This window comes from Corapipo altera, unplaced genomic scaffold (genome assembly GCF_003945725.1).
Source record: "Corapipo altera isolate COAL_440 unplaced genomic scaffold, ASM394572v1 61286, whole genome shotgun sequence".
Lineage (NCBI taxonomy): Eukaryota > Metazoa > Chordata > Aves > Passeriformes > Pipridae > Corapipo > Corapipo altera.
In genome coordinates, this window is record NW_020884907.1 from 3,977,538 (window position 1) to 4,121,716 (window position 144,179).

The 144,179-nt window shown below is 38.5% G+C and overlaps 1 protein-coding gene across 5 annotated transcripts; it reads right to left on the reverse strand.

The window, feature by feature from the left end:
- Positions 1-4,382: 4,382 nt before the first annotated feature.
- On the reverse strand, positions 4,383-92,367 carry ZNF608 (zinc finger protein 608). 5 transcript variants are annotated; one of them, XM_027652585.1, is made up of 10 exons: positions 92,341-92,367; positions 86,189-87,235; positions 51,942-52,197; positions 15,615-15,702; positions 12,694-15,148; positions 10,543-10,960; positions 9,810-9,982; positions 8,751-8,904; positions 7,430-7,511; positions 4,383-6,413 (listed from the first exon to the last, which is right to left on the reverse strand). In XM_027652585.1, the coding sequence occupies exons 2-10, from the start codon at positions 87,074-87,076 to the stop codon at positions 6,407-6,409; spliced, it is 4,521 nt and encodes a 1,506-aa protein (XP_027508386.1). In that variant the 5' UTR covers positions 87,077-87,235; positions 92,341-92,367; the 3' UTR covers positions 4,383-6,406. The 5 variants fall into 5 exon arrangements, with proteins under 5 accessions (XP_027508386.1, XP_027508384.1, XP_027508385.1 ...); XM_027652583.1 differs by lacking the exon at positions 92,341-92,367 and adding an exon at positions 90,269-90,583; XM_027652584.1 differs by lacking the exon at positions 92,341-92,367 and adding an exon at positions 89,269-89,362.
- Positions 92,368-144,179: the final 51,812 nt, after the last annotated feature.

Genomic DNA, 144,179 nt, shown 5'->3' on the forward strand with positions numbered 1-144,179 from the left:
TTTATTGCCAATGGGCTACAAAAGAAACCCCTAAGCAAACTGGTAGCAAATCATGCATTTATGTGTGACCTCGTAACAAAGGGGAGAGTGAGTACATGAGTATCTGAGAAAGACTTACATGTGCACGAACTCAAAGAAAAAGTAAGGAGCTACACTGAATAGCAATTACTTGTTCTGCCTTGAGGGACCAAATCCTTACCTGAGTTGCAGAAACAGAGCATGCCTAAGTCTACTGAGAGTTGTTCTATCATAAAGAACTGGACTCTGTCTTGCTATTTTTAGTGTTTTCTTTCTATAACACTTTCTTCTACACCTTGTTCCTTTAGGGGACAGATTTTGGCAGATCCAAGGGAAAGTGGTCAAGTAGTTTCAACAAAGTCACAAGTCATTTAGAGTCTTTGGCAATTTCTCTATTAAAGGAAACTAGCTTCAAGTAGGGGGATAATGAATTAGGACACAGATTCTTGCGGCAAAGCTTGGTATTAAATTGTTATGTTCCAGTGCATGGCGTGGGGAGACATATTGTGTCATTGACATTTTAATGATCTGGAGCTCTACTTAAAAATCAGTGGCTTGATGAGGCTTATCACTGAAAATACTTACACTAACTTAGTGACAGAATGTGGAAAGGTGTGCACAAAATATTACAAAAAACCTTGGTCTGGCAAGCATAAGCAAAGGAAAAGCATAAACTTTAACTGTCCTTGCAGTCCATGTAGCCCTGGATCTGGTTTCTCCCACTCTCTTCTGGGGAACAGAGAACCACACAAGAAGAAGGCAGTCAACTTGCTGAAGCAGTTAGCAGAGCTGACTGCTGGTAAATAGGGAGTTTGTCAACAAAAAATATGTTCTGTGTAAGGAAGGGCCCTAGTTTGAGTACATGTATTAAGAGCCAGCTGCTCTTACAGCTAATTGCAAATCTTGTCCTTTTCAGTCATCCACACTGGAAGGGGAGAGGAAAAAAAATGCCCCTCTACCCTTAAGTTATCTCTAGTTTCACTCAGACTCTTAAACACAAGTTTATACGATTGAGGAAAAAAGGGTTAAAAATTAAGGAAAAAAAGGGCTGTCTTTTTCATGACTGTCATTAACTACATAGGACGTTCTTCAGTCTGGGGCTTTTTATTCCACATCTTGTTTCCACTGTTCTGCAATAGTTTGATTTGAAACATACAAAGACAAAATTTCTCTTTAACCTTATATTTGTCTATTTAAGAAAATATTAGCAAGGGATTCACTGAAGCTCTTTCCCTGTATAGTGTTCTAAAAGAAACAGCCTAAACACAAGAGCCGTAAGAGCAGAAATGGCACATCCTTGTTCATTCTGAAGGTTCAGCCAGGGTTGGGGGTTCCTGGAGGCTAGCAGGTCCCATCTCACCAACACCAGTCAAGGGGCAAGACAACTACAGTGCAGCTCTAGCCCAAGGCATCTTTATCCTGGGTTAGGGATGAACAGAGACAGCCTAAACTGAAATGTGAGACCTGGGCCGAGGAAGGATGGGGGGAGGAAGCTTCATGGGAGGCTGGGCAGGTTGAGTAAAATGTCCTCAGGGCACTGGAAACAATTAAGAGAACTGCAGTAATTTACTCTACTTGTCAAGATGGATGCTTTAAAATTAGTTTCCCCTATTAAGGGTTTAAACAGGCTTTCAGGGAGTCTTTGCCTACTGATGTAATTCTATTTTTTTATCAGGCATTGTTGCACTGTTTCCTGAGTAAATCCTAGACCATTATGCTCATAGCAGTAAGTAAGCAGTATCCTACCATTAGCAAACTCAAATGACAGAAATCATGTAATTAATTAACATACATCATTATACCATCCAAAATGACCACAAAATGCTGCTGAAACATCTGTGAGGCTTCTGGAACTGAACTACAGGTATCAGCTTGGTCTGCTGGAGTTCATTCGCCAATAAAAAAATCTGCTTTCAAACTCCCCAGAGCACTTCTCTATCATATTATGGTGGAGACTAAGTTTTCTGCATGACAAATATTGTTAGGCTGCAAAATAATAATTACCGTTGCTAAATCCTTAAGTTTGCTAATTTATCAGTGCAGAGAAGAAATTTCAGGGTTGCTACTGAAGTTAAAAGCCTTATTTAACATACAATGCCCAAAAATTACTAACAGCCAGTGTAAGAATTTTAATGGTGTCTATCTCTACACCGCTGGAAAATGTACATCTTTAGCTAATGTCTCCTCTCCTGAATGAACACTTCTTGCATTTCTTGCTCATAGTAAGATTTCCACCCTGCCTCCAAAAATAACCTAAGAAAAAAAACTTCACAAAGGAGCGCTGTAACACTGATCCTTCAGAGTGTTTACTAGAGAAAGTGAAAGCTACCTAAATTGCTAAAACTGAAATTAGAGTTCTCTTTCTAAAGCAGAACAAAGCTGGCATAAATAATGACAGTATGTCTCCAGTTCCCTCTGATGCAGGCAGATATAGCTTCAGACTTCCTATGTGGGCTTGGTATCATTCACAATTTTGAGTCACTAGATGGTTTCAAAATACGTTTGGAAACTGTAATGTTTTTTGTCAGTTACCTTAAGCTTCTTGTTAATAATGGTCTGTACTAGTAACTCATGGCATCTTGTGCTATCATCTACGAGATGCTATAGCTATTATTCAGAGGTAACTATAGATATGAACTATGCTGTATGAATTTGAAGTGAGATATGTTCTCTGTCCCAAATACTTTAGGCTAAAGAGAGGCACAGTGTAAGCTACAAAAAAAGGCACAAGTTAAAGGAAGAAGTGTGATAAAAGGAAAGAGAAACTAATCAAGGGTCAAGATAACAAATATATGCAGAAGGATTTTAGATGTGCAAGTAGAATTTTGATAACATCAGATGGATGTAAGAGGGCTCCTTAAGTGGGTAAGTGACATAAAGAGGGGAGAGGAGAAAGGAGGAGAGAGAGACTGTGGCAAGTAAACACTAGAGTGAGATTATGAGACAGAAAGCTGAGGACAATACATTTGCTAGTTGTAATAAAGATAGTGACAAGACAGCTGATGCCAGAAGGAAATATGAACTAGATTTCCTGCTTGACTCCACTGGTTCCACGAGAAGAGCGACAGTGGTGAGCTACAGAAGGCCACTGTGGTGTCCTGTGCTTATGCCAGGTTTTGTGCCATTAACAATCCCTGGTGTGTGTTTTAGGATGGATTTGGGGATTCTCTAACTTCATGTCCTTTGGAGGCCCTTGTTCTGACAGTACTTGTCAGTGTGACAAGTGGGACTACTGACCCAATGGTTAAGCTTAACCAGTGCAACTGTCAGAAACAAGGATGGGATGGTAGGGCACAGAATTAGCTCAGTGGCTTCTCAGGTGCTACCCAAGGCCACCAGGGGATCTAAAATTACAAAACTGGAGAAATGTTACTCCTAGTCCCCATTTTTACCAGATCTAGTCTAACTCTGATAGCTAGCCAGCTCTCTCAGTTAGAGCCCTGTCCTCTTTCAGCCCCTAGAGCTACATAATTGTTAAAAAAAGACCCCACCCCTTCTCTGTTCACATCCATTTTTTCCCAGTGCAAGCACCACAGGTTGGGTTTTTTGGTCTGATGGGCTTGCACTGACAGACCTTTAATTTCTCTAGCTGCATTTGCATGAACAGGTTAGAAACTCAAATTAAGTGTAATGCATAAGCCCAGCTTCACCTTTTCAAGACATCCAGCAACACCTGGAGAACAGGAGCAAGGTCGCTGATAGCTGTTGCTGGAAGGGCAGAGTGGTAAATGTGTCAGCTAGAGGTTATAAAAAGTATAAGCTCATCCTGTGGAAAACAGAGTGCAAATATATCTGTATCATGATGCTTCTGCTGCCCCTTTTCAGTGAGCAGCCTCTGTAGTTCCCATGTGTGTAAATTGTGTTCCTTGTGTAACTGCTTCTGTTTACTCATCCTTTGGATGCTCACACAGTGGTGAGATGACCAAGTAGCTGCACATCTATGCTCGGACATGGATACCTTTTGGCTTCTGGGGAGTGCAGAACCACAGAGTCACGCTCACTGTGGCACAGCTTTTAAGGAGGTCAGTATGGCAAGTGTTAAACCAAACAGAAGACAATAAAGCCAGATGGAAGACAATAATCTTAAGTGGAGGAAGACAATAAATGGCAATGGATGTTAGCCACTCTTACAGACCTCAAGGATACAATAAAGCTATAACAATAATTGCAGTTTTAACTGTTGCTTACTCTGTATCAATCAGAGTAATTCATTCCAGTTATTTATGACACTCAAACCACACTAAATCAAAATCACCAATAGTGTGAATTTATAAGATGTGTTTTGGTCTGGAAGCATTACTGGCCTAGGCAGGAAAAAAAAAATCAATGGTACATTTCAACACAAAAGCCATCTGAGCCTTTACTATAGAAGTAATAAGGCATTTATTATTTCAAGAGCCCTGCATTCACAATATCCCCTTTTTCAAAGAAAACACCCCTTCCTTCCCATTTTTTATGAGGCTAACTTGTAGTATGTCACCACTATGAGACTTCTGAATGTGTTCAGAACAAGACAATAATAGTAAGCCACAGATGAATGATGTGTAGTAAAAATCAATAAACCTTATAACTATTCACTAAGGGAACTGATTTTATGCCTATAAAAATAAAACAATTATAGCAATATTAATGGCAGATTCATCATAGTAATATAAAAAGTCCAAGTGTGCTTGTCTGTTGGGAATCTTTAATTCATCCTTCTGTATTAAGTATTCACAAGGTAGAAGAAATGGAACTGACTTCAAGAACAACCTTTAAGTTGCAGTAATTCACCCTGTCAAAAAAAACACCAACAAACACAAACCAAAAAAAACCAGTAAAACTTTAAAAAACAGTTTTGACAATCAATGTAACTGGGATATGCATAAAAAGGATCAAAATTAAAGCCTCAAATACTGACCAGTAAATCTGATTTTTTTTCATGTCATGATTAGTGATTTCATATTACTATGTGCTGTGTTAACCACATTGTAACAAAACAATATAAATATTTTGTGGTAATGCAGATTAAGCACAGCAAAGGAATTTTTTTTTTTAATTGACAGTTCCTCTGCTTTTAGGCATCAATTCAAAATGGGGGGAAGGGGGACAATACAGACATAATACGAAAAATTTGCCTATAATTTATAGCATATAGAGCTGCTCTAAAACAGGTATTAGAGATTTCAGTTCCACTAATACCATCCAAAGTGTTACTATGGGCCTTTTTTGAACCTATCAGGGTCAACTGAAAGAGGTCCACAGCCATCTGGCCTGGGCTCCGCATCGCCCGCTGGGACAGGACAACAGCATAGGCCCAGCAGGAGCACAACTTGTAGCTGTGTTGTTGCTGCAGTTTCTGCTATCTACAGCTATGACACATCTTTCAAAGTGGCCCATAGACACCCAGAAATTAAAAAAAAAAAGTAACTTTTTTTCTTTATTCTGATTGCCGAATTATTTAAGGCAAGTAAAAAAAATGAAAGCATTCGATATACGTTTTACATAAAATAAACTAGATTACAGCATAAAACAAGTAAACAGGTAATGGCATTAAAGTCTCTCCTCTAAATCTGGGTAATTGTAAACATTAAAAAAAAGACTGCAGGACTATTCAAGTAATAGAACAATCACAGATGTCTTCTTGTATGCAGGCTATTAGGTTATCTGCCATTCAAGATTATCAAAAAAGACATTTCATTATTCACAGATGCTCATTATCTCCATTTAAAATCTATACATTATATACAACACAGTTTTTGTGGTACTAGAATCCCCATGCCTTCCAAAGGTATATTTTTCACAATACACAATTACAATGAAACAGTGAATACAGTAACATTTTACACTGATGCATCTTAATAGGAACCACCAAATAGACATCTACATTGTACCAAAGTGTCATCACAGTTAGCCTCTCTGAGAGCTTGTGGGAAATATCAGAAGGGTATGCAAGGTTCAGGCACACTGATACATAACATTATTTATTTACAATTGGAAAGAAAAAAAGAAAAAAAGAAAAAGAAAAGGAAGAAAAGAAACAACAGCCTTTTGCGGTTAACGCTTTCTAAACGTGACAAATACATATCTCCATTTACTGTGTGGTTCGCAACTTAGCAGCAGACCCTGTGTGCGAGCCTTGGTACTGATACAAAAAAAGTAAAGAATATATATATATTTTTATATATATATGTATATATATATATACGCATATATATATATATAAAAACAGAAGTCTAATTACAGCAACATTTGTTACTCTGTGATAAAATCTGCAATTTACAAAAATGAAATGACTGGTTTTTGCCTGCCATTAAGGCATTTCAAATTAACACCATGGAACTGATGTCTGTAATAAAGCGCTTCCTCATGTGATCCAGTCACATGACAATGTTCATCCCCAAATTCATCATTCTCTGAAAAGAGAAAGAAGAATGTTTTAGTAGGCAGCACTCCTTCTTCTTACTTTTTTTCTGCACTTTGGATACATCCTGAAATGAAATCTGTACTAGCATTCTCAAACTCAAGCAGCAGAAATGGCAAGCCATGTCCTAATCCGTCCCCTGCCAGGAACAACATACGGAGAAGTAACCTGTGCTGGAAGGTATCTTATGGATTCTGATGCCCTGTTATCCATCAGCTCTTTAAGGGCTACAAACCTTTCTCACTCAAATAATTCCAGCTAAGAGCCTTTCACGGTTGCTTGCTTTCAGAAGGAAATCCATAACCCTGGAATTTTCAGCACTATTTAATACATTAAACTCTGAGGCTTAACATGGCAGTGATGAACAAAACCCTAATTTTAAAGACGCTTTGGGTTTTTCACTTGAGATGGCCTCATTATAATACAGGAGAGTCTCTTTTCTCTTGAAGAGTAATGATGATAATTGAAGAGTAAATTCAAAACCTAGAAAATAACTGAGCAGCAAATGTGTGGAAGTAACTTAAATAAGAGTCATCACTAACGAGCTCCCAAGTAAACCTCTCTGAAAGGAAAATCAGCAAACGAGGTAGACCTGCAGAATAGATAAAATCCTAAGTTTTCCTGGTCATAAATAGAACCAACTGAACATTAATTTTAAACTAATTTTATAAGAATTTGGATCTTATTATTATCTTAATATTATTATCTTAAATTATATTTCATAATCACTTGTTTTATCTTAATACAAACACTTAAAGGATTCTCTATGGAAAATCTCAGAAGACAGACTACTTATTCTTTCCTAATGATCTATGTTACAGTTAAAGGACACAACTAAGGACAAAATGTCACCCTAAAGAGAAAAAAACTGCAATTAACCCAAAATACCAAGTTTTTCCTCAACCTTAAAAACTGTGTCATATAACGAACTGCAGACCATCAGGCTAAAAAATCTAAGATTTGCTTTCTCCTCTCAATGATATAATATATAATTTACTGGCTATTTACCTTCTTTGTGCAGGAAACATACCAGATGCAGATGCCTGTGCAGCCACCTGCTGAGTGGCAACAAGGGCAGCAGAGGTCAATCCTGAGGGAAAGAAGAAACAAAGGAATGTTGATGTACGTCTGGTTTTAATGGATTTTTGTGCTCAGAGAAATCGTAGGAAGCATCTCTAGGGCAAACAGCCAGAAAATAGTGGGGCTTAACACTATATAAATGGCAAATGTTCTAGGCAACATTGTTAAGACAGTCTGTCCAGTGTGATCAATATACCTTTATTTAATAAACTGAATTGTCCTTGACAGATATTTTACAAGAAATTACAGCATTTCTACTTATACTGCATTCCTTTCCAAATACTGCACTGCATGATGTTAAGTGGTTTGTATGAGTTCCTGAATAGGAAGCTCAGTAGAAATTACAGGTACCAGGAAACAACAAGAATCAAAAGACACAGTGAATTACAGAAACGACATGCCAGCTGCTCAGAATACAATACTTTCATAATAAGTTACAATTTTTACAGTTTTGCCACTGAACAAGCATAATGCATCCCAAAAGGCACATGGAATCACTGAATCAAACTGAGAAATGTCAAGACTTTTACACAGGAAAAATAAGTACTGAGGCATCAAGTGAACGTAAAGAAATAATGTCATTTAGCCACCGATTGCGGTAGCACATACTTTGCTGCAAGGGAGGAAATCTCTTTTTCATTCAGCCGGAGTCCACAGTTAGAGAAAAAACATTCAAAGACTGGTACAAAACCTAGGGAGAGTAAATTGCATCTTACTGTGCTTTTTCCCTGACTGCAACTTTGTGCACGGCATTTGCCAAAATACAAAGAGTCCTCTTTCAGATGGTCAAATTATAACAAGCACAAACCCTTGTGACTGCAATGCCTTGTACATAAAATATGTTCAGTATAAAAAGCTTTTGTCTTTGCTACACTTTCTCCATTGCTTACACAACCCTCGTTATACAAAAAGGAGGTTATTTGGTTTGGATTTTTTACTGCCTTTCAGCCAGTTAATGTCAGTTTGCAGGAGGAATCAAAACATTCATGTGAATGACAGCCTAACTGGTACATCTTTAATAATGCTCTGACACCCAGTTTTGGAAACAAAAGTTGGTATTTCTAAGACATGAAGCTATTAATATACTCTTAGTACATGCTGTGAATTTTCAAGCCTTCCTCCTAAATCAGCACTTCTGATTTAACAGTGGGATCTCTACTCAAAATGCTTCATGTAGGCATGATTTCCAAATGTCAAGGCAACAATCCTACAAGCAAGCCAATCCCACCATTGGAAATTTTCTGCTCACCTTGAAATGGGTCATATTGTCCAGGTATGAGGGGGTAACCCATTCCAACATGTGTATGATGGTGTGTATGGAGATGCCGCTGGCTAAAAGGAGAATGGCGGTCTCGTTCCCTTTCTGCTTCCCGTTCACGCTCAGCTGCTGATTTTTCCACAGGCTAGCAACAGAAATTGAAAGAAAACTGATGTGGGAATTTTAGAAGGGATGAAATCAAAAGAAAACCACGCTTACCCCTACCTGTCAGACACTTTTTGAATACTAATGATAAAGCTAATTTTTTCTGAAGAAGTCTCTCTACTGATTATTTGCACTTGATTCTTATCTAAAGCTAGTCTTTCTAGCTAATGGAAGATTTTCCAAGGCACAGAGATTTTGAGGCAACATACTGCAGCTTGAAGCCACCATAATGACTTCTAGTTTTTCCCTGAAGCTTAGCTGGCTTGCCAATGCGTGGACAACCTAGCTGAGCTGCTGAAAGCTGATGTAAATGAATCCTCAAGCCTCTATAGCACTCTGGGGATCAAGCCTGACTGAATAGCCAGAGAACCTTTTACAAATTATAATTACAGTCAGTGACTTGCTCACAATTAAAACTAGCACCAACTTATCTGAAAGTGAAATATCAGTATTTGTTCCAACATGTAAATCTTCAGAAATCAGGGCTGGTAATCTGCTCCTTGAAAGATGTGGATTCTTGGCAAATACAAGGAGGGGATATTACCAAATCCCATAGCCCAACTTCTTATTTCATTATCTGTTTCCACACAGGAGCTTCCCATTTAACTACAATAAAATATGACCCAGGAAGTACCTCTGAATCTTTGTTTCTGTATGAATCCATTCAAGATAGGAAGATTTTGAGAACAGAACTGTGCTATGTGTCACTTCCAGTTTATGCCATGGAAGCATCCTGACCATAAATTGCTTTTATTTTAAGCAGTGCTATAATGAAGAATCATGCATTCACAGCTTGATGCCAGATTGTGTGCTTCTTAAAATTATGTTCTTTCTCTACCCTTGCCCATATGTAACCCTCTTCAGTAACAATTGAGGAAGCCTTACAACAGGTGACTTGCTGCGATACTGGCTGGCATGCTGCTGGAGCAAATCCAGTGCTTTGGACTCAGTGGTTGCTTTTGCATTGATGCTTGGGCTGGTATTGACCTTCTCTGTCTCTTCTCTCCCTGACATCTTCCCATAAACTGGATAATGAAATCCTGGAGAGAGATAGGCTCCTGCAGGTAAACAATAAATAGCGCATCAAGCTTCTGTTTTTACATTTTGGTTATATCAAGGTAGGAGGAGGGAATGTCAGAACAGAGCATAACAGCAAAAGTAGATCACATGACTATCAAATGGCATCTTTGCTCTTCAATTTCATCACCTAATTTACCCTGATGAATGGAGGTTATAAAGAGAGTTCAGTTGATAGCCATTTCAGACATTTATGGGTCCTCTTTAAGTGAAAGGAATAGTAACTATAACGTTTCTGACAGTAAGTGCTTAGAATATTTTTATAGGCAATAAACTATCTGTCAGTCTAACAGCAATAGCAGACTGTCAAGGGTTGAGAAACCTGTGGCTGGGAACTGTGACAGTTCATAAAAGGACCATCTTGTATTAAATCAGTTTCATTTACAGAACTTTGCCTAGTAGAAGCACAAGCAACACAATGCCACCCATGAAGCTTCTAATTTACCCTAGCTACTAAAAGAAATATTAAAATGTAGGCTTTACTGTAACTTGAGGGTGAAAATTGTAACTATTGGTGCAAGGCAAATTTCAGAATACATACCAGGATAGCTGTGCATTAGGACAGGAGAGACTGCGCGATAGGCTGGATGGTTGGGATCGTACATCTGTGGATACGGATAAGCATGCAAGTACTGGATATATGACTGATGCTGACTCATTGGTGAGGAAACTGCTACTCTAGCACCCCGAGAGTCCTTCCAATTTACAGGAGTCTTTTGATCATCATTTTTTATCTTGCTCTCATCCACTGATTGAGAATCAGAACGCTTGACCTCTTTAGGCTCCTCTTTAATGCTTGCTAATGAGACAGGAAGGTTAGGCAGGGAACTTTCCTTGTTAGGTGTTTTTCTAGGGCTGTCTTCTTTTAACTTTTTCTCACGATCAAGTTCTTCTGATTTTTGCTGATCAAGGTATTTGGGTTGATAGACATAATGATGCCATGTTCGTGAATCTGGATCCTAATACAGAGGAGAAAAAAATTGTTCTAAACTTAGATGTTGAAATAAGTTCATTATTGATATTTCCCATACTTCAGTTAATGTATTTTTAATAGCTGTTTTAATACCATATCCACATTACAGAAAAGAGAGGTTTGCTTGCTACAGAGTGCCTTGAGTTCAAAGTCAAACCAATATTCCCATGAAGGAGCAAGAGACTATTATCAAAATTTAATTCAATTGCTTCATCTTATATCCTTCCTCATGCCTTTAACTAGTTTAATCATGAAATACATATGCATTGTAACAAAGTTCTGAAACCATGCTATTCATAAAATATTTAAATTAAAGCCCACAAAGAGATTTTCCCATTAGAGAGTAAAAAATATCTGTGAACCACAAAATTAAAATTAAAACTGGTTAATATTATGCTAGAGCGCTTAGAATACCTGGAACAATGCACATGAAAAACTGATCTAGCTGAAAAGATGCTGACTCCCATTTGGGAATTAGCAGAAGTCAGACATTAAGGTAGACTTCTTCAGCTGACAGTCTTACTTCAAGTTCGTAAAATTATACATGGGTAATTATAGGATTATAGATAGGTAATTATAAATTATAGGATTAGGACCACATGGTTTAAAGAGCATGTACTGGGCACTGTAAATACCTTTTTACACATTATATTACACCAGTTTATAAACATATCATAGGTGTGTGATTTCTTTAAAACATCACACCAAATCAGTACCAAGAAGTAACAGGAAAACTTCTTTTTCTAACACAGAAAATGCAAAAGCTAACTGTAAACATTTTCTCCAATCGACAGACATTTATGGCACATGACACAAAAATATAAGCACACAACTAGAGGTTTGGACAGTCTGGTTCAAATACTCATTTGAATCAGCAGAAATATTCTCCTGCTTAGGGCTAACTCCCACTCCCCTGACCGTACTGTATCTTGAAAGACAGGTGTAAGGGTGAAGTTTGGGATGTACCATACACCAGAACATGAAAGCATCAAGCATTGAGGCTCCAGTTCAATGCACAGAGACAGTCGCATTGCCTCAAATGAAGACATCTAGGAAGGTCAGCATGAAGCCACTGGACAAAATTCTGGTTCCACCGAAGTCAATGGCAAAACTATCACTGACTTCAATGGAGAGAGGATTTCATCCATTGTGTAGGTCTGTAGGGGCTTGAGGTTGGTTGAGGGGAGAAGGGGAACTTAACTGCTTCAAAAAGGTTAAGATAAAGAGCTATGCTTCAAGTCAACTCTTCAAAGAACCAGCTCACCCATCCTTAGTAAATGCCAACTGTCTTTTAACAAAAAAAAGAAACACTTCAAACCATGTTTCAAATCTATATAAGTCCTCTCGCAATGAAAGCTGCTTATTTTTCTTGAAATTTCTTATTTCTCAACTAAGCAAAATGCTTAGAATTTACACCTAAAAGAGAAATCTAATTCTATTTTATTCATGCATATATTTTAAAATAGCCTATTCAGGTCTTAAGCCTAGGTTCTGTCACCACCTTACTAGAATTTTTAATTTTTTTTTTTATTCTTTTCAAATAGCTCAGCTGGAAGGTCTATTGGTCTATTCACAGACTACAATACCATCCGGCGTAAAAAGAGGATGGTGGAGCTTGTTTGGCTGCAGAGGTAGAAGAACATATCAGAATCAGGGAGAAAATCTCACATGACTTAAAGATAAATCAAGACTCTCTTGTTCCACTTCCTGTGAACTCACCTGCTTAAATCTTGTGGTTGGATCTACTCCTGTTTGCTTCATGGAGTCCATAACAGATTTCATCTCCACCGCCTCCTTTATAAGCTGGTGGTTTTCCATTTGTTTTGTTTTGAAACTCTCCGACTGAAGTTGCTGCTGGTGATTGGAAAGGATCTGTGACTTGGTTGTCTCCTCACCTTTGTTAGGAACTGATGACCCTATTTTAGTGTTATTTTTGCTGGACTCCGGAGTTGAAGGGGCCTTTGAAATAGTGGCAGATGGAATATTCTTCTGCTTGTTGTCATCCTTCCCAATCTCCTTCAAGGGGGGGTCATTCTTCCTTTCACAGTCCCTCCCAGTTTGTGCCATTTTCTGTTCTGCTAGTCTCTGGTCCTCGTAGTATTTTTCATACTGCTGCCTGTAAGCAGGGTTAGAGGCCATTAAGGACTTTTGGTCCATATAGAGCCCATAGGCATACTGTCCATAATAAAGTGACTGAGCAAGTGCAGGGTGCCTTTGCGTTATTACTGACTGATGTTGTGGTGGCTGCAAATTAGAGGAAGTGCTTTCACTTTTCTTGGTATCTGATGCTTCTGCCTTCTCTTTCTTTTCAGCCTCTTCCTCAGCCTCTTTTTTGATCTTCAGTGTCTGTGGGGTACTGCTGTTCCCAGCTGCCGGGACACTGACCTGTCCAGAGTGCAAGTAACTTGGGGAATAATAAGGATCATAGCCATGGTAATAGGGAGAATGAGACTCTTTTGCTTGAGCCGATTGTGCTGTGGTTGAAGAATGTCCTTTTACAACACCATCTTTATTAGAAATAATATCTGACGGAGAGCTGGCCTTTGACCTCATGCCCTCTGACCTGCTGTCAGAGCCACCATCATCAGCTGCATCAGAAATATCTGAGTAAGCAGGGCTGTTGGTTTTGGCAGCTGTGCTATCTGCACCATTTTGTGTCAACACATGCAGTGGCGCCATAGCAGATTGTCCATTCACCAAAGTGCTGCATTCCATCCTGGAGGCACTCCCTATGGAAGGGCTGGGCGCATTGTCTGTGAACGTGTAAACTTTATCAGCTTCAGCCTTAATACTTGCCATCCTGCTCTCTTGAGACTCTGACAGTCCATTAGCTAGCACTTCATTCTTGTTGAGATGGTCCTTTAAAAAATGTCCAGATAAGTCTTTCCCAGACCCTTTTGAATCCTCCAGCTTTCCCAGCTTAGAATCAATCTTGGGGCTGCCCGTCTCCTTGCTTTCTTTGTCCTTCAGCTTTCTCTTCTCCTTTTTCTTTTTGTCTTTGAGTGATGTGAGAGCTGGGTTTACAGTGCTTGGCTCTCCCATAATTGTGGGCTTTGGTTGAATAGGTTTCAGTGGAGGGCTCTTTGGTGTAGCCTGAACAATAGTAGTTGTTAGAGAGGGCAATCCCGGTATTGTCCCTGTAGTTGTGGTTGTAAAGGCTGTAGTAGGTATAGCTATTAATTGGGGAGGAGTTGGTGCAGGCGCTGGGGCAATGGGCCTGGCTGTTTTCAGTTTGGAAAGGTTTTTATCCACTTTGCAATTGTTTGATTTCTTGCCTTTATCACCCAAACTCTTCTTGTCAATTAAGCCTTCAGCCTCCAATTTCGGCATTTCAGTTTGCAAATTGCCATCTGCTACTGAGCAATTATCCAGTGTGGCTGCCATATTAGAAATTACTGGAAGGCTGTTCAGTTCACTGTTCAGACCCTTCTTTTTGCCAGAATTCTTTCCAGTTTTGGAACTGATAACTGAACCAGGGCCATTGCTGGTCAGTTCCCTCTTTCCCTTGGGAGTCCCTGGGGTAGCAATGGAGGAAGGAGATGTTGGTGCTTTTAGTGGATCAAAGCCTGGCAAATTTGTGCTTTGCTCACTGCATTCAAGTGCCACATTACTCAGTGCTTCTTCGCAGTCTGAAATTTTGTCTTCACTGTCAGGTTCAAACTCCAGCTTGTTTTCGGGGTCTAAATGTGCATGAGCCTGATGATAACGTAATCCATTAATGTGCTTGTACTTTTTGTTGCAGTTGGGGTGAGGACAGTCAATCAGCACTGGAGAAGAGCAGCCTTGGTCCAAAAAATTAGTCTCCGGTTTCCCCTGTGGGGTGGTGGGAGTGCTTCTAGAGTTAGTACGAACACGTTTTCCGCATTTATTGTCCTCCGAACTGGAGTTTAAATCTAGCTCCATAGGAGGCTTAGTTTTCCTCTTGTTCGTGGATGAGGGGCTGGCTTTTACTTCATCCATGGCGCAGTTGGGGGGTGTTCTGCGCCCACTTGAGTTAAGGCTGCCCCTCCTCCCCTTCCCATTGGCACCACCTCGATTCTTATTCTGAAGCCCTCTGGACTCTGCAAAACTTGCATCATTACCAGGTACAGTGGCAGCTGCAGCGGACCTTGCCCGCTTTCCCCTGCCCCGTCCTCCACGCATTTCCAGGTCACTTGTTGGTGATTCACAAAACCTGCACGAACAAGAGATTTCATCATCAGGAATCATGAACTAAAAAAATAAAAAACACCACCCCTTCCCATAACAGAATCTTCATATATGTTAAAGGAATGATATCCTTCTGATAGATGAGAGTGCTACAGTCTCAAAGGGAAAGTCTTTAAAAAAGGACACAAATGGTAAGGACACATACAACTAATTAGAACAATGGAGTGAAAAATTTTCAAAACTTACATAAATGCATTTCTAAAGTAATTGCCACCTGACTGAGTCCCCTGTATTTCCCCTTCCTTCTCAAAAATACAAAAGAAAAGTAAAAAAGAATTTCCACCCCACATTTTAATCCGGAACTACTCTTTTCATTGGTGCATGTTTTCAATTATAACCAGTTGTGTTTTATTAATCTCTGTACAGTCTCTTGGTTGAGATTGGGGGTTAAAATACAACAGAGAAAAAACAGAATCACAATGTTTGCCTACCTAGGAGGGGCCCAGTCATGCTTTGTGCAGTCCAGCAGTGTTCCCACGTAAGTCTTGTTCCTCCATGTAACATTTACCACTAGGACACCTGCCAGTGGGAGCAAAAGACAGTATTATCACAGTTAGAACAATAATCGGGGTAGGTTTTTTGTTTTGCTTTTTTTGGTGTTTTTTGGGGGGTTTTTTATTTGTTTGTTTGGGGGTTTTTTTGTTTGGTTCTCCTTCCTCACAAAGTGAGACCTTTACTCTCATTTGCTTTCAAACACTGTGGTATATACTCTTCCTCTTTTCTGGTCTCAGTGACCTTGAGTTAAAACCCACAGGAAAAACAGCAAACAAAAAGAATAAGAGCATGTGCACACACATGTAAGTGTGTAAGAGAGCATGCCTGTGTGACTGTGTGTGTAATCAAGATAGAGCTGACAGAAGGAAATGGGTTTTGCCATGTCCTGCTGTAAAACAGCAACACTCACCTCTTAATTTTGCTATTATTGCACAAAATTGCTTTCACTTGGCAGCCTGCCAGCATAAACTAAGCACCAGTTACAGCATTTAAATCAGTAGGTGACTGAGAAGAATCTGCTTTGCTTTGAACAATACGATAATGATGCTTCTATTTATTTCAAATTGCACATATCCAAACACACACACACATATGCACTGCATGTTTTGTTCAGCAGATACAGTTGAAAACATGTATTATTTGCCTTGCTTTTTATTCTGTGGAAAACAAGGGACTAGACATGAAAGTTCAAACATAGTAAAGTTAAGAGTAATTGCAATATATATACATAGGAAGAGGGATCCTTTAAAAACATACTGTAATTTAATTGCTTTTCCAGTTTTGATGCTCATTAAATGCAAATTTGTTTGCTCATCTAAAGCAGAATTCTAATTTTGGTTTATTTGTATTATCCCTATAAAATGTGTGAATGGTAAGGATATCATAAGTAACAAGAAAACAAATGTGGGGGGATGTCACTCAAATGTTTTCAGATTGTCCTCAAACGCTTCTTCACATAATTTATCATCATGTTTATGTACTAGCCAGCACAATGACCCCTTTAATTCATTAACTGCCACAGATAAATACAAGATAATATTATTGAACCAGACATCTCTTCTCATTAGAATGCACAATGAAATAAAAAATATATTTTACCTAACAAAGAAAGGTACAATACAAAATGCTCCCAATTTATGAGAGGTATGAAGACACCAGCTCACAGCTGCCAGCCTTGTGACTTGTTTTTCCTCTACACTTCCCTTATTCTATCTGCAGTGTTTCTGTAACAGATATGATGATGGCATTGTGCCAGAATGTTTCCAGCCTGTCTTTTTGCTTTGTCTTACCAGCACAATTTCTAATTTTGCACTAAAACCATCCCTCTCTGCTGCACCGAGGTGAAGTTAACACACAACCAGCCGCTTATTTCCTTGGGGGTCTTTTAGCAGCAGGGAAGTAATTTTAAGTGTTGTTAGCAGAGGTACCAGGGAAGAAGGGATTTCCTTGAAAAGTCTCTGTAACAGATTTGAAATTTATCCCCCATACGGTTTTTCGTTGCGATTTAAGATTACATGACTGGACTTTTCTCTGCTGGGGCGACCTGGTCTGAAGCAAGAAAGATAAAGAGCGCTTCCAGCCAGGGTCAGAGCCAGAACTTGAATACCTGGCTCAAAGAAGGATCATGGTGGAGTCACCATCCCTGGAGGTGTTTAAGAAAAGACTGGACATGGCACTTAGTATCCTGATCTAGTTGGCATGCTGGTGTTCGGTTATGGTGGTGTTTGGTCCTAGGCTGGACTCGATGATTTCAGAGGTCTTTCCCAACCGAACTGATCCTGTGATTCTGTTATCAGGGTTTAAACATCATGCTGTATTTTTACGACCCATGCCAACTAGGTGGCCTGCAGAGACTCCCACCCCCTCCATAGGTGTGAAGGCAGCCTGGGGTGCTGGGGGGTTGGGAGGAGGAGGAGGAGAACACCCCAGTGCATCCACAGAGGAAATACCTGTTGGTGGAAATGGCGTTTCTTGCAACGAGCAGCTCCAAGCTATGTTCCCACCTGCCACTCACACACTAGAGAGGGGAGATTAAAAAGGTGTTTCTCTAGTAACCTCGATGACCTCCTTCCACTCTGACAACTTGTCATCTGTGACTCCATAACGCTCCAAGAGAAAATCACAGGTATTTTTCACTGTTAAATTCTATTATGTCATGCAGCCCATCTCCCTGCAGCAGCACCGTTGCTCCCTCCAGCCCACGTACCAGTGTTTGTCCAGCCTCCTAAATGGACGAAGCAAAGAGGGCTTTCTGACATCCCACAGCATATCACTGGAGAATTATCTGTGCCATTTATTTTTCCCCAGATAGTTCACTTTTATCCTTTTGTTACTTCTGGGGAGGGGTTGAGTTTGGGGATTTTTTGGGTGTGGGATTTTTTTTTTTAATAAAGGTTTATTTTGACTGCAGCATCTATCTTCCCTGATATTTGTAGTCTTCTTGATCTCTGTGCACTTTATTCATTTATTACTTTATATACCAGATCTAGAGATAGTCATTTACCTATTGATAGAAAAGAGGACAAAGTAGAAGGCATAGAATAGGGATAATAATAAAAGCCTCTGAAATCAATACATATTTCAGTAATTCTTAGCAGACATTCAAATGACCTTCCAGTGTAAGAAAGTCGGTATTTCAAAAGCAAAGTCAAGTTCCTCGTTTAAAGTTAGTTACATTTAGCATCTCATTAAGTAGTTAGTCTTAGAAAAGGTCCCATGTAAATCGGAGAGAATGTTAACGTCTATGCTGTGTTACAGTGGCAAGTAATAAATTTCCTTTCCCTACTGGACAGCACATTGCTCAGCCATAAGTAAGGTTCCACAGAAGTGGCAGCAAAGGTAGCTCATTTACTCTTTTAAGATTATCATAGAAATGGGTTAAGAGAATATAAGTAACATGGGAAGTAAGACTGATCTAACAAAACACGCAACTGGTGGAGGCTTATTGGACCAAAGTACTGGAAAATGATAACTGAGGCGATAATGTAGTCCTGAAGAGAAAGGATTATTCTTGCTGCACCAAGTCAGGGTATACTGTTTGTCCTGGTACAGAGTTCAAGCTCCAAACAAGAACCTCTGCTGAGACTGCTCTGTCTCAGAGACAGTACAAGAATAGTACTAGAGCAGTCTTCACCTCATCTCCAAGTACTGCTTCTGAGTACACTGCACACGCAGTCACAGATGCACGAACCCTTCTCTAAGTTGTTACTTAAAACTTCTCTCTTTGTGCATGTGTGTCCTGGGGCATAGCTGCCCACACATCTCCTCCATCTTGTGAAGTAACATATCACACACAGGATCAAACCTCACCGGGGCTGTGTCAAGTCATAAGGCCCTGTAATGAGACTTCCTCTTATATTACACTATACATTAGACTACACCTCATGTAACAATAATATATTTAGCATTGCCTGAACAAGAGATAAAATTCAAAGAGTCTGAGGAACCCAGAAGTTTCATATTGTCCGAATACAGATATGTATTTTCCCCTTAAAAAAGCCCCAAAGGCTAAACTTTTTAAAATACCTATTACTGAAGGATGGGGGGAAAAAAAATCAGATGCTTCTAATGTAGTGTACCTGAGGGTACACTTTAAGATTCCGGTTCAGGAGGAAACCTAGATAAATACCTAATTCTGTTCTTGTGAAGTTGGATGAAACAACAGTGAATATATTTAGACTACATGTAAATGCTTCTTTGACCAAGTAAGGGCGTCAACTCAAAGAGTTTGGCCAGTTACCATAGGACAGTTCACAAGAGTCAGATGCAATAAACTTATCTCCCCAAATGAGGGTGTAAACTTCTTGGTTAATTTGGTTTATCATTTCATTTGCAAAATATGTATCTATTCACAGTTACAGTATATCTGAAATTAGCAATATCTTCTACAGTATTTATTATCATATGTCCTGAATTAAAGCAATCAAGAGTAAGAAAATTAAAAGTTCTAAAGTTACTACCTATGCTACTTTTTATCCTTAAGGGGTAGACACAGTAAGCAGTGAATGTTTTATATATGGGGTAAGACAAGAAAATGGTGTCATGTTCACCTACTGCACCTTTTCTGCCAAAATCCATTTTTAGCCAAGGCAGGATCATATCCAAGAGCATTAATGTACGACAACGGCACACAGGGTATGTTACCTGGTGCCCATCACTGTCAATAGAAGCCCCTCCTTTATATCAGAGGTAATCTCATTAGCCTATGAGGAGCAAGAAAAGATTCTGTATTTTGCTGTTTTCCTTCACAGTGCATGTACTATTATAAGCTATTTTTCTTAACTCATCATATCCATAATCACAATGTTTATGGTAAAAAATTTCCCAGACAGGAAAAAACCAACACATGCCTAGAGGAGCACAAAACCATTTTACATAAGCAATTCTGATAGATAAAATGTACAAAACAACTGTGACGATGTGTATGGATTTTATTATGGTATGAAAGGTTACATGTCATAAAAGCGATCTGTAATAAAATAATTTCAGAAACCCACAGAAGGAAGTACCTTTTATGAGTTCTGTGGATGTGATGTACCTGTTCTCCTTCCTGTTTGCTCTTCCTCCTTCTCAGTAACTGCATAACATAGATCAGACCTAAAATTTGCTATTTAATATTAACTGTATTCATAGACTGAAATATGTCATCACAAATTGGAAATGAACTAACTAAGCCTTTTGCTAACAAATGCATATGTGCTATTTTGACATAAAGACATCACAATCTCAAAGCATCTTCAGTACCCAAGCAAGGGTACCATTCATGTTGACTACTTTGGCACTGCACTTCTAGCAGCCACCTCAGGCTTGTAAGGATCTACTCTTGCAGGTGTTCCATCATCTAAAGAACAAAAAAGACTGAAGTATCTAGTCTAAACCAGATTTTAATGTCTTTGCATTCTTGATTCTGTTTCCTGCAAAGAGCATAAGCCACTAATTTTTAGGTTTTGTATTCAAGACTTTGAAAATGAGATCATGTGGTCAGGAATCAAATTATCACATTACTATCTTAAATGCAGGCCTCAGTTTTTGAAAATCCTGGCTTTAGAAAAGAAACTTGTTCAAATTCCAATATAAATAGACATTACTCAATTAATCTGACTGGAAAGCCTGACAATGTTCACAGCATAGGCTGCTTTTTTGTTTTTTTTTTTTTTCAGATCAAAGCAAAAGCTACAAAATCCTATTTTAGTTCAAGTTGATTGTTTTCCCAGAGAACTCAGAAGACCAGTTATCTGCATGGGTGAATGGGTACGCTTTCAATTTTGTAAAAGAAGCTGTTCCCTCTGCTCTTAGCAGAGAACCTGGCTAAAAGTATCTGCAAAATTCTGGAAAAAGCAGATCTGCACAAAATCTTTCTGAATACTTCTGTAACTGATTTGTTGAAGAATACTTAAATGATCTTTCAAAACTAGAAATCATTTGTCTGCTTTTCAGGTATCAAAAGCAGTGAGTATGTTTAAAAAGTCATGCATATTTAAAAAGCCACATAAGTCACTTAAGTTTAAACATAAGTGGAGTCCTATGTGCTCAGAATTCCAAAATTAACCATTCTGCATACTGTCTTTACTATTCTGAGTATCATTTTAAGACAACTTTTGCTCATGCCAGAGAAGATCTCCAAAGTATACTATGTTTTGCAGTATTTCTTTGTAAGATTACTTCTTTAAAAGTTAATATGATACATTCTTGTAGTAAAAATCTCTGTGGCATAATAGTTCTTTAAGGTTGAGATGCAATTCTCAGTATTGAGATGATTACACCACTTGATGATTACAGCAAAATCAACCCCTTGCATCTTTGTGATTAGTGAATCCACAAATTTGTTTGCAAGTTGAAGTCCATTTACCTTTTGTCCCAATTTTGCCAAGTACAAATAATACAGACATGCCTGGGATAGCCAAACCATGCCGTACCTGTCATCAGTGAGTACACCACCACCATGGATTAAAAATGTTTTATTCTATATCTGGCACTTCAATTTTCTTAGTCCTACATTCGACATCACTTTCTAGCAATAACTAAAGTATATGAAGTGCAAAAAGCTGCAAGATGAAAATCTACAATCTTAGGATTATCTCAAGCTTTTTTGTTGCCATTGGTTTAGTAAGGGCATAATAACTCATTTACCTCACAACCATCATATCCATCACATCATCATCAATCCCAGATCCGCATATACACCTGCAATTCATCCAGGCATAAAAAACACAGAACAATGTTTATATTAGATTTGCGGTGAAAATGGCTTATTTCTCACTGATTACTTCCATCAAGAAAGAACTCTAAGAATAATAGTAAGCATTCTACATATCAAACCAAGTCTTCTACACTGAACGCTGATCTGGTAGACATACAATTTATTTACTACTTTAATCACACTCTCGGTCTAACATGGCACAAGAACTTAACTACAGCTACAGCAGGTGCATGTATAACAGGCATCAACATCAGCAAGCCTGAGAATGTAATGATTGTCAGGTGGCCTGGAAATGCAAGACTAGTGGGGGTTTTTTGTTTGTTTTGTTTATGAGGTTTAAGGGGGCCTTTTTTTTTTTTTAAGAGCCCTACTGCTGTGGTGAATGTTTGAAAAGTCACTCTAACCACATCCTGTAATCAAACCATCTGGAGCACAGATCTGCAATTAGTCATCCTGAGCACTGGACTTTATCTGAATAAATACTGTACAGCAATGAAGATGAGAAGATTGGATAGCATTAAGGAAAAGAGGCATAATCAAATACTGCTGGTACAGTCATAAACCTTTGAGGCGCTTAGCTGTGGTGTTAATTTTGTATTTTATGAAAGCATAGCAAGCTTAAAGGTTACTGGGTTGAGAGGCTAAAACCTGCTATTTTAGTTAACCTTGCCCTGCTAACATTGTTGCCCTGGTGGTTAAAGCTGGGCTTTAAATTACAGCAGCTTCTGCAACAGCAAAACAAAGTAGGTTCATATCTGTATGATTTCCAGTAAAGTTCTGAGTAACAATAACCTAAATTTCATGGATACACTTTCTTTTCTCCATCATTATGAAGTCATTGGTAAAATATATTGAAAGTAGCAGCCACTGCCCTAGTTTGAAAGTAAGCTGTTATATCTTTAATAATATACAAACACAGCATATGTTTCCTGCACTTGCATTACATACTCCCATTAACATTTAAAAAAGAAGCAGGAATTATACAGTGAGGATTACCTCTTGAAACCATGGAGTTGGACCATCAAGGAGTCAACAACTTTTTCATTCCACCTAAAAATAACTGTAACAGATTTTCTTAATCTAGAAATTTACCCCAATAGAAGAATAGAAGAATAAACACTGAAATAACTGAAGAAATCTGGCTTCCCTGTGAGCCCATGTGCTTAAAACACAAAAGAACACAAGACACTTTTATCACTGTCATGTCTCTTGCAGCCTTTGTTCTGAAGCCTGATGGGCTGTATTGATTTGGGAAAATCATTGAACTTCTTGGAAAACTAGACTCTAGCTTATTCACCACCATCTATTTCTTTCTCATGAAGACAGCTGGTCAATATTCAGTTGAATGGTCAGCTAAAAGAAGCTCTGGTTTCATTTCTTTTTCTTGCCTTCCTAGCAACATTACCCTTTTCCAGCTTTAGTATAAAAAACCCCCCACCATGTTAGAAAGACATACTGCTGAGGGTAAGCTGAAATGGTAGTTACTCTGGACTAAGCTAGGACTGAAATGCTGGGAAAAGGTTGGCTCTGGAAAACAAGACAGCATCTAATCAAAGAGTTCATGTCCCTTACTAGTTACAATAACAATGATACTATAAATTTTTTTCAGTGTACATTTCTCCTAAAGACAGTCTGCTTAACAAATAACCAATGCCCAAGATCTAAATGCAAATGGAGAGCTGAAAGAAATATTAATAGTCCTAATCAAATAAAAGACTAAATTTCACACTCATTAAAAGACCAATAAAAGACTCAATGAAAACAGAGTAATGCCCCAGAAAGTACATCAGTTTGGTTCCCAAATGGCTTGTTGATTAATCCACAGCTAAATAGCTCTACTAAAATATGAGCTACTTAGAGTGGTGATTTCGAAAAGCCACAGCGACCCATACAGTTTTCTCCTGTCAGATTTATATCAAACTGATCAGATTTTGGCAGAACTAGGAAAACTTTAGATAAATGGCTGTTACACCTCTTGAATGACAGACCATGTTTGCAGTGTTTACAGGAAAATGTGCAATTATTATTATCATTAACTAACCATAAGTTTCTGACATCTGGAGTACAACTAAAGATTTTATTTTTGGGCAAACCATACCTTTTCTTTGGCCAGAGTAACTGAACCACTTTTCTCTTTTACTGCAACTTGAGAATGAAACTGCTGTCTTACTTTATTTCAGCTGATACTAAAAATGCAAGCTGAAAATCATTTAACATCTGTGTGTTCTGAAGAAAACCAAATCTGCTTCAGAAATAAAGAATTTTGTTTCTAGCAGATTTTTTTCTCCTTTAGATCAGTAATCGTAACTGTGATTCACATTGCCTATCACTGAAAAGTGTCACATAGTCTCAAACTTAGAAAAAGGAAATGCTGTTCTGTAGTCACTGAATTTTCCACTCGCTTCTCAAGGAGTGTTATTTCAGCTCCTACTACATTGCTGGCCTGTTGAACACATGGACACTCTTCCGACCTCTTGTAGAGCAAAAGAAAAAGAAGCCTCACAATCCACTGCCTTTTCTTTTAATTTAAGACCACATGTCACTTGAGATAAGCAGTAGAACATAGGGCTTTTCAGCTAATCTGTCACACTTGCTTCCTGCACTTTATATTAATTACAGGATCTCTTCAGCTTCTTACTTCTCTCCTAAACTTTTTCTCCTTTAAAAGAAAGTAAATAACAAAGCAAAACAAGCTTGGATTGTGGGAAAAAGCTCTATTATTTTAATATGAGAAGTAAGACCAAAAAAAGGGAAAACCAAAACAATTTTTTCTCACCCCGACAAGCATTCATGAGTTCCTTTTAAGAATTATCTGCCTCATTTCTATTCTTCATCTCAGACACCAGACCACAGAAATACTGTTTTCATCAGCAGATTGTTGAGAAACAGCTGCAGAAATAGGGAAGCTGGTATAAATTTATGTGTGTGTGTGTGTGTGTGTGTATCTATACATTAAAAAAAAAGGCAAACCAAAACCCAAAAACCTCTTAAGGAGCCCATACATTTTTGTTTTTATTCCTAACGTAAGTATTAGGACTTCTCAACAGAAGTTTGTGTTCCCCCTCTGAACTCTGTTACTCTAGGAACAATTTACTTGATGAGTAAAACCCAAGCAAATAACAGATGACTAAATGCATCTATAAACCTTCAGATGTCTCTGGTGATTAGTTTCTCAGTGTTCTACATCATGATAAAGAGCTGCCAGGTGCAAACACTGGTACAAACAGTAGAGTAGCTAATGAAACATAAAGGAATGAAAGTCAGAAGAGAGAAAATTTGTGGAAAAGAAACAGCGTGAATAAAGACACAATTCCCATCCCAAACTATGAAAATGCTTCCAAATCTGTAGACTGCAGATACCAGAATTTCAATTGAGTCAGGCAGACAATTCTGCTCAATCTCAAAGAGCTGCTGCTGATCCATGTACCTCATTAGGATTGAGACACAGAGTCCCTTATAAATTATGATGCTTTATTTAAAGTCAAAGCATTTATTTGCTTTCGTGCCAGCTTTGGATCCTTTTCATCTCTAGCTACCAGGCCCAAGAGAGAACACACTCCTGTAGCTCTGCTGGCAGCCAGCTGTGGCCTCAGTAAATCATAAAGCCTCCTAACAAGCCATTCTTTACAAAGGGTAACTGCAGTTACTAGACATGATAACTTCTCTATTATTCCACTCACTGTAATTTAAAATAGCAATTTAAAGCAGTGGCTGAAAACACTGAAATCTACTGAACTGCATTTTACATCTCTCTCTCTGCATTAAGCTTCACTTATTTCATGAAAACTTAGTTGTCTTCAGCCGTGGAAAAGGACAGGTAAACAACCAAAACAAAGGGGAGGGAAATAAAAACATTTGGGATTTCTTTTGCAGAACTCCCTAGGATTTTCTTATTATGGCTAACAGGAGACAAGTATTTCTTCTTTTTTTTCAGTTTGTGGGACTTGCAGTGACACATCTTTTATGTTTGTAGATATAAGCTCTATTAAAATCTTAATACAATAATATGCCACCATGAAACTTCACAGCAAAATACATAAAGATAAAAGTGGTGTATAGTCAAGAATTGGGTGTATATAAGAGTTCTATGAAAACTGCAACTGTAAATGAGGAATTCTGCTTCTCCTACCTCTTTCCCACCCATGCATCGAACAGGAATCAATTTAGTGTGGTAAGGCCCAGCATTCTACTTTTTCCTCTGTCTAGGAAAAGCAGATCAAGAACCTTACATATCTGAGACTCTCCTTCCTACACAATTACTTCAGTTTAGGATTTGGTGTAATCTCACTTTAGGATCTTTTGTTGTTATAATTAACAGATTAAAAACAAAACTATGCTTGAAACTCCACCTCCTAAATTTGAAAACCACGAAACAAATATTATACATTGCCAAAGCTAAATGCTACATAATTTTTACAGCTCTTGTCCTACAAACTGGTTATTTAGTTTGAAAAATAATAGGCAGTGCTGTCTCTCCTATTATAAAACTCCTGTATTTTCATGGCGGAAAAGATACCCCAAGCAGTTATGAGTATTTCAGTTACACATTTAAGATACCGGTTCAGATTTGTAAATAAGCCTAATGAACTGTGACTAATAGTGTTCTCCCTGAGCAAAAGAAAGGTAAAAGGGCTTTTGTTAGCATCTACTGAAGCAAAATAGTCATTCTGCCGGGACAGAACAAAAGCGAGCTACTTATCAACTAACCTATTTCCATAGGTGTTAAAGTTCTGCAGAAAAGTTCACCGTGATTTCCCCCGTGTTTTAAATTACCTCCCAAGCGGATAAACTAGTAAAACATCTAGTTAACCAGTGGGCTTATTCCAGCTGTTCATCTATACTGATGCAATGCAAAGGCAAGCTCCCAGAAAAACAATTTCCCACTAGTGACCAGTACAGTTTCTGTGAGGTTTCCCTTTTTCACCAGCAACTGGTTGAACAATTTTCCTGTTAAGTGTCCCTTGTGCATGCTGTCCCATTTTCTCCACTTATTAATAACAGCCTGGCTAGTTTACCCAGACTTGCTGTGATCTATGACTCTACTACAGCTTCTCTTGGCTTTTTCATGCACTAGAGCTGGTCAACCTTTGACCCTCATAAGTTTGGAAACAAAACTATTTAGACACTGAACACAGCTCAGTGTTGCATAAAATGTAAGCAAAAACTAGGATTCTAGGAATCAGTTAAAAATCTCTACATTTATTTTGGCAATGTAACATCCCTCAAAGGATTATCATAGGCATGCCCACCCTCATCAAAACTAGAACTAACATGATGATAGAAAACAATATTTCAACACTGGGAGACTATTTTCCCATGCCACTAAAACAAAAAAAAAATAAGACACGACTTTCAGACATGACTTAATTATTTCCTTGGTCAGACAAACAGTTTCAAAATAAAGCTTGTTTTACTCCAGAATCTACACACAAATTTCTGTATAAATTATTGACTGCACTTTGGCCTCATCTGAAATGTTGGCCTGGGAGGCTGATAAGCTCTGACCCCAGGTGACACATCCAGCCCTCTCACAAGAGGCAGGAACATTATTGCTTTACACTGAGGACTGCAACCCAAGAGCCAATCAATCAAGCTCCCTGACAGCTTTTACAGCCTCCTCACATTAAGCCTAAATCAAACTCCATGGCTCCTATTGTTCACATTATTCTTTTTTTCCTGTGCTCTGATGAAGTTAGAGCAAGTCCAAGGCTTCAATGAAAAAGAAAGGCTATTATGAGCAGCTAGGAGTTTATTGACTCTGAGCCTTACAACAATGGCCTAAAAGCCTTTTTCCTGAAAGTAACACATTCCTAATTGCTAATAATCATCAGTAACAAAGATCAGTCCTTAAAACTCAGACGTGTGTGAAAAAAGGTGTATCACTGAAACAGCTAGACTGATCATCCTTACATACTAAGAAAGATTTCCAAAGATAATTTTATGCACAGCAAAAAGGATAACCTTTCAGTCAAACAGAACTGTCATATAAATGTTGTCATGTACCGTAACATAGCTTGTGTATTAGAAAATCAGTGACCATAACAGATTTGATTAAAAATATCCCTCGTGGTATCGTGCTATGGTGTGAGCAAATGGTTATGTTCTTCTTTAGTCACTCTATATCATTTCAAAATCAATATCACATTGTGCTTAAAATGGAAAAACATTTTAAGAACTAATCATGACGTCATTATTTTTTCCTAGTGTTCTTCTGCAGTCTGAAGATCATTTAAGTGGGACTCCTGCATGGCTGACATGGAAGAATATTGACTTGTCTTTAAAAACATTCACCTTTCATTACTACTATTATGTTTAAGTAACTGTGTATCATTTCAGTTGCATGCATAAATCTTACTAACATCAACAGGTGCTGTCACCACATACACAGAAAACCATTTTTGTGTAAGAATTTCAATATTGTGTAACATGACTAGATTTTACAGTTGGCAAGTCTTCCTTACCTTTTTTCCCTATTTATCAAAGTTAAAACTGAAACAAAATAAAATAAAGGTTGCTTTTTATGGACTTGTCTTGATAGGAATGGAACTTTTAACCAAACAGCAGAAAACAACTGCAGTAACGAGAGATTAGTTTTCCTTGATATTGAAGAGAGAGAAGGAAGAGAGTGGGTTTGATTTTTGTGGGTTTTCTTTGTTTGTTTGCTTTTCTTTTAATTAACTGAGCTTTTAGGAAAGGATAATCGTATTTTAAATTACAGAGAAGAAATTGACAGACATAAGTGAAGATTTATTTACTTTCTTAAACCCGCGTATCAGTACTAAGACAGTGAGAGATATTTTCAATTAAACTGTTTTATCCACATATTTTTGGTGCTCCAACTTCACAAGTGCACTGAAACTAGTGGTATAAGATTCAGAGAGCTTTCTGGGAAGGTGCTGGCTGAAAGAACAGCTGTTTCCTTCTGCTAAATCCTCTGACACAGCAGCTTGCCTTTTCAGCTGTCATTCAGTCCAATGTGGCTTTTCATACAAAACCAGAGGAGATCAAGTGCAGACTAAAAGCTTGTTTCAAATGAAGGATTCCCTTCCCTCCCAGGCTTTCAGCTGAAAGCATATTTATGCCCAGAAGAATGAGAAGAACTCATAATTCATAGCCCATCAAATAGCTTGTTTCCAGATTGTGCTGAAGACAAAGTTTCATTTATTTTGGTGGACACCTGAACAAATAGAGCAGTAAGCACTGGTGGTGCTGGAATAGCATAATAAAAATTAAAAATACAGCAAGCCTTTCAATTTATTTATGTAGTTGCTGTGGATCAAACAGTCACTGTATTAGTAATTTAAGTTTTCATCCTTATGGATATTCTCTTATTCCCTTTCTTTAAAACAGTACCAATGTTAAAGTTCTTGCCCCTACAGGGACATGGCTGAGAAAAACTGGCTAAGTAGTATGAAAAGGTAAGCACTGCAGCACCCATGACTGTACACCCATGAATTGTAGTGTGCAAGGATTCCTGTTTACAGTGCTGTCAATTAGCTCTCACTCACAGGCACTGCATTCAGCTTTAGCATTTTTTTTAAGGCAAATAAATGTAATGCTATTCTTGTCAACTTATAAAGCTGAAAAGTAATGCTGCTATATTTAACCTAAATGATGTTTTTCATGGATGCTCTGTAGGATGAATGATAACTAATTTAGAAAAATGACAGTGATTTTGCTGAGCTTTCCAAAATCAACACCCATTTTAGCTGAACAAAACAAAAGGCTGCTGAAGCGCATTTATCTCTCTGATGATGTATATTCACTAAGTACAGCCCATAACCCATCTACTCTCAGCAGCTTTAGACAGCTAGCCTTACCCACAGCTCCTTGCAATTTAATGAACAGTCATATCCAACAAATCTTTTACCAATAGCTTGATGGTACTTATTCCTTTGGACTCCAGGCCCAAAAGACAAATCTGTCACTGCTTAAATAAATTTTACAGATATAATAGATAAAGGCAATAAAGAAAACATGGCTTTTATAAAACAAAAATTGACAGAGCAGAAATCTGTTCCTCTAGACTACGCGCAGGCGCGCTGGGCTTCTGTGTGCTGAAGCAAAATAGACAATGAAGGTTAGGAAGCATGAAATGACAGCCTTCTTTGCTTTCCAGGGAACGTAAATTTTATTCACAGAACGTAAATCTCAAAGTCATGGTTTTCAATCTGCATGCATGAACACACAAGACTGATTTTAAGGAAATTTGGAAGTATTTAACTCATTGCTCAGAGATACAAATCCCATCTTGTACAGTCATTATTGTATAAATAGAGAAAAAAAAAATCAGTGACGTTTCGATGGCTCTGCCTATAAGTTTTCATTTTTCAGACAGTCACAGATCATTAAGCTTCCATTTCAAATAGGGACATGTCTGTATTGAAACACCCAAATGAAGCTGTAAAAGTTCCTTATGTATTAGGGCAGCTTAAAACTCTTAATGAATAACATAGCTTAAATGAAAGACATTCCTGAATATGTTTGCCACAATGTAAGATGCCCATGCTTATACATTCCTCCCTAAATGAGCAGGAACATATTGTTCAAATGCTTCAGTAAACATGGCAGTAGACCTAATGTGGATGCTGTGCTGAAAAGATTTTGGAAACACGTATAAATATTTCTTGACTTTGGCACATCCATTGCAGCTCACAGTGGGTTTCTTATAATTTGATACCTCTTTCATGATACTTCACTGCTTATCATAAAACCAATCAGATAGAAAAACTGTTGTTGTTACATTAAAAATCCCAAACCATAGATTCTTAAGCATGGTGTGTCAAGTTACTACACTATAGTATTAAAAATACTCTCTGAGTATTAAATTAAAGGTTCTCTGAAGTGCAGCCTTTTCTAACAGAAAACAGATCTACTCTTGAACGCAGATGAACCTCCCCTGTGTCAATAAACACAAACTGACTCAGTTTAAAACACAGAGGAAACTGGTTAATTTCTATATCAATAAAATTTATGAAGCAATAAAAACTTTGTAGTACAAGCTGCATGGTTTGTTTCACTTCCTTGTCACATGAATTAATGAGGAAAATTCTTCCCTTCATTCTGTTATGCAGATTGGTGCTGGGGAGAGCACTGTACGCTGACCAAAAGCCCCGACAGCCTAATTCTGATTTCCACTCCTCACCCACTACTTCTGTATAAAGTTTGGCAAGGAATATTTTCATTTCCCATCTTTATGATGACAGTGCTTGTGAACTCAGATCATCACTACACTGTGAATTGTGCTTAGTAACACAATGTAATTTTTGGCGGGGCAAAAGGAAAGGAATGCCACATCTGAACCAGCTTAACTCACCAGATCATACTAGTATTACCCTTCATCCTCTATTTATGATAATGAAAATGTCAACGAATTTGAATTTTTGCAACTCTTGACTAGAAATAAGAGGGACAGAGGGGAAAGCGAACTGGATGTCCAAAAATATATGCCTGTAACAGCAGGAGCACAGAAGACTGATGAAGACTTTATGCATAGTATTTAGTCAGATTAAATATAATTCTTCACTGCATGTTTTATTGTCATTTATGTTCTCTCTGACCATACAAAGAAAGCTGCTTCTGACAGGCTGCAAAAGCAAGGCTTCTGGGAGTGTTTTGTTCTTTTTCTTCAAATCCTCTAATGCATTAATTTTCTGATCTCTCTCCTAATATAAAACTACAGCTCACTCCTTACATGATCATCTTTGTCAGAACAACTTCCACTCAGACAGCAGCTAATCCACTACAGCTAATGGCTTCTGTCAGGATGGAAGCAAGGGAAATGATGCCATCATTTACTAAATGGAATAATCTGCATACCTTAAATAGACCTCCCCTCTCATGAAATGTCAGTACGATGTATCTAACCCTTATAAAATCCAGCTACCTCAGTCCTAAACTGTGAAAGCGGTTTCAAAAATACATTTAGCTAATGTATTTTTCCTTATATCCCTGGAGACTGTGGGGGTTCACTGAGGTGGATATACACCCTTCTCTAGGCTGGGACACAACTGCATGGACAGACTGCTTCCTTGCTCTCCACACTATTTGTATAGTTGTTAGGATCTTTCAACTCACCTATCTGCCTTACAGAGTCTTTGTGTTTCAGGACACAAGGTCATCTGAAGATGAAGAGATGGGCAATCACCAACAGTATGAAGCTTAACAAGGGAAGTGTCGGATTCTGCACTTGGGACAGGGAAGCCCTGGTTGTGTGTACAGACTGAGGAATGACAGGCTGGAGAGCAGAACTGAGGAAAGAGACCTGGGGGTCCTGGGTAGTGGCAAGTTGAATATGAATCAGCAGTGCCCGGGCAGCCAGGAGGGCCAACTGAGTCCTGGGAGGCATCAGGAAAAGCATCGCCAGCTGGTTGAGGGAAGGGATTGTCCCGCTCTGCTCTGCACTGGGGCAGCCTCATCCTGAGTCCTGTGTGCAATTTGGGGCATCACAGCATAAAAAAAGACATTAAGCTATTAGAAAGTTTCCAAGGGAAGGCCACAAGGATGGTGAAGGGTCTGGAGGGAAAGCCATACAAGGAGCGACTGAGGTCACTTAGTCTGTTCAGCCTGGAGAAGAGGAGGCTGAGGGGAAACCTCATTGAAGTCTACAACTTCCTCAGGAGGAAAAGCAGAGGGACAGGTACTGATCTCTTCACTCTCGTGACCAGTGACAGGACTTCAGGAAATGGCATGAAGTTGAGTCAGAGGAGGCTTAGGTTGGGTATCAGGAAAAGGCTTTTCATCCAGAGGGTGGTTGAGAACTGGAACAGACTCCCCAGGGAAGTGGTCACAGCATCAAGCTTAAGCTCAAGAAGCATTTGGACAATGATCTCAGGCACATGGTGTAATTCTTGGGGAGTCCTGTGCAGGGTCAAGAGTTGAAATTTGATGATCCTCATGGGTCCTTTCCAACTCAGTGTACTCTATGATTATATGACCATCTGAAACCACAAAATTAATCAGCAAAAACAGTACTGTCTGAGGTCTCTTTCCTCAGCAAAAACAGTACTGTTTTTGCTCCCTTGTACTTTTTCTGCAATATTCATGAGCAGATTAAGGCCACTTAGAGGGAAGGATGGAGTAGAATCTCTCAGATTCAGGACATTTCATCAAGAAAAGAAGGCAGCACTGAGAGAGAAAGTTTGGCAGTGGGAAAAAGGTCAGACTTCCATATGTCTCCACCCATGGGTTCCTGTTGATGGATCGCATCTCTGAGCAGTAGACAACCAAATGCAGTAACAACAGATGCCACGACAAGAAGTTTGTAACACTTTGGGAAGGTGTGAAAGGAATGACAGTTGGCTGCCTATCTCAAATCTTTGGCAGAAACCTCTCTCCTCACCCAGAAGGCAGCCAAGGCTGTGGCACCTTTTCCTCACAGTTTTGCTATGTTCAGAGGTTCTGCCAATGATCTTTGAGTATTTTAGTTACCTAGATTACAAAGGCGGGGTTTCTTTCTCATGGACCCTCCCTCTGTAACAGAAACAGAAAAGAGCACTAGAGATCAAGGTAAGAACATACATTTGTTTTAACTATTAAAAGTGACACAAGAACATGGGGTCTTTCTCCCTCTTGGGAACTGAGCAAAAGTAGGACTGGTGTCCATTGGTAAGGGGATGTTTTCTCCTAGAAGACCTTTACTGTTCTGGTTGAAGACCTTCTGCAAATGTAATTTTGAGAAAGAAAATTATCTATGAAAACACCATAGAAGGAAGAGACTTGTCTTTGAAACAAGGAACATCAGTGGAGATTTGAGGACTGCAGATTTAATAACAGGAATTGATATATTCTTAACAAAGATCTGAAACCATCCAAAATAGCTACCAGACTACTCAAAAAAAAAAAAAAAAAAAAAAAAAAAGAAGAAGAAAGAAAAGTATACTAGGTTTTTCATCATTGTCCATGGAAAACATTTGTAAAGGCTACATATTTTTCCCTTCACTATACTACAGACATACCAGATCCAGTCAGCATTACTTACAAGAAGCCTTATTTTTCTTTGCACAGACCCATGCACAATGCACAATCAGAAACATCCTTTTTTTAGGAGGAAACCTTTTGGGATAGACAGATAAAAAGGCTGCCTGATGAACTGAGTCAGAAGCCAAGGAAGAAGGCTGGAGGATACAGAAGAGCTACACCTAAAGAAACCCACATCAGGTTTTTGTGATCTCTTTCTACCTGTCAGTATTGGTAGGCTGGTAGAAAGCTGCTACCTTTACCCTTCATTTGAAGGTTTTAAAAATAGTAGGATTCTATGGTGAAAATTCCTTGTTGCCCAACAGATGCATTCTAACTTTCCTTAAATTTTGCAAGCTTATACTACTTTTAGCTTCTGTCCTCTGAAAAGGCCCTTTTTTCCTTTTCTTGATAAAACTGTTTCGTGAATGAGAACTATTTCTGAGAACATCAAAATCTGCATTTGGTTGATCAGAAATGCAAACTTGACCAAAGAGATCATAAAGACTGTTAATATTTTGTTTACACTGATAGGATCCTGAAGGTATAAGCACTCTCATGAAATAATTTGTATTTTCTAAATATGAATTTAACAACCATTCCTTTCAAAAAGTTTCATGGGTTTTTTTCCTGATTTTTTTTTTAAATTATCTTTAATCATCTAAAGACTAGTGCAAAGACTTGACTCAGTATATCAGATGAAAAATGTCAAAAGGCAAATCTGGTAAACTTGAAAAACTGGCAAGTGGAAGTAAAATATCCTTAAGCCAAGTAAACGCACATGATTTTTTCAGTAGCTAGAATTTAAGGTAGCTCAGAAATAATTCCATGCAAAATTACCACTAAGTTTATTTCAAGTACTTTTAAATTTCCCAAATCAACTGCCAGGGTTTTAGATAAATTAAAACATAGTTTTGTCTCTGTTATGTCTGTCATCATGGGTTAAGTATATCCACTTCTAGTATATTTGAGAATTGCTGAAAATGAGGCCACACACATCCATGGATACCAGGCTGTAGGAGACTCTGCAGAAGACTATTAGAAACATTCAGAGAGTTGAAAGATAATTTATTCTCTCCAAAGGATTTCCCACCTACATATTTATCAGTCCCATGACACTCAAGGATAATGCTTCCAAAAAGATCTAAGCCAATTTTGGTCTCTGTTTTTAAAAGCAAAGACACTGTAAAAAGAACCATCTAAATTTATCTGGATTTCAGATATTCTCAATGATAGCCACTGCAGACATAAAGGATAAAACTGTGTTTAGATAAAACTGCTTTAAACTTACTTTTCTGATTCTACATCTCATGTGTCCTGCCTAGAGAATGTAGCAGGCACAATCAAAAGTTGTGTGTTCTTGGTTAAAGATCTCTTTTCTTCAAGGTCTTCTCAATGGGAAACTAGTAAACTATCTATCTTCAGTACTATCAAAAAAGCATGGGCTTTTCTCTTGTTGTCCATGAGAAAATATCCTATTTTTCTTCAAGATTGTAGACAGAGAGAAATGTAATGTATTTCTAAGTCAGTTGCTTACTGTCAAGAAGATTCACAGTTAGATAACCAAATGGATAACAACTGCTCTTCGACAAAAGTATATAGCAGACCAACTGAGAAATTCATATGAGATATTTAGACTTCATAAAACTTCAGGAGTGCAAGGGAAAGAAGAAAGAACCCAAATGAATGATGAATCAGAGGACATTATTGGTAAAGCTCACTATTACTCTTTCTCTGTCACAGGGAAGTCAGCTTTAGGGAAAACAACATAGAACTAGAAAAACCTTAAATACTATTACCAGTAGATGATAGGAAAGAATGAGCAAAGTGGAAGGACTAAGAGTGAGATTTTGCCTCTTTAGGGCTGTCTGCCAACTTTCTTAGAGATTGCATAAATAAAATACACCTGACCATATCTCTGAGACCTCGAAGAGTCGTCTTTTTTCTTCTCTTCAAGCAAAACTCAGCATACAACCAATACCCCTCAAAGAAATAAACAAACAAAAATGCTAATAAATATTTACTGCTGGAAAAATATGTCATTGAAAATAGTTTGATAAACTGAAGGAGAAGAGTCATACATCCTTGTTACTCTCCAAACAGAAACCAAATGGCTGTCCTCTCAGAAGGAAGATTAGTGTTATTTATGTGCCTCACTCAGACTCGATAGTATTCTTGGATCTCAATGTGCTGTGCTATCTTTGTAACACTGTCTTCCCTCATTGCTCATAAGACAGCTTTAAAAGATTATGTTACAGAAAAGCAAAGGTTACTGGAGAAGCATCCTTCAAAATTATAATGAGATATTTACGAGCTAGGTATCGCTATGAAAAATTAAAGCTTAAGCCAAGCATAGGGGTAACAGTCCAGCAAAGTGTACCTGCACTCTCTCCTTCTTCTTCCTTCAGCTACATTGATTCAACAGTTGGTCTCTTCATTACTAGGTTGTCTAGAAGAGAGTTGTTCTCTGTTCCATATTTGGTTCCCAGGAGCCCTTGATTAATAGCTGTCTGCTATAATTTATATATAGCCCTGGTTTAAGCAGCAGAATTTCCTTTTTGTGGTCATTTTAAAATATTTCACTAATTCTCTTCAACTAATTTTAAATCTAAAAAAAGAAAGAAGGTGACGCACCATGTCCTAATTGCTTAGGAAATCCCCATGTGAGAAGTAAAAAAAAAACCCAAACTAAAACAAACAAAAAAACCCCATGAACAAAAAACCCAACCAAACAAAAAACAAACAAACAAACAAACCCCCCCAAAACCAAACAAAAAACCAACCAACCAAACAAAAATGAAACCAAACCCAGAATCAATTATGAACTATCTTGATCTCAGAACTGGACTACAGAGCTAAGAGGACTTAGCTAAGAGGATCAGTCCAGCCCTCCCACTTCTGAAGCAGTATCACTATTTATCCTAAAAAATGTTCATATAAGTTTTCTACTAATGGAAGACTGCACAAGCTGCTAGACAACCTACTCCACAGCCTCATTATCCTTGCTGTTAGACATGCTTTTCTAATGTCTCACTTTAATCTCTCTTGCCACAATTTAAGATCATTATTTCCTGTCCTTTCTGCCATGGTCACAAAGAACAGACCTACCTATGACAAACAAGATCTCAGCTGACTTAATACCCTCTCCAAGCAACTAAAAAAAAAAAAAAAAAAAAACAGAACAACAACAAAACCAACTAAACAACAATTAAAACCCAGACATGAAAAAGACCTAAAAAATCTAAATCAGTACTGTGATATATTTTCTAAGCTATGCTGTGAGGTTGTTTTTTAATCTTCTGCAGTCAAGATTTGGGTTTAAATAGAGTTGAGGGCAAAATGGAAACTTATTAAATCCTGTGATTAGGAACATAATGCTATTTACTAGCCTATTTCCACCAAAGTTGTATTTCCTGCATAAATGCATTGTGGCTGACCCAGCCTTTCTATCATAAACACCTTATACTACAGCAGCAGTTAAGTATGATGTATTTTCCAAAAAGTATTTCAAGGAATAGGTGTGGAGGGTAGGGGATTTTTTAAGGACCAACCAGGAAAGACTGTTTTGCACTGCTTATAATAGAAACCTCTTGTGAGGTCTTCTAAAACAACAATTCAGAAAAAAGTGAATGCTGAAGCCACTGAGTCAGCTCCTATAAGCCCTTTTTTTAAAAAGGCAGCTTTCAATGAAGCCAATTTAAATGTTTCTCATCCCCCTTCCCCAGTTATTTTATTCTTATATAGAAACTCTCCCTCACCACCTTTTCTCTTTGGAAATTTGGTAACCATAGTTTCTGTGTCCTGCTGAGACTTGCTATGTAGAGCTGTATTCTACCTGCTATTTAGCTGCTGATAGCAGTGTTTCTGTTGCAATTTATGAGAAACGTCAGTTGAAGGCAGAAAGTATTGTACACACTATATTTTCCCAGCTGGATACCTTCGTGAATAGAAAGCAAAACCATGAATACACATGCACCATACATTTGGGGGAGGGTAGGAAAGAGACTGCAGGGGAAAAACGGCTGCAGGTTAGATGTGATGCTGGGTGGTCTAAAGCCGATAGAAAATGAACTTGTCAATAGGAAGATACATCTAACATTATTAGAAAACACCAGAGGTTCTTAATGCAGCCCTCAGTGCTATACCACCAACACAAAGACCTCTCTGTAGACTCCACAGATGCCTCTTTCCTTTACATATTTAAATTGTATTGTTGCATTTTGAAAACTGTCACATTCAACTATTTGTTTCTCTGAAGCAGGTCTGCAGGTTCTTGTTAAATGTTTAGCACAAAGACATTTTAATCCTGAATACAGTTTAGCCACTTAAGCAGTAATTACACCTGAGGGTGTTTTGGGGTCACCCTCAAGTAAAATATAAACCAAGTCATTAAGCACAGGAAATACAGTTATGTCTCATCATGCTCTTCAGTAGCAGTTCTTCGTATGCCGACAACAGCGATATCAGATAGCAATACATTTGTCGGGGAAAGTATTTTAGTCTTTCCTAGATAACAAGGATAGCAGTTTTCATGTTTCTTCATCACACAGACAGCTGAAGGAATAGACTGAACAGAGGAACTGAAGTCCAATTCAGTAAAGAGCGAGTACGAAGTAAAGCAAAATATTGGTTCTGTCTCCCAAACACAGGACGAGACCATTACTTTTTCTACACCAAAAAGTACTGAAGATTACAGTAGAAGGTGCACACCAAAGATTACTTGTCTTTAAGCACTGCCTCCCTGGAGATCAGTTTCGTGACCATGACCTTCTCTCCAGAGAGTACCATATTAAGTCAGAATTTTGCAGGCAAATAGTTCAATAAACCCCATAATTTATGTCTACTTCACAATTCACACCATACAGAAACATTCACCTGTCAATACAGAACTACTCTAGATGCAAAAGTCACCAGTAAAAAAGCGACAGATTATTACAGCAGCAAAATCATTCATTCTGGAACACATGTTGCTGAATAAGCTTATATCTGTTCCCAAAAATCATCAGCTCTTGTCTCTAGTAACTACCTTCCAAATTTGCAATTAATCTTTGTCATTCCCCAAATCACCTCCTCCGTTAGAAGCACAGAACTGAAAATAATGAAAATCCCAAGTCTACTAAAGTTAAAATGCTCACAAGTAAACGGAAGATAGATCCAATTACCATTTAAATAACAACATGAAACTCTTTGAAGGAAAGGCCTTTTGATCTTGAAGACCCAAATGCTGAGCAGTAAGAATCTGAGTTCTTTAAATTTCCAGGGAAAAAGCTACAAAAAAAGAACTATGACCCAGGCTGTCAGTCATGTGCTTAAAACCCTAGCATTTTTTACTGTTAAATGTAGCTCTCTCGGTGTGTAATTAGTGGCTATGTCATCATCAATACCACAGTTAATAAATGCTTAAGTAACTCTTTTCTTGCTGGTCATTCTGGTGTGGAGGTGCAGGGAGTGGTACGAAGTAATGGGAGACAGACCAAAAGTGAAACTTGGGTTGTATTTTTCTTCTTTCCTCCTGTGGAATGTTAAATTTAAGATTTCCAAGCTTTGATCAACTCACAGGTATTAATACAGGTTTGAAAATCTGAATGTCTTATTAATTTCAAAGACAAAATAGTGTAAGTCAAATGGCATTAAAAATCTCATTTGGGTAGAATTACAAGCCCTGTGCCTTTTGAGTGGCAAAGGCAAACAATAACTCTATACTGTACTGCAGTTCAAATTTCTGTCATTTTTTAATCCTTTCTCTAGAGAATTGTGAAGGAATGATGCTTTGAAAAGTGCTTTAGCCTTTGACAGTCTATGGAGTTTGCTGATGTCACACTTCCTAATTGACACAACACAGAGTCTCCATGGCACACTGCTACAACATTTGTTTCAAAAGTGCACATTTTGCAGGAAAACAGCAATTAATTTCCCAAAGACTTACAGGCATACATTTCCAAAAAGGGAAAAATAAAACTGTTACATATCCATACAACTCAAAATTTACAGAATCGTGGCAGCCAGCCAGCAAAACTACTCCAGGTCTGCTTTCCCATCTGCTTGGCCTGTTAGCCGAAAGAAAATAATATCAAATTGCTCCTTCTGTAACAAATTCTCAGAATTATCTAAAAAAAAACAGCTTCCATGACACAATTTTTATAATACAAAATGTCTTAAAACAATCAACAAACATTGCCAGCACTCTGCAATGTAGACACAATAGCTTAAAAAGCAGTATTGAGTCAAGAACAGCTCCCTCCTCCCCAGCACTAAAAAGACGCTGTGCCAGGCCACTGTTGCTGATCACACAAGAGATATCCTCATTCTTTTAGCAAACGGTGCCCTCCAGCAGATCAACTTGGCCAAATCTTGGTATAGTGAATGTTACACCTTCCTGTACATCAGCCTCGGCCCTTTGCTTGAGGCTATGGACCTTGGAGCAGGGAAAGGAGCAATGTGTGTCAGATCCTTGGTCACAACTTTAATGTAAATGAAACTAGACCTGGCTTATGAGGTTTGTGAACTTCCTGGCACTGGGGAGAACACACAATCTCTGCTGTTGCCTCTGCTAAATGGAAGGTAACTTACAAAGATCAACTGGCTGAGCAGTTGAGGTCAACAATGCCTTCAGCTATTTGTCTGGTGGAGCCCTGACAAGTGATTTTCGGTTTATGGCAATGTACCATGTCAAAATCATTACTTTTTCCTCTTAATCTATAAATTAAAAATGTGTCGTAAAGACTTGCACAGCTTTTTTCTGTCTACATTGCAATGATATACAGTAATTAATATACTACAGGTTTCTACTTCACAGATTAAAAAATAATTTGACTGGGAGCACTTTCAACAGCTGCCCATAAATCAACCACTCTCAAGAGTTCAACTCAAGAGTTATTGTGTCTATTGTGCATCTTAAGGTTCAAAGACAAATTATTCATGCATTCATTCATAGCCAAGAATGTATCCCAGCAATGAAATTTACCCTTCAAAGCTGACCCAAGCTTAACCACTGGATTGACTAAATATTTTAATTGCTCAATGATGTGCTATATTCCTTCTCTGAAGATTGTAGTTTTGGTGAATTGAGCTAGGTTTAAACCAATGGCACATATTCCAAAAGTGTAAGCAGCTGCTGCCCACAAACAATGCCAGACTGAGTAATAGGAATGCAAACAAATCTGCCGGTGCACAGTTAGGTTTTTTTAAACTACTTAAAAATTGTAGTGTTACAAAATTACTTCTGTGAAAGAAAAAGGCAGAAAATAGACGAAAGCAAAGCTGTTATTTACAGAGAGCCCCCAATAACTGAGTAACGTTGCCAATGCAAGAACATTAATTCTGTCACCTCCTTTCATACCCAACAATTTATTTTCCATTCTGAGTACTAGCATTTCTGCCACTAGATGTAATGATGAAAAGAACAGCAAGCATTCTCCTCACACACTAGAAAGTCAAGAGTCCTGAAATAACTTCTCCTCGCCTGTTAGGATAAGCTATCTGGTGCAGCAAAGACATTCAACATTCCAGCCTTTCCTAGCTACATTAAGCCAATACATCTAGACTGAAGATTAAGGGGAAGGGAAACAATTACATTGTGTGTTACTGCCAAAGATGCAAAGACTCTAAATCTCCTTGAAGCTGAAAACAAATTAGCAGCTTTGCCTACATCAAGCTGTCTGTCCAAATGGAAGTTTCTTTTCACAACAGCATTACTAACTGTGCTTCTCAAAGATAGCGCTTTGGGGATACAAAAACATTTTCTCTAAGTTATTTCCTGTCACTTCCTTGTCTAGAGCAACAGAACCATTTGTAATGCAATCACCACCCACTGCCTTGAAGCAAAACCAAGCACAGATTCGCTCCTGCCGTCCCTCTTCCCCCTTATTTTTACTAATTTCATGTGCCACTTGTGTGGGCAGAATCAAAGTAAAAAGAAATGGTGTTAGCCTACTCGTTCATGTTTCATAAAAATGCACCAGTTGATAAATTCGAATCTCTGTGCCACCTTAAATCTTTATCCAAGGGAGAAACTGACTGTCAGTTCTGGTAGAAAACCCTTCAGTGGGTATCATGAAATAAATTACTAAAATGCTATACAACTTCATTTCCACTGTCAATAGGAATGTGTTCACAGGGGAGATGCAGTCATTTAAAATCCATCTCAGTTTCCCTGTTCAACAAGAAGCAAGCAGTACTTTGGCATAAGACTGCAGCAGCTGAGGCCACCAGAACTGAAGTGCTGGAATAAGGAAAATTCAAGGAAATCAGTTCTGTCCAGCTTTCAGGATACACACACAACAAAAACAGAAAGAAAGAAAAAATAAAGGAGGAAAATAAAAAAAAAAAAAAGAAAAAAACCCAGGAAGTTAGGAAATTTCCAAAAGAGCTGAACTGGATGAAAATGCCTGTGTTCCAATAAATGGCCCTTGTGCACTGGCCAGCAGAAGCCCAAACACTGTGGAGATATCTCAGCCTTTCATTAATAACTGGGAGGATGGGAAGACACCACTGCTGCCACATTTTCTCTCCCCCCTGAAGTATGTTTGAATACTTTCCCAGATAAATCTGTTTGTGACCAACCCTGACTAGCCAGTTTAATGAATAAACTACTATGTCACTGTATTTTAAACCCAAGATCTTTCACTCCCATCTTAAGTAGCCCTGCACCCTGGAAGAAGCGCAGCCTAGATGGGGTTTGCAAAAAATTGATGAATTTGAGAAAGCTCAGAAATTGGCTACTGTCAGAGAACTAAATTATTTTACCACTTAAAAGTCAGACATGTCTGCTTTCCTTAAAAATGCCGAATTCTCAATTTTTATTAGACTATCAAGGGAAAAGTTTTTCTTCCTTTCACACAATAGCGGTAAAGTGAAAGGCTTTCTCAAGTGTGTGCAGGCTGTGTGGAAATGCCATTCTGTCTTTCAGAATTCAACAAAAATAATCCAATTTTCGTTAAGTAAGAACATTAGTAGCACTGTCTTTCCTTCAGATTTTATCACCTCTAAACATAGGTCTCTAGCTGGGAATTGCTGCAACACAGGAAAAAATTTTTTTTTTTTTTAAATTGCTCAGTCTTGTAACCAGTGATTCTTTTTACTCTAAAGCTACATGAAGCCTACCGATAGCTAGCGGTTCTTCTGGATGAAACTGGCTTGGATGGAAACAAACTTGGACTGGCTTCACTGTCACAGGTGACATTTGAACAAAATTTCTCAAGAAGCAATATTAGTTTATTGCAAAACTTTTTCCACAGAACCTACAGTCATAACTTTCAGGACTTTCATAAAACTGCAGAGGATAACCTATAAAATAAGCCTCATTTTAAAATCCGTAACCATTAGAAGTCATACTCGTTGGCATCAGCTTGTCTCTTCCCTAAGAAAAACAGCTCCTTTAGTGAAACCCGAGACGACTCTTAGCGTTTCTAAATCCCAGCTAGAGCAGATCACATAGCCTTGGGCTTTCAAAGACCCACAAAAGCCAGCTCTGTATGAATGCAAGGTTAAGAAGTACAGGTTCAGTCACTGCAGGGGAAAGTAAATAGGCAGTAAAACGTAATTACTTGTTTCAACGTACTTAAATGCAGAAGTTTTAAGTGACTGTGGGGAAAAAAACCCCACCTCTAGATTAATTGAAGATTGATCTGGAACTGCCCCTGCTTGAAACTGATTCTCCACAACATTTATCCTCAGTGTTAGGGTCTGGCTGCAGAACTGCCATCTCCTGACAACTAATGTCCCTTCCATTTTATTAAAGGAGATGTTTACACTATTAGCTAAATCACTAGAGAAACAGCAAACGGCTTGATCCGCCTTTAACCCTCAAACAGAAACAACAACAAAACTCAAACAAAACACTAAATACACTAAAATACTGCCCCAAGCATAGCCCTAGTAAACAGACCAACTAAGCTTAAGAAGTAACTGACATCTCACAACAAGGGGAAGAAAAAGAAGGGGAAAAGAAGGTTTTTCTTAAATATTCTTTTTTTATGTTGATTACATCTTTAATAAGAGTGGTAAAATCTGCCCTTAGAAATTAATTCTGCAGCCTTTTATTTCCATAGCTATATCCCCTTTAAATTCCTTTGAGATTTAAATTCGAAGCTAGTAAATACAAACCAGTGTTAATTTTGATGGACACATAAGTGATTTTGCTTTAGTTGATTCTCTTTAGAAAAAATAAATAAAACCCAAATTAAAGCAAAGTGCTCTAATACTGGCCTTTTGTTTTCTATCCCAGATACTTCTGGGGTTCTTTTAACCCTAAATTTCATGGCCCTTGGGGATTTAAGATCGATGAACTTCAGTTGTATTTTCCATTGCAACACTAGCTTTAGTAAATCTAGATCTAGTTTTTCAGACTAAATCAAGAAAGTATTTGCCTTGAGCTTTTCTTTTTTTATATATATGTATTCTTTTTCTTCACCCTCAACATCTACATTTTCAACCTCTACGTTTCCTGTCTCCTTTCTTTAGAATAAAAACATAAGACGTAATTTTTTATTAACCCTAAAGGTCAAAAAGCTCTTCACTGTTCAAAAATTTTAAATTGACTTTTTCCTTCTGCTTTTGGGATTGCCACTTGCTACCAAAAATTACCAAAAGTTACTAGTACATCAGTAATAACTGGAAAGAATTACGAATATCCCTCAGGATGACAAAATATAAGTTTCCACTGTTTGTAAAAAATGAAGAGTTGGATGTTAGATCAGACATTGATCTTACACAGGAAAGCTAGTCACAATGCTAAAGGCAACTTTTCACTACATAGCCTGAAACAGAGGAAAAAAAGGATTATTTTGCAATTTTCTATTAAGCTGTATTAGCAAAAACAGGTAGTCCAGCAACTGAGAGAACCTCTCATTTACCACTGCACAAGATTGGCACTGATTAGGAACATAACAAAACTGGAAGACAACAGCTTGTCCTAACTAAAACTATGCACAAAATTAAGAGTGACTGTGAGAACAACTTTAAATAAGTGTTTTAATTCCTGAACCACACCAACTAAATGTGCCATTGCAGTTGTGCTTTCATCCCTTACTTTAGTGGTATTTATTTAGTAAGAAAACACTTGCACACATACAGACTTCATTAGCAGTCATCTCTCCCCCTGCTATCTACAAATCCAAACATGTTCCAAGTATGTACTGGAACAGTCTCACTTCGAAGCAATCTACTGCTGTTGAGATTTCACTTTTGAGCATTAAATGCTCAAAACTGTTGCTTTTCTTAAAGCAACTCCTTCAGTGTTCATAACCTCACTGCTCCAGCAGGCTCAGTTTCACATTCAAATAGCCCCAAGCAAATGTTTCCAATCTCAATTATCCTCCTTCGTTTTTCTAGGCACCCTCCCTGCTCCCATATGCTTGTTTGTAAAAGGAAAAATTTTCTATGTATGTACAAGCAGCACAGGGAGTCTTCCTCTGTAGCAGTCTGGTAATATCCACAGTTTTATGTAAGCACTGTCTGGAATTTGTTAAGTTTTTCCATTCTCTGCTTTGGGTTATACCAAGAGAATTGCACCCAGTTTCTCACTGAGTTTGTAAAACATGGCATTTGCAAGGTCCTTTTAGATAAGCTGGCCATTACTACCCAGGGTAAATACGACACTTCTGATATTTTTGGTCAGTTATGACTGTACTCTGGCTATGCTCTGCTTAGCATTAAATCAGTACTCCTAAGAGTGAAGCAACAAGAGAAGCACTAGGGAGTAAACAAATTTCACATCCTTCCATGTAATAGAGACATGCAGCCTCTCTAAACAAAGCTGAAGGACTAGCAGTAGTTAGACCCTGTGGTGCGTTTATGTTCAAGAAGGAACACTGACATTTAAATACCAAATTTAACATTTAACAGCACAAATTTCCTAAGTACTTTTCTTCCAGGGTTGGTCTGCAGTCTTCAGAAAGCTGAAGCAATGGTGTTAGGAAGGAATGGAAGAAGTGATGAGCTAGCATAATTTCTCTGCCACACTAAGAAATAGCAGTGGTTCTGCTTTCAACTCTTTTTTTTCTTTTATTTTCTTTTTCTTTTACAGATCTTCACTAATCTGTGAGGCTTTCCATTACCTAAACAAACAGCTTTAAACTTAAATTTATGTTTAAATGAATGACTAATTGAACATTTTTGGAAAAAGAAGTGTTTTGCAAAAGAATCAAAATTAAACTCAAGGAAGTAAAAATATTTCCTATCAGACACATATCTCCCTTCCTCTACCAGCAGAGACCATCCATAACCTATTCTGCATTTCTGCTTCACTGAGAGGGTTTATCTGCTGTTTGCTATGAACAAAGAGCCTGCAAAGTTTTGGTTACCACAGTCCATCTGATTCATGGCAACTCATTAGAGCCACATCACAACCATGTGCACCTGGTTCATAGTTAGTCCCAGTGGTTTAAAACCATTTGAGGGGCTTCTGTGGATACTCTAAAATTACCATTTGCTTCATTTACTTTAGATAGAAACAGCAAAAATAGACTATGAGTAGTAGGCACTCCTTACCTCAAACACTGGCCAGCACTGTATACTTCAAGGAAGTTCATGAGAAACAGTGCAGAAGCCAGTTACAGGACAGTGTCAGAATTTATGTCCCTAAGCATGTCCCTAAATACTCTGATTAGGTCGGGCACGCTGTTGAGATTTTTAACTACAGCTAAATCCGTCTTGCAGTCTGAATCCTATAACATTAAACTCTTGAAACTTTTCTCAGATAGTCTGTGCAATCTCCTGACTCCTTTTGTAAAGCACATAGAGCTTCCATAAACCATAAACATTTTTATGCCAGAGTGTGGCTTCCCATTGTGAGATTCAGCCCATTTCTCTTCTGTAACTAGTTTCTGTGTAACGGGTACTAGGTGTCAGACTCCAAGTGCCTTTAAGTCTATAAAGAATCTTATATCTCAGGCTCCTTAAATCCATTGATTTACTGGGTCTGGTATCACAAACAGTAGAAAGAGGAAAAATTAAACAAAACATCTCAAAATATAAATACGTGTAAAGGCTTTTTCTGAATAGATGATATTTTGATACTGGTCGACACTTTTACTGGGTCAGCAGATGACTCATGACACTAGAAAATAGCTGCGTTTTAGGTGTTCTGTTAATGTAGCTAGCCAAAAACCACTACTTTCTCCACAGACCACTTCTCTGCAACATGGACATAACAAAGCCTCATTTTTGAGCAATGTCTAACTTTATGCTTCTGTCATATACATATACCCACTGTCTTTCAATTCTGAACTAAATATGGTGGTTAACAAGACCAAACCTCCACTTGCTGTACACAGCAAGCAACGGTCTAGATCACACAGAAAGGAGAGAATATAAATGCACCCTGTCTAAAAAAGTATATGTTTTTTACAACGGTATCACTTGGTTTAATAAAGGATATTGCCTCTCTCAATAAATCTTGGTTGAGCTCAAGACAACAGTGTGATTTAATCATGTTTCTCTGAATTTCTATGAATTGTTGTAATGTTCTTTGATATAAAACTTTTTAATGTCTACATTTGTTTCCTTACATATTTGACATGGCTTTCAATATTACAAGTTTCATTGTTTCATCATGCCTTTGTATTTATGAAAGGAAGAAAATGTGGTTGTTAAACCACAAAAATGGCTAACAGGAATAACAGGCTGTCAGACTACTTCTCATTCTTCTAATTCTGTTTCTATTGACACATACACACCCTTACTTATACACACATGTACAAATGCATATCTAACCAAAGACATTTCAAACAGACTGTTCTTTTAGAGAAGTTTTTGCAAAACTAAGGCCACATAGTAAGGCAGGAAGGAATCCACATCAGCTCTGTGCAATAGATATGTTTTCAAAACATCTATGCATATTAGTTCCAAAGTGGCAGGCTGGGAAACCATACACACAGTATCAGCATGCCTCTTTGTCATCAAAGCCTTCTGCTTTCTACTGAAAATTTCTGCAAAATAGTGTCAGAACTGATGCTATGATAAATTTGGAATACCCTGGAGATGATCCCATCTGAGATTTCTGAGATCCAGAAGATTCCTGTTTCTTGTATTTGTCAACAAGCTAACGCCCAATAAGATGACCCTTTAAAATATACAACTAATTTCCCCATTATTTATTACTGAACAACAGCAGGTTGTACCCGAAACTGCAAAAAGAGGAAGAATGTCAGTGCAGCAACGAGAGAACTCCGACGCCGCACGTAGGCAGCTTGTTCTGCACACAAAGGCAGCAAGGTGACGGATGGCTGTCTCCTACGCAGATTTCAAGAAAACAAGACATCATCAGAACTAGTGCTTCTCACTTCTAAAGGTAGACTTTACTACTAGATGTAGAACCAAAAACAGGACATGACCTAGGGCAAGCTAAACCAAAAAGTGTGCTCTAAGCAATTCAGAAAGTTTGTTGGCGGTTTCCCTTTTTTTCTGGGTCATTTTTTTTCCTCCAGGCAGTAAGAAACAATTAATGTTCTCTTCAATCTGTTTTCCCAGAAGGTAATTACATGATTTAGTAAGTACCCGATCCTAGATAAACCTTTTTTCTCATTATAACAATACAGACTTTTAGCAGCTGTTTCCCAGAGAATCAACATAACCAAACAAACCAAAATATACACTCCAATTAACACTACCAAGCTGCTTATTGTGAAGGACTTTTACAGCACCATGGTTTCTGGTGTCAAATATCCGCATCACCTGCCAGTTTCAAGTTGACTTGCCTATAACAATTTTTTATTCCTCTGCTATATGGAAACCTCAGCTAGTTCCTTCAATGCTCTTTTTTAACGCCATTAATTTCACTTTGGAAACATTATCAAGTTATATCCAAAAAAGGTTGTTATGCAGATGACAATGCCTACAGCATACATATGTAGAAATTAAACACTACACAACTTAGTAGAGCAACTGAGAAATACCCACATGATAGCCAGCAGTCTAAGTCAATTATATGAGTAACCAGCTATGGTTACCAACCTTTGTAATTAAATGTCACAGACTTCAGATGCCAGTTTTCCTCTAAGCATTTTAGGATTAAAACACCCTGGAAAAAAAGGTCTGATTTATTAAATCAAGTTAACTGAATAGACTGGTGTGCAATAAATGTAAAGAGCTGTAGTAACAATGCTCTTTTTAATCTTCCACAGTTTCGTCTGAAATCCAACGTTACTTTCTTCCCCTGCCCCTCCCTTGGACTGATTATCTTAAAAATATGACTAGTACATCCAAATATACTCCTTTTTCTGACCTCAAAGAACAAATGCAACAGAATGTGACTACTTGTTTAACACAAGTTTAGAAAAGTCATTATTTCACATACCTTCATAACATAAATTCTCAGTATATGCCTTCTCTTCTATAAAGTATATATTACATCTATGCTAATAATGAGTTCTACATAAACTATTTGATTTTAGGACAAGAGAGCATGGTCTTAAGCTGTGTCAAGGGAGGTTTAGGTTGAATATTAGGAAAAAATTTTTTACAGAGAGAGTAATCAAGACATTGGAATGGGCTGCCCAGGGAGGTGCCGGATTCACCACCCCTGGAGATTTTTAAGATGAGACTGGATGTGGCACTTAGTGCCATGGTCTAGCAACCACGGTTGTGTTGGATCAAGGGTTGGACTTGCTGATCTCGGAGGTCTTTTCCAATCCAGTCGATTCTATGATCTTTCTCCATTCACTCTACTATTCTTTTTGTAATAACTGTGATTCACCACATCCTGTCTGTATTTGCATTCCCGCACCTAGTTGCTGCAGCACATGAAGGCTATCAGATATATAGCCAGCTAGAGAAACGTCAGATTATATATGTTTTTATTAGGTTTTCGAAAGCAGTAAAGGGAGTGAATACCATAGAAACATATTAACATCATAAAAGAAATTTGTATGTTAGTTGGTCATTATGAACATCAAGATGGGTTTAGATGTGCCTAATTACAAAGATTTCAGTTAGAGTAATCTGAATTTACACCAGTTTAGGAAAGGTCACGTTCTGCCCTAAAATCAATATCATAACTAGAGTAAATGAATATCTGATAATCTTTTTTCTCTTAAAGATAAACAGAAGACCCATCTGCACCCTGTTTCCTAGAATTTGGCAGAAAAGGCTTCATGCAAGCTGCTATTAGTGCTTTCATGAACATGTCAGAAAATTTGAATTCAGCTAAATATATATATATATGCGTGCCCTAAACATCAAAACTTAATTAAAATGCAAAAATGATCATTACGAATTCATTTTTCATAATACAGTGTTGATTGTGAACATTGGGAATAAACAGTCAAATTTATGTTATTTTCTTCAGTCAGCAGGGTCTGAAACAGTCAAACACAAAGAGAACAGTACCAACCACACAATATGAAATCATATCAATTATCTTCAGTCTCTTAATCTACATTCTAGCTATATTTCTAGAGTATTTTAGAATCCCATTTTATCTGTATTTGTAGTCACTCATAGCTGCAGTGTTGCCAAACAGTATTTGTAAAGCTGTGAAAACAGGCACATTCAAAACTGTTTCGCTCAAGCATGCCATCATTGAACTGAGTTGTTTCAGAAGATTTTTTTACACAAACTAGGAAAAGGCTGAGGTAGTTAATTCCCATTAACTAACAACAGTTTTTAAACCAGTAGAGTGATGAGAAACTGCTAAATGGAATGTTATCCTGACCAGAATGCACTCTTTTTTAATACTTCATTAGTGATGCCAAACCACTCGCAAGGAAGGCTTCTTAAATTCAGTGGGGGTCAGAAGTTTAGTTTATTCAGCAAGAATAACACTATTAACAGCTACTGCTCTTTCATGTCAACATAGTTAACGCCCACACATTCCAACTCTAGTTAATGCAGGCCAGTCAAGGAAGATTGCAGTTGCTAAGGGCAGTCATCTCTGCAGGGATATTTTAAAACAGAATTTATACTGTGCTTTAAAAACAATCTAAAAGGATCAATCTGCCTTATGAATCTGCTGTAGACATACACAGAGAGAAAGATGGATGGATGAAAGCATATAAAAGCAAGTAAATCTGACTCTATTGATTTTTGAAAGGACAGTGTAAAGCACTTTGGTGAGGTCTTATATATCACTGCAAAGGACCAAATACCATTTTGCATATGGTGTGAAGCATGTCAGGATTTATCATGAAGCATTACACTGCTGTATTCTGTCATTATATGATTTTGTAAATAATCTTGTTTTCACTGTTGAGGAAGGTAGATCACTAAAAATTAAATAATCCTCAAAAGCAACATAAGAAAAATCACAGGAAGATTTTCAGACAGGTATAAATGGAGACATATGCTATTATTAAACCAAAAATTGCAGAAATTTAGTGTACACATGCAGTATTTTTAGCAGGAAAAAGCTGGTATTTTAATAATGAGCTTTTGAAAACCAAAATGGAAAAATCTGCATATCACAGCATAATCCTCTTCCTACTTTGTTCTAATTCATAGCAAATCAATGGTTAGTGTTAACCAAAGCTCTCCAGCACTCCTACTTGGACAAATGCCTTCAAAGGATATTAAAGAAATCACTCTGGTTTAAATAGCACTTCTTCACCAGATGGAACACTTTTCTTCAAGCAAGAATGCTTTCATCTGAAATTGTTATATTTCAAATAACCAAAATGCAAACAATAACCACATCAACTTGAATTTCCATGAGGTCTCTGAGGCTTCTATTTTTATGTAATGGTGGCATTTCCTATCATAGTGTCTGAATTCCAAAATATTCAACTTTCTAAGTTTTCATCTAACATATTCATACATCCACTCTCATCACATATACACACCCTCATGATGTATATTTAAATAGCACATTTATGCTATTTTATTAGCAATTTTTTCATATGCTTTTCTTAATACAGCAGGAGGAAACAATTCTATTGTTAGCTTGGGTTACATGGTAGGTCATTTGGAAAACACAGTTGCTTTACGTAATAAAAAAACTGCCATTTGTTTTTAAAAGAAAAACTCACTAGGTGAGCCATAAAGCTGTGACTGCCATTGTACATAATGCCATCCCAACAGACTAGCAAGCCTTTAGTTAGCACCAAGGCACATACAGCAGTTTCCTCCTTCTTAACATATCTCACAGACAAACCTAGTGGAAAAAACAATTTACCTTCTTCAGTTTCATGCCACACAATTCCTTCCAAGTTCACGCTGGTCCCAGGCTCACAGGGTCCAAGGCATTCAGGTTCTGTTACTACTCCAACCTCGCAAGTATTTACACCCACTGAACGAGTCCGTACCAAAAGCTGCTCGACTGGTGCTGCAATATTGGATGAAGATGGGGAAAAGTAGGAAGGCAGAATCTGAGGTGTGATACTGCTGGAAATCGGAGGTGGAGGTGCAGGCACTGTAAACAGGGGATCAACCTGAAAACAACAGACAAACTTACTATAATGGTGCTGTGAGAGTTAAAAAAAAAAAAAAAAAAAAAAAAAAAAGTAATAGCCTAGTTTGCTGAGACTACATTTCTGTATGCAGGGATTTGGTCTATCACAAGTAATTTCAGTCTTATGAGTTCAATTTTTTTGACATCAGACCAAATGCTGCACATGAAAAATTTAGTACAAAAATATCTATCATGCTTAACAAGACAACTTGCTAAGTTTCTACTAGACTATTCCCTGTTGTCATAGACTGCTAGTACAAAATAATAATAAATTTTTAAAACAAAGATTAAGGTCACTTTTCTCTTAGTGCTGACAGAGACTGATTTGTGGATGGAAATTAATTTTTCAAACTGGAAACTTCATTTTCTATTAAAAAAACATTTATAAAGACAGTGCAAAGACATAAATGCCATTCTTTCATGTGCATCGTAGGGAAATTAGCAGTTGAAACAGTTCTAATATCCATATGGCAGCAAATATAATCTCTTGTCTTCCAATCACTTAAAATACATTAGGATCACCCACCTAACAGCTTACAGACAACGTTTACATCTTTCTCCTTGAAATAACAGATGAGGACTTTTATCTACCCAAATAATCTAATTTCTCAGAGTTTCCAAAATGCGTATTTAGAAAAATACAACTTGCCAGACAAGCAGTCTGTACACAGACAATGCACAGAGACAGTATCTATATATGAACTAAAGAAGTTATCTTTCCCATATGACTTCAGTATACTTAGTAGCAGATTTTCTGCATAAAGATTTGGCCCAAGGGTTTTCAATGTTTTACTATGGCATAAGGTCCTTTGCCACATAAAAGATAGCTAGATGAGGATATGAGTGTGCCCATTCAAACAGCTAAACCACCTAAAACTCATGTTTATTTGGCCCACTGGATCACAGACATCACACAAAGAAATCACCCTTCAATCTAATGATTTTTTAAATGGCTGTTTTCTAGCTGCATTCAAATAGATGATCACGTCTTCAAGTCTGCAGTTTTTAAGACTGGACATCACAAGTAGACTCAACAGAAAAGACATAATGACTCACTGTACATCATCTAGGTTTCCTTCTAATGTATCTTAATGTAGATGAAAGTTAATTTTGCTTTCTTGTAAAGCAAAATGGGGATAGAAAGAGAAGGACAGACTAAAGAGTATCATCCTTGTATTATAAAATTTTCATATCACAGATCAGCTCACTTCATCATAATGAGAAAATAAAATGGAAATCAAATTAGAAGAACTTTTTTAAAAGTGTAACAATTGTTACTATTGCCCTTTGTGACAATTCTTTGCTTTGAGCATTATTCATACATACAAACTTAGAGCCAAGGCTTTTAATTGTGCACACAAGCCTTAAGCATCCTAAATACTTACCAAGAACATACCAAAAATGTTTTGTATGATCTTTGTATGACCAGCCTGGATTTCAATCTCAATTACACTAGAACTAGTGAGGAGAGAGGAGTGACCTACAACCACAATCTTCTCCAAACTAGTCCTCATTTAGAGGGGTTTCTTTTTTTTTGAGAACTAAATCTTCAGGTAAAACAAAGGAAAAAAAAAAGAGAAATTAAAAAAAAAAAAAAAAGACAACACTGAAACCAAAGCAAAATGTGAATATTAAAAGCATACCATCAAAACTGATTAAAGCAGAGTTCCTACAGCATAAGAACATTGCAGTCAAGCAATGGTATCTTTATTCTTCTCTTTATACCAACAGAGTTGCAGAGTTAAAGCACAGGCAGAATGCTTTGCAGAGCAGTCTTGAATGCACTCGAGCAAGTCAAATATGAACTGGCCCCCAGGAGCAGCTGTTACTTGCAATATCTAATGGTGCGCATCACACAAAACCATAACTGTGTATGCCTAGCATGGGGAGACACTGATTCTATGCTACACAGATTCTGGCTGTCTGATGCCAAGTGGAAGCACATGGTTGGATGGCACAGAGCCCTGCTCCCTGGCACTGACTGTGTAATGATGCTATGTCAACAAAATGGGTCAGCGTGTACCCCAGGCAGAATTTAGAGGAGTTCTTAAGACACCTTACTTGAAATGAGAAGAGAATCTGGATCTGTAACTGGCAGGTAAATGGAGCCTAGCACTTGAGAAAAGCTAAGCCATATCCATTTATAAACCCAAGAACTGATGATGAATGGCCTGTTTGATAGTTTACATGGAGTTTTGTTAAGTTGTACAAAACCTCCTACTACACATGCAACATTATTCTTCCATCACAAAGCCAGAGGAAAAAAAACTCCAAAATGTTTGCTATTGTCATTCTAAACTAGCCAATGTTTTAAACGGATGTAGACTAAATTGGCAGATGTGTTTTCCATTTTCCCAGTATTATAAACAGTGAGGGGGAGCTAAAGAAAGCATGGATCTAACAGTGTATCCTATTAAGTTCTTTGTTACAAATATTTGTACTCAGTTCTGGCTTATTTAGACCTACTAATGAATGTTCATATTTTCCACTAGAAACATTCACCCAGGACAAGGCCGAATAGTGGTTCTTGAACTAAAAGGGGCTGTTTCTCTGTGAATTAAAACACTAAACCTATGGTCAAGAATTAAGTGGACATTTACTGTCCCCGAGGTGCATGTTCATTACACAAATATGACCTTAGTCACAAGAAAAAAAATATGCTAAACTTAAATATTGCTCCAATTTTTACCATGTTTTAGTATTATCCCATGTTGTTTGATAATCATAACATCAGCACAGCAAAGTGGTGGTTCCTAGTGATCATTCTGGTGACACAGTTGTTTTCATGAATTCTCCAAAGGGCACTGATGTAAGCCATTAGAGGCAAAGAGAAGCAGGAAGGCCCCCAACATCCAGTGGAAAAAAGGCACATAAGACTAACATCTGGTGGTGGCAGTCTGTTAAACTGAAGAAAGTTAATGTCAAGAACAGATGTGCTGCAGTTTCTCACTGTTATTTTTTCATTATTATTCCCAGGTGTTGGTGCATATTGAGCAGTAGCCTTGCTGTTTATCACACAAGATATTCCAATATGAGACTGAAAATCTGAAGCTGAGGAAAGTTATTTACACAGATGCCCTCCTTATATACACAATTAAAGGAGTACAAAAAGACAGAAATATTCAAGTAATATTTACTTCATTTAATTCCAAGAGCTTTTGAGAACTGACTGCTGACAAAGGCTACAACAAGGCTGCAGTGTTATTCATGGCAGTTTTCTACTGCCAAGTGTTTAACTGTATCAGAGAGCTATGATGTTTAGTAGCAGAAAGCTCACAGAAAACGAAGACAGTGTGCCAAGCAATGCAGCCACTGCTCCATGGAGCATTCCTTTACCTGAACACTCACCAAAAAAAAAAAAAAAAAAAAAAAAATCTATCGGTGGATGCATAACATTAGTCAGTATGAGGAACAGCACACGGAAGGGAAAGGAAATATCGTCCTAACTAAAAACAGGCAAGACTTTCTAATAAACAAGGTTCTCCTTCAGCTGCTCAGGCACTCTATATGTTGGAATCAATTTCTGGTTATCAAAATTCACCTTCCTGATTTAATCAAGGTATGTCTTTGAAGATATATTTCAACCATGGCATAGTCTACCAATCTAAGACCAAATGAGGTCATACACTACTGCAGTATCACCCACCAGGTGATTTTGCACATGCCAACAACCATTGAATCCACCTACCAATACACACCCTGGAGAAAGGCAGAGGAGCAGGTTTAAGGCTAAGCATAAGCCCCTCCCAGAAAGTACTGCTTTTTAAATTGAGAAAAAAAATCTGCTGTAAGCATTCTCAGTGGGAACATCTGCATTAGCAGAAAGGATGTGAAAAGAAGATCAGAATCCTATTATAGGATCTACCCAAAAAACAAAGCCTGACCCTTTGCAAAACTAAATCCTTCCTTTAAAACAACACCAACATAAAGAATGAAAGGAGTAAGAAACTTCCAACCTTGAAAATTACATTGACAAGTTCTTTAGAATTATAATTAATACTTCTAAGAATCACTATGTCTGAAAAGGAAAACAGGAAATAAAGGAATTCAGCCCTGTATGGTTTATCTCCTACAAATTGCTTTCTCTAGATTTTAAGGTGAAAGGAAGACTAGCTTGTTTTTACATAAGGTATGCTTGCCTCTACCTCAATTTTCTAAAGCAAGAGTGACCTCAGAAGACCTCATTGTAATCTCATGCACAGCATCATAAATCAGAAGTAATTGTAATGAAATCAATGAAACTACTTCAGGAGAAAACAAATGTGGGAGAATGTGACATGAAAAAATGTCTGTGTGCTCAGCAGTGTGTCTGCATTTCTAGACATCTCATTGATCTTTAAAACTCTTCTTGTTACAAATCTTCCCCCATAAAGAATTTGCACCTCTAAAAACCAATGCTATTCTTTCATACTCTACCATTTAACAGAAATTAACCCTATGAAGAATCTCCATTTCAGCTGAATTATCTCAATTTAATCTCAGTTCAGTATTTCTCGCATATAAATTCACATTAGACACCATCTCAGAAGCATTTTGACACCATGCCTAGCAGAAATTATATTTTGTTTCTTCGAATGTTCTACATCAAATTGTTGGAGGAAAAAAAAGGTCAGTGACATGAAGGGCATGAACAGAAAATAAGAAAGAAATACTACAACACACAGATGTAGAAAAGAATTTCTGTCATAGGACAGACATATCCATTACAAGCCTTAAATTCAAAATACAGGCAGGTCAGAGTACTAAGAATGTTATTTATTTTGGTCAACACAAATTGAGAAACATAAGAGCTTAAATACAAAAGAAGGATGAAGAAGATTTACACTGCCTAAATTTCATACAAATTTCAGACTTAAAAAACATATGTGCAATAATAATAATAATAATAAAAGCTTATGGTTTACAAATATCGTATTATGGACAAGAAACCTAATGTGTAATTGTGTTGAACTGATTTAACACAAGTAGCATCTAACTGGAGTTTCCAAGTATGTTCTACTCTTAAAAATAACTTCTCCAATCAACTGAGTAGTAGGAGAGAGCAAAAAGACACACTAACAGAAACTCACACCATTTTTCCTAGTAAAGCAGCAAATCATCATGTCTAGAATGATTTCAATATTCTGAACATTTGTTATTAAGCAAAAAAATATCCACTTAAAACTCTTACTTGCTAATAAACTTTTAGTATATGGAACAAGGAAAAAATCCCCCTTGTACTCAAGATACTCTATGCCACCTGCATCAGCTGCATTAACCAATACTCACAGTTCTGCAAACTCCTAATCTTTCCACAGTTACATGTTCTTCCTACATATTGACCTTCAGATCTCCTCAGACATTAAGAGATTGTATCTGCAGCACCTCCACAAACATGACAATGTTAATATTTTATTTTTAGGACAGCGTTAATATACAATCAAGACTATGATGAAAAGTCAAAGCTTTGAGTAGTGTCTAATGCAGCATAATGGTGCTAAACAAATGACAAGAAAACTTCCTTGTCCTCTCTTATATCTCCTATTTTAGCTCAGATGCTTGGGATTTCCCAAAGCCATTCACCCGTTTTACTGAGAGAAAGATTAGCATTTGACAGCTGCCAGTGATATCCTTCTGCCAAGACTGCGCCTGTGAAAAACTGTATGTCAACTCGAATGTTTGGCAGAGTCCTGGGAGGATGCCCATATCACCACCTGCACACTTCTAGTAAAGACATTTCTTCTCATTCAGCCCAAGAAAATCATGTTCATTGAGATAATTGTCTCTAGAACACCTTTCTGAATTGAATCTTGATTTCTTCTTGTCAGCTCTTCAATTTGTTCTTCCAAACTTTTCTACAGTTGGTCAGCATGCTTTAATATAAAATAAACAGGTACTAAAATTCTCTCAAGATACCTGTCCTGTGTAGAGAGGTACACTGTATTCTACAGTCAAGAAATGAATTTTTCTGGCCAGTCAAAAAAGGAATTTCTCTGAACTGTCTGGGATTAGACAGAATGTGATTAAGATGTTGTCCAGTATCTGTCAGTGTCACGCAACTGAATACAGCAAAAATCAAGGTGTTGTTGGTAAGGGTTGGGTACTGCTCTTTCAATTTATGTGACCCTTTAGGAGTTTTTTACTTTAAAGAAAAAAAAACCTTCATTTTAAAGATGACAATCACCTCTTTTTCTTCCACTAGGTTGCTACACTCAACCTTTCAGAGTTCTGAGCCTGAAAATAGATAAGGTATTTTCTTATGGAAATTTCACAGCATTAAATAAACATTAAATAAATGTTATCCTGCATTTTCCAATGTTTATTGCTATCAAGTGTGAGACTTTGACCTAAGAAAGAAGGCATGGTTGCTCTACGACATATCAAGACACCACACGACCATGGTAAAATTTCTCACTCTTAATTGTATATAGGAAGATAATGGTTAACTTGATTGCATTATTTAACAGTTTCATTACAAATGTTCATCAATATTACTTTGAGAGTTTTTCCAGGAATGCGCGATGTATAATAGAGTGGCAAACAAAACTCAGAAGAGAAATGGCTTCCTTGCACCTTTTTAACTTTCTTCATGTCAACTGCCTTTTAGCCATTTGCCAACCACTCACTTTGCAAGTGCGCAGTTGCGCACATTATGACTCAGGCTGTTCTTCAACAATTCAATAAAATTTTGTTGGGAAAAATCAACTGAACTATTAATTTTTCTTCAAAAGGCTTGTCAAAGAACCTCTATCATCTTCAGAAATGAACTGAACTTTCCTGATGTTCTATGTATACCAAAAGCTTTTACTTGCCTGACTAGATTCTTATGGATGACGTTTTTAGCATGTTCTGAAAATAGAGCATTTGACTTGATGGCCCCATATTTATTGGCATCTACAGACCCTAAACTTTTTTATTTATCTAGCCCTAAGGTTTTTTAGGCAAGACTGGCAGGTCTTTGGCTAATATATTCCTGTATATACATCTCCGGCTTGTGCTTTTTGATAGGGTACAGATCCCATATCAGTTCATTTTTCTTTATATTTCTTAGACCAACTTTACGGTATTAGCTACAAACAGTACAAAGTGTAGAATATTATGTCCTAATTTTATTTAAAAGACGAGACAGTATTATTACTTTTAAGAATGGGATGTACACATTATTATTTAGCAAGTCACTAAAGGAAACACCTCTAAAATTACCTTTCAGCTTTCCTTTTCACTGTGATAGTTGAACTGAAAAAAGAGCTGAAGCATTAGTGTTTAGCTCTCCCTGAAACTGCCTACTGCTGGATATCTATAGTTAAAAATAAAATCTTAATTCTCAAATGCAGTTTGATGTATTTACATTATCTTCAGGAAAGACAATATATGTTGTTGTTTTCCCTCTCAACTGGTGTACACCTTCGCTGGTGTTAATCTAAAGTAGTTCCACTCAACCTTAACTACAGGCAGCATTTGTACTGCAGTGGTTGTTTTACCACTTAGCATTTCAAATAAGAGCTCTAAAAAAAGTTCCGAAAATCATACACATACAGTGAAGATTTTTAAAAGGAAAAGAATCCTTATGAGTAGGAAACTGCCATGTCCTCCAAATTGCTAGGTTAGTGTTAGTTTTTTCTTTTTCTAAACTGAACACAATACTGATGCAAAGTGTTCAATAACCCTTAACAATGAGACTGATGGATTAGGGTTACAGTATGAAGGCAAATACAAGAACTGGAATCAGCAGGGAAGACCTTTGGAATTTGCTTACCCACTTGCCATTCAGTAAAGAAACCCAGACTTAGTGTTCTTGTAGTTCTTTTTCATGAGAGCATCTACACTATCAACATGAAATTTTCTGATTACAGGTTACCTAACAGCCAGCCAAATCTTGTCCCTTCAGTGGCTTACAACGAGGTCACCCTGAGATCTCTGTTCTCATGTCCCTATCTCAACAACATTTTTCACTAGTGATTTAGATTTAGTACCTTGAGATCCTCACTAGCATGTTCTCTAGGAACTCAAACACAGATAAAAGTTTATATTTGAAGAGTAAGGGCTTATCATTCCTGTCTTACTGAGAAACAATGCAGGCAAGCAAAGGACCACACTTCACCCAGAAAATCCCACACACCATTTTTGAAAACACCTTGTGTTTCAGTATGTCCTTTCTTACACTCTCATAGACTATTTTTATAGTGTAACAGCGTAATCAACACCTGCAGCAAAAGAAGCTCCTTTTCTGTTCAAATAAAAGCAAAAGAAATCAGCGGCTCAAGTATTCCACTTTTCATGGGTTACATTCTCCAGTTACTTGCACCTTCTAGTCTATGCTCTGCCCTAACTGTGCATATCCTCTCTATTCTATCCACTGCATAATGAGCTCATAACAAAGAACAAAACAAACAAACAAACACACACACCCCCCCCAACAAACAAACAAACAAAACTCAAAAAAACAAAAACAAACAAAAAAAACCCCCAAACCACTTTTTTATGCTTGGTAGAAATTCAAATGTCTTGCTCAAAAAAATAAACTTAATCTAAGCTGTCATGAAATCATGAAATGGCTCTGGCACTTGTATCAAACTATACAGACATGAACAGAACCTTTGAAGAAATGAAACTGCAGTTTATCAAGTGTGATTTATAAGCAACACTGATTTAGCTGGGAGATAACACTGCTGTCTAATCATTAGTAGTCAGACAACAGCCATGTGAACACATCAATTATGGGCCACTGCCAAAAGCCCTTGAGATCCCAGAGATTAACAGCCAATCCTCTGTTTTACAAGCTCACATCAAAAAGAATATTAATAAGAGGAGGGGCAATGTGAAAGCTTGTCAGAGTAATTCATGCACTAAAACAAGGCATTTTTCCCTTTGCTCTGCCTTGAACTGGTCCATGAAAAAAGCTGGCATCAGCTACAAAGCATGAAGCTGCCAATTTCTCAGAAAATGTTTTTCATTAACATATGGGAACTTGTGAAAGGCTGGAAAAGCTCTAGTTGGTGGACAAAGGCGACAATTTCTATCTGTTCCTTTCCTGAATGTATCAATCCTGCAACTATTACTCAGATATTTGGAAATGAACATACATGCACAGAAGTGCTTGATGACTTTTATCTCTCTCAAAACCAGAGCTATTTACTATTTACAAAGCAGGTAGCCTTCAAGGCATCTATTTACTCTGTTTTGCTAATGACTTTGAAAAACTAATGTATAAATACTACCAATTTATCTTCAGGTTCATTTTGGTGTTCATATGTGTGGAAAAAAAATCCCAAAATTATGCGTTTCTTACTGACTTCTATGCAGGGTGGTTGACTAGAGGTTTACTGTTCTTACATATAAATGAATGGAAATGAGACAAGAATATAACTCCAAAGGCAACAGTTATTCCTCTGCACAAAAGTAAACATGCCTATAAAGATGGATGTCAAACAACTTGTTGCTGGCACTTTTAATGCAGCAAGTTTAACTGGAGAGTTTAATCCCATCAGTGGCCGGTGAGAGTCCACTCTCTCCGGTCTCTACTCAAGGGCCTAAAAATAGAGGTCTTAGAGAATGGCTGCAAAAAACCCGCAATAATTCTACCAATACTGTGTACTTAAGGGAAGAGAGAACTTCGTTTTTGGGGATTTTCCAGAGCTCCCTTTATACAAGCTGCCTCAGTTACTGCTAGTAATCAGCCTCTGAGCAAAGAGGAAGCAAGACGCAGAAACCCTGTCAACTGTCCTTGCTGTTCCAGAGCCAGTAGCTTTAGGCACAGCTCCACAATACATATTCTGTTTTCAGATGAACCCACTTCATCTTCCAGACACTCATTTCCTTCACTTGTTCTTACGTGGAGTATAACACATACACATCCTACTGCAGGATGACGCACTGTTTGTCAAATTGATAAAGCTAAGAGAGTCTTAACTACTCAAGGAAGCACAAACAGGCAGGAAGTGTTTCAAGCACCAGATTCACACTGTGGAACTCCCTCTTTAGTAAACAGCTGGAGCAAAGAGAGATCGGTCCCAGACTGTTTGCTCGAGCAACCATGGCAATGTTAGCTTCCACAGCTTTATTGCTTCAGGGACATTTGTAATGACAATTTTAACTAAGGGTACAGTCTTGTATCATTCCTTGTGTTACTGCATCTGTGGACAACTTGTATTTGGACAGAATAAAATCCCACAACTCGTCTCACACGTTTCATGGTATTCATTTTGCCATGCTAGTTAATTAAAAAAGGTCCATGGGAAAATGTGACAGAGGTAGCTCAGTCTGAAATCGGTTTCAGAGGTGGAACCACAGCCTACGTGTATGCTTTGCATGGTAGGGTACAGAAGACTCACATAATCATTCTGACAGCACAGCCATGGAGATGGCAACTGCTAGAGAAATGAAACATCTTAAACTCACTTGATTAAGCACAGCTGATGTTTGATAGCTTAATACTGTGTAGGAGAGTCCTTTGCTAACTTAGGTTTGCACTTATTTTTCCATAGCAAAAGCAATGCCTGGAACACACCAGGTCCTTAAAGATCTATCACCTGCAGCTTAACAACTGACACAATTTTAGAAATATATTTTTTCTTACACTAGACATATTTTGAGAGTATATCTACTGTTCTAAAAGACTCTCTCTGATATACACCCAAAAATGAACACCATGCTATGAGCCTCACCCAAAAACATCTCAAGTTTTTAATTTCAGTGTGTTCCCTCTTTCTGTCACTCTCTGTGAACTAGTGATTTTGCAATTCAGTTGCTTGAAAGCTAACCTGGGAAAACATTTATCAGGCAGATCTCTTCCAAAGCAGTAACTTCCTAAGCTTATCATGAAACAAGAAAGTGATTCAACCATTGCACAGTTGATAATGGTGAAAAAAACCCCAAAATATTCTGAGGCCATGTTTTTGTTAAGCTGGCTGAGACAGGAAATTTGTCTTCCAAGCATTCTCTAACATTGTTTTCAGATTTGAATGCACTATTACAAATAGCAAATGTTGGACTTAATGCACAAAGTGACATGAGGTAAGTTTGACAGCAGTGACCTCCCAGTATCTAGCAAATAAAAAAAAAGAGACTGTTTATCTATTTTTAGACTACTCAAAACAGGATCAATTTTTTAAGTTTCTGATTTAAAGACAACATTTCCAGAAAGCACTGAACAATCTACGCACAAAAATCCAGGAATTTTCAGATGTCAATTAGATGGGCAATTAGATCTCTCGTAAATCATCATTGAAAAAATTAAAAATATAAACAACATAGTCTCTGGATCAATGGATCCTACCAGAAAAACAGAGATTTTAGGTGACTGCAATGACTCTTAGATTGGCTCTTACTATACCTCCTAAGTCACTACTAAGAAATGCAGGATAAAACAACAAGTGAAAAGAAACCCTTTTATAAAGTGGAGGGCAGCACTCAAATCAAGTTATTTTTGGTGGCAATCCTGTACAAGTGCTCTGCAGGTTCTACATGGCACCACTCTCAAGGAAGTGTCAAAACAGTATAGACAGGAGTGCTGTAAAATGGGGAATGCGTTAGAATGGAATAATCAGATGATAGCCCTAATACAGAGCTCCTGATGATGCACAGCAGCACGATCTTTATTTCAAGCAACACTGAATACTTTTTAAATTTACTATTAGAAAGGTTTTCAGCGCTAAGTGTGTCAAGCTCTAAACACTTACTTGCTTTAAGACAGTGTTAATGAGTTGGCTAATCACACAATTTTATAGTTCTATAATATACTGTGCTGTAAAAATTAAATCAGTGTTTATTACACCTCTGCTACTTTTCTTTTCCTTCTTACTGGACTGAGTCTTGGATGGATTAAATGGATTAAAGCAAGTACTGTACTACAATAAAACCTAAAAAGTGCACTAAGTTGACAACGGTTCTCAATATGTACGTAAACAGTATTTTAGTTCAAAGCCCCCCTGCAAACAAAGTGGTCCAAACACTACTTTCACGTGCTGAAATTAATGGCATGCTTATTTTTCAATTTGAGGGAGCTACTCCATCAGAAAATGTAGCAAATTGTATCAATAGTAAAATACACTAAAGGAATACCAACAAATTAAAAATTAAGTGATTTTGCTTGTATTATTACTAATATTTTTGGCAACTGAAAATTAAAAAGTTAAACTTTATTGCCATTGTTTTTATTTGCTTCTGGAATTTCACTCCTCTTGGACATTAAAACCAACCTAGTCAGTTTTCCTTTCTCTGGCTCAAATACAAAAGGTGAAATATAACTCAGTTTGTATTTTCGCGAAATTACACGTTTTCACAAGGTCTCTTTGATATCAACAATGAGTATGTGACAGACCTTGATACTGTACTGTTAAAACTTTATTACTGAGAAATCAATATGACTAATGGCCAACCAGAAGAGACTGGATCAAAGATACCTGATGATGCATTACTTGTGGGAGGACAGAGAAAAAAGGCACACACACACAGAGACATTGGAAAGAGCATACACAGACATCCAAGATACAGACACAGAATTAGTGGATGTAACCAAAGAACTTCATATCCATTTTTATGTTTCAAACCTAGCTTCGCTGCAGAGAAAAAGGGACAAAAAGAATCAGATAAACAAAAGCTTCTTTGATTTCAATAGGCATGATATAGAAAACTCTTCACTCTTACATAGGAAAGAAATATGTATTTAAGCTACCCTACACTGGATTAACTTGAGTATCTTCTGAAGACTGACCACTTGCTTTCAATATTGTTTATAATTAGAAGGAAATCATTATGGGTTTCATTAAAATTAGTACTGTGGCACTTAAATTGTATTTGTTTGCTGTTCCACAGAAAGAACACAATATCTGTAGTTTTGCCCACAAAGAAGTGAATATCTTTTCACATTCCCAAATCATGCTAAAGAGTCTGATTACAATACAGGAATGGATAGTCAGTTCCTATGGCATGGCACGGCTACTTTTCATGTCATAACGTCATCACTGCTTTGTGGTTCTAAAAGCTAGGAATTCTGAGATTGCAGACTCATTTGGTTTGGTCTATATTTAGGCTCTAGAAGATACTTTCAAAGGAGCTATTCAGTATTGAAATACTGAATACATTTTCAATAACTCTATCATCTTGCCATCTCAATTTCACTGACTATAAAATGAGGAAGCTTTCTTTTCCCTCTCCTTCCTTCAGTGTATCGTGAAGCTTACAGCCAGATTGTGTACTTTATTTAATTAGAATTTAAAGCCCAGAACTGATGCCAGATTTTCAATACAGCTCACAAATCAAAACAAGGGGCCAGGTGTTCCAAAGGACAAAGCACACTAGGCGCATGAGTTTCCCCTCAGATTCTCATAATGGCAAAAGTAGGTGATAGCCTGTTCAAAAAAATCTTACCATAGTTGTAGGTGTTAACCAGATTAAAAAGCTGCCCTTCATAAATAACTTGTAATACCTCCAAGTGCTTTTTGATACTTGGAAGAAGAATGAAATAAACATGCATTGAAATATTTAGACCCAGTTCCATTTTTCATTCCCAAAAAAGGAATACTGTATTTAGTCTTCCCACTGTTTGGGGGCTTTTAGAAGCAAGGAAGATACTGTTTCTTGACTAATTTTTTTTCCTTAGTATCACACGGAAAGATTTCTGTTTTGGTTGGTGGGGAATTTTTTTTAAGGGGGACGTGTATGTTCTAAAAAAAAATTAAGAAAAGACACTAAAACTGGAATAGGATAGGATGCCACTGGATGACTGAAAAATTATGCTGTGTTTTCTTCTGCCACACACAAGCCTTCAGCTTTGTCCAATACATCACCTAAGCACAAGGGAGGAGGATGTATTGGGTTTTTCTGCTACACTACCATTTGCATGAAAAGGAGCAGTCGAACGAAAATTAAGCACTTAAACAGCTTAAAAAAGGCACTGGTTCAGAATACTGTACTTCAATAAAACACTCATTGTTATTCAATGCTTGGCAAATGACATTGCCATCACACACTAGTAGAAGAACCGTGAAGAATAAATGCTATCTGAAAAAGAGGCTTGTACTTATGCAGCGCTAATGACCATCTAAAAGAGCGATTCTGCACGGTTACATCCTCTTCGAGATTCACAGCTGCAGCTTCACAAGAGCAGCCATACATCATAATCTGCAGCCATTTTAGACTACCCTGTGCTTTGGAGAGCAACATGGGAAGTAAGGAACTGCTAATCTGTAAAGTTACAATCAAAAATAACTCTATTCAGCGGTGATGACTAAGTGTGACGACCCACCTTCCCCTTAAGGGTGAGTCGTCACGCAGAGGAGGAGGTATTCAAAATTTAAAACTGACAACACCCTTGACTGTAACAGCAGTGACACACAGGGAAAAGATCTCCACGTTTAGTTTCATCAGAGAGAAAACGTACTCATTATTAGATTTTGATTTCTAATTCATTATAACAGTGGCACGGAGTAGCACACGAACAGTTCTTTTAAAAGGTCAGATAATTGTATTTTAAGATTATAACACGTTTTAATTAACGTGAAGAATTTGCTTATTGAACTGATCCTATAAACATAATTAATTAACTGAGATGCAGTGACTTTTCAGAAAGTTAACAGCTTGTGAACAAACATTATGTCACCATACTTTGAAACTGTTTGATAATCAAAGGCAACGTTATTATACAGTAGATTAATCACAGATTTTGTAAGTGTACCAGGTTGACCCTGGTCAGATGCCAGGCACCCACCAAAGCCACTCTTTCACTCTCCCTCTGCAACTGGACAGAGGAGAGAGAAAAAAAAAAACAGCTAAGGATTCATGAGTTGAAATAACAACTGAGAGAGGTCAGATACTGATTACCTTCACGGGCAAAACAGACTCAAAGTGGGGATAGTACTTAAATTTATTACTAATGTGAGAGTTTATTAAATTTAGAAAAACGGCAAAAGTTTGCAAAACAAAAGGAATAAAACGAAAAGGAAAAATTAATTACAACACGTGTTGGGTGTCCTAGACATGCAGGATTCCCAGGAACACACCTTCCAATTCAAAAGTCCTGCTTTTTAAACATTCTTAACGTTCAACCCTGTTTACGTCATAGAAAAGGCGTTCCCCTCTCCCTTACTGGCTGTGCTGGGAAGTGGAGTGTCCAGCAGCATGGTGGCTCCCAGGACCAGCCATGTGGTATAAGGGGTTTCCTTACCAATATTCATTTTACAGTTCCCTATTCCCGACCGCATGTTTCCCTGACACCTGTTCCAGGCGGAATCCGGCGTCTTACAACTCCGCGATATGCTTTACAGGTTAGTAAAGAAAAACTCCTACGTTAGTGATTTGTTTAACTCATTTGCTTGTAATAAAACCGATTCTTTATTTCCCACAACTAATAGGAAAGGAGCCAAAGAGGAGAAACAAAACAATCTTAAAAGCACCTCCTCCCCACCCTCCTTCCATGTTCTCTCTCCTCCCCCCCAGCGGTGCAGGGGGACAGGGAATGTGGGTTACAGTCAGTTCTTGTTTCTGCTGCTGCTCGGAGAGAGGAGTCCTTCCCCTGCTCCTGTGGGGTCCCTCAGACGGGAAACAGGCCCTGATGGAACGCTCCAGCGTGAGTCCATCCCTCAGGCATCAGCTCTTCCCAAACTGCTGTCCCGTGGGTCACTCCTCCATGGGGTGCAGTCCTTCATGAATGAGCTGTACTGACGTGGGTCCCCCACAGGGGAACGAGTCCTACCCAGGAAAAACCTGCTCCAGCGTGGGCTTCCCTCTCCATGGGCTGCAGGTCTCCAGCAGGACCCTCTTACATCTTGGGCCTCCCACGGGGTCACAGCCTCCTTCATGCATCCACCTGCTCCAGCATGGGCTCCTCCATGGGCTGCAGGGGCACAGCTGCTCCACCATGGTCTGCACCAGGGGCTGCAGGGCCTCAGCTCTGGAGCACCTCCTGCCCCTTCTTCTCCACTGACCTTGGTGCCTATTTTGTTGTTCCTATGTTCTCACTCCGCTCTTCCCTGGCTGGACTTTTCTTCTGTGCAACAATCTTCAGTTCTTAAATATGTTAGCACAGAGGCATTACTGTTACTCCTAATTGGCTCAGCCTTGGCCAGTGGCAGGAAGTCCGTCCTGGAGCCGGCTGGCATTGGCTCCATGGGACAGGGGAAGCTTCTGGCAGCTTGCAACAGAAGCCACCCCTGTAGCCCACCCCCACCCCCCGCCCCCCCTCCCCCCCACTACCAAAACCCAGCCACAGAAACCCACTACAGTAGGTAAACCAAAGACAGCGTTCTCTTTCTGCATGCACAAGATTTAGAGCCATACGCATCACACCACAATATTGACTCCAATTACGCACACTATTTCAAGCTTAGTTCTATGGAAGCAACTATGGCTCTCTACACAATACATATCTGTGGCTTAGTATTAAAACAACTATCTGGATCATTAATTAGGCTAGACAAAATACAACAGTCTGGTAACTGCTGTCATTACTGTGCTTGTTTGCCTCACACATTAAATATCTTTGTCTCTACAACTACCAAAAGCACATTCCTCAGGACAGGTCAAACAAGCTAGCCCTCCACTGCACTGTAAATGGCATCTGTCATCAGCATAATAACTCCCACCATATCTGTATGTACAAATTTGGAAGAGGAAGCTCTGAAAGAAATGTGAATGGTGCCACTTTAGGCTGTCAAGAGTTCAACCAGAGGTTAACTGTAACCAGGACAGGGTTTTACTTTCAGCCTTCAGTGCATATACAATCAATGTATATCTCTTGTGTTTCTTAGGCTTCTCTTGCTGAGAAGAAAGTAGCTTGAAATCCAAGTTACTACAAACATAAGCATCTATACGAAAATGGTGGCATACTGAAAAAAAACCAACAAACTCTGTGGTAATCAGTGGCATAGCCTGCTCTGCACTGTGAAAACACACCTAAGAGGAATGAACAAACAAAATGTTTGTTGATTTATAATGGTTACTGAGAAGCTGCATTTCAGCATTAAACACAGCACCATCAATATCTGGCTGGGGCCACAGAAGGATGAGGAAGCCAAGAGTCACTCTGTGCCATGACTTCAAGTGGGTAACACAGTTCGTGGAGAGACTGTCCATCCCTTGCCAAAGGCTTACAATTGCTTCCTCTTCCTTTACAAAGAGGTGCCTTTTTATTTCTCATCGTGGAATAGCTTAGAGAAAGCTAGCTAATGTGCATTAAATGCGGAAGAACAAAATGCCATTTCCACAGTCACACCTGGATCCCTAAACAGAATAGATTTGCACATAAACACAGAATTTGTCAAATTGCAATACTTGCAAAAGGAATCCAATGCTTATATATTTCCATAGGTTACCATTAACTACCTCACTGGGTACACAGGGCAATCAACAGACCAATGAAGGACCAGAAAACTCGCTTACCACTCAAACATGCCCATAAAGACAAGGTTGTTCCTGCCTTGTGCCAGCTACAAAAAAGGTTTTCCAAAGTCTAGTGGCAAGTGTGCAAAGTGTAGTCAAAAAAACCCAAAACCAAACCCAACCAACCAACCAAAAAAAAACAACAAAAAAACCCCCAAAACCAAAACCAAACCAAACAACAAACCCCAACCAAACCAAAAAACCCAAACAAACAAACCTACCAAAAAATCCCCTCCTTATGACCACATGACAGATGTTGCTCAACCTCGTCCTACCCTAACCTCACTCCAAAAGAAAAAAATAAGCTTCCCCTGAAGAACTGAAGGGTGAATTTTCATCTTATCTAAGTAAGCTTCATTTAGACAAAGTGACTAAGTTCCAGCTCATACCATTATGCCTGAAAACTCTGTCCTTCTTGCTGTGATATTTTTAGTTATGTCCAGAACCACCAGACAGCCAGGTAAGAAATTTCAAATGGTGTTAAAGAAATGGTGCCAAAGAGATGGTGACGTCCAAAGCAGGGCAGTAAATGAGACAAGGATTTCAGCAATGAGGTTTCTACAAGCACTGTCCCTTCAGGTTAATGAAAGCTTTTTAAAAAGGAAAGCCCTGAGAGAGCATTCCAGATACAGAGCTTACCCTGGAGACTTCTGAACATTTTTGCGGTTTCACAACACATTTTCCTATTAATTTGGAAATACTTTTCTCTCCTTGGTAACCAGTTAATAAGTCCACAGAAACAACAGGGGAAACTGACAGCGAACACCAGAGAACTAGACTTGACTTCTTATACAATTTATCAAATGAACAGGAGGGTCTTAAGGAAACTTTTCTCCTTATATTCCCCTTCTTCTACTACCACTGAATAGAGAAAAAAGATGAGGAAAATATTAGAGAGATACAACAATGTACGATTAAAAGGCAAGAAATTGGTATCTCACAAATGGAAGCAGAAGTCAGAATTATCACTCATCCTGTTGAAAGGAGGAGAAATAATTACACATAATGCGTAATGTGATGTAATGGCCTTCATGAAGAAAGCAGGCAATGTGATGTTTATTTTTTTTTAATAAATTGCTCTGTTTTTCCAGGAGATTGCAAATGTTAGACTAAATGCTCAAACAAACTCAATACATATAGGTTGTAGTCATATAACCTTTTACAGCTGCAGCTGAGGTAAACTGAAATGAGGGTATTGAACTTAGCTACTCATCACCAGCCCCACCACACCTATCCTGGAGATCACTGCCTTTCCCTTCTCATTGCCCATGTAGCCTCACCTTTCACCCCAATCAACTTGGACACTGCGTCAGAAAAAGCACACTATTGTGATCACCAGGACCTTTTTTTTGAAGCAGGCTAAGAAAAGGCCCACCCTGTAGAAATGCACATCAGTACTGACTATTGATAGTATTCTGGGTAGATGCTGTTAGCACCCTGAGTGAGATTACAGCTCAAGTTTCATTTTCAGAAACCTAACAAAACTGTTCACCAATACCTGCAGGCTGAGGTATGCTCTGGTAATCAGCTTCCAGTTTGTCCTGGCACTGCTCCACTCCTACACACTTCACAGGTGCAGCTTCACTGCTTATCCAGATGCAAAGACTAAGGTACAGCCAAGACATTTGCAGGCACTCTTTTGTAAGACCACTGTGCAAAACCTTCTGTGGGAGAATTGAGCAAAAATGTGACTTTTTGTGTCCAGAACTGAAGAAAACAAGATTTACCACAGCCCACTTCCACAGTGGAGAAGCCATATCAAAGAATTTCTGTAGTGCTGTAAGAGGAGTTAGTCTTGAGGTACTGGTTCCTCTAAGCACAGCCTGACTTAAACCATCCTAAGAAATTATGTTTCCCTACTTTAAAGACTTGTAATGGCGTTTTGCTATTGCACCCCAAACCAATGAATGCAGAAATTTAACTCTAAACTGGGCTATAAGTTTAACTTTAAATAAAGCTGCAATTTGAAAGGAGATTCACTTAATCTGAAAGTAACAAGTATTTCCTCCCTGATCATAGTCTGGCCTGTTAGCAAACGCTTTACAAATTTAGTAATGACTAAAACAAACTAGCCTAATTACCTGGAAAACCTAGTAGACTTTAAACTGGTAGACTTTCAACTGCCAGATCAGATGACCCTCTCTAAGTCAAAACACTGAAAATACTAAAAGTACAAGAATGAACCACAATTGCACTTCTCATTGAGCTTATTTTTCTTCACGAAAAGCAAACACAGTGATTCTTTTGTGTCACAGTGTCAAGATCAGATCAAAACCAGCTATGGGTAATAAAAATGCAGGCCAAATAGGACAGAGGAAATTGTACTCTCATCTCTATATTTAAACTTAAGAAAGGTTGGTCCCTTCTAAAATATTGAAATTTGTTAGTGGAAGTTACACCACTCACTCCACATTCAATTCTGAGTGTAATATTTTATTTGCATGGCTCTTTCTGAAAGGATTAAAAGATGCTAAACATAATTATAAGAAAAAGGAGCTCTTATGCCACCATATTATCCAGAATGATTGTTAACTTACTGAGTTAAATTGTCAGCAACTTCCTTTTTCTCAGACTTTAATCATCTTCTCGGCTTCCAGTACAAGAACAACAATAAAAAAAATTAAACTAAACCTGTATCAAATTTCCCAAAATTCTGAGATTAAATAATTTCTTTGTCTTAAATTGTTAATTTAGACTGCAAATTTCCTTTGGAATTTACTGAGACCCACATTCATGGCAACATTGCTTAATCATTGGTTATACTCTACCAAGGATACAGACAAGTTCATTAAGTCTATAAGGCATTTGGTTATGGTGCTACTGCTGAAGTAATCCCTTAACTTTCTATAACATACTTCACTACGTTGATCAAAAATGGAAGACTTAGCTTGGAGTGAATTTGCCTAGTGGTAGTTAAAGGTCACACCCCCCCATACACAAAAAAGAAATAATAATTTTGTCTTAAGAATTTATGAAACTTCACCTGTTATTTCAGTGTTATAATTTTTAACTTCCGGTATGAAGACCATCCATGTATCTGTTAGAAGCAGTAGCAATAAAATTATATACTTGTGCCTTAAAATTTCCTATTGCAAATTTCTTATTAAAGACTGAGTTTATAGTTTTGCTAGTCACATTATACAGGTTTTAAAGTATGATGTGAACAAAATCACAATATCAGCACATAAAGTTCTTTAATGACCACAGAACTGCTTTCAATCACTTAAAATATGTCAATGCTCATTTTACCAAACAGATATCAGATAATAGTCTGGTTTAATGTTCCAACGGAAATAATCATTTCACAGCCTATTGAGAGTACAAAAGGACATAAACATACACAAATATGTTTATAATTAGACTACATATAAAACACACAATTCTTACATAACTTTCATGGCAGCATTCTCCTTGCAGAGATGTTAGTGCTCATGTTGCTACTCATTTTGAAGCAATCAGATTCTGTGCCTAAATACAATGGGGGACGCGGCCTGTTACTTGGGAATACAGTTACATGCACTTCACCATGCACTCTCTCTCATTCTTGTGATCTAGAAATGCAGCAGAAACTAAATTTAAAGAAAGAAACATGCTATTAAGAAGAGTACTGTTCCTAAGGTTACTCTTTAGTAGACTACAATTTGAGGGAAAAATATTTTTAATAGCATAACCTACTGGCAACCCTCTCTATATTTGTTTATGCATAAGCAGAGAGCAATATTTTATATACTGTCAGTGAATTTCAATCAAGCAGTATGAAAAGAAACAATGCACAGCATTGCTAAGCACTTCATGAGAAAAATTACAGTGAATAAGTCAGAAAATTCAACAGAAATAATTTTTGAAAGGTTATAAATTACCGAGAAAAGGAAGTTCAACTGAAAAAGCTTAAACAATGTTTACTACAGAGGTTACTCCACTTCTGCTATAATGCTTTCTTGGTTTTGATCTTTAAACTAACGACTCATGAAAATGATATCTTCAAATTTACAGGCCACCAGTAAGCGACTCTTTAAAAAAATGTTGTACAACAATAAAGCAGAAACCACAAGCACTTCCTAACCATTTGAACTGTCAACTAATTAATTATGATACTTAAACAAAGGCCTATTTAAAAAACTTGCTCTTAAAAAGGACAGAGGAGAAAAAGAGAGAAGGAAAAAAAAAAAGGGTGGGGCAGTTCTAGTGAGCAAGCCAAACTGCGTATTGGGGAAAGAGGTTCAAGAAAATGTATTATGTTTGCTCAGATTAACAGAAGCATTTCTCCCCCACCCCATTCAGATGGAAAACAAAATAGGGCAGCTCTTCTTGCCACAACCGGTGCCCCTGGAGCTGGAAGCAGCTCCAGTTGTCAGGTTCCTGTCAGCACGAAAGTGCAGCAACACTTCCCTTCTCCCACCCTTTTGTTCCTACTTAATATGTGCAGTTTGTTCAGCGGTCTTTGCTGTTAAACAATTCATTTTTTCCTTGTCTCCTCTGCTTTAGGAGGAAGCAAAAATAGCAGGACTTAGTCACAAAATATAAAGCTCATTTCCTGTACCTTAGTGCCTGATTCTTTCACCTCCTTGTCCATAGGATTTAGCTACCAAATAGGTCTTAATCTGTAAACAAATGATTTGCTCTACAATTAAACCATTCACTTCTGTCTTTTTTTTCCCCTCTCTTTCTTTGGCTGCTTGGCTGGTGTCCAATGTGGAGGCTCATAGGTTCTCCTATTATTTAGTGCTGGTTAAAAGGCAATAAGCTCATTTAGAGTTTATAAAACTATAAGCTATCAACAAAAGCATTTAACGCTTCTCTGAAGCACTGTGGCTTTTGCCTGAAAAATTAATAATTTGTGGCTGCATGTCTATATGTATGTACGCATATGTGTGGAGGTGTTTTTTTTTATATATTGGCCTGGTTACTCACTCTGGATGTCTTTAAGTCAGCTATTGTAAGCTACAAATACATGCATTTCACTTGAATTTTAATTGTCGGTGTACTTTTTTCTCAAAAATTGACAATCACAGGAACTGCAATTCACCGTGGCTACAAAGCTGAACCTCAAACGCTTTGATGTTGCATGAGAAAAAAATGTCATGCTGCTGCAGTATTTCACAATGTTTGCAAATATTGTTTCTTTACAGAATGATGTTATGAATCACAGGAGTCTATTAGAGTAAGTAAAACCTTTAGAGAAATAAATAACATGTTAGCTTTTTCATCTCTGCAGTTAAAGAGTCATTCATGACTCAAGAGAAGATAAAGTAACATCAAGATAATTCTCCTTTATCTCTATTTTTACGTTTTTGTTCTTAGTAGAAAATAAGTTCTCAGGGACTACAAACCAAAACACAGCATGTGTGTGCTTTACTTCATGCAGATGCTCATACATAAAACATGGAGCTATCAGGCTACCACCTCAATGTGGGACAATAAAGACAATTAAATATTATTTTTAAACATGTCTATAAATAAGTGAATTATTGTAAATGAAAAGCTAATTTTACAGGTGTAAATCGCATTTAGAAATGAGAAGTACTTAGCAACTTCAACTTAAGAAATATACTTCCAATAAAATTCCACAAATCTATTCAAAGTCTATTACAGACGCTGACATCAATCTGCCAAGCTTTAGTGTGCTAATCTCCATAAAGATTTTCACTTACAAGTTTAGCTACTGTTATATTTGAATTAAATACTCTGTGTTTGTCTGTATAGGCAACTACAGATATAAGGCATTAGAGGTGGATAGGTAATAGGGCAGAATTGTCACGGAGCCTCTAATGCTAGTTTTGCCTGAATAAGGAAGTTCAGACTTCCACTCAGATTCATCTTCTCCTCAGTGTTTTAGCCCTGATTTCCACACTTTCCACTCAAAATTTCACTATTTCCTCAATGAATACAACATCAGGGGCCATACTCCTACTGCAGCTGCTCGTCGGAACAAGACCACCACAGAAAACCCCTTAAAACTCAATTTATGTATAAGATTTTAAAGGTACACTCATGTACTCATGCACACATAAGCACAGACATATACAAAAGGACGCACAAAAAGCTTTTAATTAGCTATACCTATTAAGATTCATCAGTCTGTTTCCACCCCCCTCAGCCAAATGCCAGCTTCTGGAGTTGCAGATAATAGATGGCAGTCAGGTGTCAGGTAAGTATGTTTGTCCTGAAAAACTAGTTAAAGCTATAAATAAATAAATAAACAGTGCTTAACACTGCAGAGAAGTGTCTCTTATCCTAAACTGGCACAGCAATCACATCTAAATTTAAGCATTAACTATATGTACTGTTAACTTTATCAATGTATCTTCAGTAATTACTGACCAGCTGGAATGGTTTTATAAAAATTAACCAGTAAGAGGCATTTTAAACTTCTAATAAATATTTTAGTTTGAGGAAAAATAAAAATCTTGGAGGTAGTTTAAAAATAGTTTGCAACTTTTCCACTCAGAGTAAATCTGAAGGCTCAAAAATAAATATTCAAGAGCATTAATTTGTTTCTAGATGTGTGCGTGCAAGTAAAACAGCAGCCATAATGTGGAAATTTGAGTCACATTTTGCAACTAATTGAAAGCAGATTAGAACTCTGCCTCAGGGGAACATTGTCAAACTAGAAGCTGGAGCAAATGAAGAAAGAGGTGAAAGCATCGTGAAGAGCTGACAGATTTACAGTGCTCAAGGCAATAAACGGGTACTAGATGAAAATGAATGTGCCTTACGGTACTGCACGCAGTTTTCAGTCATATCTCAGCAATAAGAGCATACAGCCATGAAACAATTATTTTCAGAGAGATGGTGAAGGAAAGAGCAAGAATGAACAAAACACTACTCGGATGGTGTGCAAAAAAATACAATTCATACAGTGGCTCACGTTGCTACAAGAACAACCAAATTGGTCATACTGGGCCCTGTTTGGTAACCTGGATTCACTTCAAGTAAGGACTTACACTGACACATCTCAAGTTACTTGAGTTAAGAAAGGAGCCCTTGCCCAGTGTGAGTAAGAGTCAAAGCCTTAAGCTCGTAGGAGAAAAAAAATCACACAGATTTTACATTTTAAAAGCTAAGAATAACACAGAACCCTGCAGACAGATAAATCAAAGGCAGGAGAGCAAAAGCCTTTTTAGAGGGTGATTAGAAAAGGTTGGAGGAGATTATAAAATGAAAAGTGCAGAGGCTAATGTACCAATGCTGTAATGGAAACAGCTGCTAGCTTTCTCCTTCAGTGTTTGGCATCCGTTGCAGCGTCACAGGAAAGACTGTTAAAAGATCTGGACATGAAATGTAAATAAAACTATTAGCCAAAACTCAGTTGCTGTATTTATAAAACAGTAGCAGCTCTTTTTTCATGTGTGTGTATGTATGTACATATATATATACATATATATATATACACACCACCAGCATATATTGTTATACATTCACACACAAACATGTGTACCATCCTGTCCTTGAACAGCAGCGAGTAGCACTACTACATAGCTGCACCTTACTACTGGCTGAAGTGGGTAAGAACATGAATTTAGGTTTTTCAGTAACACAGGGTGTGGAGCAATCACCTTCACTGTTCTCAAAATGCAGCAGTATTTTTCCTTCAAATTCCAGAACTCTAGTGCAATTCAACATGTAGTGCCTAGCATTAAACCCAGGACAAAATTAACTAGTAAAACTTTATGTCAAATATGTTCATTATATCCATAAATACTCCTAGAATATTAGATCCTTGTCGTCAGTGCAAACTAACAGAACAAATCCCTCAACATTTACTAAATTGGATTTAAAACTCCTGCCAGCAAAACATAGTTCAATGGAGTAATGAGGTCCATTTCTAATTGTATTTGCTTCTAACTGCTACCTTTTGTTGAAGAGATACAGATCTAGTTTCATTTCTCTCCTTCAAAAAGGAAAAGTTGGCAAGAACATTAAACCCCGAAACATGCAACTACTGCCATTGCTTTACTGCTAAAAGCCTATAATAAAGCACAGATTTGATAGTACTATCCATGTAGTGTGGCGAACCACACTCAAATAAACAGTTCTCCATGAAGAATGAAAACCCAAAGGCCAAACCCTTCCAATTCAAACATTATTGTTGCTTTTAACATAAGCCATCCACAGAAATCAGCCAAGGAGGTGACAGGAAATCCAAAAATAATTTGGTCTGGCCCTACACACTATGAGAAAGGAGATTACAAGTTGCTTTTCACTCTTCTTACTGCTTGAGGGAAGTGGTGAAAACTGTAGAAGCTGTGCTTACGTAACAAGCAACTGTGGTATCTACAATCCTATTTCTACCACAGTTCAGCATAGCATCAATGAAATTCATCAATAAAGGTGGCATTTGAATAGCATGAACTTGTATTTGGGAGGGGGGATGGGCTTAACAAAACCCCTGAATTAATTCAATGGATAATGCAAATGACTAAATGTGTGCAAAATCAAACTGTCTAGTGAACACAGTTAAAGAGGCCAGATGTGCCTCGAAATTTCCTGGGAAACAGAGCCTAGACTTGGCGCCTTCTTTTATCATAATGAAGAAAGCAAGCCCTTGGAGTTTACAAAAGTGTGACCAATTGGAGCTTAGTCTTCTGTTGCTAATTGAAGCATGAAAAAAAGAGCCAGTTTCTGAGGGCAAACTACAAACATATACTTTTTATATTCCACTGCCACATGATAAAAAACAGAATCAAGCTGACTGGTAGAAATTTGACTGGCAACCAAAGACCAAGCTATTATTTCAAACTGTTATGGGAAAGCAATAAAATTGCTACCAGGTCTCCTCATGTTACTCTTCAATAAAAAAAAGCCATCAGGGAAATAAGAGGAAAAGAAAACACATCAAAACCTCTAAAGTTTCTTTAAGTAAAAATACACTTCTCTAGTGTTATGCCATCTGCTTCTTGGTTAACATGACAATTCAACTACTAGAATACTAGTGTTTTGAAAACACCAAGTAACCACAATCAATACATTTAAGTTTGCTCTTTTGACTGCAAAAACTGCATTCACATGCCACTATTGGCATCTGCTTCAAACATCATCACGAGGTCTCTTTCCTTACATTATTATTTGGTAGAGTTTCTCAGGATACAAACACCCCGGCCAAGCTGGGTTTGTGCACACAATAAGATTTAGGCTAGGGAGACTCAGAAACCGGGAGAAGGGAACCAAATATTTGGTATTCTTTTTCTGAAGATTGGCTGAGGAAGATTTATCACGAAGGACATATAATTCAACGTAGCACATTTTCACATCAAAATTAGTGAAACAAAGAGCTTCATATTTAATTCCCAGTAGATGTTACATACAGGAGGATGCTAGAGAAGTTCATCATTTCATCTTGAGATTTAGCAGTATTTGCCAAATTAGAATAAAAGCAGACATATTACAAATCTCTGTCACTAAAGGCAATATTTTATTTTTATTTTGATTAGATTTTAAAAATTTAATCAGCGCCACACTGACCCTAGACCTGGAAAACCTATCTATACAGCTATCAATCCTCCTTCATTCCATCCAACTTGTCCTGTGTGCTCACTCAGGTTGTTTAATCAAGTAGTCTTAGTATATGTAAGCATATATATTACAGATGTGTACATGTATATGCAAACAGGGGCATCAGAGGAAACTACCGATTCCCACCCCCTTGATATTTCTCTCAGCTTTTTTAAAAAAAGAAAACAAAAATGACAAAGAACTTGCTCATCAGTCCAGTGGCTCGGGACAGTTTTGCAACTTTCATTCAAATATAAAGGCTTTGTTCCAATTGCCAAGACCGTTTTGTAAGAATTGAAAGAGAAAGTGCAGTAGAGAGTGCTTACTGAAATCCTACAGCACAACCAAAAGTCATTGTCTGACCTTCCTATTTGCCCAAATGGCCTTCAGTAAATTGTGGGTTTAATTCAAGAATGTAATAATAATTTTAAAAATCTCATGATTTAAAATCTCATTTAAGAAAGCCCCTCAAGTCTTGCTATGAAAACTGGTAATCATCTTTATTAAAATTACCATGCTTCAAACATATTTTTAAGCAAATTAAAGAAGGAGAGCTTGCATTATTGTTCACTTTGGTGAAAGGCTGCACTGCAGAAGAGCTGCACTACGCAGAAACGCTCTGGTGCAAAAGAAGTAAAAACGTTTAAACTACCTTTGTTGATTGTTAAAAAGGTATTTACTTTTTGCAATTATGCATGATCAGACATTTCCATGGAAGACCATTTTGCTCTCTTTCATCAAACAGTGAATTTTATCTACAGATCACATTTTTTTTTAAAAAAATCCATATATTTTCTGTGATTGTTAGGAAATAAACTCTTTGTCATGTAAACACACTAAACCAAACACTAGTTTTTAGTAAAAACGATGGCCAGCCCTACAACTGAAGTCACTGTGTCCACAGATCCATAGGTGTGACCCTATCTGAGGACTCATGGGAGGATGTATTTCTGTTGTAAGAAATAAGTACAGGTAAGAAGTCAGATAACCTTTCCACCCTTTCAGGGAACACAGCAATATATCACAATGTACATTAGAACATCATATAGGTACAATACAAAGCTAGTACAATGCTAAGCGTATTACATAAATATTACGCTTATCCAACCTGGCTGTTGGATTATCTGTACAAAGTATCTTAGCTCAGAGCAGGGTAGGCTCTAAAACTTCATTATAATCAGCAATTCCAACTGTATATCATGAAATAAATCTGCAACATGTAGCTGACATGCCATTTAAAAAGTGAGTACTACATCTGAGAAACACAGACCATGTGGCAATGACACAAAGCTGCCTAAATTCCTGCAGAAGCAAGCTAACCTTTTTCAAGAGTGGGTAACAGAAATCCAAAATACATGTCCTTATCCAAAATGGAACCACAGCTGAAGGATAGCTGAAATGTTTGTACCTCCAAGATGATATTTCTGATGATGCTTGTAAAATAGTTGCTCAATACCACATGCACCAATAACCATGTGAAATGTGGAGAAACACAGATTTTATTGGTGTTTTTATTCTTTTAACCTACTTTCAGAAATGCAAATCACATGGCTAACACAGAAAGGGTAACCTGCATTCAACGTGCAAAGGATGTGTCCACTTAACAGAAAGCAGACCCTAAGATCTCCCAGAAATGTCAGTACTACAGAGATCATCCATTTCTTATGGGTAAAAAAAAAAAAAAAAGGAAACAAAAATGGCACGCGTTTTAGCACACAAGAAATCTGCACATTTCACATTTATGATTTACATTGTTGTCGATAAAATAGCTTTCCAATTATGAAGGCCGTCGTAGAAGAAGCTGGAATGCATTCTGTGTTAATGATCACAACCAGGGGTCCAAGCTTTACTCTTTTGTCAGAGATACAGCAGATCCTCCCCGCAGCTTCACCATTAACATGTCTGTTTCCTGTCAGACCACTCAGAGATAATGTCATTTAGCTCAGGGCGGCACAAGACCAGTCATTAGCTTCAGCAAAAGACCTCAAACAAAGGCCGGATGGCATTTTATCCAGGGCTCATAGGCTGCAGCCAAGAATCTCATTGCCTAGCAGTTTAGAACAAGTTATCTCTAAAAGAGTAATTTTCTCCATATCAACAATTCTAGAACACTTCTCTGAAGAGCAGAAAAATATACATGGAAAATTTTAGTCAATGGTTTTATCATATGCAATTAAGTGACTGATAAGAGCTTGCTAAAGTTATCCTTTGAGAGTTTGCTTTTTGGTGTATTTTTTTTTTGGGGGGTGTTCCTCCCTTCCCCCCTCCTTTTACTTCGTAAGGAAAGACACGGTAAATCAGATTCTACCTGAACAGTCAGACCTTTGAAGAACTGACCCTTATTGTGTTTGCCTGCAGGAGGTGATTCACTATTATAAATTTTTCAATGACTGGGCTTCTGGAAATCTCTTTAAATGAAAGTAGTACTGGTTAACTGTATGTACGAACATATGTTTTCACAGTCTCTCCGATATTATTGCATTTCAGAAAGCTTCTATAAAGTGCCAGGTGAACTTTTTAAAATAATGATAATAATAATTAAAAAAAGAAAGTAAGTTGAAAAAATACTAACAAATCTCAGCTATTCAATTCCTGGGCTTATGCTGAAAACTAGGAACAGATGGTACTTTCCATGTTAGTTGAATCTGGTTATTGAACACCTCTATGGTTACGGGAGATTTTGCTTAGCACTTTTAACATACATTTCATTTATTGGACTATAAAATGCTACTTTGGAAAAACAAGTCTTTATATAGCTATAATTAAAACAGTCTTGCAGGAAAGCCCTTTAACATGGAGAACATGGTTAACCTCATGACATCTGGACAATCAATCCTTTCCTTTTTACTGGGTATTTATGAAGTTATTAAAATTGTAAAATTACCAATGCCCAAAATGAAATATTTTTCCAGTAGTTCCGAGTACGGTTATCAGACAGCTTCCCTACTTGATTTGATAGATGTTCTAGACCAGCCTCCATTGTGCTACGCTAACTCTTGCTTTGCACAGGAATTCAATAGCAGACCTGGTCATACATATTGGCAGAGGTCAGCAGGTTCACACGGAAAGCTTTCCTCAGCCAAAGGGCAACACCTCTTCACCCAGCTCAAAAAGCACCGTCACACTACTAGACAGCACTACAGAACTTTAAGAACCTTGAGCTGTGCTTATTGTTAGACATCCATAGTTATCAGTGTTTTTAACAGCTAAATCCCTTATGCAGCTTTCAAAACAGTTTGCGGTCAAACAACAATAGACTTTGTTCTTTAATTACAGCAAGTGACCTCCCTGCCCTTTTATTTCACAGTGAATAAACTACACACAAGGCCGGCAAGAAAAGTACATGAAAAGCATATCTCCATAACATCATTAATCAAAGCATGTACTTAAATAATTTACATCAACAGGAAAATGCACCCAGAGATTCCTGATGAAGTGCAAAACACCCTCAGATCCTGCATTTCAATAAAAAAAAAAAAAAGTGAAAATAAAATAAAGAATGAAAGAATACAAGCCAAGAACGTTAATTTGTTGAAGACAACTTTCAAATGAGAAATGCAGTCTTAATGAGAAGCTGAGCTAATAAAAGAGAAAAATTCAATCCTGGAGTATCACTACGCTGATACATTTAGAACTGTAACTAGACCCCTCCAATTACAGCTTTGTGTCTTCTGCACTATTTTAATGTAAACATACTGATTTTCCCATACCAAATACAGTTTTCCCATATCTCAAACTGTGACTGAATCCCAAAATCTCCTCACAATGCACACAAAGCAGTTTTTGTAGATACCTTGAACACTTTTCAATATAACAGTTGTTAAAAATACAGAAAAACTTAGGTGAAACAGATGAAGAGTTCATGCTGACAGTCGCTAACTGTGCTAAAAATGGTATGGATGAGAAATGGAAAATGGAGACAGGTTTTAACACCAAAAATCTTAGGAGTGGTTAGCCTACCTGTCAAAGCTACTTATTCAGACATGTCACTGGTGGCTTAACCACAAAATGGACTGCACAAATATAGCTCAAATATCTTAGCATACTTTGACTTTATCCACATATTAGGGGAGTGGCGACTTTTACAACATACTTGCGGTTTCCGCATAAAAGAGCCAGCAGAACACAGTCATTGATTTAATTAGGCTTCATAAGATCCAATTTATCATGTTTTACATGACTTTCCGCAGCAAGGAAACAGAATAAATAGACTAAAAATAGACATTGAAGCATGCTGTGAAAGCTAAACAGTGACTACAACTCCTGGGAATCTGTTCCAAGCTTTTCACAAATAGTAAACAAATGCAATATTATATTCCACACCACATATAGAAACCTGTAGATTTTGAATCAGCAGGCATGAACTCATTTGATTCTAAGAGGAAACTTCCAAATTTACAAGGCATGTCTTGCACAACAGTAAGATAACTGGAAATTGATTTTAACATGCAGGCTTGAAAATCATATATTTACCTACAGACACAAAGTGCTTTTTTCAAGTACATCAGGTATGTTCTAGTGCATAAACAGTCAAAACAATAACACTTGGGGAATATAAACCCCTTAAAAATATCTTCCTCATGATTATTAATCATTTTTGGGAAAAAAAGCCATAACAACAAACATAAAACACTCGAGTGTCACTAATATTGCCGCTAGCTGGACTTCAGGTATCAACCATTGTCAGCAGCAAGCTGTATTATTAGCATTATTGTTCGTCTAAAAGAGAACATTCCTGGGTAAGAAAAACGCTAAGGGATGTTACTTCAGACAGAAAGCAAGCACACCATTGTGCCAGACAATGGCCAAGGCTGCACGACTCTGATGTGCAAAGCCTATGTTAAAGCCGATGTGTGCCAACAGCAGTGGCTGTCGCTGGAAATGCAAGCTCCAGACCTCCTCCTGGAGCGACATCTACAACACACAGAGTGTACACTGACGCTGAACCCCTCCATACATGTTTGCTCTAAATTTGCATGCCATCCCATTTACATTGCACATAAGATTACTCGTACGTTTATGGATTCTTCATACAATTTCCTCTGTGACTATAGAGTTGAAAGAACACAAAAACGGGAGAAACCACACCACCCTCTAATCTCTGTTGCCATGGCAGCAGCCTTTGAGATACTGAAATGTTCAGATTGCCAGCTAAACAAAATTGTTGAATGTGAACATTTGGCTGAGAGATTAAAAGGCTAAGGAGGTTGCAAAAGGGCAGTACCTCCCACATTCCAGGCAGCCACTGAATCCAATCAAATGGCTCTGACTCTTTAACCACAGCCATTGTGAAGACCGGATTAGGGCAATTTATCTAGATAGTTAAAACAGATTAGAGAACTGCAATTTGAAGACTATTGGCAACAGAAGTAAATGCCTACTGTACTAAGTTAATAAAGAGACCATGAGATTTTAGGACACCTTTCCACCGCGAACAGCACTTTTCATAAATCAAAGCACAAACATGTACACGTGAATTACACAGCAATCTGGTTTTCTCATCTGCATTTAGAAAAGGTCACAAGGCTCATTCAAATTCAACCACAGATATGCTATCTTAAAAGCAATAATATGCATACAATATAAAATTTAATTTGTTCCTTGCCTTGAACAAAAGCCCTTGAAATTATCTTCTAGTACTAACAAATATCTCGTGTCACAAACACCCAAATCTAATCTGCTAGTCGACTTAGTATTACAAAAACTCCAACATGACCAAAATACAAAAAGCCAGTATCCCGGTCATAAAAAGACATAACTTTTCCGCCGAGACCTTCAGCCCTCCCAGACACATGCAGGCCAGTTAACACTGACCCAAAAGTTTTCCCATCGCTGAACATTCAGGCAGGGAAGTTGTAAAAGCAGGTAATTTAAGACCAACAGCTGACAATACAGTTACACTCTAACATCCTGAGATTGTTAATTTGGAAGGTGTTAGTTTGCTTTGTTTTTCAGGCAGACCAGGTTACTTTTGTTTAACAACCTGTAGAATTCATTGAAGTTGTAATCCTGGGCAACCAGTCACGCTGAGGTCCCCCAGAAGATGCCTTCTACCCTAGGGACAGAACAATTCCCACCAACACCAGAATCTTTTTGAACCAGCAGTTAACAAAAGACAACAAGCTCTCCCTCTACCCTTCCCAGAGAATAGAGTCATGGCCATCTATTCTTACAGAAAGCATCCTTCGTAATGTAATAAAAAGGAATAAAAACACACACCCCCGTCTGATTTCTTTCATACATTTCGACCACTCAACAAACGAATAGTTCAAATCCAAGAGCCAGCACAGCTCAGAGAGGAAAACTCTCTCAGACAGGAGACAAACTGCACCCCTCTGTTCCAAAAGCTGTTTTGCACACACATATCTCAGCACAAAGTGCATTTCCCTCCTCCCAGCATCCTCCTTCCAGGAAGACGAGAAGCACTGCCTGTCTGCTAGCTCCTTCCTCCCAGTCTGCTACACCAGCTTCTGGGGCCTCTGGGGCTCCTGCACCACAGGACCCCTCAACATGACAAGCATCCTGCATTTCCACAAAGGGCAACAGCCGAGCCTCGGTCTCCGCTGATACCTCCTGTTTCCTCCCCCAAGCACAATCTCAGCTCCAGACAGTGAAGACAGAGAAGGGAGAGGGGTTCCTTTAGACTTTGGGAGAGGAACAGCCACAAATGCCTGCCAGTGTTGTGGAAGAGAGTCAGCACATACAAGACCTGCTGCTCCTGGAGCGTGAGCTATGCACACCCCAGCCTGAGAACACATGCCATCCCACAGACACCGCTGCTTTCTGCTAAGACTGGGGCCAGTTAAGTCGGGGTCACCTCGGGGTTTCTCCTTCTGGGCAAGTGCAGTCAAAAGGAACAGACAAAAGAGAAACATTCTCCAAGTCTGAGGACAGGCAGAGGAAATCATAAGGAAGAACAGCACACTGAAAACATGGTGTCTTCTGTATAGGGAAGAGGTCTCTGGGTTGGTTTTGGTTTGGATTTTTTAAAGAAAAGAGGAAGAACAGACGCATGTTACAAATACACAGGAGAGAGAAGGACACAGGCGCCAGACGCACAGTCATGGGACACTTATTATAGACACAGGGAAACACAGAAGAGGTGGAGAGGAGCTTTGTCCTACCTTTTCTGTTTTCAATTTCTTGATTCGCCTGTGGCTCTCCTCCTCCTCCTCTTCCTTCTTTACCAAAATAGAGTTCCCCATTAACCCTGAATCCGGGGTACTTTTGCTCACCTCCCCCACAGCAGAGGAGGTGCAGTGAAAGGGGCTGCTGCTTCCACCACTGCCTCCCTTGGCCCCAAAGCCATAGAGGTGCCCAGAGGAAACTTGGCTGCTGCCACCCCCACTGCCATTGGGGTGGCCCTGCTGTAGGTCATGCTGCTTGTCCTTCCTGGATTTTCCTGCATCCTTATCCCGCTTGGAGCCTCTGCTCCCCAGGGCTTTACCTGGTTTCTCCTCTTTGTTTTTCCCACAAGAGGCAATGGTGGTGGTGTTGCTGGTGGTGTTATTATTGCCGTTTGGGTTACTGCTCACGCTTTGACCCAGTGCTGAATTCATGCCAGTTGCCTCTCCAGGGCGCCCTTGGACTTCCTGCCTCTTGCCAGCACTGCTGATCTCAGGAATCCCATACAAGGCAGCAGAAGGCAGAGATTTATTAGCATCCTTAGAAGTTTTACTCCTTTTCACTTTTGATTTGCTAGTCTCTTTGTGAGAGGAATTCCCCTGGGGAGCAGAGGGCTGAACAGAAGCAAATTTTAGGCCATCAGCTAAGGCTGAGGTAGCATTAGCCCCACTGGAAGCCAGACCCCCACAATCCTTGGAGCTGGTGTTGCTGCTGCTGGTGGTATTAGTAGAATTATTCATCTCAAATTTCTGTCTGTCCTTCTCCAAATCGGCGTCCAAATCGATTATTAAATTCCCAACACCGATTTCCCAATCATCGCCACTGTCATAAGTGTCAACTGCGTTTGGATCCACACCTTTTCCTGCAGTGGAAGTGTTCAATGACATCCTGAATATGAGATCTCTAGAGTAAAAATCTGATGAACTTTCCTTTGGAGATGTGGGGACATTCGTTTATCTCCGTTGGGCTCTCTCTTAAGTTCAACTCTTGTCTTCCTCCCTCAGGTGTGTCTAGGCTCACAATGTGCAGTCCACGTCCACCTTGTCCTGTGAGGAGGGAATAAGTCAAATATTCTTGTCTAGGTGTTACCAGAATATAACATGACTGAATAAAAAAAGAGTAAGGTAGGGGGAAGCAAAATCTTTCACCATTGCCACACTCTTTCCTTAAGTTTTTTAAACCTGAGGCAGTGGCTGCGATGCTTTTATACCAAGCATTTTTAATCTAGTTGTATACCAACACTTACAGTCTCTCTTAAAAAGCTATGTCCACAAAAGAAAAAAAAAAAAAAAGAAAAAAAGAAAAAATTAACTACATGATTCAAATCCACAAAGCTCAGGAAATACAGTCTTAGAAGTGGTGCCTAGCTGTTGGAGCACATGTTGTAATCTAACCCCTTGGACCACCACCTAAGCACGAAAGAGAAAAAAGGAAGGACACGGATTCACTCTTCACTGCATTCCATGGATTTTGTGGCTTTAAACCAGACCCTTGAAGTTTTGTGACTCTCCTATATTATCTTTTACCCCTCTTCCACTTAATCTCTTGGGAGGGGGAGGAGAGAGCGCTAAGGGAAGTGGGAAACCTCATTTTCCTTGTCACGATACAGCTTCTGTTAAAAACAACAACCTATAAACACAAATGTTTACTGGAAAATATTAAACTCCATAGGTTAAAAAGAAGAGAAGAAATAAAAATTCCTTTAAAAAAATATTCTTAAGATAACAGTTCTAAAAGCATTTCTAAGGTACTCCTAGGTCACAAAATTGTTAGGTCTGTTAAATATAGTATTACTGACTGTACAGGAAACTGATTAAGACATACACTTTAAGTGATCTGCACTAAGGTGGCCTCAGTGACCGCAAATGAGTGTGTGTTTGACAAAGCTTAGTTAAAACGATTTTTAAAGGGATCTCTCCCTTTTACAGTCGACTGCCAAAATATTTATACATATATATATGCATAATGCTTACCTTTAATCCTTCATAATTTTTTAATTAAACCAGCAAATCAAAATGCTGTTCCCACTCGTCTCAGCAACAACTCTGTGCCTCATTTTACTTAAAGAGCAAGTGATCAAGAAGTAGAAAGCAAGTATCATCTCAGCCAGTATAAATCGGTCAATAACATATCTCCCCCTAGTTTGGCACACGGATCAGAAGTCCTTTTTTGATTTTGTTTGTTTGTTTAGGTTTTTTTCCTCCTTGTTTAAAAAAAAAAAAAAAGGAAAGAAAAAAGAAAAAAAATGCTGTGCCTCACAACTTTACCAGCTGGTAGGTAGTATTTCACATTCAGAAGTGAAGCATCAAGGACCAGATTTTTGTTTGTTTGCTTTTCCTGAATAAGCACCGAGAGGTAATAATCATCACAGTAATTTAAAAAAAAAAAAAAAATGTTTCCCCAACTTCACACTCCGTCTTCAGCCCCGGACCCGGGAGCCATCGTGATCAGTAAGTAATGATCCCATGAAACAAACCTACAGGCGCCCGGGTGTTACAAGACAGAATGTGCTAACATCGGGATAAATTAGTGAAAGGGAGGAAGGAAAAAAAGAAGAAGAAAGGACTGAAAATCTGGGCTGGATTCCGCCTGTTAGTTGGGAAGTGGCATTTTTTTCGCCCGTCCTGACAGATCTGATTTCTTGAAGTAACTTGAGGGGAAACGGGCGGGGGAGGTGGGGGAGGGGGAGGGGGGGCGAGGAAGAGGAGGAGGAGCGGGAGGGGGGAATCACTGATCTGATAAACCGGTTATCAAAACATTTTGTGGGAGGGGAGGAAGGACTGCGTGCTCTCAAACGAAGTAAATTTTCCCAGGGGTAAGATTTCGGGGAGAGGGGTGTCTGTCCCCGTCCGTTCCTCCCTCCCCCTTCCAGCCTTAGATCAGCTCTTTTTAAAAATAGGAATACAAAAAAAAGCACAGGCACGCATCAGAATTTCGAGTTGCTGTGTCGGGAAAAAAAAAATAATAACAACGAAAAACCCGTGAGCTTGGGCTAATCAGTCATGCGGTAAGTAATTCAGTAATTAGAGTCCGAGGAGATAAAGCAGGCGACCTTTCTGTCAGGACAGATCGCTCCCACCTTATTGTCTCGGCAAACCTCGCAGTCTACCGCTATCCTTTCTCCCTTCCCCTCCCCCCCCCTCCCTTCCCCCCCTCCCTTCCCCAAGTCAGACGGTCTCGGAGCTTTAGCTTAGTATTTTTAATTAGCCGGCGATGGGAAGCTAAAAGCCGTAATGAATTGCCGGTGGCGGGAGGGCGGGAGCGGGGGGTGTGGGGGAGGCGCGGCGGGTCCCGCCGCCCGCTCGCGCCGCCCGCGTCATGTGACGCCGTCGGGCTCCATTGGCCGCCGCCAAGATGGGAGCCGAGCGCGGCCGGCGGGCCCGGCGAGGCTGTGACCGCCGAGCAGCACACCCAGCCCGCCCCGGCGCTCACCGTCGCCCCCGCGCCGGGCCGGCGGCAGCTCCTGGAGCCCCGGGGCTGCCCCCCAGGAACGCCCCGCAGAGCCCCTCGCCGGCTCCCCGGAGGGCGCCGCCACCTCGGGGCTTTCCCTTCCCCGCGCCTCGGGTCTAGGGAGACCGAGACGGCGCTGGAATCGGCCAAGGCATCAGCCACCGACGGGCGACCCCACACACGCACCCCCCCCAGCTTCAGCCTCGCGTTCCTGGTGTCTCCGTGTGACTGGCGAGGTGCCTCCCCGTCCGTCGGTGCCCCATCGCTTCTGCGAGCGAGCGCCGTGCTCTCGGGACCGAGGGGGGCGGGGGAGCTATACAGGGTTGTCTGTAATGGTGTCACTTTTATTCCCCCCCCCCCCCCCCCGCCTTGCTTAGTTAAAATCCCAAAAAGGCACTACGCTTTAACGCCCCCCCAAGTGCACCGTCAAGTATTTGTGTGGCTACACTGCTTTCGCCCTCTTAGTTCCCTCAAATAACTCACCCTGTTTGTGGGATTTATTTTTTTTTCTCTTTTAAAAATCCCAAAGAACCCTAGTTAACTCCCAAAACTCTTTAACACTCCCCTTTGCAGAGAAAAAAAAAAAATCCCCTCTAAGTGCTATAGACACACCACGCAACCGTACTTACGGTCTGTATTGGATCGAGTTGACCTTTTCCTTCTAACTGCATTGAGTGTGTTTTTGTTGCAGCCGCTTTTTATTTTAGGAAAAAAAATCTAATGTCTTCAACAGATTTATTGTGTTTGGAAGAAGAGAGCACCAAATAACCATGAACCTTCCTTTCTTTCTAGAAACAAAATTAAAACAACAAAAATAAAATATAATAAAACAAAATAAAAACGGGGCAGAGAAGGCAAAAACGGCATGTGTGTCTGTCCCCTCACAGGCTGACACGCTCACAGGGGACAGGGGCGCTGCCCCCACGGCAGCGGCCGAGGCGGGGGAGTGGGAGCTCCGCTCCGCGCGGTACCTGAGAGGGACTTTTCTTTGTTCGCGATGCCCTTTCCCTGCCGCCCAATCAGAATCCAGCTTTTATGAAACCAGGCCCTCCGATTGGCCCGCCGCTCCTCCTGCCTGCCGGCGAGGGCGAGAGACAGAGACACGCACTCGCTCACTCGCACGTCGGGCGCTCACTCACTCGCTGAGACACACTTCGTACACACACGCACATCGTACACACACACATACACACACACATACACACACACACGCAGCCCCTCGCTACGGAGCCCTCAGCCTACACCGAGCCGGCAGCCTCCTCGCTGCAGCCAGCTGCAAATCGTGTTGCCCATTTCAATTATCCTATATAACATTTAGGGCTTAGGGAGAGGAGAAAAAAAAATGAGGGGGAACAAAAAAAAAAAAAAAAGAGGAAAGAGAGCGGGAGGAAGGAGGAAAAAATAGAAAACCAAGGTGGAGAGTAGCTCTGCCAAGACTTACATGTCGGGAGGAAGACTCCCTCATTTCTTTTTAATTTAATTTCAGGGCAGTTTTCGAAGCGATGATGAATGATTTTTCTGTGCCGGTTTCAAAGAGGCAATTTAGAATCTCAGTCATAATTTTTAAATGCCCCCTCATTCAAGATTATAACAGCTTGAAGCCAGCGAGAGAGGGCTGCTGGTACACATGTGCGATTATTTTCGTGCTTAGCGGAGGAGAAAAGCAAACAGTGTCCGGGGGAAGGGGCTGAGAGGAGGTTCAGGGCAGGGCAGCACCCCCACCTCTGCTTGGGGGGGGCACCGAGCCGCTGCTCTGCTCTCGAATCAGCGCTCTTTCTTGCATCAACTTTCTGCAGCTCCTCACGTATTTTATTACATGCTCGTTTTTACAATATGGCTTAAGTTAGGCAGGTCGGGTTTTATTCTTTCTTTCTTCCTTTCTCCCCCCCCCCCCCTCTTTTTCGGAAGGAGGGGGAGCAGAAAATAACCCTTTTGTTTCCAGACTGCTGATTTACTGCCGCACTCACTGAAGTGTGAATGCCAGCGACCCTATAACTACCACGTGAACATCCTTTCACAGGAATTAGTAACACAAATCTTCCCTATCGGGCTTTGTGTAGCTCGAAAATATCCCCCTTAATCATTCCTTTTGTTTACGTTGGGAGCCATTATGCTACACCACTGCGTTAAATTGCGTTTAACCCTTAGCGGACGGTGGGGGTGGGGGTGGGGGCGGGGTGGGGGCGGCCGCGGCCGCCCGCGGGCACCGAGGGGGGCGGGACGGGACGGGACGGGACACGGCCCCTGGCCCCGCAGGCACCCTGTCCCTTTTCATACACTTAAGCACGGTCTATTTTATTTTTTTTTTCCTCTCTGCCCCCTCCCCCCTCCCGCCTTTTCACTTGATCTCTCTGGGACTGATCTCCCTGTGAAAATCGATACGGGATGTTTTTCTTGCCAAACGCACGCGTTGCCCAAGTCAAGGTTTCCGGCGAAAAGTCAAACCGTGGCATTTACGATGTCCTGCACACCCATGACAGGGTGACAAAATACCTCCTTTGGACCTCATCCAGCTGAGCAAAGCACGCGCGTTCGTGCCCCCGTTTTACACACTTCCCATCCAAGGGGCGATTAGCGGAGAGGTACCGGAGGAACAAACCTCCCTGAACCTGCTTCGCAGCGAGGGCTTTACAGAAGGTGAAACAAGCCGTGTGGGGGTAAAATCCGCCCATGGTGTGGCACCCGACCATGCCTTACCCACCAGGTCACCACGACTACGGGCCTCGAGAGGAAAGGCTGCCCTCCCGGTCCTCTGAGCCCCAGCTCCCGATTGCCCCTCCAGCCTCACACTGCCGGCACTGGGGTCACCAGCACACGCGCCCTTGGGAGGCCTTGGAGCTGCCCGAACTAAAACCGCTCCAGTTCTGGTGTATAAACACTTCCCTTTCACAGTCTGATAACGAAGAGTTTATTAGCAGGGATAAGTTCATTGTCAAGGAGGCCCTCGATCGCATTAAATTTTTAAGCCATTACAAAGGGGGGAAGGGAGAAGGGAAAAAAAAAAAGGGCACAGCATGTGTGTAGCGCAAACAAAAAATGCGGAGGTGTGAACAGTGAACACATCTTTGCCCTCCTGCCCGGGCCTTCAGACAACCCAAGGATACTCGCAAGGAGGGCCTCCGAGGGGCCGCTTCCCAGCCGGTGTGGCAGCGGAGAAGGCTGGAGACACTGGGAGCCTCCGGCCAGGGAGGGGCCACAGCATTTGCAATTCGTGGGGGAATAAGCATGCATAATGTTACAAGGTATTGAAAATTGCTGTTTCCCCGGGATAACTCTTGGTTAATGTCACTCAGTGGTTAGCAAAATTTTTAAGATCAGCAACACCAAACCTACTTCTTTTAGTCTACTTAGTTGTGCATCACTATTGCTGTTCCTCTACTGTGTGTATTTTTGAGATGTAGGTAATGGCCCTGATTTTTCAGTATCGACCTCTGTTTAGACACGTTTCACTTTGGGCTGCTTCTCGTCTGCAAAATTACAGTCATTTTCACATTATTATACAGTGAGTAGGAGACAGTTTGTATTTAGCGTTGGGTGGGGGAAGGGGTATTATGGGAAGTGATCTGCTACGGTCAGCACATAATTTCAGCCCAAAGAAAATTGTTTCTGAATAGATGGTCTGTTAACTAGCCAAGGAACAGTCACTGGAAGAGATTGCAAAAATGCCTCTGCTTTATCTGCCTTACCACCATCATTTTAATTTTCGAAAGCAACGGTCAGTGAAAGAGCTGCTTCTCCAACCACAGATGACAACTAATGGGTAAAATATCGTCACAAACCTCCTCAGATCACAAAATTCGCAGGGGAGCATCCCCTCTCGCCTTTCTCCCTCCTGGCTTTTGTGTATGACTCTACAGGGAAGGAGCCTGCCCAACGTACTGTATGATTACCGAAGCAGGGTTTTATTTGTCCATTTCTGTGGCAGAAATCACGAAGACTGCTCGCAGGCCCGAAGACTGCAGCAGCCGATTCCCAGGAGCGGCTGCAAAAAGACCACTTAACTCACATTGTCTCGTCAGGTTGAAAACGTCAGTATTTCAAAAAGCGTCAGTATTTCAAAAAGCGGCCAGTGCCCGCTGCATTATTTAGTAGTTTTCCCGACTTAGTTTCTACCTGCTCGCCAAATTAAATCACAACTTTGTATTCCTGTACCTTTTACGAGACAGACAGAAGGCCAATAAATTAGTGATGTTTGTCTAAAATAGGAAATCCGGCGCTAATTGGTGCAGCTGCACACCGCTAATAATCCCGAAGAGACGCCCACCCTCCCCGGTCCCCCTTTTCGTTTTTGTTTTGTTTTTAATCTTGCTAGGCGTGTGCAAAATTGCCGGCAAATGTCTCCTTTTTTAGCTGAAGGGCTGCAGAGCCCTCATCCTTCCCTGCCGGGTGGTTTAGTCCCCGTTTGTCCTTAGGGATCGCCGCTCTCCCGGGGCGGCCCGCGCGCTACTCGCGCCTCCGGGCGCCCGGCGGGCAGCGCCCAATCACCGCGCCAGAAATCGCTTTCCCGGGCTGCCATTGGCTGGGCCAGGGCGGGGGCGTGGAGCGGGCGGTGGCCGCGCGCTCCCGCTGTGCGCGCTCCCGGCGGCCCGGGGCACCTGTGTCCACAGGCGGGATTCCCGGGGAAAACGCGAGATACGGCGAGTGCTTGTCCACTGACAGCTTCGGGAAGGGCTGTTTTCAGTCCTCGCCGGGGCCCCTTTAGCCCTAATAGGAAGAACTTTAAGATCACTAGTGTTAAATTTACTGATGTCTGAAAATGTCACCCAATCCCACTGTCATTTGCAGCACAGCCTTAATTGCTTTCCCTCATTAGACCTCTTTCTACTGCACCCCTTTGTTCCTGCAGGAGCACGGGTACATGTATGTGCTTCCAATCTCAACGTTACAAACAGCATGTCTGCAGACGTGTCTGCAGAACCGTCATTCTCTTTCTCTTCAACTTTTGCACTGAAGAGAGGACAAAAATCTATTTCTTGTCAGGACTTATTTGTTAGACTAATTGGGTAAACAATGAGTGGCGTTTCTCTCTCAAACAACGTTTTGCTCGTAAAGGGTTTCTCACAGCAGATTTGAAAATAGTACACTGGAAATTGTACTGATCAAAAAATTTTGGATTAGCATATCCTTAGAATCCTCAGAATGTATCAGACCTAACCCACAGTCTTATGGACAACTTTTAATTGATGTGGGCAAGCTAGTGGCTCTGCAGATTAATTGTGGGTAATTTATGACAGCATTGCTGACTGCCAGTGATCCATAGACCAGAGTGTGGGAACTGGTGATACAAACGTACAGAGGAGTCATTATGCACTTGGCAGGTATTTCTGATACCACTTTCTTTTTTTGGTAATGGTAACAATATTTCCTTTTTCTTTAGAACAGTTCGTAGACTCTTTTACATTTATCTGTGTATTCCCAAGGAGTCTCACTTTAATATCTAATTTAGAGGTCAGTGTCTCTGATGTTTCAGCACATAGATATAGGTTATATATGGAAACGAAGTGCCGCTATGTTGTTTATTGAAGAACGACAAAAATGGCCAGGCAGCTGACAACTAGAAAGAACGATTTATGAAAGAGTCTCTGTGTGTGTGTATTTATTTGGGGGAGAGAAGAGTGTAAAAGGCAAACAGTATAGAAACTATCCTTCTGAGAGCACAGGAAGAGAAGAGGAGAGGAGAGGGGAGGGGAGGGGAGGGGAGGGGAGGAGAGGAGAGGAGAGGAGAGGAGAGGGAGAGGAGGGGGAGAGGAGAGGGTGTGGCAAGGGAGAGGAGGGGAGAGGAGGGGAGGGGAGGGGAGGGGAGGGGAGGGGGGAGAGGGGGGAGGGGAGAGGGGGGAGGGGAGGGGGGGGAGGGGAGAGGGGAGAAGAAGAGAAGAGAGAAGAGAAGAAGAAAATCCTAACAGTGAAATGTGCTAATCAGTGAAATAAAAAATATCCCAAAGTTCTTAAATCCCATGGTTTAGGATTTGAAAACTAGGCTGGAAAAAGCCTAGAAATAAATACTATGGGGAATTACTCCATTTTGGCATTAGAATTGACTGAATGACCTAGTAATAACTCTTTTTAATTTTGTAACTTAACAGTTCTGTGAAGTTGTGCTGTAGAATTTGAACTACAAACCTTTTACCCAGAGATGAGTATAGCCTCTGGTTCACTGTATAGATAGTCAATTTATAGTCAAATAATTTAAGCAGCATATTTATTTATGTAGTACTTTGTGTAAACATTCAGATAATATTAAAAACAAGTATTTCTTGTATAATAGAGAGTGTGCTATGAGAAAGGGGCAGTACACGTTAAAACTTGTCTTTTGTCATAGCCTTAGCACTCTATAGCTTAGTGTTTCACAGCCGATTATAATTTGTAATAGAAATGATGAATACAGATATTCAGTATTTTAGTAGGTCAGCATCCACATTATAGTTGTGCTAAGGTGAAAAATATACAAAAGGACAGTGACTGGGTGCCATACTCCAGATTTTCTGAGAGAACTACTGAGCATGGGGAAATGAAACTGGGGCTTAGTGAACAGGGTCAGATTGTTTTATTAGAGAAAATGTTAGGAATCATGGGCCAGGGAGAGGAAAGGTGAGTCTTGAAATGGAATTTGCAGAGAAATAGCCACTTAGGCATAAGGAGTCTGTAGGAGAAGTGGGTTTGAGAGGGATTTATCCAATGTGAAAGGAGAACAAGTAGCATAAAGTTCGAAAAGCAGAAGGAAAAGACCAGAGATAAGATCAGATATCATATACAAGGAATAAGATAAAGTTGACTAAGTCACAGAGTGTGTAATGTCTGGCGAAGTGAGGAATGATTCTATGAAAGTTTTCAAAGCCAAGGTTAGGTATATCATCCTTGGGGGAGGAAGGAGGAAACATCCTGCTAGATTTTTGACAGAAAGGAGCCTGAAGAGGAATGAGCCTTGAAAACTCACCAAAAAAGTTATCAGAATGTATTTGGGAGTTGACACCTGGTAGAATTAAAAACTGCAGCGGTGTGGAAGAAGAAAAATACATGCTCTGGGAGAAGACAAATGCCTGAGAGTGATCTTGATAATCAGGATGAGAAGCATTTTAACAAAGTAAGTATGTGGGCTACTGGAACTGCAAGTGGAGAGAGTATCCCTAAGAATGTGTCTACGTGTACCAGGGCAGGCAACTGTGCCCTCTTACTTTCCTGACTGTCCTTGTTGGTCTGTTGTTGTTTCCTTTGCTGTATTGGGTAAGGAGAGAAACATAAAGAGAGCTTCCTTCTGTCAACTGCACAAAAAAGATCTGCTGGAAAAGAAACATGAGAAGATAGGGAGCAAGACAGTAGGAAAGAAGCAGGGGGGAGGGGGTTGAGACCAAGAGAGGGAGACAGTAAAGAGGACAGTGTAAATACAAAAAGGGAAGAATGATCTCATTACTGTGGAGGATGGGAATTGGGGCAGTCTGTTCTCAGCTGTGTCATGCATGTGACCATGGTCCTGTGACTTGGCCATCTTGCCTTGCAATGGTAACTAAAGCAATGCATGAATGTTAGAACATCCTGAATTCCTTAGTGAAAAATAATGCAGCTATGTTTTTGAGTGGATGATGAGACACCATCAGGTAATAGATTACTCGCTTTCAAGGTTTACGTTCTCTATGGAGCTACTTGAAACATTAGAGAACTGTATTCTTGAAGTTTGAGATGACTCATTGAGCCTTTAGATATTTTCTGCAGAGGCATGGTTGCAAAAGTTTTATTTAAAAAGAGAAGAAACCTGATAAATAAAGAGAAAAATAAATTAAAAAATCTCCAAACAATGCACAGAGTAAGAAGTAGTTGTATGACAGCAGGGACCATGAAGCTTAGCTGGTATTATACACAAGATCTTAGGGAGGCGGTGGTCCTTCATCCTTGAGACGTGCCCTGCCCAGCGCAGCTGTGTTCTCAGTAACATGGCCTCAATACTTATGACTGCTGCTTGTTCTAGAACAGATGTATTGGTCACATAATCTGACCAGTGGATGTTTAGGATTGTGTGGAGACAACATTGATGGAAGCGTTCTAGGAGATGCAGATGGTGGCGGTAGATGACCCATGATTCAGATCGGTATAAGAGAGTAGACAGCACAATGACTCTGTAAACACTGATCTTTGTACTTTTCTTCAAGTGTTTATTTTGCCAAACTCTTTTATGGAGTTTTCCGAAAGCTCTGTGTGCCTTTGCTAAGCTGTTGTCTATCTCTCCATCAATCTTACCATCCGAGGAGATGATGCTACCAAGGTAATTAAACTGCTGGACTGATTTGAGCTCTGATTCACCAGTGGTTATATGGGGATGAAGGAAGACTTCCTGAGGTGCTGGTTGATGGAGAACTTCTGTCTTCTTTAAGCTGACTTCCAGCCCTGAAACAACATCTAAGCCTTGGCCATATTGATCATCATAACTGGTCTACTCTGGCCTCCAATCGGGAGGTCTGGAGACACACCATCTATAACGCTGTGGATACTTTTGAGAACGCACGCAGGATCACCCTTGAGGAGAAAAGACAATGCAGAAAGAATTGTGCCTTGCAGAATTTACCACCTAAGGAGTCTTTCTGCTGTGCCTTTTGCAACCGGACATGCCTATCTCGTATTGGCCTTTTTAGCCACCAACGTGCTTCCAACAAACGTGGGTAGAGCCCTTCCCAAACTTTGTTCGCGAAGCCCAGCCATGAATGAATTACACACAACAGCTGTGGTACAAGAAAGTAACAAACATCATCATAACTTCATTCTTCTTATTAGGGAAAAAAGTTGTGATTGTAGCTAAACTGAATGCATCACATATGTCTGTTTTAGAACAGTGTCATGTGCTCTGGCACTGTTTGTGTCAGACAACAAGGCAGAGGTGATCTGTTTGGCTGCTGACAATCTGGACTTTGAAACCTGGGGGTCTTCTCATTACAGAGCTTCTGCTTCCTCCCTTGTAATTTCATGTAACAGTGATTACTTACCTTACAGGGTGCCCTGAGGACTGTGTTTGTTAAACATATTGAGATCAAGTGTAATGTGATTAAGAACATCTGCATTAGATTTAGACATGTATTGCAAATAGCTACTATTAAAGCAGAGCTTCCAGTGACTGAAACTGCTCTCTTCTTTGGGACTAGAGAAAAGAATGACAAGTCCCAAGAGTCACACAGGGCTCTCAGCTTTATCTGTCTTATGTAAAGATGCTCTCTGCTTTCAAACCCTTTAAGCAAAGATGGCAGCAGACTTTTTGTCTTGATCCCTGAACTGCCTGCGGATGTGGAAATAAGAAAGACTTGATGCACTTTTTGTGATTCTAGTGGAAGAAATCTTGAATCCCTTGGAGATGTATAGGAATGTTTCTGGACCCTAAGGTTTTCTGTGGTGTCTTGGAGCTGGAAATGCTGTTTCAACCATCTTACCACAGATAGACTATAAAAGAATCTGGAAGAAACTCTGTGAGGATCACTGCTTCTGCAGATTGTATCATAGCTCATATTTATAAAAAATGTCCAGAGGATTTCCAAATTGTACTTTAAAGACAAGGATACTTACGAACTATTCCATATTCTGGATCATGGAATATTATTTTGCAGAGTACATTCCTTCTCTTTCTCTCTAGATTTTAAATTTAGGATTAAATTATGACTAAATTATTATTATGATTAAAATGATTTTTATTATAAAATTTTGCCTTTTAATTTTGCACTTCTATAAGTACACAAATGTAATGCCCTCAGAATTAAAACATTTGTGTTAATATGTTGCTCAAAGCAATATGTTGCTCAAAGCACAGTTTTATAGCATTTAAACTGTGTTGTTGGGTTTTAATTTTAATGGTGATATTAAAATATATCTGTAAGTACATTAATTTTAATCAGGTGTATTAAAATGAAGTTGTTTTTATTTGGAGAAATGAGTTCATATGAACTGTTTCTAGTTGTAAATATTTTCATCTAACACTGTATTTTGCAGGTTAAAAGCATTCCCCTGAAGTCAAATAAAAATTTGTAATCAAATGCAGGCCAACTCTCTCTTGTACTGCTGCTCAAAATGGTGAACTAGTTCTGAAATATAATCTGTTAACATGTTATTAATGAAAACATTTAGCACTGAGGTGAAGGAAAAAAACAGGGAAATGCACTTTTTTCTGGAGAATATTTGCTGTCTAAGCTTCTTGGTTATTCTTTGTTAAAAATAGAGGTTATATTTTGGGGAAAATATTGTTGACAAGAATGTATTGCAAGTACAGAAAATAAGTGGACAATTGCTTCTACGTGATTATTTTGCAAGAAATAAGTATGAGTGTTGAGCACTGCCCTTATCATATTAATAGTTCCACGGGGTTTAGGATGAAGAAGAATGCCAGAGCATGACCTTAAGCAGAAAATACATAAGTAATATCTGCCCAACATTTTAATATGTTCACATACTTCATAATGATCAGAAACTTCCACGAGTACTTCGCTATATTCATACACTGTCACAACAACTCAGAATACAGATAATTGTTCCTAAGTTCAGTTCTCCAGAAGGTATTTATAGAAAGAGCTTTGAGGAAAAAGTGATTGTGTTCCTTTTATTTCTTTCTGTTTTAGCCTTATTAAAAGGAGAAATTATGCATCTGAAAAGAAAAACATGAAGAGAAGACCCCATTGCCATTACTTTAGAGAGCTGAGATGTGGAGAGTGAAAAGCCATTGGTCTCAGTTTTAACTACCACAATGGCCTTTTATGAGAAGGATTAGATACGCCTAGAGCTGGTGCAGCATTCAATGCTGCCCTGGACAACAGTCTGGAAAGAAAGACGATAAAAATCAGTTTGTCATAAGGTTAAATCACTACAGACTAGCTAGATTGGCTTTTCAGACTGTTTTTCATTTGGAGAAACAAGGAAAAAACAGAAAGAAGTAGAGAAATACGGCTTTAAAGCTGCTTGGGTTGTTGGTGGGTACATTTTTACCCTTCTCTCCTTTTTTTATTTTCCCTCCTGCAAGATGTAGCATTCAGAAAACATGTTGAGTGAGTTGAGGCATTAAAAAGATCAGTCTTTCATTGCTGAATGAAAGACTGTTGTGCGTGTGACTCACATACTAAACAGAAATCTACCTTCAAAGCCTATTTTACTGCCTAATTATATATACACAAAATGTAGCTGTCTGTTTCAATCAAATCCTAGGAAAAAGAATAAAATTCCTCTTAAGCTGCAATTTTCATGGTTTTTCATAACCTTAGAACACACACTGCTAATGCAAAACTGGGAAGTACAGCTGCAAGGTCCAGATAAGACACCAGTCATTGTTTTGTATTTTTTTTTTAATTATTACTTTATAAAGACATTATACCTCCTACTCAGAATGAGGAAAATTAGTGTTCTTTCCTTTTAAGTTTGTTTTAGTTTGGTTTGGGATTTTTGTTGTTGTTGTTGTTTTGGGTTTTTTTTGGTTGGTTGGTTTTTGATTTTGTTTGGGGTTTTGTTTTGGTTTTTGTTTTTGTTATGTTTTGTTTTGTTTTTGGTTTTGGTTTGTTCGGTTTTGTTTTTTTCCTTGAAATCTTGTTGTTATGCATTTCAGGAACATCCAACAGCTGTGGAAAAGTTCTTTTAAGCAGTCTCTGTTAATAGCAAGCTCTCAGGAGGAATCTAGGAATTCCAAACCTCTACAGACCTTTGTATTGCAGTGAGCACTCCATATGAACAAAACCAAATATAGTGAAAGAATGCACCATAAATTATAAAATAATTTCTGGCAATCAGCTCTCTTGGAAATTTTCAAGCTGGATAACATGTGTGAACCATTTCTTTTATGAGAGACAGAAAAATCCTAAGCTGATTTGAGCTCTTCCTGCAGTGTGTGTGCTTGTGTGACTCTCTATATATGCATACATATATATAATTTTTTAATCACATACTATTCAGAGGTCTTTTTAAATAACTTCAACTGTAAAATTTGATAAGCCATTACTAATTTACATCCTCTTCCAGATGCAAATCATTAAAATGAAAAAAAAAATGTTTTAATGGCTTAACCAATATATATCTAATTGCTCCTTAAAAGTTTCTTACTCTGAAAATATCACTGGTCGTCTCCCTGGGAGACTGCAGCAGTGGAGATAAACATTTACTCTGCCAATCGCTGTCCCAGTGGAAGAGGTACAGCCCATCATGTGTCTGGGGTTGGTATGTCGTATTCCCCCTTAAGCTGAAGAGTCTCTAGATCATTCCAACCAAAATTAGGCAAATTAGCAAAACTATTTTCCCCACTGTTTAAGTAGTTGAATCCACTTAGGAAGAAGTGATTTAGAGGGGGCTCTTTACTGGAAGAGGTGATATTTAGTGATTTCTGGGAAGAGACATGGGAGTACAGTGATAAACAAGTTGCAATAGACTTAGGAAATAATTCTATTTCATCTGCAATGGTTGTTTACAGCCCAATAGTCATATCCTCGAGCTGCCTCTATTGTTGTTAAGCCATTGATTCTAGTAGAATATTCTTGCTAATTACTAGAGGGAATAAGGTCAAAACTGGTCACTGAAAATTTAATTCGAACCCACATTTTCTGTTCCAGTCACTGGCATTACTTGTGGTCACAAAAAGGCTGATCTCTCCAGAACAGGGCAAGTCTGTTAATTACAGAATTAATTAGATAAGGGCCCTGACATGTTCTGCTGTGCAATGTATGTGCATTCAGCCAGAAAAGTTTCTGGCAAACTTTTCTCCTACCTAATCAATGTCTAGTAATTTGAACTCTGACATAATGGAACGGTGGGATGAACGGGTGAGATTTAGGATTTCTGCTCGGTGTGGTGAGCTTGCAGGTTAGCTGTATTTCCGAATGCCCTGGCAAATGGGTGTACAACTCGCGTGAATTGTGTCTTCTCTCTCCCAGACTCGTTACAATGGAGGCTTGTTGAACATGATGACTGTACTTTAGACAGACAATAGGTATGCTAAGGAGATCAGCTGAGGCTACTTCCCCTACCTACCTGAAGGGAGGGAATTTGGAGAACAAACACAAAGCAAAAGACCTATGGATCAAGTGAAGTTACTGCAAAGTATGCAGGGGTGTGACTTTACAGCACACTACTGCACTTTCTCATGTCGGCATCCTCTGTGCATGGCAAGGGTGCAGGTCACACAGACACTTCAGCTACTCTAACTGCTAGCTGCTGCCAAAAGGGGCAGTCCCATTCTCTAGGGCCCCATTTTCCCACTTTTTCTCCAGCCCTTCAAGTTGTGTGGTCTCATCCTCTCCATTGCACAGCTCTGGCACTCATTTGACCCCTAAGTGAGTCAGTGGAGTTTGTTAAGCCAACAAAAACTGTTGACTGTTTTGTGGGGTTACTTTGCTGCTGGCTCAGTGAACTGAATGAGCACACTCCGCAGTCAGAGGACAAGATGTGTCGCCTCTAAAGGTGTCAGTGGTAGCATGTAGTGGGAGTGAGTGTGAGGAAATGGAGACCTGAACAGAGTAAGACCACTCCTTTTAGTTGCAGTAAACCATCAAATTGGACTTGATGTAATTTCATCTCGCTGTACTAAAGGACAGAAACCTGCCATCACCAGATCTGAGGGTCAAATTGCAAAAAAAAAACGCAAAAAAACCCTCCCACATTTTAGACATAACCCAGTCCCATTTCTTTTTCCCAAATCAGGCTGAGACATACTCACGAAAGCATCTCATTCAGAAGAACAGGTAAAAACTTTCAGTCTCCAGGGATAGAAACCCCTTCTTCTGGCATGGCTACAGTAAAAACAAATGATCTGCCTCTGTCCTTAGAGCATCAGCGCTGTGAGGGATTAAGTGCAGAAGAATGACTGTGCTGTAAATTCACAACAGTATACTTTGCAATAGCTTCCTCAGTTAAAAAAAAAAAAAAAAGAGGAAAAAAATCAAGGTGGAACTCATGGACACTTGGAAAATCCTAAGCAAATGAAGGGAAGAAATAAACCGGTTTTCCTAGCAGACTAGGGAGGTTTGGCTGTTGGATCAACAAATGTAATAGATGATGAGCTGAGCTGAAGGTGGTAAATAGTTTGGAATAAAAATGGTTTGGAAAAGTCACAGAGAATATTCAGGCCCAGGCTATTGACTACAGAAGGTTTCAAAATTGTAAGAAATCTTAGAAATCTAAAGTAAATCTTGGTATGACTTGGGAGTGAAGTGTGTCACAAAGTGACCTGATTTCTTTCCATGTTATAACCACTGCCCTCAGGCAGGCTGTTTATCTGTTGACTGGACTCACCCATGAGGACTATTTCGTGCTCTATCTTCCTTGGCACTCAGTGCAGCAGTCTGGGATGCATTCACTGGCACACAAGGAGCCACAGATTCATATTTTTTCACAGAGGATTTCAACACTCTTATTTTTCACAGTGAATTTAGCAAAACCAGAACTGTTTAGTGACATTGCTGACATTCATTTTGTCTCTTCATCTCTAAAGCTGAGCATGGATAAATATCTCTAAAAGGCATCCCTACTCTTAGGACTGATATAGACTTAGTATTTATTGCAAATCCATAATGGGGTATCAGTCATTCAATTAATCAATCAATCACTCAAAAAAAAAAAAAAAAGAACACACACAAAAAAAAGAAAGGCACAGAAAAACATTATCAGGTTGTTATGGTGATGGAACTTTAACTGTGGTAATAATTCCAACCTTACATAATACTATGGCATCACCTAAAGCCAGTGGGACAGGTACTAGTACAAATGGCAAGCTGAATATGAGTCAGCAGTGCCCTGGCAACCAGGAGGGTCAACTGTGTCCTGGGGGGCATCAGGCAAAGCATCGCCAGTCGGTGATGTCGGGGATTGTCTTGCTCTGCTCTGCACTGGTGCAGTTTTGGGTGGCACAATATAAAAGAAAATCTTAAGCTGTTAGAGATCATCCAAAAGAGGGCCACAAAGATGATGAAGAGTCTGGTGGGGCAGCCTTTTGAGAAGCAGCTGAGATCACTTGGTCTGTTCAGCCTGGCGGAGACTGAGGGGAGACCTCATTGCAATCTGGAACTTCCTTATGAGGAGAAGCTGAGGGAACAGACACTGATCTCTTCTCTGTGGTGACCAGTGACAGGACTTGAGGAAAAGGCATGAAGCTGAGCCAGGGAAGGTTTAGATTGGTTACTAGAAAAAGGTTTTTCGCACAGAGAGTGGCTGAACACTGGAACAGGCTCCCCAGGGAAGTGTTTACAGCATCAAGCCTAACAGAATTCAAGAAGCATTTGGACAACACTCTCAGGCACATGGTATGACTCTTGAGGTGTTGTGTACGGGGCCAGGAGCTGGACTTGATGATCCGGATGGGTCCCTTCCAACTCAATGTATTCTATAATTCTATGATTCTGTGACTTTAGTCTTGGATAAAACCAGTGGTAAACTGATTTCCAGAGAAAATGTGGCACTGCAGGCATGCAAAGCCCTGTCAGTCAACTTCTAACTTGCATTAATTAGGTTTTTGGGAGCAAAAGAGAGAAAAGGGAGACTAACACTTCTTTTTTCTTTCAAGTTTTTTTACCTTTTATTTTCCACAAAGATTTGGTTTGGTTTATTTATCATAAACACCCTTTTAGAATATGAAGCAGAAGCCCAAAATATTACAGAGATATCTAGTAGACAAACTGCTAGATAGATGGATAGTATGAACAAGTGCAAGTTCAAATATCATGTATCAAGTCTGTGGCAGAACTAGGAGCACAGTCAAAATCATTGAATTCTTAGCCATTTTGTAAGAGATCACCAGAGTGCGGGTTTGGAGAGGGCACTGTACAAGAAATACAAATCCCTGCTATTGCAGCAGAATATGTATTCTACATACTACTGAAAGACTGTAGCCCACAGAATTCATTCCCAAGTTCTACAGCAGGTATAAGACCTATATCCAAATATGGAAAGACACACCAGTTTGTCCAAGGCAGACTTTTTTTGTTGTAGTTCCCTAATTTTTAAAAAACATTAATCTAGTCTTTTTGACCTGTCAATATATTCTCAAGACAGAGATAACTGACTGCAAACTTCATGTCACAAAAGGGTTTTCTCTTTGGGGTTTTCAGTGAAAATTATTTGTGCTTCAATTATCCTTTTCTGATTGTGTAACATAGTGAAAATGAATGTTTAATGGAATTTTACAAGAATGGACAAAGGAATTGTTACAGTCTACCTTGTAGAACATAAAGGTATAGTGTAAAAAGCATCTCTTACATTTGCAGCAACATCAGCATGAAATGCAAAGCTTTATGGTACTAACGTATGTGCACATACAGAAAGAAGAGAAAGTATGAAATAAGGATAAGTGATTTAAAATACTACTTGATTATCAACTTTTCTCCCCTAAAATATTGCAGGAATTTATTACCTGTTTTTTAAAAATCCCAGAAGCCAAATATGAGTTTCATAAGAATACATTAATGCGTTTTTTAAATATATGAATAAATAAAAAAGGGGGGAAAATAATTCATATGATCTGGAAAGGATTTTACTGGTTTTATTTAGTACTTCTAAAAATGGGTTAAATGAAGGAGACAACAACAAAGCCTTAGATATAGATGAGCTGACAAGAACATAGTAGGGAAAAATCTCAAATCATTCTGAAAGCTTACTACAGCCCTGTAACATATTTTGTTACAGTGCTCTCTTAGTCCTTCACCAAATGTCTAATTTCAGATCTGCTGCACGTGCTTTCCTTGCAGGGTTTAATGTACGTGATTAATCTTGACTTGGCTTAATACTGCTAGGAATGTGGCAATGACCTCAGCTGAACATTGGCAAAGTGATTAATGTTACATGAACTGGGATATTTTTTACTCGGATCCTGAATAAACACAGACATGCTGTATTCTGTTACAGACCTTTGCTCAATTGAAAATGTACTGTGGTTTCAAAGAGTAATGTTTCAGATGCAATAAACAACGTTAGAGGAAACATGGCTCTTGTTAAAGAAAATGCTGTTTCAGGCTAAAGTCCCAGTGATCATAAAAGATATATGATGCAATAAACAAAATGAGCCACAGGCAAGACAGGTCCATTCGATGACTAACCTCTGATTGAATTTTCCAACACTCTTTGACATTCTGTGAGATAAACTATTCACAAAAGGTCCCTATTAAATATAAGGTTGTAATTTCTTTTTTATTTTTATAGTGAGGTCTAAGAACTGTGTGAATGTCCCCCATTGGTTGTTTGTGTTTTTGAATATTTTATGATATGGGAAGACAGGCAAACAGTTGCTATGATTGTCAAATGTCTTAAATCAAGTAGAGAAAATGCAATAAAACACAGTTTCCATGGCAACACATTGTAACCTAGTACCTCTGGATTATGAACCAGCTCACATCTATGATCATTATTTGTTGACAGGCATAAATTGAGCCGAAAAGCATAAATTTCAGAGATAAAACTGAAAGGTTGAGCTAAGTAATAATAATATTTAAATATTTCCAAGGTAGTGGCAGCAAATCAAGACTAGTTATGTTGTCATTTGCATAATGTTAATAAGCTAAATGAAAATGCTTTTATTTTCAAGCCTTTCAAGAAAGATGTAGCAAATACATACATCTCCAAACCTGCAAATAGTAGTTGATGTGTGTTCTGTCCTACTAAAGAAATACAATAGGACCAATAATACAGAATGACATACAAGACATTGCACTCAAATAATGTGATTTTGATTTGCATTTGTTTGACAAAAAACTGGAGGAAAAAAGAACAAATATTTGAACAACTGATTGATAAGACAATCTCCCTCATCTTCACGGTATTTTTTCTATTGCCCACTGGACTTTTTTACAGGTCACCATGAAGAACTAAGGCAGAAAAAATGGAAATTAACTTTGTTGGCAGAATTTATGTATGCCTGTTCTCACCACATACATTTCAAGAGCATAAAGGTGATCCCTTTGTCTGCTTTTCACAACTCAGCAAGAATTGACCAAAACAATCAGCTAGGATAATGAATCTGTTTCTGGGTGCTTCTCACTCTTACTGGTCTTATATTCAAGATCATCTGAGAGCTGGAGTCCCTGGGGTTGCAGGTCTCCGTTCACAGGGGCTCCAACAGACAGGGCAGGAAGCTCAACCCCAGGTATGCTGGACATATTGCACAATCTCTACAGAGCTGCTCAGCAACCCTGCAGGTGTCCCTGAAGCTGCTTGGGCAGTGATGATCAGATACCTTCACAACACAATGGAGGTTCACCCATGTACTGAAAGTCTGATACTTCCACCTTACTGTGCAGTCACAGAAACCATCATCCATGCCTTTCAGTTAGTAGAGATTATCCTGTTACTATCCAGTTTGTTAAGTCTATGGCTTTTCTCCAAGGAAGTTAACTTCTTTAGAAACCTTCTGGTGGCTTACCAACAGGCAGGAATGGATATTCATATTTGTTGTTGCTGAATCAAAATCCCTGTGGTTCAAATGCTTTGGCATAACTTTCTTCAAGGCTGTGTGTCTCAAACACTGCCTTTACATTGTTGCTGGAATTTAAAGAGACTTGATAAGATAGATCCTAAACATATATTTTGGGGACCACAGCTTAGGAGTCTATTTAAACAAAATTAATTTTCCCCCTTTTAGTTAAAAAATGGTCAGATTTGACTAGCACTAGCAACTGGAAAGGGCCAATTCACTAAATATATGCAGCAGCTTTGGAACCAATGGAAGCATACAGCATGGCAGAGCCATTTATGGCCTTAGAGTCTTATGTGAATGAATAAAACCTTCTTAAAACATGGGTTTTTCTTTTTTTCTGACTGCATGACAACAACTTCATAGACATTCCTACAACATTTTGTAAAAACTTCTTGCCAGTTGCAGAAAGGAGGTTTTCCTAGCAGAACACACCTACTATGTCTTCACAAGCATTATCATGTAAATATCCACTTGAAGACCTTTAAAAATAGAAGCTTCTTGAGCTTCTTTATGAAGGACAATTGCTGTGACATATCTTAATGTGTATAAATAATGCAGCAGGAACTCTAATTCTGACCTGTCATTGTGCCTTATGACTTTTGACATTTTCTATGTCTTACGGAAAAATGCAGAATTGGCTTTTGTACAAATACAGTGGAGCTGGAATTCTATATTCTAAAGATCACAGACATTCCCAGACATTGTCTGGTTACCAGAAGGGCAACACCAGTCCCTGACAGAACTGGGGGAAAGTTGAAGTACAAAAGCTAGTTACACCTATTTTTTGAAAATTTTTTGTGGACCTGAGATTCTTGTACGTTTAGTGATTCACTGAGTGATGTACTGGGCTTGAAAAGAATCTTCAGTACAGAGGGAACAAAATGATATTTAAAAATCAGAGGCATGTAGTTGTTGTCACTTTATCAGTTGCCTACCATAAATAAACTCCATGAGAGGACAAAGAATTAGCAATTAATCATTGTCATACTAGTGTGGGCAAATTCAGACCATGACTTCTTTTTTTTTTTAAATGAAGTTCAATGGCATCAACAGAAAGCAATGAAAAAGTAGAAACTCTGCACAGCAGGTTGTCCTTGAAGCAACACTTTTTTCTCCTGATCTCTCTGTGATATGAACATGCTGTCCATAGTCTGAATCTCTCTGTTTTAGACTTTGGAATAAGCATCCTACTTGGATTGTTTATGGTATATGAGTATCTATCCCAAGTGCTAGGTGTCCTTAGCTTGGCACCTGTGCGTTAGCCAATGTCTGAGATGTGCTCATGTGCTCCAGTTTCCACAGGAGCAGCCCTCTTGCTCTGTGTTCTGCTATGCTGGGTCTCAGACCTTTACCTGTCTTGCATATTGCCTCTTCTCTGTGGTTTGCTAATTATGAGGTGACTTTGGAGGTAATCAAACCTAGATTTTTTTTATATAGTCTGAATTTTGAAGGTGATTTCTGAAGCATACTTCTATACAATCGAGTAATCCCTCAATTCTGTATGTAGATAGATACCACTACAGTTCTCAAAACAGTACTAAATGTTCAAGCACTAATGTAGTGATGGACTAAGAGTAAAAAATCTATTCAGCTGAGACAGCTATATATTTTTCTCAATTATATCACTGAGAAAAGAGATTTTAGAAGAAATGTTACTATAAAGGCTGAACTTGGCAGCATCAAGCTTAGGCTTTCTTCAAAAAGGACTGTGGTATTGTAATCTTTAGGGTAATTCTTGGGCTGTATTGCTTGAGGGATATGCTTGTGATTTCAATGATAGGATCAAGCATTCTTCAATGCTCAACAGGAACAGGATTAGCAGTCACAAAGTTTAGGCCTATTGCACTGCCTTTTTTTTTTTTTTTTTTGCCAAAGTATGTGTCCCTCAAAGTCAGCAGAGTTATCTGGAAGTAAAAGCAGAAGACCATAATTATGGTTTGGAAAACCACAGGAACATCTATTTCGCTCATTAAATTCCCAATTAAACACATCGTTGGTCCAAATAATTTGCAAAGGCCAGTGCAAGGTCATGTGGTTTATGTCACTTAGGCAGAATAGTTTATAGTTGTCATGGCTTTCCTGCTGAGCAGATGATATTCCCCTTCCCTCCCCTTCCCTCCCTTCCCTTCCCACCCCCTTCCTATTCCACTTTCTCCTCTGCTTCCCCTTCTCGTTCCCCCTCCCCTTCCTGTTTCTCTTCCCCCTGCCCTTATTTTCCTTTTTTTTAATTGTTTTTCCTTCATCACCCCTACTTTCTTTCAAACTGCATATATACTGCTATGAATATTCATAACACTTTTGATATATTATGGCATATATGCTCGTGGTTTTATGCTAAAATCACTGTGAAATTTATAAAGCAGAATTAATAAATGTGTGAAGTATCCACTTTCTGTTTTAACTATTCTGTTTAAATGGTATAGCTCACTGAGTTCACTGAGAATTTTCACAGACAAAACGAAATTAGGACTTCAGTTAATCCAAATGAAATTACATCATACATGAGTTTAAATTGGGCCTCCTGCATCTTGTCCATTAACACCTGTCTCTCTGATTCAAAAGTAGCTTCATCTACATTACAAAGTATTTCAGTTAAAAGGGGTAATCTGTATTGAGTTACAGAAGCTTAGAAGTAATAATGCAACATAAAATTCTTGCATGTTTGTAGTGCTGCTTTGCCCAAGAGACCCTAGAAGGTATGAATTTACTAGTGGTAAATTCATGGGGTTTTGTGGAATGTTTCAACATGCTGCAGCTTCATGTTGCAGCCTTTTGCTGGTCACTGTGCCCCTTTAGCAAACGTTACAGAAGGGCCCACAAGTGCATTGCTAAGCAGCCTGGAGCATCGTCCTTGGTTGCAACACAAACCCCTGCGGCGCTGCCGTAACCTCCCGGGTGAGGTCAAGGCACCACCTCTTGAACACCAACGAGTTTGGCAGGGCAGCTCACGCACTGCTGCTCACAACATAGTTTCTGAGCCCCAGAGGCACAATAGCAGCTGACAAAGCTGTTTGGAAGCCCTCCTTCCTTCACTGTGCAGGCTGCCCAATGAATGGCACATTACAACCCTAAAGGCTTATGACATTTGCATTTACTCTAATGCAATTATGGCTATTGACTTGCACACATTAAGAGTATGTTGCACTGGGACCAAAATTTTTCAGGGCTTTTTTGATTTTCTTTTTCCCTTCATGCTTCGCAGAGAATATTTTTTACTCTGCTGTAATTAATTTGCTCTTGGATTTGATTTAGAAGGTAAATGACGTGTTTGTCTAGCTGCAAACATGAGTCCTTTATTCTCTGGCTTCTCAGAATGAAGTAGTAGCTGTCATACCCAATCCACAGCATTTAGTTTTCTAAACTCAGCTCTGAGAAAAAAAACCAAAACTAACAAACCTCCCTACCTTGGGAAAAGAAATAAGACCAAGCCTGAGATAGTTGAAATTATGATCTATGCAGATTAAGTGGATGAAGGAAAGGCTGCTCTACTGGCATGCCCTTATTCCACCTCCTGTTATCATCAGTAATTCTATTCCATTCTTATCTGATTATGCAGGGACATATTAACTCACTGGCAAATGAACATACCATGGAAAAAACCCCCTCACATGCAAATTAAACAGGAGTTGCTGATATTGAACACAAGGAAGCTTCTTGTACTCATGCCCGTCTGCTGACAAGGAGCTGCCAGCCACCCTTCCTACAAAAATAAAAGCTCTAATCTAGCAAATATTGCAGAAATTATGCCTTTCTTATCTCCTTGAATGAAATCTGATGTTCAGTAAACCCTTAACATTCAGACTTATTACTTATCTGACATTATGTTTTTGAAATGCCACATTTCAACCTTTAAAATAAAGAGCAAGCATAGATTGCAGGTATGCATCAAGCCCAGTTGTTGAACCCATAGACATACTTGGGCCTCAGGGGTGCATGATTTTTCCAGAGGTAAAATCTCTCCCAGGTCAATTCAGTCACAACATTGAAACTCCAGCATCTTGCAGGGTTTGACAAACAGGAAAAGAACCAACATTTTAATGTATTTTTCAGGGTTTCCATTCTTTATGAAGTTCACTAACACCCTTGTCTCAAGCTTTAAGAGTAGAAAGTGTCATCTGGGTGAGAAAAATGCCAATCAAAACAAAGAGAAAAACCCAAATAAAGACTGAAGTCCAAATAGACTAGACACCAAAATGTACACACACATTAGAAAGTTACTTGTAGCTTTTCTATTTTAATGCTATTCAGTTTTCCTTTTTTGACCAAGTTAAAGTTCCTCCTTAAGTTGGTTTTAGAGCTATACTGGGTAATTTCTAAACTTTTTTTTTTTTAATCAATCAGTGATTTCATGGTGAACATATCACCATACTTTATAAAAATGACATTTATTATTACTTTTTAATAGAGCAAAGGTCTAACTGGGCAAGAGATCATGTCATGTAACATGCATTTCTAGGCTCTTTGAATACGTACCTGCCTGATTTGCAGGCAAAACAAGGATCTGTGCTTCAAGCAATGGATGCAAAACACATTCAACATTCAGGAATATTTGTTTTTGAAAGTGCATGCAGTTCTATATGTTCATGAACCATTTATGTTAAGCGGGTACTTGTACTGCAGAGAACTGCACCCATCGAGACTGCCAAAAAACCCCAGCTATGTTGTCAGGTTCCCAGTCAAAACTCCTATTTTGTATCTACAATACAAAGCATTTAGGTAGCAAGCATGGAAGATGCAAAAAACAGGATACAGATGGCAGCTTATGTTCTTTGAACTGCTTTCAGAAAAAATGAGCTGATTTGCTGAGTTTCTATGTGAACTGACTGAGTGAAAACAATTATTTTCTATTTTATATATGTCATGTCATGTTACTCATACCTTTTTTATTTTGTTATGTTTTTATCTAACACACTTTTATTTTACTTCATCCTTCAGATTAAGGCAATGAAAGCTAAGAACTGGCACAGTACGAACTTACAATTTATTTAATACTTTGACTTTCCAGAGCTCAAATACCTCTGATCCATTTGTTTCATGGTGTTAGTTGGCTTAACCTTTTTAGATTTCTCCAAACAAAATAACTTGAGCTGCAGCAAGCTGTTTTCCAGGGATTTGAACTCTGTAAAGAATGGGGGAAAAGTCTTTTAGCTCTTTCAGTGTGTTGGAAAAAATGTATTTACTCTCATTTGTGTGTTAGACTCCTGCTCACCTGGCTTCATTCTTGTTAATGTGTCAATTCTGCCTGTACAATATATTTCCTTTTCCCATGCTCAAGCTGGCAACTGCTCCTTTAAATGTACAGGGTATTAATGAAAATAATAGTAAAAATAGTATTCAATATGAATGCCCTTTTACTGTAAGGTGAAGTGTTAAAAATAACAATTTCTGTCTGTAATCTGTATTTGTTCCATGGAAAAACTATCATTCCATGGTAACTGCATGAAAGAATCCTCTGTATTTGCTCTCTCAGGTTCTCTACACATACTGTTTTAAAACATGGCTTATTTCATTTTGACACATACTATGGCTTTTGTTTTTCCAACAATAGTAAGGAGAAAGGAACCAGACATACCGTACAGCAATTCAACCTGGAACAAAAAATAGAAGCCAGTATTTGAGGGTATGAAGAAGACTTCAGCAGCTCTGAAAATGAGCTGCGGCTTGTGGGGAATAGTTAACTGAATAACAAAGCTGGGTGATTCTCAAATAAGGTTCAAGATATTTTTAGTAGGATGGTTTGTACAAGAGCACTGTGTTCAAGAAGGATGTTGGTATTCTAGAGAAAATGCAAAAAAGAATCAGAAGGGAAATTTAAAGACTGGAAAACAAGTCTTCTTGTGAAAGATTTGGGGTGTGCAGTCAGTTTTATTTATCACAAAGAGCTTAAATGACAACATTAGTCATAGTCACAAATTCCTACAAGGAATCAAAAATTTGATGATATGGAGACGTATCATCAGAGACATAACTGCATGGAATGACTTGCTGATAAACTGAGATAAACTCAGACCACCTCAGTGCCATCCTCACGGGCAGCATTCGTTCTGACAATAAACGTCATTAACCATGTGCAAAGATTTTTGATAGATTCTCCATTACTGGTCAAAACACACTGCTGCAAGCAATGAGGGGAATATATGCCCTATTCTAGTCATTACTTACAACTGATTGCTCCATCTTTCTCCCTCCAGGCTTCTTGGTCAGTGGTGCAATATCAGTGTGGTGCAGGACTTCTCTTTCTGAGCAGCAGTGACCTGATATAATCATCTTCTCAAGGTAGAAAGTGAAGACATAGTATGTGCCTTGCTTTCTGCAGTTGAGAGGGGGAATGACAAGAGGCAATGCAGGGCAGCCACTTGCCAGCATCTTCTGGCCCTGCTGCCACAAGGAGCAGCCATCACCCCTGTACGTAGCCTGACAGTACACACGGGGAACGTGCAGCATGACCACTGCATGCATGATATGTGGTATGTTTGTCATCCTGATGCAGCATCTCCCCCACTGTGGTAAGCAGCATTAGCTTCTGTGAGTGTGAGAATGACCTAGCCATCAGCAAGTCCTTGCTTCAGCTTGGGGAAACAACACAAGTGTATCTTGCTTATATTTAGTTGATTTTTTTCTATGAGTAGGATAAACAACTGAGAAAAAAACAAACAAATAAAGAGTACTAATTCATTTTGTATGAGTCTCTAGGCAGTCTTCAAGTCATGATGACATTGAAATACCAGTGACCCTGCTGAGATAGACTCTGCTTCCAAATGAAATGCCCATTTTATTTGAACATCCTTTTGGACTGCTTAGTTTAAAATGGAACCATCTTGACACTATCAGTGCCATTCAACAGCTCCACCTGAGTCTCCGTATTATCTTCAGGTCAAATTACAAACCTCATTCAGCCAGTCACTGTAGCTGGCTCAGAGCAAAGAAAGTTCCAGTTAGAGTAATAGGAAATAATTTCAAATAATATCTTCTTATGACTTCTGTGAATTCTGAGGTTTTGGTTTTCTGAAATATATATAAATACAAAAACACAGAGACACATGAAAGGAGAGAGAATGTTTGCCAGGTGGTATGTTTTCCAGCTTTTTACAGCTCCAGAAATATTCTAAGGAAGATTTTATGGTGAATGTTTTCCAATTTAGTGCAGTTATAAAAACTGAATATTTGACCCGTTTTCCTTGGAGGAGTGTTTTCAATGGATCCTTATGCAGCAACAGTCTCTCTATTCTTGTGAGAACTGGGTTTGGGCTATTTGGTTTCTTTGATTTTTTTTTTTAATTTATTTTTTTTAAAATTTAATGACTGCCACATTCCACCGCAAAAACATTATCACTGTACTCTTCTTTCCCCTTTACATCTCTGTTACTTTTCATTTCAGGTGGATGATGTAAAGTCTTGTTAATGAAGAAGCAGTCTGTGATCAGCATCTGAGGGCTCTTTATACCCTGTGCTAACAATGTTTTGATGTAGTCTCCCCCTCTCCCTCCCCCAGCTGGCTTCCTTCGCTGCCTGGCGGTGTCTGCCGTGCGGCTGCTGAGCCCTTGCTGGCAGTCTGCCCGGCAAGCAGCTCTCCTGTAGATTTCAGCCTCTCTCCAGGAGTTGCCTGCCTTCAGCATAATGGACAACATTGAAAGCAGCAAGGCGTTCGGTCGGCAAGGTCAGAGTGCCTTTCATTCCTGCAATAATCAACCAGTGTAGCTCTTCCTCAGACCTGGGGAGAGAGAAGATAGAGGTCAAAAGAGCAATTACATTTCACGTTGACTCCAGGAAAGGCTTGGAACACAAAACTGAAAAGAAAACAGCATAGAGCCTCTCTCTCCCACATTCCTTTTTCTGGTCATTATTATTAGAACAGTGCAGCAACCATGTCCATTATAAGCACTATAACATGAAGAACCATTTTCCTCCAGTGGATGAGATCCTTCTTCTCAGACATTTAGTGCTGTCAGCATATTGCAAAGGAATGTAAATGAGAACCACCATGTATAACCAGATACAGTGAGTAAGGGTTATTAATTACATTTAGATTTTAACACTAGCCAACTCTGGAATAAGTAGTTTTGCTAATTTCCATCTGTAATCTGTCTTTGAATCATTGTAGCTTTATTTATTTAGTATTAAGAGGATAATTTAGGGAATATAATTTAGACAAAAATGTCAGTAATTTTCTTTTACCATATTGTCCTTACAAAGCTGTCTTTATTTGACCCTACAGCTGCTGGGCTTAATTACTCTAGCGGCGATGATTGTAGTGACCATTGTTGTATTGTAGCTTTTAATTGCTGTTACTGCATAGCTGAGATCATTGCGAAATGCATCATGTTTGTTTTACAGACATCTTCCGTTACTTCCTTTTATTCTTAAGGGATAGTCTGCCAGAGACTTAGCCAAAAAAATCCCTGTGATGCATAAATCTGAGACAGCCCTTTCAGCAGAGCAACCTGCAAACTCTAATGTTAATGTAGTGCAATAGTAGAAGAATGTAACTGTTCCATTTACTCATTGCCCTACCCTGTCTTTATGAAAGCTGAATTAGCTCAGTGTTGACAAAGGATTAAGAAACTTGGTAGTGACATTCCTCACAGTAAACAAAACCTCCGTCGTTCCACATTTCACACTGAAGGCAGCCACTTCAAGAGTATACACTTCTTTGTTTCCAGCTATAGAATGCAAACATGGCTTTATTCCATGGTTTCCTATGAAACGAAATGTGAGTACAATGTCTCTATCCCACGGAACACCTGGTAGTATTCACTCCTCTGTTGAAAGCACTGTATCACTAATGGATTGAGAAACGTATTTATTTTATTAACTGTGACAAGCAACAGGATTTTTTTTCTTTGCAATGTTACCATTGCATGGTAAGCAGAAAAGAGACATAAAATTTCACTCAAATCTTTTGAGTTCAGATCTCTTGAAGCGCGATACAATTAGCAGCCAACATTTACAAATCACAGGTAAACAGAGCATTGCTCTAGGCAAGCTTCTAGACCTAGCCAAGGCAAAACAAACTGAGGATTCAGGAGCAGCTGAATCAACATCAAATAGGGATTTGTTTAGATGGCGGAAGCTGTTCACCTCCCAGTGGACTGTACTGCTGTAGCTCTACGAGCTCTGACATCTCTCTGGCCATTTGACCCATTGGAAACAGTTTAAGATCAGTTGTATGATTTGTAACCATTTTCTTCTTTCATTTTAGAGATATATGCTGGAGACAAATTCTGTTCAAATGGTTCACATAAGCTTTTGCAACTGTGGTGGTGGTGTTTCTTGTTTGATTGTTTTTCCAAAGGCTACCCTTTGCTAAAGGAAGGAGTATGAATTTGGAGTTCTGTGGTGTTTATCATCATAAAAGACATGGCCTTAAAAGAATGGTTTAGGATGGTATTGTAATGGAAAATTCTGTTAATTCCCTTTTCCTTAAGTACAAGTGAACTTTACTGATCTCTCCTGGACAGGTCACAGGAAATAAAGCATTTGTAAAAATGTTCCACAGGGAAAAATTCTGAAATTATAATAAACTGGATAATCTGCATGGAGAAATATATAGGAATACAAAAGTTAACTTTCTCATTACTATTCTAGAAATTATACACAGTCCTTTCAGAATATGACAAGATGCATCAGTTTCCCCTTCTTGAGGATGTTTCCCTACCATAATGACATTTTAAAATTATTAGAAATATACATGATGCACTTTGAAAGTTTGCTCTTTCAAACAGGTATATTGATTGCTCAACTCTGCATTACCTGAGGTAATCTTAACAAAGGAGATCCTGCATCCATAAATGATCTGTACTATTTCTGTCATTAAAACAGGTGATAAGAAAAGGCCATCCTATATAACTAAGAAGAGATTGCTTTAATAAAGAGTGACTTAACTGAATGACTTAATGTTACTAACAGAGACAGAAAGGAGAAAAATGGAATTCTGGTAAATTTTTGTTAAGTCTGTATTACCTGTGTCTTTCCATTCCTAGTTTATTTATAAGTTCTGTTTCAGTAGTATACAGAAATTTTCAGTCATGTCTAATTTATAAGACAAAAGAATCCATGGAGCCCTTGTGTCATGAAGCCTCATCATTTATTGAAAATCTTAGGCTTCAGGATTAGACACCTATAAACTGGCAGTGCTGCCAAAATCACAGCCATTCCCACACTAGCATTGCCCATTCCCACCACTGTGCCGACCAGTAACCAGCAGCATGCCAGAGGCAGCATTTGTGAAGCAGAGACTAAAAGCAGCTGAGGGAACTTATCCATCTGAAACATGGAGACAGTTCATGCTGGGCTGTTCGTGCTCTCCATGTCTTCAGCTGTATCAGTTTTCTGATCCCGGCTCACAGCACAAGCACATAAACACTTCTCCTGGCTCTGGCTGCAAGGTGACACCAGTCTGGAGAGAATCAGCCAGCAGCTAGGAGGGCAGAGACTTCTCCTGCAGCAGGGATGGCATATGTAGACCTCATAGTATGGCTTTAACATCCTGGCATATTTCTGTGATCTCTTCCTTCAACTCTTTTCTATATAAAGGAAGCTAATATCATAGCAAAAAAAAGCAACTGGTAATTGGCTGAGTGTATCTGACAAGAGCATTATAACTGCTCAGAGATGTATTAGTGATTGTGATTCATATTGCTTAACTGCATACATTAAAAGATGTAATTTTTCAGAAAAGTGTGTCCTACTTTACAAGCAGCGGTCACAAGTATTGAGGCCATGTTGCTGGGCAGGACAAGCCTCCAGGATGAAGGACCACCGCCTTTCTAAGATCTTGCTCTATGGTGAACTTACCACCGGCTGCCGCAAGAGAGGAGCCCCGAAGAGAAGATACAAGGACTCCCTGAAACAGCATCTTAGCCTTGGCCATGTTGATCTTCATCGCTGGTCTGCTCTGGCCTCCAGCTGGGAGGTCTGGAGACACACCATCTATAACGCTACTGCTTCCTTTGAGAACACATGCAGGATCACTCTTGAGGAGAAAAGACAATGCAGAAAGAATTGTGCCTTGCAGAATATACCACCTAAGGAGTCCTTCTGCTGTGCCTTTTGCAACCAGACGTGCCTGTCTCGTATTGGCCTTTTTAACCACCAGCGCGCTTGTAGCAAAAGTGGGTAGAGTCCTTCCCCAAATCTTCGTTTGCGAAGCCCAGCCATGAAAATGTATCCTACTTTATATGTCTGATGGTAAAAGTGGAAGCATTCCAACTAGTGGTCTCAATGCATGAAAAGACGATGAGCAAAGCCTGAATGTGGGCTACCCCCAGAAAGGAGACTTGTCCCAATTGACCTCACTTAGTGACTATAGCAGAGCTCAGGGTACAGCTTATTTACTGAAATGAACATTTAGGGTGGCTGACTGACAGAAGTACATCTCCAGAAAAGAAAGTCTATTAGACTCTAGTCAGACTCTACATAGTCACAACAAGGAATAGCTTAGAAATGTACTAACCTCCCCAACAACACATGATACATTTCAGTCTATAAAAAAACCCAAGAACAAACCCACAAAAACTAACCCAAAAACTTTCCTATAAAATTCAGGGAAAAAAACTCTTGTGGACACTGTTCAGAACAGGAAAAAGATCAATAGTCTATAAAACGTGTGTGTACTCTGTTTATGGAAATCTATGCAATATAAAACATATGGTAATGCCACATGGAAAGAAATATTTAAAAAAAATATTTCCTATAGGAATAAGCTTGTCAAGGGAAGAGTTAATGATGGAGCTCTTTAAACAATGGTAAACATTTCAGTGCAAACTTACCCTCTTTTTGTATCTTCATCTCTTACTGATCAGAATTATTTATTTAATTTCATTTTACTTTATTTTCTGGTAGCTATCCAGACTTCTTGGAATCCTCTAAAATTTAATACCCAATCAGAAAATGTAGCATTTCCCAGTAAAAATCCTTATTCATTAAATTTCCTATTATGGATTTTACTGTTAATAGATTCTCACAGACCCCTGAAGGAGGCCTGGCAATAGCACATCATAAAAAATAACCAAAGTCTCCTGTAATCTTTAGCTCCTTCTCTTACAAATTTGCAGACTTGCTAAGTACCTACAAAAGATAAGGTACTTAGACAGGCCCCAAATAGTAATGAATTTCAGCATGCCACATGGAAGAAACTAGTTTGCTGAACTGTGAAGTCAAGTCTTTTATTGTCAGAGACTGTTCTTGAAACTAAACTTAATTCCTTTGAGGCTTATCATTATCTGACTATGACAACCTGTAGAACAACTACGATTTCACTATGATGTGAAATTCTCCTTGAAGAACTCCAAAACATGCCTAAAATCTCCATGTGAGCAATGCCTAAATCTCCAGTGATGTCTTTCCAACAGCCTCTCATTCTTCATAAATTGCCAACAGGACTTGCTTTAACAGCCGGTCACCAGTGCTGGTTCTCATTGTTGATGTTTGAAGTGAATCCTTACCTCTGACTACATAGAAAAAACCCACAGCTTCTAAGAATAAACCTCTGAAAGCACTATAATAAACAGCATATGTTCTCACTGATCTTTCTCTGCCCTCTCATCTGCATATTGTCAGCCACCAAAGTACCATCTTCACCATACAGACTAAAATAGAAAATGGTCCAACTTCTGCTGTCACAACGTTTCTTTCAGTGCTTCTAGTCACAGCCTCATATCATCTCATGTTTTCCTCACTGAAACTAAAAGACAGGGTAACCTGCCTGTACTACAGCTGGTAATTACATTGCTTGTTTTCTTTGATGGTGAAACAAGAGGTTCTTCCCTACATCTGCTTGTTTCTACCTGCACACCAAAGTTTGTTGGTCCTCCAGCAAGGATGGTTTAGTGATTTGGGAGGGTCATACTGCTCCCTAGGGCATGAAATTACATTATTAAAAAAAAAAAAAAGATGGGCCTTACTGTTTAGAGGACATCTCCGATACCTAGACAGAAAAATTGTCTTCAGATTCATTGCTGTAAAAGAAGCAACAACTGTCTTCAGGATGGAGAACCTGGAGAACTGCTGAGGAATAGTTCTACATAAACCTAAAAGAAAATGCATATAGGGAAAAGCTGCATATTGTGTCCCTGCATACTTTATAAGACTTTTGTTAATTAAAGGCTGTTAGATGAAAACCAATATACATTTTTAATAAATTAACACACAAGTGGTGTATCACGGAAAGCTGTGATTAATTTTCTCTGATGGTGTTGTCCAACTTAACAGACAGTTATGACCTTTCAAAAATGGATTTCCATATATTGTTGTTTTGCCAAAAGTATAGCATGGAACATTGTTATGAATTCTGCAGGAGCTATTATGGATACTAGGAAGTCCACAGCAATAAATGACTGACCAGTTCTTAGACCATTAAAGGTAGTTAACTTAAATACACTTCAGGACAAAGGATGTTAACTTATTAGAAATAAAAGCAGTGAATACACCAAGTCTTGGGGAAAATAAAAAACCTGTGAAAGGGTGTTCAGATGAACACCGCAAATGCGTGAGAACAGGTATTATTTTTTTTCAATAAATCTAGGCATCCAAATGCTTCAGAAGGGGTGAGCAATGATGCTAAAGTCTTTTCAATGACTGCTTATATGGTCGCTGAAACTTTTGCAGCTTCTCTTTTTACTGGTTTCTCTGTCAGCACTCTTTACTCCTAAGTGAAATCCCTCTGAAGACTCTATAAAATCCAGGAATAATATAGCTCACTTTTTATGTGCAAGGGCCAGAGGTACCTCCCAGCATGGCTCCTCAAAAGTGTGACTTGGGTGTCAGGCAAGAGTATCCTGCTGGGCATTGAATCCTGAGCTTTCCAGAATGTAAAGGGATGGTTTTCTCAGACACGATGGACAGTCACCTTATCCCTGAGCCAACGAATAAATAACACAAAGATAAATTGATATAAATACTAATATATTTTGTTTTACTGTTTATTTGTATCTCATATTTTGATATCACTATATATAAGGTTTATTAGTTATTCTCATTATTAATTTACTTATTTTAATAAAAATGTAAAGAATTGATTAATCTAGTTAATACAATTTTTGGGACTTTTTTTTTTTTTGCTACTGGAGACATCCTCTGGAGACAGTTTAAGTGGTTCCTTGAAGCATTTCTCTAAACAGAAAATAATCCAGTAGAATTTCTTGTGTTGATTTGCTCCACTTTTTTTCCAATAAAATGTCAAGAATTGAGTTTTTGTTCTGTGTTGCCATTTACAAGACTGTTATTGAAATGTCTTGAACAGCAAGCAATTGAAACAACAATTAATGACTGAATGTATCTACCATCTCTGAATTTTCTGTGGTTTTCTCATGAGAAAAAGTAGAATTGAAAGTATACCCAAAAATGTGCGATGAAGCTTAGTCTGCCCATTTGGAAATCCAAGCTTGTGGCATGATTTCCTCGCCTACTGGCTTCAATGATATAGAGAACTTGTCTATGATGGATGCTACTCAGTCTAAGGACCAGCAGTGCTAATTTTCCTCCCTTTTCAAAATATAAGGGACACAAAGAAAAGAAAAGAAAATTCAGAATAATTTCTTCAAGTAAGTTTTAACAATCACTGAGCAAAAAGGTATTTCTTCAATTTCCTTCAACAATTTTCTTGTAACTTTTGATAAAACTGACTCATTATCCATAAGTAGGTGGTGTAATTTTGGTTATGATCTACATTTGCTCTTTTGCTTAATAAATGGATGTAAGCCTCATTTTATCAGACAAAGTCAATCTTGCTTTAACAGTGGAATGAATAATGGCCTCATAATTTTTCATAAATGTTTTTATTGCTCTTCTATTCTCTTTAACTCCTTTCTTACTGTTCACAGCTTTAGGCCTTTGTAGCTTTATTTTTCTCTATTCTCTTCAATTTTCTACTTTTCTTTTGTCCTTTCTTTCTGAGTAGATGTCTTCTGGTCCTCCCTGGTACTTTCATCAAAGTTGGCAATTAGCTTTGCCTGTTTATATTTCTTTCTTTTTAAAGGTAGTGTTTCATGTGCTTATTTAGTCCCACAGTCGTCTAACTCTGCCTTTGTGGACTAATATAACAATAATTGTCAGTTTAATAAGATTCATCATGTCTGTCTTTGGCCCTTTCCATACACATGTGCACAGACCTTGAAGCAGAAATCAGAAAAAAACCTAGACAATCTGCTCTCACTCTGCTTTCAACCCTACCAATCTTGTATTATTTTCTTTTAAATAAAATAGCTGCAGCAAAAAAGCTCGTGAGTGACTCAAATGAATACCCTTTCATTTGGTGATTTTGATAGGGAAGAAGAAGAAAGAAGTGTTGGTTTAATTTCTCTCTGACTAGAGAGGTACCTGATGAGATGATTTTCTGTGCAAGTTTCATACTTTGTAGATGTATTTAAAGGAGAGAGAAATGATCTTCAAAGGAAAGATTTCAGGTAGCCTTCTGCAGAAGGGTGTTTCAGGCTGAAGATTCAGAACAAGGCTGCAGTACCAATTGGCCAGCTAGGATGGCAAATTCAGTGCTACATGTGCTAGCTATACTGCACCCTTTTGGCACATGCCTAACTCCCTTCAAAGGCATACCATGCAGCCCACTCAAGAATCCTTCTCAAGGACCCCAGGTAATTTAAAACTGTCTACTGTAGCTAGAGTTGTTTGGAAAATCTAGCCTTTAGTAATCTAGGAAAGACAGGTCATGATAAAATTTGGAAAAACACCCAAATTAAAGCACTTAGCTTTAGGAGGGTATTTTCTCTATATTCCTTCTACTCCTTCAAATTAGTAAGGAAAAAATAGATTCTGCCTGATGAAGCAGGTCCTTGAACAGGCTGACTCACCCACTGAAGTCTAACATTCTGGGTAGTTCTGGGTAGAAAAATAGCATGACATATAAGGAATACTGCCTTTTCACTCTGCCAGTTTGGGGGATTAGATTCCACTGATATTCCAGCGTCATTTTGCTGATAAAATGCTTGACCTATTGATCTTAGTGTAATAGCCATAGATATGAAAATGTATATTTCATTTACAAAGTGTGTTAAAACAGTTGTGATATGATACTGTGGTAGCACAGAGGTAGGAGACAAGTTCTCCTGGGTATTAGATGAACTATGATCTCTTCTACAACATTTAAAATAGTTGCATGTAAGCATATGCAGATAGAGATGAACACAGCTGACACTGGTGGCAGAAAGGAAACCCTAATGATAATAATTTCCCAAGATCAACTGTCATTGGGTGAATCACTGTATTGGGCATGTGGAGGTTTTATATAATATGACCAATCAGGCTATCCAAAATGTAATTTATGCATTTGCTGTAAATTGTTTATGCTGAATATCATATAGGAATTCTTGTGTTATAGATGCAAATTGAGGTTTCTGTCATGTTATTGGCTAGTTAGATGAATGATTTACCGTTGCATTTGCAAGGACTCAGAGAATGTTGAAGATGTGTTTTCATGTAAAAATTGTGTCTATCTAGATATGTATATAGCAGATGAGGACCTGCCCTTGAGGATAATGATATGGTCATTTTATTTTTTTAGCACTCTTCAGGTGAAATCTTCAAGAAAACTGTGAAAAAATATTCAAATTTTGCCACAAATTTAGTGAGTGAATTATATTTTGCTTTGCAGACTTTTGGAAGGACTGTGAAAGGCCTAAGATAGCTTGTAACAAATATTATCCAAGTTCTAGGGACTATCTCTAAGAATTCTATGTAACTTGTCTCAAGTTCCAGCTCATTATTAGTTAAACCATTTGAATGCTACACAAAAAATAGCATTGTCTAGATGTCCTGGTTTGAAAAGATCAGTGGAGGAAAGGGTTTTTTCTTCCATTCTCCCAATGAGAAGGGGTGATTTTTCCTGCTCAGGTAGCAGAAGACACAGAATCACAGAATCACAAGATATTCTGAGCTGGAAGTGACCCACAAGGATCATTGAGTCCAACTCTTAAGTGAATGGCCCATACAAGAGATGAACAGATAAAAACAGCAAAGAGGGAAGCAAAACCAATAAACAAACAGGCAAGCAAACAAACACTCTCCATGAGACAGATTACAGACCAGGTTGCAAGAATGCTTTTGTAAAAGAATACTTTCTTGTAAAAGGAAAAGCTCTGCAAACTGTTTTTGTCCTGGCTATCCTTTGAACAAACAACTCTATGGAGTCATAGACTTTTTCTTAATGGTGACTACTTGCAACAGGTTCACTGCGCCTTATTTTTGAGTCATGAAAAAGAAAAAATATACACAATAAACAAAATTAATGTGTGTAATACAACAAGCAAGAGTTCCTCTAGAATCCTGGGGTTAACCACAGAGTAATAAAAAACCAAAGAGTAATAGTAAAAACAATTACACTGCTACAGTTGTATAACAAACAAAAATATTTATCACTGACATTTCAGGCTTGAATTTGAAAGGTCAAATGTGCAATCATGCAGAAAAACCTCGCATGCGGCAGCTTGTGTAACCTGTTGTGAGTTGCCATAGCTGAGAGTGGATCAGTCTTGCTGCATGCAGTTGTTTCTTGACAACTGCATAACTCCTCACCTACAAATATCAAATTTACATGCTCAGTTCTTTTTTGGAGAGCATGTGTGCTTACATATGCAAAATATTTCTGACTCTTTAAAACAATCAAAGTGCTCAGCCTGTATTTGATGACGGAAGTTCTTGTCCAGAAAGTGGCAGAAACTTGAAACCTGGGCCACCACCTTCTCATTTGTGATTCTAGGCAAGAGCAAAGCACTGAGTCCTACCCTCCATGCATATGACCTGCCCAAAACCACTTTGCTGTAGCAAGGTAGCAAGCCTTTCATATAGAACAACGACAGAACAAGTAAGAGGAAAAGAGTGCAGGAGATCAAAGATAATTCTAGTCTCAACCATTTTAATTTCTTATATGGCAATGAAGAGCAACAACACAGCTATAGTTATTAATTAAGAGAATGTACTTGTTGGAAACCTGCTAAAACTCAGGTGTTACAAGCAATACGTGTGCAACATAATAAAAGCCCCAGCACTATACAAGATTTAAGAAGATCTTTTGGCTTCCTCTGTAGTTTATCCACTAATATTCAATAGTGTGCTATCATAGTGCCCAGAGGTACTCTGATGAAGTTCTCAGAGTCATCTCTTCAAAGAAAACAAAGCTTTCTTCTCTAGCAGCTCCTTGTTAATGTGAGGTCTTTCTTCAAACTGAGGGTTTCAGCTGAAAATTGAAAAGTTAGCTTTTTTACTCTGTAAAGTTAATTGTACTAGTTCCTCAAGACCTTTGTGTGTAAATTTAAAAGAAAGGTCAGAGTAGCTGATTTGGATGCTTACTAAAAGTAAGCATTTGCAGATACCTGCAAAATTTGTTTTTGTAAACCTAGCTACCTGGTCTGCCAGTTTCTATTTGCACAGGTGCATGAGCGTTAACATACCTCACCAGACTAAATCTGCTAGCCGAAATCTATAACAAAGGTGCCCTCAGGAGCCCTGTGTTAAGACAACTTAGTAGTCCTCAAGTAGTGCATCAGAGATTTGGCACTGGCCTGAGAGGATGTGTAAAAGGGAGGCTAGTTGTGAACTTCCTGAGCATGCCATTCCAGTGTGGTTCCTGAGTCAGAGTTTTGCGGGTGAGTGATATCTGCTCTGGGGAATAGGGCTGTGAGCTCTGGAAGGCAGGTGAACAAGAGGCCCTGTGACTGATGCCGTGGCTCTGTCTACCTTGGTGGCATGAAGCTGTTGTGCCTGCATTTGTGCTGTGCAATACAGTCTAGTCCTCAGACCCAGAGAGCTTAATGGGGTTTGTTTGTAATTACAAACCAAAAGAAGTCAAGCAACAGTGACTCCAACAAGTACAGCATTCCTGCCAAGGGCCCTGGGCTGTTTTACAAATCAAGCAAGGGAAGGAGGATGCGGAGATCATTCACAGCTATCTCTCCATAAAGCAGAGCTCAGCTGACCCAAAGGCATAGCTAAAAAAAGATAAATACTAGAATCTGCTTAGCTTTGTCATATTTGTGCCTTGTAGGCATAATTTTGAGGTTATGCAAAATAATTTTGTGTCAAACCCACAAAAACCCCCACCCTGTGGATCTAAGGTTTTACTGTTGTTTTTATGAAGGAAGTCTCATGTGCTGTTTTCTTAGAAAATGAAGCTCAGCTCATAGCCATATGATTAAAACAGAGTCTTTCCTCTGCCCTAAAAAAAATAAAGTCGCATGAGCTCACTTACAAAAGCAACAGTCAAATCCTGGAGTTTGCTGTAGTATATAAAAACACTTAGCACCATTAACCATTTCCTGGGATAATCAACTCATGCAGCAGCAGTGTGGGTAAATGAGTGAAAGACCTCAAAGGATTTTTTACTTATTTTGTCCAAAACCTGGTGTAGAATTGTATAAGGTAAAGTTCCAGGGACAGTTTATTAACAGCAAAAGCAGAAGAAATCATGAGAAAAGGAAGACCAATCAGACATGAAAGAGGGCAGAGGTATGTCAAACACAAAAAAATTAATTTTGCAGGTTTTTATGAAGGTTTGTCATCATGCTCTGTGAGAATAGTTAATTTTTATTATTATTATTATTATTATTATTATTGGCCTTGAGACATTTCAGAATTTTAGGGTGAGAGAAAAATATTGCTATTTCCTTGGTCACATTTTTGAGAAATGTACAACAAGGTTTTTTGGTTGTTTTTTTTTTTTTTTTTCCAACTTTTGAAGATATCTTTGCTAATGGTCTGATTCTGTGTGTTGCTGGGTGACTTCCACTGCTGTTGAGGCATCGAAGTGTTCAGCAACATTCACAATAGGCCTTTTTTTCCCCCAAAAGGTATGAAAAAAATACTCAGTAAACCCAATAGCTATTAAACTAAAAAGACAGGAGAAGAAAATAGAGAAAGTCTCATAACCCCAAGGTGTATACCAGCTGTAATGCCAAATGCTTTATCTTACAGTGGTCTTACCTTAACTTTCATGTCAGGACTGACTCTGAACCGTGCTCAGACACCTCTGCCCACCAATGCAAAGACTGCTTCAGAAAAGACAGAGCTGTTCCTTCACCCCAGCTTCATCTTTTACCATGCTGTGCCATTGTGCAACATCAAGAGGTGCTGATTCCAGTAAAGGTCATGTTGTTAATAGGGGGAAGAAAAAAAGAAAAGTGTTCTCTCTACAAAAAGTGCATATTAAACCTGTGATATTTAATCTGATTCTGCTGAACTTGGGCTGATATGGACAGTCCCAAACTCATACAGTGCAGGAATTAATACCATTAGAGATAATAACAATCTAATCTCCTCCCCAACACCTCTGCAAAGAACAAGAGCCAGGGCATAACTGGCTTGAGTGTCAACTCCCTGCAATGCAGTTCCTGTCAAGCCAACATGTTATAATATGAAAAATGGATGTTGAAATTTTTATGTCAAATAAGGAGGTGTAGGAGTACTCTTAGCTGAAATAAAACAAAACCAAAAAAGGGCCTTTGAAAAGCCACATAGCTATATGGTAAGATCCCTCACTCTCTGTTCAGAGCTCCTTTTTTGCTGAAGGAAAGGGCAGCCAGCTGCCTGAGCAGCCTCTCAGCTGAAGCAGGAGTAGGTGTGGTACAGCACCCTGGAAATCTGTGGTGCCACACTGATTTACACCTGCTGAGCACTCAGCATGTCTTTATCATGCCAGAACAGCTGATCAGTATACACAAGCTCCATTTGAAATTTAACAAAGTCTCACACGTTGTAGTATTTTGGTAATTGAAATATTGCCCTTCAGCTAAGTTCCCTAATTTATCTATTGAAGTTAGAACCGTAACGGACCTGTGGAGCAGTTCTCAGCAGCCTGGTTAGAGTACCCCCTACTCCCTGTAAAAATAAGGTAGCAGGTATGTTTGTTGTGCGAGTAACAAGGTCACTGACCGTTCAGCTGTAGAAGCAAACTCGATTAAGACTGGTGATAATCTTTTGAAAGACAGTAATTTATCTCCATTTGAAGAGCATTACCTTCGTTCTACAGCTATCATAATAGAGAGCAAGGTTAACAAATATTCTGTGATGAATTTTTGAAAGCTTCAGTCAGATCTTGTATATTTAAGACTTTCTAAATGGCTGTCAAAGGCAAGGAAACAAAGTGTCAAATTTGTACACAGACCTACCTAATGGCCTTTATCTGAGAAAGTGGTTTATGATTTATAGAGTCTCTACCTTTACTTAAACATTTTCTCCTGTGCTCTGTAGTGAAGGCAATCTTATAGCACTACTCACGTGGGAGAGGTTAGCCCCAGAGACTGATCTTACTGAAAGTTAAGAGATTTAAAACACAGGGAGACATGATGCAAACCATGTGATAATCAGCTTTTATTACTAGCTGCTTCTGAATTGTCAGTTGACTGTGTTTGGATATAAAAGTTACAAGTATGTTCTATATTGAAAGGGATTGGGCTTATAAAACATTTGCTATTCTCCTTAACTTTCAAGTAAACCGTCACCTTCAATGACATTGCATAAATCTGAATAAAGGTACATATTTTTTATTGTTAAATAACATTAGCAAAATAGGTAAATAAGAGCAAAAGCTCTACATCATATACAGAATCCTAGAGCTCCTACGCTCAGTAAAAAAAAAAGGAAAAAATGATTTCTGGACATGAATATTGTGTGATGCCTTAAGGTCCTTTTAGTTTTTTTGACTTTTCTAATTTTTATTAGTTATATAAGTAGTTATATAGTAGAAGTAGATTTAGAAGCAGCAGCACTTATTCTCTTACCCTTAGCACAGACACTAGACACATTCCCCAACACTATTACCCCATTCCATGCTCCCCATATCAATTCTACACCTGGATTCCATTAGAATATGTTTAGTCTCACCCTTAGATAGGCCTGTTCTGTTTGGAGAATGCTTGTACCTTGACCTAAACTGCAGAACATGGTCAGGAACTAGATCACTGTGTACTCCTTGTACTCTGAAGAAGATGATGGTTGATGAAGAGAGGGTCTTAAAAACCCCCCAGCCCCAATTCCCAGGGAGCAGGATGGGGGTGGATCAGGGCAAAAGCCACAGGGTGGGAAAACTTTGGATTGGACAGGCGGTATCTATTTATGTATATATAAAAATTATATTTATATAAATATATATATGTGTATACATACACACATATATGTGTATATATTATGTGTATACATACCCATAATATGTATGTATTTATGCATCCATATCCATAGACATTATGTTTATTTAATCATAAGGTCTTTAATTTCAGGAATGTATCAGAAAATTGAAAAGTAGAACAAATGCATCAAGACTATGTTTCTTTACACATAGTCATGCAGTAGATTTTGCTGACTTTAGTAAAAATTATTTTGAGACTACTTATGCATGAAGATATATTTTTAAATATACATTCTAAACTGAGATTTTGCACATGAAATTCGTACTAGATCTTTGGTACACTAGTGCCACTTGATCCAGGAAGTTGTAACTCCTCTCTTTTTCTCAGGGTCTAGCTATGAGACTGTAGCTAACACGTTTTTAATCATGGCAACTGGCTTTCTGGTGAACCTTGTTTCCAGTAGTTTCATCAGGTTTGTGGTTGCCATGTGGTCTGAGAATTAGCTCTTGTTGAAAGTGTATTAAGCCTACCTGGTACTTTAAGATCATTTTCTTCTGGGTCCCTTTCAGTTGACTGTTCTGTTACAGATACCTTGTGAAACTGCTAGAAAGGATAATGGACACGAGTACTAGCACATTCATGTATCAAGGATCAAGCTTGCAAAATGAAAGGTGCTTGCAATAGTACTGGTTATATTTAATTTATAATTCCAGACAAGTCAAGAATTCATATTCCACAGAGGAAATGAGAAAAATAATGTGTCATCTAAAAAAATGATTGCTCAATCAATAGTTTCCCAATAGTTTCAGTGGTATAGCAAGCCAATTAAGCATAATTCCTATGCAAATGTTGGTACAGCTCAAATCTGGAGAGAAAAATGGCACTGAGACATCCAGTACTGTAGCAAGTAATGTGGTACACTACCCAGAACTTGGGAGTTGCAGAAGTGCATATGTATGTGGTTTGGAGGGTATTCATATGTGACCTGATGCAGTAGCATGCACTAGACCTACAAGTTAGATGTCCAGTGACTACAACAACAACAACAAAAAAAGTCTTGCCAAGGTAGGTATGGTGAAACGCTCACAACAGTCTATTAGATTAATGTCTTAAACATATAGATGACAATAATGCCACAGGAAAACTGCTTCAGCTTTGCAAATATGAACCTCATGATAACTCAAGCTAAAAAGCATATAATCTAAATATCAGGACAATAAATGGATACATAGTTCGTGTCTTAAGGGCTCACCCACACTGGACATGGAGTTTTATACTCGTGAATGTCTAGAAAGGGAAAAAGAAATTGTTAGACCAACATTTTCCATTTCCACACTGTATATTTTTTTTGTCTTTTACTGCTATAGCATTTGAGAGTGAGAATGTAATTTTTTTCAGGGACTTTGGTCCATGCCATAGTAATGTTTAACAAATGTTAAGAATAAAAAAAATCCTACATTAGTGTTGGACTTGACTTTATCTCTAGCCCTTTAGCCTTCCAAAATCATGTTAACTTTTTAATTTTCAATACAAGAAAAGTCTGAAAATTACAGCAGCCTTAATTGTCGTAGGCACTTCAACTTTCATGCATGATAGCAATTTTTTTCTCTTTAAAAGTACATAAACAAAGCTGTATTGTCATAGAACACAGACAAGGGAATGGACAACCAATGAGACATGAGTGCTTCTCAGATCTCAGGGCAGATCTCTGGTTCATGTCATCTACCAGTTCTGAAGTTTGTTCTTGATTCTATAGTCTAGAGGGTTGAATAAGAAGAATAACCATCTTGTGTATATTTATATAATATAACACTTTGTAACTTACCCTGGAGTTACACAGCCACTGGAACTTGATTACAGTCCAATAAATAAGACATCTTAAACACTGATGGAAAGGCTATGTTTTTGTAGCTTAACTAAAATATCTAGAAATAATGGAAAATGAAACTAATATGTCAGTATTGACAAGAAATATTATCAACCCTGACTAAAATCAATTCCTCCTTCACGTATTTCATTTTGTCTTATTTATAGACCTTTCTGTTGCTCTCATCTCCAAATTACCTATGGCATTCATAGACACCAAAGAGGTTAGCAGCAGACATCACCTGCAAGACGAAAAATATTAGTGTCTTCATTTTTCAGATGAGAAAATGTACTCACACCTTGCAGAAGTGGTTTCTTTCAGATCACAGAGAACACAAGAAACTAAACAGAAATTGATCACCATGACAGTATGAGCTGAATTTCAGTTGTTCTACTTCTCAATCCAACACCATATTTTTAACAGTCTTTTTTTCAGAGGTGATTGACACATACAGCCAATATAAATTGATTTGACTCAACATACCTTCAATTAGTTGCAGCATTTGAGATTGATAAGAAAAATGAAAATCTGCTGATGGAGAGAAAAAAAGAGTAAAAGAAAGTAATATAAGCCATATATTAAGATTTTTAAGAATGTAGTGTAAATATGAATATTCATATTCTTCTGTTTACCGTTCCAAGCTATAATTAGTAGTTCCACATTCCCCAAATATGAACTGAGTAGACTCTCAGTCTACTGAGGGTTACCTGTTTTCAAACATTCATTGTGTTACATTTATTGTGATGCTTGCAGGTTCTTTCCCTATTTTTGCATCATATTTAAATCATGGTCTTTCTTTGATACTCTAAACTTTTTTTTTATGGACTATGTTTTTTCCACACAATAAAAAGAAAATAATGATCTTATATCTGAAGTATGTGTCTGTACTGCCTAATCAATAGCTCTAGTCAAACACATTCTTCTGACCTTATAAAATGCTGTGGGTTCAGATGCTGCCCATGAAAAAGAGAGAATTAAAAATGACCTGGCATTATTTAGATGAGGAGAAAGGCAATTGAATGACAACTTCATTTTCACCATCTTTCTTATAACATACAAGCTTCATTCCATCTCATCCAGCAAATTCAGACAAATTATCAATTAGGAATGAATTGGTGCCATTGTTGGGAGGCAAGATTTTGATGGCCAGTTGGTTTAAAGAAGGATTATCTGAAAGGAGCTGGTCAACTGCCAGAAGCTGTTTGCAATGACAAATTGCTCACAATGAATTGTTTAGAGAGAAAACACTACTTTTGTTTGTGAAACAAATCTGCATGCCAGTCAGTGGAGCTTGAGTGTGAAGGATGTTTGGTATAAGGTCATGAATGCAACAGTGGTTTGCTTTTCTTAGTATGTGTTGTTTATTCGTCTTGAAGCTGTAACTGCTAAATAGCAGTAAAAAGTAGTTAGGAACTCCAGAACTGGGTCCATTATTGTAACAGAGACAGGGTGCCTGGCGGTCTTTTCATATCCATCTCCTTTTTTTCATTGCCAATCTTCTTGTATTCAAGGTGTAATATGAAAATACCTATGTGCAATGACTTGTGGACATTTTCAGGAATTCTAATGATTGTAGTAGATCATTTAAATTCAGTAACCTATCTTTCAGTGCTGCAAAACCTCTCTGAGTGATTCAAACCATCTGGCTCCCGTGAAGAAGCAATATGATTGCCAGTGCTCCCTCAGAGCTGCTAAGAAATAACCATTAAAATTTGCTTTTAACAGTATTTCTTACAGCACAGTAATTTAATGATACGTGTTGTTCACAGATGTTACAGAGGTTGTGTGCACAACAGTCAGTACAATCAGATTAATGGTTTTGCCAGCAAATGTTATTGTAAATGTATTCGGAAGACTGCAATCAATTTTCTGCACAGCACAAAACACAGCCTATGTCCAGTTGCACCACACTCCGTGACATTCTCCTCTTGCCTACACAGAAACAATTTCCAAGAGGCCATGCTGCCTCTCTGGTACATTTGTCTTTGTCCTAGTCTGAACATAATGTAAACCTGCCTTTTCTTTAAAGACAATACTTTCACCCATGGAATAGCCTTTGTACAAGAAAGTTGCTATGGAAATCCATTATAGCATTTTTTTTCTGGCTAAAAAACCTTCCAGATAGCTCTTTGTAATTCCAAACTTTCTATTTCACTCAGTGACTGCCTACAAGTGTATTAATACATATGTTTAGTCTGATGTACTTCAGGACAAAAATTATTACAATTGTTTTAGACACTTATTCTTCAAATGTTTTTTGAAGTCTCTTTTCTTGTTATTTAAACTTATAAGTACCAGTATAAAGAAAATGGAATGCATAAGGGATACAAATCTCTGACATTCACAAGCTTGCAGTTTCTAAATGCACAGATTTCTGTGTCAGTGAGAGCACCAGGACAATGACCAGGTTTATTTTTATATTTTCTGGTTTTTGTACTTCCAATACAGTCACATACAACAATTTCAAGTGTGATTTGATATTTGCAAAAAGAGCAGTGATGTAAAGACATGTCTGATTCAAGAGGGCATCATATCCAGTCTTCATCTCTATTCTACTCCTTTCTCCTACTGAAGATTACTACTCAAATGTGTCAGCTCAATTGTTTGCTCAATATGTCTTAAAATATATCTATCCAGTAAATATATTTTGGATAAGTGTGGTCATTTCAAAGAACCAGCATAGGGCACAGTCACCAGAACTGTTCCTCAGTACATTTCAGTGAGCATACAGAGTAGGTGTGCACTGATCTAGTCTGAAGATTAATAGGGAAAAAAAAGAAACTTTAAATGTTCATCTACATTTTTACCTTGAAACTCTTCACTTACTTCATTTACGCTGCTATCCTAGAGGCAGTGATGGAGGATGTAGAAGATTCCCCACACTGAAGCTGCTTCTGGGTGCCTTGCATCATAGAAAAACACTCATAATTGAAGAAAACCCTCCAAAAATTCAAGGCAACTGTTGAGTTTTGACTGAAATGATAATCAGTTTTATAATATTTTGAAAATAAGACAGATTTCAAAGATGATATTATTTCGTCTCTCACTAGGAAGAAATATTTTTTAACTTGTCTGTTGTCTTATTCCTGATAAAGTGTACCTCTTGTGGTGAGTTTGGACTGAAAAGCACTTATCTGGTAGTGAGCTCTGACTTTTCTGAGATTTTAATTTAGTTAGAAAGCTCAGAAATCATTTAAAAATAGTTTAATATTTAAAAATAGCAATATGAAGAAAAGAAGTGGGAAGGCTTTTTTGTTTCTGAACTGATATCCTGAGAGCTTTAAGATACGTCCTTAATTATTCTGACTTTACATGATATAAATAATAGAGAAAAAAACCCATGTGCTCATTTACACCAGCAAAGTAACTCTACTGAAGTCAGTAAGTCTTTAATATCATTGTATACCTAATTTTTTTAGTGTTGGGACCCTGTTACAAACACAACTGGAACTGAAAGTTTGAAACATCATGCAGCTTTGCTGTGACGCATCAGCAGTGTTGATGTGTATAAGAGCAAGTTCATATAGAACCCAATTGAGGTAAAAAAATGCTGTGCTATGAAAAGTCATCGTTGATTATAATCATAATCATTATATCTGAAGCAATCTGCAGATAGGAATGCCTCTCTTTCTATTTTGTTTCTCTTTCCAGATTTTACAGGCTTGTCAGCTTGGGAAAAAAAAAGAAAGAAAGAAAAAATATTCCTTTGCTAGGCAAAAGGGTCTCTGTGTCCTGCAAGAGTCAATCTTACTCACAGTTATGGACAGGCATTTGGAAAAGATACTGAATTTCATGAAACTTAGTGCATCGCCTTGTCACACTGAAGTGCTGAGCAGTAGGGAATGGCTTCCATTCCCGTGTCTAGGGATTACTAAATGAGCTGCTATTTTTTCCCCTTCCAAGTACTACTCTTCTTTCCTAAGGTTGACTAATAGCACAACAGGAATATAAAGCAGAGGTCCCTGATCTATGTAAATATTAATTCTGCACCTTTTTTTAATACTGGTTTTGACATATTCAGCTATAAACAGTTTTTGCAGGCTTTCTAATTTGGTCCATCTCAAATTCTCGCCAAGTCAAACAGGTCTCCGACTAGAGTAGTTAAGCAGAGGGAAAGGGTGTCTATAAACAGAGGCAGAAAAAAACCCAACAAGTTCACGTCTAGGTCAATGAACAATCGCTGGTGTTTGGGAAACAATGTCAGCAAACAGCAGCACTTAACATTGCTTTAACAAATAAAGCACTCATGGTCTGATCTAACTCTCCTTGAAATCAAAGGGAATTTTTATCCTGATTATAATGGGAAATGGTTAGAAATGTAATGTGAATACCAAGATGATTACATCCTTAATACAATCTACAAATCTAGCTATTTGTTAGAAACATGAAATACTACATAAAGCATTATCTGGAAATCAGAGTGCCCTTACACAAAAACAAGCAAGTAAAATGGAAAATGAGGAAAACCAGTTTGTTATTGGCAGAAGACTTGAGTGTACTTACTAGTTCTCTGTTTATGAGCACTTGCAAAAATGTTCTAGGGGTTCATATGTTCCTACTTTGCATTAACAAAAAAATGGTATGCAAATTAAAAATAAAAACTTGAATATACACGAGTGCTTTTGAACTCTGCATAAAGGGTGGTTTTGCACTGGCACATAGCTAAGAGTAATGAACTGGCAAATACTGGTAAACATTTGAAACTTGCTCTTATAAGTCCATGTTTGGACCTGGTGGGAGTATACAACTGCAGATTTTTGTAGATGCACTGCATCTCCTGTTGCAGCAAACTTTGACTATAAGCTGTTGTTTCCAAGTTCTGCTCCAACTTTTGAGGTAAAAGTGGATGAAAAAGCTGATTTCACAGGACAAGGAATGCAGTAAGCTGACAGTACTTTTGACTGGCAAGGTCTTATTCAAATTTTCTTTGCCAAAAAGCTCCAACTGCTTCCTAGGAGTGCCTGGAAATGACAGTTGAACCTATCTGCAAGTCCAGTGACTAAATGGAAGGAAGAGGAGGATACTGGTGACAAGAGAAGTGGAGCTTCCCAGATAGTAGCTGTCGATGTCTTTCTACCCACACACAGCACATTGAGAACTCCAGAGTGTCACTGGTTCATCTGTAATGAGGAGAATTGTTGGATCTGTAACACAGCAAGGAATATTAATCTACACAAAAAATGACTCCCTCATTCCCTGTGTACATTCTTTCCTTTTGACATTTAAAATATCTGGCAGAGGTCAGGCCTTCCTTTGAAGGGCACAGTTTAATCCAAGGCATGAACTATTCTACTGAGTCTCCCATGAACCATTTAGGCATTCAGCCCATCCATTTGCCCTCAGACTGGTGAAAGCCATGTATTTCAGTTGACTGTACTGTCCTGATCATGCTATCTTCGATTTTGTTTACTTGGTGGATCCCAAAATCACACCATTAATGAATGAGCTGCATATAGCACAGTGGTGAGCCATGTACCTCTGGCAAATGAAACTTTGAAACACCTTTCTCATTGAAGTAATTGATGGTTTTTTTGCCACATTGTTCTATGTTTTTCCTGTCACTTTACTAGTGCATTAATTACAAAACTATGCATCCATATTTGGTTACTTTGGATGGAAAATAAGCTATTGTTAACCCAAAGAAAGTAACCAGGAACAAGTACATTGTAGCTGGAGAAACTGCGATAGAAAGGAATGGAAAACAAGGATGACCAAAGACTAGGAATAAAACCACAAAACCTTCTGGAAAGTAGAGTGTTAAAAGCAAGAATAGATATTGCTTCATACACAGACTAACAGGTGAACAAATAAAAATACCTAATAGTTTACTAACTGCTCGGAGATTTTACATCTTGAATTCCAGTTTCTAATATTTATTCTGACACTGGAACATTGTTCAGTGACATTGTGCTCTCAACTGTATTGTCCAGGACTACTTCTGAAAATTTAAAAATATGTGTTGCTATAGATGTTAAGATGATAATTTCTATGGTTACTTGTTAGAATCTGGAAGTGAAATCAGATAATACTTGAATATTTCACATGTATTTCAGCCATTTAAATGACTTACTGCCTAGTAGGTTTTCCATTTCTCTTTGCATTAGGTAATATTGGTAGCATATTTAAGATGTTTAAATCTTTTCATTAAAGTTTCTTGATGCATTTAAAATGTAATTAAATCATTGAGAATTTGCAGCCTTCATTAGGTCTTTTCAAAGAAGTGGAAGAATATTGCCATATAAACAACATATATTGTATGACGGTTTGTGCTGTTGACCCATGAGAAGATGTTAAAGCCTCATGGAGATGTTTTAATACACCACATTTCAGTCTGTTTCAGAAATTTGTCAAAAATAAAGGACTCATCATTTCATTCCACATTTCTAATTATATTAGAGCCAAAAAATTAGAGTACTTAACACTAATAATTTTTTAAGATGCAAGGCTAAAATGGAACTTCCCTAAAATCAGGTACCACGTTATCAGACAGCTCTCTAGGTACATTTGTGCTTTCAAAAGTTATTCTCAAAATAGTTATCTTTTAGCTTTTATTTATTTAAATAAATTTCTATTAACCAATTGAGTCTACAATTACAGAATTGCAGATTGTCCAGGAATCTCTCATTTATTAATGCTGCTAGAACTGATGTGAAATCCTGGTATATTTAACAATAGTGGGACTTTCTTAGTATTTTCAGAGTAAAATTTTATTACAACTCAGATAAAATGCATCCTACCCTGTGCTGAACTCAGTCAACTGACTAATGTTGAGAATGATTTACTTGGTGACAGCTTCATCACATCAGAAAACATTAGAAAAAGAAAGAGAAAGGGAAGCTCATATAATATAAATGTGGAACTACATCAGGACTAATTTCTTTTTTAAATTAGCTCTCAAATTGTTTTCACAACTGAAGAGTAATGCATTTACTACTGGGGTTTTTTTTTGACGCAAGATAAGGTCTCATTGTGCCTGTCCCAAAGCACTTGCATTTTAAATTTACAGATGATGAGAATGGAATAGATGGATCATTTTTTTTTCTATTCAGTAAAGATTTGTAATTTTTATTTCTCTTTTCAGTTGCAAATTGAATGATGTAAGTGTCTAGCAGTGGATGCTGATGTACACTGAGCTGTTATTTTGCCTGTCTACAAGAGTAGGCATTGATATTTACAGCTAACCCATTAGTATGAGAGAGTGGGAAAGAACAGTTTTCCAAAGGTCAAAGCAGGGCCATGAGCAAACCCCAGATTTCCAAGTCCCATGCATGTGCTAATTGTAACACTATCAACTTACAATAGACCTAAAATTAATTACTTTAACTCAAGTTTCTAACATACACAGAGCCATCAGCACCAGTTCCTAGGGCTTTGTTGTTATTGTAGCTGACTCTTCAAGAATTGACCCTACAGTACAAAAGTAAAATAAGTGGGCAGAAATATAGTAATCACCTAACGCTCAGTGCAATTTTTTTACTTCCTCTATTTGTTTGGAAACAACATTCATCTTGCAAGGTAAGTGAAACTGTACTCTTATGGTCTCTGACTCTTTCACTTTCAGATTACTATTCTGACTTCCAAATTAAAAAGCAATTTTTCAATCCAGAAGTAATATCAGCATGCTAAATAGTCGACACTGGAGTAAAGTTCTACTGATTCTGTCCTTTGCCAATATCGTCTCGCCTGTGGCTCACTGCTATTTTGCAGCAATATAAAAAAAGCAAGCTCAAACCCGAAACCAAACACTCAGGGAAACATCTCTCTGGTACGTGTCCATGTTCAGTTTCTATTATTGTTTAAAACATGCAATTCGAGTTCAAGTGGGGTTTTGCAACCAGACGGAAATCTTAGAGCTAGGAATGAACTCTCTCTAACCCAGGACCTTTCTGCCTCTTGGTTTCTCACTCTTTCTCTCCAGCAAGCCCAAACCCAGATAACACTTTCCTGCTGTGAATTTTTTAAAGTCACCCAACAGCTCTGGTAAATGAGAGCTGTCATAGTTTTTGGATGAAAAAATCATCTGCAGCTCACACAGATCTATGAGCTGATAGGAGTTAATTGACAGCTTGCAGGATTTAGTCTCCAGGCAGAGTTAGGAAGAATGAGAGCCCTGTGGGTTTCATTTGGGCAGAGATAAAGCAGGTTTTTATTCAGTGCTCGTGGAGAGAGCATAATTAACCTTTTAGAAGTTTTAAGAATGATCAAATTGTTATTCATTTTTGCAAATGAGAAAAGTGAGCTTCTTTCTCTGCCAGGAAAATACCAGTGAAGATTTCAAGGTCACTGGATGATTTCCTTTAACCAAAAAGATGGAAGTTGGAGAAAAAAAGGAAAATGCAGAGATTGAGAAATGTCATCATAAAATCATGCATCATTCAAGATGTGAAATGAATGAATGTGCTTTTCTAACATAATATAATTTAACTAGCATTTACTGTATATTCATATTAGCCTACTGGATTCTACATGTGATGGAGGTTTCCATTGTTATTGTAAATTAGAAACTTGATGATAGCAACTGTTTTTTATGTTACCTCTATAATTTTTAAAAAATCTCTTCTTACAAGAGAAAATGCATTTATTAAGGTCAGTGGCTTGGTTTTCAGAATGTGTAATATAATATTTTCAAATGCTGAAAATAGCTAGAATAATTATATGAGTACAGAAGAGGAGAATTAAAAAAAATCTGTAAATTATAAGTGAATATACCTTAAGTCCCTTTTAACAATAATATATATTAAAAAGAGGTAATAGCAGAGAGTTATGGTGCCATAAATACTCTCTGATGGAAAAAACCCCTCAGATTTTTGCTGATTGGTTAAGCAACAGCTTTTACAAAAGCTAAATTAATATAACCATTCTTCATCTTCTGTCTGATTGAGTTTCACTATTCTAGAGCAGCTCTCCTTGTACTGTTTCTTGCTAATTTCTAGGACAGTGAGAAGAATAGCATATTTCCTACATAAGAATAGATCCAGACTCTTGTGTTGCATAGAAGCAACATGGCAGTCAGCAAAAAGGAACCACGGAAAAGAATATCAGTAAACCCATTCTTCCAATGTAAGCTGTAGAACTTGCCACACTGTCCTAATTCCAGTCTTTAGAACATCCTTTTTTGTCCACCCTTGCCTGGTGACATTCCCTACATGCAGGTTGATACATTCTCTCTTCTTTTACTCCCTACCACCCCCTCATTCCCAGATTTGTCAGGCCCGAGGCGCACACAGTATTGCAATGAAATCATCGCAACATGTCACAACCCTTTTCTGATCTGGAAGTACTTAACAAGCTCCAACAATTCAAGTTACAGAAGTTTTTCTGCTACAATAAGTCTATGAACTACCAGTTGTGAGTCCCTCCTGATAGATGGGCTCCCATCCTCTACACTGTAGCTGATTGCTGTAGGATACGCTCTCTGTCTGTTATTTTTTTTTCCTGGATGGAGATGTGAGTGCCAAAATTGTGGAAATTCTTGATGCACTCTTTTGATGAAAACCTTGCAAATAAGTCTACTGTTTAAAGAAATTACCTTAGGGAATGAGGAATCACAGACTTTGCAATGACACTTTAAAGAGTACTTTCTTTTAACTCACAAATATTATCTTGTTTTGATTAAAGTAAATCCTTATTATTACAGTATGTGAGGAAAAGATTGTTTTGGCTTCCTAAAACCTACATGAGAGGACAAAGGGTTCTTGGAGTGATTTCTGTTTGTGTTACCTGCTCTTTATAATGTGTAAGGGTTTTTCTGTTTTCCTAAATGTTATTGTCCTTTTGATTTAGGCAGACTGGAAGGAAGATACCTTTGGTAACACTCAAAAAAGTTCTGAGACTGTGGCTGTCTTGAGCTACTAATGTTAAAATATATTGAAATATGGCAGGATAAATATGCCATAAATAATTGTTCCTTCTTTTTTTGTGGCATGTTCATTACTGTGCTATTATCTTTATTGACAAGGAATGCAGAGGGTTAGGCTATGGAAACCAGGCTTTTGAAATTTCGGTAATCCAAAAAGTCATTGCAAGGGAATGGAAAAGCTCTGCACTCTTGCCTTTAAAACCTCTATGCTTTCCATTCCAGTTAGACAAAACCTATCTCCCAAGAAATAATGCAAGCTGTCCCAGAGCATCCTGTTAGTAGGAGCAAATCATAATGCTCAACCAAGAGAAATATGAGTAGCTTTTCAGTCTCAGTGCCAGTGGTTCCATATGAGGACAATACTTCTAATGATACCCTAGGAGGCTTTCCAGATAAGTCCTTTTATTGCCATACTCAGATCATGGATACCAGTAAATAGGAAGACTTTGCACTTCTAACATTTCCAGACAATTAAATATTCAACTATATATTTTAGCCTAAAATTAACATAGTTTTACAAAATGTGTCTGTCATATCAGTTTCAAAAATCTAATAATGAGCTAGCTTATATCTTCAAACTTGCAGCAGGCCTTTAGATTCTTCATATTGTAAAAATTTATTTAGTTTTTACAATATAAAAATTATAGACACAGTGACATTTAAACCTTTGCTTTTCATAGCATTTCACACTTACACCATTTTAAAAGACAGCTATTAACATTTACAAAAATCTTTCAGAAACCAAATGTTCTAACATGCAGAATTCCAATTATACTGTGTAAGAGGGTTATCGACTATTCTTCTACAAGAATACTTTGAAGTGCTTGGTATTAAACCCAAAGCTAAAATGTCAGTTGCACATAGACAATAAATTAAGGTTTATAAAAGCATGTAAGATTTATTTAATATTATAATTTTGACCTTTAGACTGCCTTAACCAAGGCTTGCTTAAGTTTTCCTCCTCCTGCCTTCCTTCTTTATCTGTCTAATCTTACTTGAATATTAAACAAAGGTTGTGATGCCAGTTATGCAAAGTAATATAAAGCATTTATAGTATTAGTACTTTCCTCCAACTGCTATAACACAGTCACATAAGCCATGTTTTGTTCTTCAGCTGAGATGTTTTCTGAATTGTTCAGGGAGTTCAATGACCAGCATTTCCAAAGCTGTCAAGACACAGCTGTTTAATTTTCAGTTTCTCATTGCAAACATCCAAAACTTTCAATTAAATGCAAGCTATAAATACAAATGCCAGGCTAGCTCTCATGTTCTACCAACACACACTGAAAGGAAAAGAGGCAAAGTGAAAAAAGAGATAGCAACAGCAGGACGACAAGAGGAGCTCACTGTTGAAAGGAAAAGCAATGTTAGGAGAAGACAGGACTAAGTGAATGCTGTTTTGAAACACATTTCAGATCACAGGAAACAAAATGCTATTCTGAAAAGGTAGGGGATGAGTTTTGAGGGTTTTTTTTGCTGACTTCACAGTAAGGAGTCTTCCTCTCCCCAGACGAAGAAGCTCCTGTGTCAGAAGCCAAGTATCCAAACTATTTTTAGCATCTCTCAGATCAGTGGCATTATTGACCAGTAATGATCATTAAAGTGAGGAAAGCAGTTAGGGAAGGAAATAAATGCTGAACAATCTACAAATAATCTTCTCAGCTACTATGGGGGAAGCATATACTAAAATGTACATAGTATAGCAATGAACGTAGTCAAGACTGAAGAATGACCAGAAAATATATGTGGAAATTAGGAACTCAGCTTAATGGTGCTTTTTCTTTGCAGAGCAAAATGGACAGTGTGAAGGAGACTTCATACAGAATACATGCCAGGCTTTCAGACAAAGGAAATGGAGGAAGCAAATGTGGAAAACTGCATTGAAGCTCTAGTTTAGATAATATTCTGCTGTAAACTGAGCTGTGAGACCTAAATGACTGAAAGGGCACACAAAGTGCCAGCGCAGAGTCACCACCTGGGAGCTTTCCCTAGACACTTTTCTTCAGATGTCTCAGCTCCAGAGGTAAGGTTAAAATGCTGAGATTGGTTGGACAAAGATCAGAAATTAATTTCTACTCCATGTTCATTTCATTTTATCCAGACTGTAGTTTAAAGATCCAAAGAGGTCATGGTTATTTTCTGAAATTTGAAGAAAGTTCTCAGAGATCAAAATGTTCACTATGTCACAGCACGCTTCTATCTCTGAAGTTGAGAGGTAAATGGGAATACTACATTTTACAACTCCACCTGACAGCAGCTTAATATTTCAGCTTGACCAAAGCCACAATATTGTTTGTTTTAGCTCACCTTGAAAGCGGGGATTTTAAAACAACTTGTTTAGGTTTCTGCC

Bases quoted from the DNA above. Each gene is read 5' to 3' on its own strand.
- ZNF608 (XM_027652585.1), bottom strand. From the start codon at position 87,076: ATGTCATTGAACACTTCCACTGCAGGAAAAGGTGTGGATCCAAACGCA. The intron at 9,983-10,542 runs GTATGTATTCTG...GTTTACCTGCAG, and splicing joins CCTAATGCACAGCTATCCTG to GAGCCTATCTCTCTCCAGGA. The intron at 8,905-9,809 runs GTAAGGCTTCCT...TTCTGTTGCTAG, and splicing joins ATCGCAGCAAGTCACCTGTT to CCTGTGGAAAAATCAGCAGC.